Raw genomic sequence first — 135,679 nt, 5'->3', positions numbered from 1 at the left:
GCACAAACTTGGATATAACGCCCAAGTCTAGTGAATACACGTCAGCACAGCATTGCAAAATGCGCAAGGGCGTTGGCAAGGAACAAGGAAGTGGACGTGATGGTGGTGCAGGCAGAGGCCGAGGTCGTGGGCAAGCTCTAATTTCGCCACAGCAAAGGGCCACATCTAGTCGCTCGCACGTCCTGTCCCAAATTCTTGGGGACCGCAGCAGTACACCGCTCTTGAACCAAGACCAGTGTCAACAGGTTGTTAGTTGGATAGTGGATAATGCTTCCAGTCAGATTGGCACCACCACAAACACTCTGTCTTCCACACGGTCAAGTGTCAGTAGCCGTGATACTGCACCGCACATTTCAGAACCTGATCCTCCTTCCTACCACAAGGCTGAGTACACGTCCTCGGACATTAATGATCCCACACTTGGACACTCGGAAGAGCTGTTCACGTTTCCATTCGCACATTCTGGCCTCTCGCCAGCTCATGTTGAAGTGGGTCATGAGAAGATCGTATGTACAGATGGCCAAATATTTGAGCAGCCACGTTCTCACGAAGTTGGCAACGTGTCTCAACAAGGGGTGGACGATGATGAGACACAATTGTCAGGAAGTCAGGAGGAGGAGCAGGGTGCGGAAGAGGAAGACGACGTGGTGGATGATCCAATAACTGACCCAACCTGGCAGGAGGATATGCAGAGCGAGGACAGCAGTGCACAGGGGGAGGGAGGCGTAGCATCCCAACAGGCAGTAAGAAGCAGGGTGGTGGATCCAGGCAGAAGTCAGGCAACCGTTCCCCGGAACAACAACACGACACAAGGTGCCTGCACAAATGTTAGGTCTTCCCGAGTCTGGCAGTTTTTTAAGTTGGCTCCAGATGATTCTAAAAAGGCCATTTGCAACACCTGCCGTGCCAGCATCAGCAGGGGTACCAAAACTAGCAGCCTGACCACCACCAGCATGATCAGGCACATGTCAGCCAAGCACCCGACTTTGTGGGAAGTACAACAGAGTCGAGGAGCAGTGCTTGCTGATGTCACTGCTACGTCTTCGCTGGTTGTGCATGCGAGCCAATCCCCTGTCCATGCTGCCTGCGAACAAGCCTCCTCCGGTCCGGCACCTGCAGTTGCCTACGCAGAAATAACACCATCATCAAGCACGTCCTTGTCCCAGCGCAGCGTTCAGTTATCCATTCAGCAAACCTTTGAACGCAGGCGCAAATACACTGCCAACACCCCACATGCCACAGTTCTAAATGCTAACATTTCGCGACTGCTTGCGCTGGAAATGTTGCCTTTTAGGCTGGTGGAGACAGAAGCATTCCGCGACCTGATGGCGGCAGCTTTCCCACGTTACTCGGTCCCCAGCCGCCACTATTTCTCCCGGTGTGCCGTCCCCGCGTTGCATAACCACGTGTCACAAAACATCACACGTGCCCTGAACAACGCTGTTTCACCCAAAGTCCACCTAACCACAGACACGTGGACAAGTGCTTGTGGGCAAGGCCGCTACATCTCGTTGACGGCACACTGGGTTAATATTGTGGAAGCTGGGACCCAGTCTGAGAGAGGGACGGAACACGTCCTTCCCACACCAAGGTTTGCAGGCCCTACCTCAGTCAGTGTTTCACCCACACTCTACAGCTCCGGAATGTCATGCTCTTCAGCCTCCTCCTCCTCCTGCGCATCCTCATCCACTGTACCCTACACACCAGTCCCAAGCTGGAAGCACTGCAGCACTGCCTCGGCGAAGCGGCAACAGGCTGTGCTGAAGCTAATCTGCATAGGTGACAAACCCCACAATGCAGAAGAGGTGTGGACAGCTAGGAAACAGCAGGCAGATCACTGGCTCACACCTCTGAACCTAAAGCCAGGAAAGGTCGTGTGTGACAATGGCCGGAACCTGGTGGCGGCTTTGAGGCGAGGCCAGCTGACACATGTTCCATGCTTGGCCCATGTGCTCAACCTCGTGGTTCAGCGGTTTCTAAAGTCATACCCAGAGCTGTCTGATCTGCTGGTAAAAGTTCGCCGCCTGTCTGCACATTTTCGAAAGTCACCTACTGCTTCAGCCGGCCTTGCCGGCTTTCAGCGCCGTTTGCATCTTCCGGCTCACAGACTGGTGTGTGATGTCCCCACGCGTTGGAATTCAACTCTGCACATGTTGGTCAGGATATGTGAGCAGAAGAGGGCAGTTGTTGAGCACCTGCATCACCTAAGCCGTCGGGAAATGGGTCAAACTCCACACATAACACCTGAGGAGTGGAGATGGATGTCCAACCTATGTACCATCCTCCAAAACTTTGAGGACTCCACCAAGATGGTGAGTGGTGATGACGCCATTATTAGCGTCACCATACCGCTACTCTGCCTTCTAAAACGGTCTCTGCTCAAAAACAAACATGATGCATTGCAGGCGGAGCGCGATGAGTTGCAGCAAGAAACAGTAGTGGGTGTGGGTGATAACACACAGCCCAGCCTCGTCTCATCACAACGTGCAGTGGAGGACTATGACGAGGAGGAGGATGAAGACATGGAGCAAATCTCCGGCCAAATTGAGGATATGACATGCACACCAGTCATATCCTCGGTTCAGCGTGGCTGGCCAGAGGACAGGGTAGATGAGGAGGAGGAGGAGGAGGAGGAGGACAGCATGTTCAGTCATCGTGTTGGTCAGGCTACTGAAGTCCTGGCTGTTAAGAGTCTGGCGCACATGGCTGACTTTATGGTAAGCTGCCTGTCTCGTGACCCTCGCGTTAAGAACATCTTGGCCGACAATCATTACTGGTTGGTAACACTGTTAGACCCACGCTACAAGGAGAACTTTATGTCTCTTATTCCCGAGGCGGAGAGATCAACCAAAATGCAGCAGTTCCGGAAGGCCATAGTCACGGAAGTAAGCAAAGCATTCCCCTCACAAAACGCTAGCGGCATAGGTCAGGAATCAGTGGACAACCAAGGCGTACAGCCGAGAGAGGCACAAGTCCAATCCGCCAGAGGTAGGGGAACAGTCTTTAAGATGTGGGACAGTTTTCTCAGCCCCTCACGTACCACAGCCCCTGAGGTGCGGGGTAGTGCCACAAGAAATCCTAAGTTTGCCCAGATGCTCAAGGAGTACCTTGCAGATCGAACAACTGTACTCCGACATTCCTCTGTGCCTTACAATTATTGGGTATCCAAGGTGGACACGTGGCATGAATTGGCTCTCTACGCCTTGGAAGTCCTGGCCTGCCCTGCCACTAGCGTTTTGTCAGAGCGTGTTTTTAGTGCCGCAGGTGGAATCATTACAGATAAACGCACCCGCCTGTCAACTGCAAATGCTGATAGGCTGACTCTGATCAAGATGAACAAGGGTTGGATTGGGCCAGACTTCACCACACCACCAGCAAATGAGAGCGGAATTTAAAGTTTGTAACGGGAATTTGCCATGTACCTCCAGTCACCCATGGGTACAACCTTCTGGACTTTGGATAATCGCTGGACTGCTCCTCCTTCTCCTCATGCGCCACCATGATGACCGTTACAAGAGTTAGGCCTTTGTTTCAGGTATACCCCCAGTGGTAAATTTTTTCGCCCATTCTTTGCAGAATGGACATTACAACGACAGGAGACCCGCTCCTTTGCAATGGGAACAATGTTTTGAGGCCCTCATGCACGTCTCTATCCAGGGACAACGTGGAGCCTCCCAATTTTTGGCTGCCCTGCCAAAGGGCTATACTATAATACACCCACTTCCTGACAATGGACACTTAATGTTTTGAGGCCCTCATGCACGTCTCTATCCAGGGACAACGTGGAGCCTCTCAATTTTTGGCTGCCCTGCCTAAGGGCTATACTACAATAGACCCACTTCCTGACAATGGGCACTTCAGGTTTACAGACCATCATGCACGTCTCTATCCAGGGACAACGTGGAGCCTCCCAATTTTTGGCTGCCCTGCCTAAGGGCTATACTATAATACACCCACTTCCTGACAATGGACACTTAATGTTTTGAGGCCCTCATGCACGTCTCTATCCAGGGACAACGTGGAGCCTCCCAATTTTTGGCTGCCCTGCCTAAGGGCTATACTACAATAGACCCACTTCCTGACAATGGGCACTTCAGGTTTACAGGCCATCATGCACATCTCTATCCAGGGACAACGTGGAGCCTCCCAATTTTTGGCTGCCCTGCCTAAGGGCTATACTACAATAGACCCACTTCCTGACAATGGGCACTTCAGGTTTACAGGCCATCATGCACGTCTCTATCCAGGGACAACGTGGAGCCTCCCAATTTTTGGCTGCCCTGCCTAAGGGCTATACTATAATACACCCACTTCCTGACAATGGACACTTAATGTTTTGAGGCCCTCATGCACGTCTCTATCCAGGGACAACGTGGAGCCTCCCAATTTTTGGCTGCCCTGCCAAAGGGCTATACTACAATAGACCCACTTCCTGACAATGGTCACTTCAGGTTTACAGGCCATCATGCACGTCTCTATCCAGGGACAACGTGGAGCCTCCCAATCTTTGGCTGCCCTGCCTAAGGGCTATACTACAATAGACCCACTTCCTTACAATGGCCACTTCAGGTTTACAGGCCACCATGCACGTCTGTATGCAGGGGCATTGGTGAACCTCAAAACTTTGGACTGCCCTGGCAAAGGAAAATACTACAAAGACTCAGCTCCTCAAAATGGGCACATTAGACTCAGAGGCCTTTATGTACGTCTCTTCTCAGGGACATCGGAGTGCCACACAATGTTTTACGTAAAATCTTTCATGTAGTGATCTCAAAAAGTAACATACATTAGCTCTATCTCACTATTGGGTATGTGCCCTTAACATTTCCGCCATGAAAATTCATTTTGGTGTCATTTTGGAAGGTTTTCTGGTGAGTCCATAAAAATGGCGTAAAACGCGGACAAAATTGTTCACAGCTGTGACTTTTGAGTGATAAATGCTTCAAGGGGTCTTCCCCATGCTGTTGCCATGTCATTTGAGCACTCTTCTGAGACTTTTGTGCCATTTTTAGGGTTTCTACATGCTGCCGGTGGTCATTTCACAAAAATACTCGGGTCTCCCATAGGATAACATTGGGCTCGGTGCTCGGGCCGAGTACACGAGTATCTTGGGATGCTCGGCCCGAGCCTCGAGCACCCGAGCTTTTTAGTACTCGCTCATCACTATTTATGATGTTGGGTATCTAATAGACGCCATGACATCACAAACTGCTGGGCTTGATCTCAGGTGACTTTACAGCTAGTATCAACCCGATTTATTACCCCGTTTGCCACTGCACCAGGGCACGGGATGAGCTGGGGTGAAGCGCCCGGATTGGCGCATCTAGTGGATGCGCCACGTCTGGGGTGCCTGCGGCCTGCTATTTTTAGGCTGTGACGGCCCAATAACTATGGACCTTCCCACCCTGAGAATACCAGACCACAGCTGTCCGCTTTACCTTGGCTTGTGATCCAATTTGGGGGGGACCCTACTTTTATTGTGTAATTATTAATGTTTATAAAATAATTATAAAAAAGAGCCTGAGGGGACCTCCACATTGGATCCCCAACCACGGTAAAGCTGCCAGCTGTGGTTTTCAGGCTACAGCCGTCTGCTTTACACTAGCTGGCTATCAAAAATGGGGGGACCCAACGTCATTTTTTTTTAACTATTTTTTAAATAGAAAAAATTAATGGGCTTCCCTGTATTTTGATTGCCAACCAAGGTAACGGCAGGCAGATGGGGGTGGCAACCCATAGCTGTCTGCTTTATCTGCGCTGAGAATCAAAAATACCGCGGAGCGCTACGTCATTTTTTTAAAGATTTATTTTTACAGCACTGTGATGTCCAGCAATCAAAATACAGGGAAGCCCATTTTATTTGTAGTTATTTAAATAAATAATTAAAAAAAATATATATGGGCTCCCGCTGCATTTTTTGTATTGCTAGCTAAGGGTAATCCAAGCAGCTACTGGCTGCTAACCCCCACTGCTTGGTGTTACCTTCACTGGCAATGGAAAATCCAGGGAAGCATTTTTTATTTTTTTTGCCAAAAAACTACAAAAAAAGGACGTGAGCTTCGCCATATTTTGTATGCTAGCCAGGTATAGCAGGCAGGTGCTGGAAGAGTTGGATACAGCGCCAGAAGATGGCGCTTCTATGAAAATGCCATTTTCTGAGGCGGCTGCAGACTGCAATTCGCAGCAGTGGGGCCCAGAAAGCTCAGGCCAACCTGTGCTGCGGATTCCATTCCCCAGCTGCCTTGTTGTACCTGGCTGGAAACAAAAATGGGGCGAAGCCTACGTCATTTGTTTTCTAATTATTTCATGAAATTCATGAAATAATAAAAAAAAGGGCTTCCCTTTTTTTTTGGTTCCCAGCCGGGTACAAATAGGCAACTGGGGGTTGGGGGCAGCCGTACCTGCCTGCTGTACCTGGCTAGCATACAAAAATATGGCGAAGCCCACATAATTTTTTCAGGGGGCAAAAAACTTCTGCATACAGTCCTGGATGGTGTATCCTGAGCCTTGTAGTTCTGCAGCTGCTGTCTGTCTGTATGGAGAAGAGCAGACAGCAGCTGCAGAACTACAAGGCTCAGCATACTCCATCCAGGACTGTATGCAGAATTTTTTTGCCCACCAAAAAAATGACGTGGGCTTCGCCATATTTTTGTATGCTAGCCAGGTACAGCAGGCAGCCACGAGCTGCCTCCAACCCCCAGTTGCCTATTTGTACCCGGCTGGGAACCAAAAATATAGGGAAGCCCGTTTTTTTTTTAATTATTTCACTTATTTCATGAAATAATTAAAAAACAAATGACGTGGGCTTGTTCATCTTGGTTCTTTTAGAAACACAGCGAGGGGACTCCAACCACAGTCTCCCTCGTTGCCACTAATTGTGCCACACACACCCCACTTGACTGCCATCAGTTGACCCCCCTTTTTAAAAAAGAAAAAGATGCTTGGCATGAAGCACTCTCAAAAATACGCGTGCCTTTCCCGTCCCCTGGCTGACCCAGGGGAAGAAAAGTCCTCTGAGAGCCATGACTTGTTCATCTTGGTTCTTTTAGAAACACAGCGAGGGGACTCCAACCACAGTCTCCCTCGTTGCCACTAATTGTGCCACACACACCCCACTTGACTGGCATCAGTTGACCCCCCCTTTTGAAAAAGAAAAAGATGCTTTGCCTGAAGCACTCTCAAAAATACGCGTGCCTTTCCCGTCCCCTGGCTGACCCAGGGGAAGAAAAGTCCTCTGAGAGCCATGTCCACATTGTCAGTGGACAGACACATGTGCTTATCTGCCAGCAGACCCCCAGCAGCACTGAAGACAGGTTCCGAGAGAACGCTGGCTGCAGGACACGACAAGATCCCCAAGGCGTACGTGGCGAGCTCAGGCAATTTATCAAGATTGGAAGCCTAAAATGAGCAGGGCTCAAGTTGCACAATAATGGAATCGATGTTTCCTTGCACATACTCATATATCTGTGTGTCCTCCTCTTTTTCCTTGTCCAGCTGTTTTGTTTTCGCATGAGTATATGTCCTTGTCACTTTCCCATGTGTTTGTGTTGTGTTGTGAGTTGTTTGTCAACTTTTGGACACCTTTGAGGGTGTTTTCTAGGTGTTTTTATGTGTTTGTGATTGCCTGCCATTGTTTCCTATGCAGTTCGAGTTCGGTTCGTCGAACGTTCGATGAGCCGAACTCGAATGGGACCTCCGTTCGGCGAACCGACCTCGAGCCGAACCGGGACCGGTTCGCTCATCTCTATTGGCTACAGACTGGTCACATGACTACGACGCGTCACGTAGGACCTGTCATTGCACTCTCCGGTACACGGTGCACATTTGTGTATCGCCGTGTACCGGTGACATGCTCTAGCACACGTTCGACTCCCCGTTCCGTTAGGGACCGGCTGACACAGCCGGTCATTAACGGAGATCACCGTTGCCATAGCAATGCAGTTAGCGGTGACGTATTTTTTCTCTGTGTGGTGTCTTTCTTTTAACCCTTTATTGGAGATTCCTAATGGCCGGGTCAAACGTGCCTGACATTAAGAATCTCTGGCTTAATACTAGCTAGTAAAACAAAGCTAGTATTAACTCATTATTACCCAACAAGCCTCCCGGATTCAGGGCTGTTGGAAGAGTTGGATACAGCGCCAGATGATGGCGCTTCTATGAAAGCGCCATTTTCTGGGGCGGCTGCGGAGTGAAATTCGCAGCAGAGGCGCCCAGAAAACTCGGGCTAACCTGTGCTGCGGATTCCAATCCCCAGCTACCTAGTTGTACCTGGCTGGACACAAAAATGGGGCGAAGCCCACGTCATTTGTTTTTTAATTATTTCATGAAATAAGTGAAATAATTAAAAAAAATGGGGTTCCCTATATTTTTCGTTCCCAGCCGGGTACAAATAGGCAACTGGGGGTTGGAGGCAGCCCGTGGCTGCCAGCTGTACCTGGCTAGCATACAAAAATATGGCGAAGCCCACGTCATTTTTTTGGTGGGCAAAAAACTTCTGCATACAGTCCTGGATGGAGTATGCTGAGCCTTGTAGTTCTGCAGCTGCTGTCTGCTCTTCTCCATACAGACAGACAGCAGCTGCAGAACTACAAGGCTCAGCATACTCCATCCAGGACTGTATGCAGGAGTTTTTTGCCCCCTGAAAAAATTATGTGGGCTTCGCCATATTTTTGTATGCTATACAGGTACAGCAGGCAGGTAAGGCTGCCCCCAACCCCCAGTTGCCTATTTGTACCCGGCTGGGAACCAAAAATAAAGGGAAGCCCTTTTTTTATTATTTCATTAATTTCATGAAATAATTAGAAAACAAATGTCATAGGCTTCGCCCCATTTTTGTGTCCAGCCAGGTACAACTAGGCAGCTGGGGATTGGAATCCGCAGCACAGGTTGGCCTGAGCTTTCTGGGTACCACTGCTGCGAATTGCAGTCTGCAGCCGCCTCAGAAAATGGCACTTTCATAAAAGAGCCATCTTCTGGCACTGTATCCACCTCTTCCAGCACCTGCCTGCTATACCTGGCTAGCATACAAAAATATGGCGAAGCTCATGTCCTTTTTTTGTAGTTTTTTGGCAAAAAAAATAAAAAAAGCTTCTCTGGATTTTCCATTGCCAGTAAAGGTAACACCAAGCAGTGGGGGTTAGCAGCCAGTAGCTGCTTGGATTACCCTTAGCTAGCAATACAAAAAATTCAGCGGGAGCCCATATATATTTTTTTTAATTATTTATTTAAATAACTAAAAACAAAATGGGCTTCCCTGTATTTTGATTGCTGGACATCACAGTGCTGTAAAAATAAATCTTTAAAAAAAATGACGTAGCGCTCCGCGGTATTTTTGATTCTCAGCACAGATAAAGCAGACAGCTATGGGTTGCCACCCCCATCTGCCTGCCGTTACCTTGGTTGGCAATCAAAATACAGGGAAGCCCATTAATTTTTTTCTATTTAAAAAATAGTTAAAAAAAAATGACGTTGGGTCCCCCCATTTTTGATAGCCAGCTAGGGTAAAGCAGACGGCTGTAGCCTGAATACCACAGCTGGCAGCTTTACCGTGGTTGGGGATCCAATATGGAGGTCCCCCCAGGCTCTTTTTTTATAATTATTTTATAAATATTAATAATTACACAATAAAAGTAGGGTCCCCCCCAAATTGGATCACCAGCCAAGGTAAAGCGGACAGCTGTGGTCTGGTATTCTCAGGGTGGGAAGGTCCATAGTTATTGGGCCTTCACAGCCTAAAAATAGCAGACCGCAGGCACCCCAGACGTGGCGCATCCACTAGATGCGCCAATCCTGGCGCTTCACCCCAGCTCATCCCGTGCCCTGGTGCAGTGGCAAACGGGGTAATAAATCGGGTTGATACTAGCTGTAAAGTCACCTGAGATCAAGCCCAGCAGTTTGTGATGTCATGGCGTCTATTAGATACCGAACATCATAAACTGTCAGTACTAACAAAAAAAAAAAAATCGACAAAAGAAATTTATTTGAAAAAACAGTCCCCAAAACATTTCCTCTTTCACCAATTTATTGTAAGAAAAAAAATAAAGGGGTCCCACGACGACTCTGGACCGTCTAGAATATGGGGGGGAGACACTCAGGGAATGTATCCCCCATTTTCTAGGAGTGCAGACCCTTCATGTGAGGAGTGTGGGTGCAATGAATCTGCACCCACTCTCCCCGGGTCCACAGCAGCAGGGTCCATGTCGTAATGGTTGCTACCAAAGCTGCAATGCCCTGCTCATGAGGTAAGGGCATGCCTAATCAGGAGAACTATTCTACATTTCCAAATATTGGTATTTGCTGATATTATTGCTATTCCACCTACTATATATTGGGGATAGGATCTTGGAGATGGAATACCCCTTTAAGTCCAGTTATCCAGCTTAATGAATGCTTAACAACAGAGCTCGCTATTTAGATGTTTTTTCTTGTGGTGTATAACGGACCCTCATGTTTGGTAGTCGTTCAGCAGGGAAACTATAAAAGCAAATCCCTCCATTTGGAAATGTAGTATATAGCTCTCCTGATCAATTATGTTCCTTACCTCATGAGCAGGGCATTGCAGTAATAATAATAATTTATTCATTTACATAGCATTATTAATTCCATAGCGCTGTATGTCTTTGGAGTGTGGGAGGAAACCCACGCAAACACGGGGAGAACATACAAACTCCTTGCAGATGGTGTCCTTGGTGAGTATTGAACCCAGGACCTCAGCGCTGCAAGACTGCAGTGCTAACCACTGAGCCACCATGCTGCCCATTTAGCTTACAGATGCATAACCATCACTCACTGTGTCTGAACACAGGAAACTGAGCTGACAGCCGCTCTGTGCATGCGGCAGCGTCTATTGTGAAGGAGAGGGCCGTGGGGGGATCAACGCTGCACAGGTACCGTGGGACACCGGGGAACACCGGTGTGGTTATAGGGGGTGACCTGGCAGGGCCTAGGGAGGAGTTTTCTGTCGCATGTGTCATGGCACATGCGACAGAAATCAAAGGAGTAGGGTGAATGCGGCCGGCGCACTGTTGTGCGCGCGGCCATCTTGGATTTCTGGGAGGAAATCAGGGGGGGCACTTTGGCGACACCGGGGCACCGGGGAGGAGATTTATCATGTTTGTTCATGCCAGATGGGAGATAAATAATTTTTTACCGGCGCTGTCATTTACTGTAACGTGATCATTGGTGTACGGTGTATACCTGTGATCACGTGAGCGGGGACCGGAAAAACCGTCCTGAATCATGATCTCCAGGGTGTCAGCTACGCCTGAAACCCCGGAGATTTTCTGACGCCGGGGGGCGCTATTCACTTATTTCTGCCTGCTGTTTATAAACGGCAGACCAGAATAAGGCTACATTCACACGACCGATCCATTTTTGCGGTCTGCAAAAAACAGTCCGTTTTTTTCATGGGTGCATCCGTGTGGCATCCGTTTCCGTTCCGTAGACGGTCCGTATGTCATCTGTTTGTCATCCGTGTGCCTTCCATTTTTTTCGTGTACTGCAAAAAAACTGAAGGATGGAAAATACATAAATTTACCCAGGATCCATAGCTTCATCCTACATGAGACGGTCACATGTTCACTCCAGTGCCATTTTCTACTGCTTTTCACAGCGTAGAGCGCTCCACTGATTTTCTTGTGCTTGTGCACTTCATATCAGTCTTTTCTGTCATTATAATGGCAGAAAGACACATAATGTCCCACTCTCCTGCATTTTGTAATTTTGCACCCTTTGGTGCCTTTCATGTGGCACTAAGGGGTGCTTACTGCTTAGCTTTGTATTTAGCCAAAAAAATGAAAAAAAAAATGACGTAGGGTTCCCCCTATTTTTGTAGCCAGCTAGGGTAAAGCAGACGGCTGTAGGCTGCAGACCACAGCTGGCAACCTCACCTTGGCTGTAAATCCAAAACTGAGGGCACCCCACGCTGTTATTTTAAATTAAATAAATAATTAAAATAAAAAAATGTAGGGCTCCCCCCAAAATTGGATCACCAGCCAAGGTAGAGCAGACAGCTGGGGTCTGATATGCTCAGACTAGGGAGGTCCATGGTTATTGGACTCTCCCCAGCCTAAAAATAGCAGGCCGCAGCCACCCCAGAAGTGGCGCATCCATTAGATGTGCCAATCCTGGTGCTTCACCCCAGCTCATCCCGTGCCCTGGTGCGGTGGCAAACGGGGTAATATATGGGGTTAATACCAGATGTGTAATGTCACCTGGCATCAAGCCCTGGGGTTGGTGATGTCAGGCGTCTATCAGATACCCGACATCACCAACCCAGTCAGTAATAAAAAAAAAGACGACAAACACATTTTTATTTGAAAAAACACTCCCCAACACATTCCCTCTTTAACCAATTTATTAGAAAGAAAAACAAATCCAGGTCTGGTGTAATCCAAGGGGTTGCCATGACGATCCACACTGTCCCAGTCAATGAAGAGCAGGATGTTCTCCATTGGCTGGGAGAGCAGTGAAGTGACTTGAGCTAACATCAATGGGTCGGCCCAGGTCACTGCAGGGGAGGACAAGTGCTGCTGTCAGCGAGGTACATTACCGGCCCTGATCTCCTGCACTGCTGACAGCACCTGTCACTGAGTTCAATGACCGCCGCCTTTACAGCCAAGTATCGTGAGCGGCCCGTGACGTCACCGCTAGTCAGTCTCGGGTCGGAAGCGAGAGAAGGTGATGTGACAAGCGGCGGCCATGGAGGACAGTGACAGCGCTGAGGTCGGGACTTCATCACCGCAGGTAAGCCGAGCGGGACCATGTGTGCAGAGTGCAGGTGGGCGGAGCCCTGTGTGCTGGCGGCGGAGTGCGAAGTGGGTGGCGCTGAGGATGTCAGTGTCGTGGACTGCTTGGCTGGGGACAGGTGAGTGTGAGTGTGAGTGTGTGTGTGTGTGTGTGTGTGTACATGCCGTGTGCAGGAGGGGGCGGAGTGAGCTGAGCGGGGAAGTGTGGGCTTCCTGCACGTAACTAGGATAAACATCGGGTTACTAACCAAAGCGCTTTGCTTGGATACCCGATGTTTCTCTTGGTTACCATCTCTTGGCAGGCTGCCAGCGATGGCTTCTGCACACTGTAGCTGTAAAAAGCCCTGCTTTTTGCTGCTAGAACCGTTCTCGAACGTATCTAGAACTATCAAGCTTTAGCAAAAAGCTTGAGTTCTAGTTCGATCTAGAACAGCCCCCAAAATCACTCGAACCGCGAACTGGAGAACCACGAACCTGCGAACCGCGCCTAACTCTAATGTTTAGTGTCTATAAACTTGTACCGACCTGAGGCATCACACCGATACATCAGTATTACCATATAGTGAACACGGTGAATAACAATATCCCCAAAAACATTGCACTTATTTTGGAATTTTTCCGCACTTGGAATTTTTTTTTGCCATTTTTCAGTACATTACATGGTAGAACTCTTTATTTAATTTACCAGTACAACTTTTCCCGCAAAAAATAAGTCCTCATATGGCAAGACTGATGGAAAAATAAAACAGTTACGGCTCTGGGAAGAAGGGGAGCAAAAAAAAACCAAAACAGAAACACGGACAAAGAAAGTGATGTTGTTTGGTAGATTCCCATGTGTTTCCAGTAGTATTAGGCTCCTTCTGGGCAATAAATTATGTGGATTTTGCAAAGGTAAAAAAAAATGCACTTAAAGCAGTATTATTCTCTGTAATAGATGTTTTTGATGTGCATTTTTATTACTACATCAAATCAATAAAATTATTCCCCTCAATCGGCCTTCTATAGCAGATAATGGTCCTTGTACCAGACACAAATACTTACTTATGATACAATAAAGCTGATGGAAGACTGAGGATCTATCTGCTGAGCAGGATACAAGCCAGATCTGCCGACCACAGAAGGAACCTTACCTTCAGCCTTACCGGTCATAATGAGACATATAACTATGAATAGATGCCAAGTAACATCAGATACCTCACTCATTGTAATATCTGGTCCCGTCCGTATGTGACTGCACAGAAAGATAACTGCGAACATTTCTCTGACTAATCAGATACAATCTCAACATCCGGTCACTTGATTTTGTATATTAAGTCGATCTCTATAAAGTCACATTATTTATTTCTTCTTTGGTTATTTCTTTGGATAACATGATACATTGTATCTTCTGTAGAAGGGAATAATCTGAGAAATGACGAGGTAAGTGACTGAAAATCTCTTGATACCCCTAAATAAAAGCCTGACTGACAAGGTACCTCCAGAATCTACATTATTAGTAAATTGAGTCCCCCTGTGTGTAATTTAGTCTGAGGTTTGTCTAAGAATATGAAGGATCCGGCAGCATCAGGAGAATAATGAGGCCACAATTTTCACATTTTTTTGAGGTCCCAATTTTCCAATTCTTTTATTTGTAAATAATTAGAAAACTATGTATCAATTACACTTCACAAATACTTGTTGCTTAGTGTTGTTACATTACATAAAATCCAAAGAAAATACATTTAAATTTCTGAGTGTATCATGAAAAATGTGGAAAAGTTAAAATGGTCTAAATACTTTTTCAAGGCAGTGCACATGGATTCATTTGATGTTAGTTCATTCTATACAATAATACTATTCTGCATGATTTGGCTCTAGTACCTCTTAATAGTTTTTTTGCACACATGCAATAACTATACATTTGATCTCCATGATTTGTCTTTGCTGTCTGTCAACTTTTTATTGAAATATAATTTTTCTTGTTTCTGAATTTAATCTTTAACTATCTGGAACATTGATAGAAGCTACATTCCTCTCTTCGAATTTAGAGAATTACACAAAATGGACAATTCCCTAGGGAAACTGAATGTATTAAACTCCTTGGTATGTTATGCCCTGTTGCAAATCCTACCAATTTTTTGAAAAAAAATGTTGGAAGTTGTTGAGAATAACTTCTGATGCTGTGCTACATGGTCTTTGAACCATCCCCCCTGGGGAAACTGAATTTTTTTAAATCTTTGGAATAAAGCCTGAGTTCCAGAGTGAAACAACTGCCACTTCCACGGTGCTGCATGCTTCACAAACTGTGTTCTATTCTGCAGGCGATGATGCCTCCTGCTCCCAACCTGCTTTTGGTCAGATGCAATCATCATCAATGACATCAGCTTCGATGTCCCAGCATGGCGTTCATTTGTCCATAAAACATACATTTCTGAATCATTTTAATAGAATTTGAATAGAGGGCCTGTGGTGTTGGAGCCAGTGGTGTTGGTGCAGGGGGAATTAGGCAAGGCCAACACCCAAAAGGCCACACTGGCAATAGCACTGTAAAGTGTTATGGAGTACGTATTCCGACTTTCACACTAATGATATACGAGACGCAGGAAACTGCAAATGACTGCCATCCCTCCCCAATGTATGTTACAGGGCCCACCTGAGAGCTCTAAGAAGTCTGAGATTTGAGAACAGCCAGTGGCCCTTTCTGCATTTGAGTAGAGGGCCACTGGAGCCAGAGGTGCTGGTGGAGGAGGAGGAAGGCAAGGTCAACATCTCAATGGGCACATTATAGCTGACCTTTTAAAGTGCTGTCAAATATGTCCCAAAAAAGGAGGTGTGAGACAGACACCAATATAATGTATGAGTTACAGCCCTTTCTAATCAAATAATGAAAAATATAAAAAACGAAATGTGTGAACATATGTGTTTTGTTTTTTTTGCGAGGTCGTGGCTTGATTTGGCGTTTTATTACATTTATTAGGCACTAGAAACTGTTTCTTAGCAGTTTCCCTTCTTTTACTTTGGATTGAGAGCTGTTCTGGTGATTACGTAAACGCCACATACTGCTCTGACCACGTTATTCAAAGACACCAGAAATGCAGTCAGGCACCTTCTACAGGCTGTGCCCATACTGTTTCAGCCTTTTTCTATCCATTTCAGCTTTTTCCTTAGTCACCACAGGTCACCGACAGGTTCAATGTAAAATTATTTGTTTCTCATAGACTTACATTGGGGGACGAATATTCCCGAATACTCAAATAGCGGCGAGGTATTCGCCGGATATCCATTGAAGCGAATAATAGGGTATTCGATCATCCTTATTAATTAGTACTAAAGCATTGTAATGTCTTATTGTGTGGCATATCCCACGCTATATGGTATAAAACGTAAACTTAGTACTGGCCACACACACTACTATGCATATTCTGTAATTGAGGGGTTTGATAGCAGTATAATTCAGTGTTTCTGTTTAAGAAACTTACAAACTCGGTGGGAAAAAAGTACAGTGACTGGTGAGAACCGATAACTATCAAACAATACTGCCTTCTTATCATCGCAGAGTATCACTAACATCCAATGGAAACCGGTTTGACTCGCGGTGTCTGTATTCACAATGTATACAGCAGGTCTCTGAGCCACTCTATATGATGATAAAAAAATCACAAGGATATACACCAGGAAATATAGGTTCTGTATAGTGATTGGACTATAACAGGTTTGTGAGTTATAGGGTATCCATAATTAGATTTATTCAAATAATACTTCTCTTCTGTGATTGATTTCAAGTATAGTTGACTTGAGGGCATATACGGTCATATATACAATGTGTGGCATAGGTAGCGCAAACCACACTTTAACATGCAGGTTACCTTGGTCGGGGAATAAATCAAATGCTAATTAAGTGACTCCACCCATAAATCATCAAACTTTTGCTTCCAAGATAATTGGGCACGAGCCATATACTCTCTGACATCTAAATAAACATTGAAATTAGGTTGGTATGGCCGAACTGGTATCTGCTAACTAGAGATGAGTGAACCTTTGGAGGTTTGGTTAGCCAGTAACCTTCAAATTTTAGATAGGGTTCAGTTTGTGACCCTGACTGAAACAGAACCTCAATGGAAGTCAGTAACTAGGCAGTTTGTCTTTCCGCCCACATACAGCCAGCCATAAGTAAACGCGTCCAGGGGCAGCTGAGTGAGTTTATTCAATTTCTTTTGTTTGTGTGTGAACACTGCATCTGATCACGCTGATTTTACCCCAAATGTGAGCCATTAAAACGCTGCATGCGGCTCACTGAGCATCACTCATACCCAAGCACAGCGCTGCTCGCTTCAGGGGTTTGCCTCATACCTCACTCGAACTTTGTACCCGAACCTTCATTCTTTGGAAGTGGGTTTTCGAATTAGAACCTCAAAGTATAGACTTCAGGTTCACTCATCTCTACTGCTGACCATCCAGGTAAAGAGTCGGGTGGTTTATGTTTTAATGATTAAAGCACAAAAGATTTTTATATATAAACCACTAAATGCATCATCATTTACAAAGCCTAATATAATTGTTGTTGGACTTTGGCCTAAGAAGAGGTTCTCCTGGTTTGGAATTTTCATACCAGCCGGTATGCTGTATACTTTCATGTACGCCCTATCAATAGCGCATTTGGCTGTTGTGGATAGTAGGGCCTAACTGTGACCTATTTGGACAGCTGGAGAAACTTGCAATCTTTACATAGAGAGATGCTTGTAAGATCTGTAATTTATACAGCTTTGAATCACCTGATATCAAACAGAAAGTATCCTTTTTTCTTGACAACTTGATCTTTAGGAGAAGTCCATTCAGTATGAGCTTCAGCTGATTAAATATCTCTCCACACATTGGGCCCAGGAGATCTACATGCTTAGAGTGGGCAGTTATATGGGCTCTTTTGACAAACCCAACATTTTCTCCATCCAAGATATTTTCATTATGATGACCCACACTGTCTTTATAGAAAAATTCAGTGGTAAATTGTATTTATAGTGTTTTCGACCTGTGATTTAAAAGATTTTCAATGCATGCATCATGGCTGTAGAGGTTATCCGATGGTAAGTTAAGGCGACCTCCCAGAGTGATATCGACCTGATTAAAAAGAGTTGCTAGAGGATGGTTTATAAAGGCCACACGAGTCCCATCAGCGATAGCTGCATTATCCTGTTTCACGATACAATACGATGAAATTTATGTACAGTAGCGCGTTGTTCAGATCATAAGATACGATACGATACGATACACTTTATTGATCACATGGGAAATTATGGTATCAAAGAAGCACAACTTAAATAATAACATGAATTACTTAATTGACAAGACAGTAGAGTTGACAGAGAACATTATACATTAGATTAGGTCATACACAGCGGGTAAACTGAAAAGTAGAAGAAATAAAGAAGGAAACATTCACCTTGATGATTTTACGCTAATGTTATTGTTGTACATTCCCATAGCAGTTGGCACAAATGATTTCCTATATTATTCCTTCTTACACCTCAGAAGAATTAGCCGGTTACTGAAGGTCTCTTCTGTCTCATGAATAGCTCATATAATGGATGTGCATTATTATTCATAATCGCCATACACTTTTTCAGAGTTCTTCTCTCCACAACCTCCTCAAGAGTCCAGATTGCAGCCAACAGCGGAGCTCGCCTTCTTGATAAGCTTATTCAGCTTATTAGCATCAGAGACCCGCACACTACTACCCCAGCATATGAGTGCAAAAAAGATGGCACTTGCCACTACAGACTGGTAGAACATTTCTAACATTTTGCTGCACACATTACAAGACCTCAGTTTCCTTAGGAAATACAGTTTCCTCACCCCCTTCTTGTAGACCCTCTCTGAGTGGTATCTCCAGTCCCGTTTGCTATCCAGGTGGACCCCCAAATATTTGTAACTCTCCAACTGCTCCACCTCCTGACCAGCAATAGTGACCGGTAAACATTCCATCTTTCTCCTGCTATAGTTGGCCACCAACTCCTTAGTTTTCTTAACATTTAGTTGTAGATAGTTACCATGGCACCAATCCACAAAATTCGACACCACCCTTCTATATTCCTCATCCCCCTGGCCCCCCCTAATACATCCAACTACCACGGAGTCATCCGAGAATTTTTGATGGTGGAAAAAATCAGATTTATACCGAAAGTCTGATGTATACAGTGTGAATAATAATATTCAACACTTCTCGATATGAAAAATTCCAGTCTGACAGAGCTGCAATAGGTTGAACTTCTACAAAAGCAATTTCTCTATATTTGTTTCTGTTGGAGGGAGGTCAAAAATATCCAGTTCAGATTTTGCTAACTCTACATAAGCTTCTGTGTGACCCAATACAACAGGTTTATGGGTGGCGTGGACCTGTCTGACCAGGTGCTCCAACCATACCTGGTAAAGCGGAAAACGAGGGCCTGGTACAAAAAGGTAGCAATCTACCTGATACAGATTGCTACCTACAACAGTTTTGTACTGTTTAAAAAATCACAAGGGGCCCTCACATTTCTGCAGTACCAGGAAAAAATTATTGAGTCCCTCATGTTTGACTCAGCGGCACCAGAGGCAGCCTTCGAGTCAGAGAATGCCCGGAGACTAACGGAACGGCATTTTATGCATCTCGTGCCTCCTACTCCCACCCAAAACCGTCCTAAAAAAAGGTGCCGGGTATGTCGCAAGCAGGGTAGGAGAAGCGACTCAAGATATTATTGTCCCATGTGCCCTTCCCAGCCAGGACTTTGTGTTACCCCCTGCTTCGAGATCTACCACACATCCCACAATTATTAGACGTCATACACTATTCCCAAATTGTGTGGTAGGGTTTTTCTTTTACGTTTATATTTTCTGTGTAGTGAGCCCCTGTGTTACTTGTCAAATAAAATTTACTATTTTCATCAGTAAAACACATTTTACCCCATTTCACAAATAATTCCAGGACTTGATCACTCACATACCGAAGTGTTATGCAGACAAATTCTCGTCATATGCCCACGTCTGCGTACTCCAGAATGTGGACCCCGCAAATGTTCTTGAAACATCTGATCATCTGACAAATAATTCCAAGATTTGATCACTCACAAAGTGTTAGCACCAGTCATCTTAGTCTGACTGCTATTACAACTATGTCTTGGTGATACGGGCATGATAATTTTATTGGAGGATCTGAAGCTGTTCTGTAATTTTACACCTTGGGCTTTACTGCATGGTTCTTGCCGAACCTCCTGCACTGGACAATACTTTTATAACCCTGTAGGGGACTGGTTGTTTTGTGCATATAGCGGTTCCGACCTTGGCAGGTAGGAGCCTGTTATGGTGTACCACGTCGGCTGGCACAATTGTCCCTCATATAGGGATTGATGGTGCTAAACAGACGTTGTACGACCAGTCTCTGAAAAATTAACGTGTCCTTCTAGCCCTCCTGGTGTTCCTTCATCTCTGGAACAAGCACAAGTCTGCCATATAGTTGGCGGTATTTTCCTCCATATTTTGCCCTTCACTCCAAGATAAAATGTACAAAAAAATCCATTTATGTGGGTTTTCAGTTGTTCTAAAAACACATAGGCTCTGCAAATCTAATAATCCAAAATTTGAAAAGTGCACCTTCCCTTCCAAGTCCTGCAGTTTGGCCAAACAGAAGTTTTTGACTACATGTTGGGTATCGCTGCACTCATAAGAAAGTGGGTAACAAACTGAGGGGTCCACTTTTTGATGTTACGTCTTGTAAAAGTGGAAAATCTGGTGCTAAAGCATCACTTTTGTGAAAAAGAAGAACATTTTCAATAGGACAACCTATTGTTATAAAATTCTGTGAAGTACTTGTGGGTTCAAAATGCACACTATACCCCTAGATAAAATCCTTGAGGGGTATAGATTCCAGAATGGGGTCAGTTGTGGGGGGCTCCACTGTTAAGCCACCTCAGGGGGTCTCCAAACGCAACATGGCGTTCGCTAAGGATTCCTGCCAATTTTGCAGTCAAATGGCGCTAGTTTCATTCTGAGCCCTGCTGTGCACCCAGACAGTTGATTTCCACCACATATGATGTATCAGCATACTCAGGAGAAATTGCACAATACATTTTATGCTGATTTTTGTCCTGTTACCCTTGTAAAAAAAAAAGCTACCTGGTTGAAATAACAATTTTGTGGTAAAAATGTTTTTTTTTATTTTCACAGCTCAACATTATAAATTTCTGTGAAGCACCTGGGGGTTCAGGGTACTCACCAAACATCTAAATAAATTCCTTGAGGGGTCTAGTTTCCAAAATGGGGTCAGTTGTGAGGGGTTTCTGCTGTTTAGGTACCTTAGGGACCCTACAAATGCAACATGGTGCCCGCAATCTTTTTCAGCCAAATTTGCTTTCCAAAATTCAAATATTGCTCCTTCTGTTCCAAGCCCTCCCATTTGTCCAAACAGAGGTTTCTTACCACATGTGGGGTACCACCGCGCTCATAAGAAGTTAGGTAACAAACGTTGGGGTACAATTTTTGGAATTACCTCTTGAAAAAGTGAGAAAATTAATGCTAAAGCAACTTTTTTGAGAAAAAAATGAAAATTTTCAATATGACAACGTAACGTTATCAAAATCTGTGAAGTACCTGTGGGTCCAAAATGCTCACTATACCCCTAGATAGAAGCCTTGAGGGGTCTAGTTTCCAGAATGGCATCACTTGTGAGGGGTTTCTGCTGTTTAGGTACCTTATCGGACCTGTAAATGCAACATGGTGCCCGCAATCTATTTCAGCCAAATTTGCTTTCCAAAATTCAAATATTGCTCCTTCTGTTCCGAGCCCTCCCATTTGTCCAAACAGAGGTTTCTGACCACATGTGGGGTATTGGCGCGTTCATAAGAAAGTGGGTAACAAGTTTTGGGGTCCATTTTGTTGTGTTATTTCTTCTAAAAGTGAATAAATTTGGGTTAGAGCAACATTTTTAGGTAAAATTTAATTTTTGCTTTTTTTCATTCCACATTGCTTTTGTTCATGTGAAGCACCTGAAGGGTTAATAAATTTCTTGAATGTGGTTTTGAGTACTTTGGGGGGTGCAGTTTTTAGAATGGTGTCACTTTTGGGTATTTTCTGTCATCTAGGCCTATTGAAGTCACTTCAAATGTGATGTGGTCCCTAAAAAACTGGTTTTGTAAATTTTGATGTAAAAATGAGAAATTGCTAATAAACTTTGAACCCCTCTAACTTCTGTTAGAGAAGCCATTTTGTATCTCATAGTATAGAAGTTATAGAAGTTCATTATATTCTAATATAGTTATGCAATCGTTACGCAATCCATTATGCAAGCTTGGAATGAGTAATTGATGTTCTATTTCACATCTGCTATGACTATTATTTCACATCTGCTATGACTATCATTAAGGCCCTAGTATTGTTTATACGGTCATCTTGACCTGGAGCTTGTTTGACAAGGTTTGATTGAACACATCTCTTAAAACACTTTTATTACATATCTTTGGCTTGAAATATTAATCCTTTCTTGGCATTGAAACATTAATCCTTTCCATATGTGATGATATCATGAATAACTTCCAAATGACTATATTTGGTATAATCTAAAGTTGTATAATCATATCACGTGTCTCATATTGCGTAATCAGTTTGAAAGGTATAAACAAACCTTCAAAACAAAAAAACCTAACAAAAAAAAATTTTGTTTCCAAAATTGTGCTGATGTAAAGTAGACATGTGGGAAATGTTATTTATTAACTATTTTGTGTCACAGAAATCTCTGGTTTAACGGTATAAAAATTCAAAAGTTGAAAATTGCTAAATTTTCAAAATTTTTGCCAATATTCAATTTTTTTCATAAATAAACGCAAAAAATATTGTCCTAAATTTGGTACTAACATGAAGTCCAATATGTGACGAAAAAACAATCTCAGAATCACTGGGATCCGTTGAAGCATTCCAGAGTTATAACCTCATGAAGTGACACTGGTCAGAATTGCAAAATTTGGTCTGGTCATTAAGGTGAAAATTAGCTCCGTCACTAAAGGGTTAAATGCTTGATCCATAATGTGTGTGTACTGTGACCAACATATTGAAGATCGCATATGCAATCTACTGCAAAAGTGACAGTCCGAAATAGAAGACAGTCTTTGATATGAAATGTCTCACCAGCACTCATAGATTTATTCATTTAATAGGATGATTTACCATTTTGTAACTACATTTTTTATGCCACATTTAAAAACTTACATATTTTTGGTACTATCTTTCATATCTTTTTTTGTGGCACTGTAGTTAAATATTTTTTAATATTCTTTTTTATTTTACTTGGTGCAATGATGTTTTTATTGGTAACATTTGGTTCTGCCAAAATTAGAATTTCAAGTACTGGAACTTTAAAAAAAAAAAAAAGTGCAATATTTTTAAAACATAATTTTAATATTTTAATTCCACTATTTTTGTGTTGTAAGAAAATTGTGTCTCCATTGGATATTTGTTTGATTTATTTCATTTTTTTTTGTTTTTAGTTTGCTTCAAATTAAAAAACACAGCCACTGTAAATACAATTATTTTGAGTGATTTGTACATTTTTTGGGATCGCCGGTCTCCATTAGGTGTTTTGGATATTTTTTTTCACTAAACATATTTTTAAGTATCCTGGATTCATTAACCCCTTCAGCCCCCGGGCACTTTCCGTTTTTGCGTTTTTGTTTTTTGCCTCCCTTCTTCCGAGAGGCGTAATTTTTTTATTTTTCCATCAATCTTGCCATATGAGGGCTTGTTTTTTGCGGGACGAGTTGTACTTTTAAAGGAAACCATAAGTTTTACCATATAGTGTACTGGAAAATGGCAAAAAAATTCCAAGTGCGGAAAAATTGCAAAAAAAGTGGGATTGTACAATAGTTTTTGGGATATTTTATTCACCGTGTTCACTAAATGGTAAAACTGATGTGTGGGTATGATGCCTCAGGTCAGTGCGAGTTTATAGACACCAAACATGTATAGGTTTACTTGTATCTAAGGGGTTAAAAAAAATTCACAAGCTTGTCCGAAAAACGTGGTGCACGTTTTGCGCCATTTTCCAAAACCCGTAGAGTTCTCATTTTTCAGGATCTGAGGCTCATTGATGGCTTATTTTTTGCGTCTTGACCTGACGTTCTTAACGGTACCATTTTTGCGCAGATGCTACGTTTTGATCGCCTGTTATTGCATTTTGCGCAAAATTTGCGGCGACCAAAAAACGTAATTTTGGCGTTTGGAATTTTTTTGCCGCTACGCCGTTTACTGATCAGATTCATTGATTTTATATTTTGATAGATCGGGCATTTCTGAACGCGGCGATACCAAATATGTGTGTATTTTTTATTTTTTTAACCCTTTAATTTTCAATGGGGTGAAAGGGGGGTGATTTGAACTTTTAGGTTTTTTTATTTTTTTTTAATTTTTTAAAACTTTTTTTTTTACTTTTTTTTTTTTTTATTTTACTAGTCCCCCTAGGGGGCTATTGCGATCAGCAATCCGATCGCTTTGCACAATCTGCAGATCTCAGCTACAGAGCTGAGAACTGCAGATTTGCTGCTTCACTTTCAATGCCGGCTGTATTCCGGCATTGAGAGGAAGTGACTCATGTTAGCCACAGGCGTCATCACATGACCCTGTGCTACCATGGCAACCGCCGAAAGTCACGTGATCATGTCACGTGACTTCCGGCGGGGGCGGGGTAAGTCACTGTCATGGCGGCGCCCATATACATATCGCTGCCAAGACTTTGGCAGCGAAATGTAAGGGGTTAATGGCCGCGGGTGGAAGCAATTCCACCCGCGGCTAGGAGGCACACATATCAGCTGTTGATAACAGCTGATATGTGCGCGTCTCGCCGCCGCCTGCCGGCGGCAGGGGGCGGGGCTTACCGGAACACGATCCATGACGTATCTAGTACGTCATGGGTCGTTAAGGGGTTAATATAGTGTTGTTTTTTACTACAATTCCTCCTGATACACCAGAATTTATTTAGAGGGATGTTTATTTTCATCTGCACTATGATAATCTAATTATCTTTTACGATCTACAGCTTTAAAATGTGTTCCGGTAGTGATCAGGTCATCGTCATGAAAAGTATCTAGATCCAAAAACATGATATACTCTGTAGACAATACGTCGTTGAAGGAAATTACTTAATTTTTTTTTATTATTAAAATAGGGAATACACAGTGTAAATAGGGTCTTATCTGGAGGATATCAGTAGGGTGAGAATAGGAATTGCTCATTTTTTTGGGTTGTTAAACCCACAACTGAGGATGTACGGTTGGACGACTGCTGCAGAACTCTCCGGGCAGGAGAACCCATAGAGAAGAACAGGGATATTAGCCTGCATTGCTGGTGATCCAAAAACTCCATGGTAGTAGGCAGAACGAGAAACCTGGTTTATTCTCTACATGTTTCGAAGCTTAACCAGCTTTTTCATCAGGAGTCCCACAATATTAGATAAAACATAAACCCAAAAATGACTTAAATAGTTTTCAATTTCAAAAGGAAATGGAAAAAGCCCCTGAAGGATCCCTGTAACTAGACAAATAAATGTCAAAAAAGTTTGAAAGTTTAAAATGGGGTAAAACAAGAAAAACAAAATGCAAACAATAAAAAAGGGAAGAATTCATTCAAACAAAAGCATCCAGGAAAAATTATTCAGATAACCATAAGGTATGTAAATGAAGAAACAATAAATAGGCAAAAAATACATAAAAATTGCCTATCAATGAGAATGATTACACGAAAATTAATTAAAATAATAATAATAATAATAATATTAATAATAATAATATTGCTGGCTGCAATAATGAATTCAAGACATAAATACGGTCTTATTTACAGGTGAGATTAAGAAAATCTAAGAGTTCGGTGGGAAATGTGTTGAAGAACAGGTTTGAATAACAGCAGATACCGAGCGAATCAGAGAGATGAACTCAGCGGTCGTGGGAATTGGGATCCCCGGCATCACCGGTCTGAGAACTGACAATGAGAAAATGCAAAGAAGTGGCTCTGAAAGTGATAGGGGTTAAAGTGGCAGAGGCACAAGGGATCTCTCCTGAGTCACATGCAAACAGGAAAAAGGAGATAAAAAGTGTAATAATTGCAATATGTAAATCGGTGATTGCTGTACAGATGATTGTTGTTTACAAAACATACATAAGGTACAGATACCTGGGCTTAAGAGCCCAACTGCTCCAACAGTTGTGCACGCCATAACCGACAGTACAATTAGCGACCAATTTCTCATAACATATTCAGCCTTACGACCTCAATGCTTTGAAAGTCAAGAAAAGCGAGAAAGAAGACGTAGAAAAAGCGTGAGGGCAAACTGTAGGAACTAGTAGCACAGAAAAGAGCACGTCCCTGGAAGAGAGAGAAGAAAAAGAGGGAAGGGGAGGGCAGAGGGGTTGTGATATAGAAGGGGAGGGGGAGAGGGAGAGATGGGAAGGGGATGGGGTGGAAAGGTGGGAGGGGGGTGAGCGGGCGGCCACAATATCTCCTTGTTTTTGGAGATTTCACCTCGCACCTGATATTACTGTGAGGTCCTGTCGCTGGTCCAGTTTTTTCCTTTCTGGCCAGATCACTCCTTCATTCATTGTCTGCTGTGCTCAGCTAATCAGTTTTTTTACTCTGCTGACCCTATTCTTAGTGAATGCAAAGGGGAGGAAGGGTTTCTGGGAATTGCAGTCTAGGTCACACAATTTAAAGATGGAAATAACTAAAATAACAAACTTAGCCAGCACTCACCCTCCCTGGTTCAGCACCAGATCCTTGCCACTGCCTCATTGCTGCAGGGAAAAATCTGAGAATAAAAGCAGCAGTGGCGGGGATCTGGTGCTGGATCCATGGACGGCCGGTACCTGCGAAGTTTCTTATTTGAGGTATTTTACTGACTTGGGGCTCACATTCCTAAATGTGGACAACCCCTTTATTATCTGCCTGTCCCCAGCTACAGCAGCTTCTGTACACAAAAATCCCTCCACAGGGGTTACAGCTGTATTCTGTCACACATGTGTCTAATACCGAACTAAATAAAATAATACTTACAGGATTTTATCACTAAATTCAACAGAAACAAAAACTTTTGTATTGAACTTTTCTCATAATGGACTCAAATCTCAGATAATTATATAAGATTCAAGAAAAAGCATTAAAAATATTATGTATAAAATATGTATAAACCAAATCATCCAGATATTTCAATAACAACTAAATAAATAATATAACAAACAATTATTTTCTACTTTGATAATTATTTGCACTTAGTAGAAGTGTCTGATAGATTTGGGCAGAGAAGTTAATATATATTTTTATACAGCAGCAATGCTGGTTATAGATAAAGGATCCGCTGCACTCTCTGACCAAAGAGAAGAGATCCTGGAGGAGAAGGAAGGTAATGAAATCTATCTATCTAATTATCTATCTATTTATTTATCTATTTATAATTTACTTTTAGATTTCTCATTTTATTATAGATATACAAATGCAATAAGGAGCACAGTACTGGAATAATATTATAATATAATATCTATAATAATATAAATAATATATATATATATATATATATATATATATGCATATATATATATATATATATATATATATATATATATATATATATATATATATATATATATATGTATATATATGTATATATATGTATATATATATATATATATATATATATATATACATATATATATATATATATTATTTATATTATTATAGATATTATATTATAATATTATTCCAGTACTGTGCTCCTTATTGCATTCCTTTTCTTACAGTGTATTTGGTCATGTTGAGTCTTTTGATTGTTTTCAGAGAGGAACACGACCCTCTAATCAGTGTGTGGAGAGGATTGTGCGGACAGATTCCCTTTCGGGCGTCTCCAGGTAGATATTGAGCTGATGGGTTTGGGTGTTATGTCTCGTGTGATGAGTGATAATGATATAACTGTAGTAAGTCATTCCACAGCAGAACATGACGTCTCTATCAGCGGTGGATCCAATTCTCCTTGGAGACATATTTGTGGCACATGATGTAGGAAGATTTGGGGCAAATTGTCCCTGCACTGCCATATAAGACAATAAAATATTAATAATAATTAATTAATTACTTAATTAATTAATATCTATATTTTCTTAATTTGCTCAATGCTAATATTTCTGGATGCTGTCAGTCATAAAGTACTATACTGTGTGCCGCTCATCTTCTTCCAGACGGCTTTATACTTTCCCTCATAGTGCTAATGATATAAGTGTAGTAAGTCTTTCCACAGTAGATAATGACGTCTTTATCAGCGGTGGATCCAACTCTCCTTGGAAACATATTTGCAGCACATGATATAGGTAGATTTGTGGCAAATTTTCCTTGCACTGCAATCATTTATGTATTTATGGGACCGGGTTTCTGACAAGGTTTCCTCAGATCCATCCCTGCCAGGGTAGAAAGAGCCTTAAGTGAACATCCTAATGACCTGTGCAGAGAAGGAGAAGATGCAGGAAATACTCGCTCTACTGATGTGTAATATATATTCCTGGTATCTCCTGTATGTGACACCTATTAACCCCTTGGAGTCTCGGCTATTTTTTATTTTTTCACTTTCTTTCCTTCATCTTCTCATTGAAGACCCAGAACATTTTATTTTTCATCCTCACAATCTAATGCGGGACTGTTTTTTGCAGGATACTTTCTAATTTTTAAAATCGTCCTTCATTTTACCATATAATGTGCTGAAAAACAGGTGAAAATAAATCTTAAGTGAAGTGAAATGGTTAAAAAAATCTGTAATTCCTCCATATTTCTTTGGGTTTTGCTTTTACTGTATTGTTACCCGGCAGTGCGATTCCCCCGGACATTACATCTATGGTGATTACAGATGAGCAGATCGATCTACGGGGGATGGAATTAGTGTCAAATTTCCATGAATTCACTTGAATTTAACCCCTTCACGGTCTCGCCTTTTTCCTCTTTTTCACTTTTATTTTTGTCTCCTCTTCTTCCAAGAGCCATAACTTTTTAATTTTGCGTCAATACGGCCATATGAGGGCTTGTTTTATATGGGACGAGCTGTACTTTTGAATATCTCCATTCATTTTACCATATAGTGTACTGGAAAATGGGGAAAAAATTGTGTTGAAAAAAAAGTGCAATTATACATTTGTTTTTTATTATTATTTACCATGTTCACTATGTAGTAAAACTAATCAGGCAATGATTCCCCAAGTCAGTACAAGCGCGGAGATATCTAACATGTATGGATTTTTTTATAGAATTGGTGATATAAATATAGAAATTCCCCCCCCCCCCAAAAAAAATGCGGCATTTGTTGTTATTTTCCAAGAACAGTAATGTTCTCAGTTTTCGGGATCTGGAGCAGTGATTACTTATTTTATGAGGAATATCTGATTTTCTTCACTAATTTCATTTTTGAGCCAGCATTCACTTTGGATATACCAGTACATACAAAGTCATAAAGGGGTTAATGAGAACTAGTAATAAGAGGAGGATAAGTGTAGTAGTCTGCTCTGCTGGTAATGGAATCAGGAAATCTGGAGACTGTATTCAGGATAGGACAATGCAGTTTATTCTCTTCACGTTTCAATGCTTAAACAGCTTCTTCATCAGGTTTTCCTTATATGATCCTGAATACGAGCTCTGGATTTCTTGATTCTATTACCAACAGTTGAAACTACTACTCCTATCCGTCTACTATTTAATTTCCATGGTGGGATTTCCCTACCAGAGCGTTCTGCAGCAGATGTCATACTTTGCCTTCTCAATTGTGGGTTAGACAACCCCAATAGGTGAGCAATTCCCTTACTCCTCCCCTGGATTATTCTCCGGCGGATAATACCCTGTTGCTCTTGGTGTTCCCTTCTCTTAATGAAAACGATTTAAAGTACATTTTATCCGATCTCTGAATAAAGTATTAAAAAAATTGCAGAGAAACGTCCTTCTCAGTCCTGGAGAAGTAGTGGGCAGCCGGAGGTCTCTGACGTCGCTCCAGTATTATTTCTTATCATGTATCCATGTGTTTTATAAATTCTTCCTCTGCCTTCAGTTCAGCTTTAAGTCCAGCATCGCCCGGTGTTTCCTCTTTGACCCTTTATAGATCCTCGTGATATTGTTCCTCTTATTTCCCCAAAAATTTAATAGGTGATGAAAATGATCAATTTACCCCAAAATGATATCAATAAAATTATCAGCTCACCGCACAAAATAAAAGGTTCACATCAAAGTTATTACCGACCTAATTGTTCTGATCTGGAGAATCCTGTTTTCGGATCATTTTTGCTATATATCAATCACCGCAAAAAAAAATACCCCAATAAATATTGAATATTATTTCATTTACACCACTTATATTGTTTTTCCTTTACATTAAATTCTGCAATTAATGTTGTCGGCTAAAACTAAAACTTGTTCAACAAAATAAGAAAGATCTTGATCCACAAAAACAAGTTTCATTGATGGAAAAATAAAAAGTTCTGGCTTTTTGAAGAAGGAAAGGAAAAAACAAAAACTCAAAAGCACAAAATCCAATGTTCTTGATGGAGATAACAGATGTGACAATGTCTATTATGATTAGTGTTTAATTTCACAATTTTTAAAAAGGAAAAAGGTGAATTTTAATGTTTTATTTAAAATTAAAATTGTTTATTTTATTCCCTTAGTTTAGATTTCGCTAGGTAATGTGATCCTGTGATGACTTATTCTTTGCACTGCGATCACATAGTATTACAGGATATTGGATAAATCCCGGCCTCTTCTGAAGATCAAACAGTGACTGATCCTCTCAGGAGAAGCAATATGGCCGCGATGGCGAGTGACATCCTATAATCATGTCACCTGGGAAGATTCACTGCACTAAATGCCAAAGTCACAGACCACACATTTGTATATATATATATATATATATATATATATATATATATATACTGGTTTATAACTTATATTTATTACTAATATAATTATGGATATAACATTCTGTATAAAGTTGTGTTTCTTCTAGAGGTAATATCATCTCAGACATTTATACATTATTCACAGGACGGGGGACCCCAAATTCCAGTGCAGATGTTGGTCCCGAGGTTGGACGTGTCCTGCACCATGAGAATATGACATTACCTATATATGTTACATGCTTTTCTGCTCTCGTGTTATAATGTTCTACCAGATATAATCTTATGTACCTGTAATCTGAAATGTATTTCATGAAAGTCAAAAATAATATCATGAGCAAATGTATCAAATATATAAATAAGTTGCAAGTATAAAAATATCATAATAAAGAAAAGTCAACAATAAAAAGTCATAATGAATATCAAAGTCGACTTTATAACCTGACAATGTAAAAATTCTAATATTTTTTTATGTGATTTCCATTCTACATTATGTACTGATGGATGTGATAAATAATAAAAATAAATAGGTTAAGCTAACTTTGAATTATTCTGTTCACATGAATATACCTGGAAATTTAATTAGTTGAGAGTTTATTCACCGAGAGAGTAATGTCTTTTATTACCCTATAAACAAAGAAAATTCAAGTGGGACTCACTAATGTAAGAGAATATTCTTTATTTCTTAAATGATAAAATCCATCAGATGACAGCTGTTTCGCTACACAATGAGCTTCATCAGGTCCCCACCAGAGCAACTTCCTTACCCTACAAATATATCAGTGGAACAAGCCATTTCCAGAATACATTATTAGACATTTCAAATTATGATGAATTCTCTTCCCCTGATGAAGCAACTTTACTACAATCACAAGATGTATGCTGGGAATGACTGTGGATTGGTGAAGCAGTGAATATGAATGAGAGCTAATGATCAGACCAAGAAGTAGACTTATTTGCTTTCTTTGCAGCCCCCTACTTCTTACTAAAACCAGCCCCCCTAAACCTTACTAACACATACATTTTTCCTCCCATTCAATTCAATGGTGTTGGATATGTTTGTCACACTGTTCAGTAAACACTGGTAAAATTGGCGAACACAAACTGAACTCAACCATCTCTATTTGTGACTGAGTAGTTAATTGTTATCAACTGTTATTAATAAAGTCAGTTAAATGGCAAAACAGGCAGCTAGAAGGAAAAATCATCCAACATGTACAGGGTTACACTATGTCTACAGAAAAGAGACAATAAAGTTATATGGTGGGTACCATAGAAGATAGAAACTTCTCCTGTCCTCATGTTCAGCACAGTATGCAGAGAAGAAGTCACTCGCTGCTGTCTGAACAATGGTGGAAGATCATACAGCAGATATCTGTACTGACTCCAGGTATGCTTTTGGAGTGGCACATGACTTTCCTGGAAGAGCAGGTATTTCATTGGACACTCAGATAAGTCCATACGCCAGCGGTCACCAACTTTTCTTTCTCACATCTCAACTGATTTGAACAGCTGACATGCGGCTATCAGGCGCAGGTGGATTCTCAATACACCTGTGCCTGTTAACCCTTTGGATCAAAATGTCACATGTATATGGCCACAATGGGGAAATTGCCTTTACCTGCCACCATTGGAGGCCCTGTGATGTGATTAGTGTAGCCGATGGTTGCCGTGGTAGCACAGGGTCATGTGATGACTCCTTTCGCTATCATGACTCACTTCCTCTTACAGCCGGCAGAGAGCTGCCTGTAAATGAAAAGTAGCATTTCTCCTGGTCTCAGCTGTGCAGCTATGACCAGGAGATATGAACAAGTGATCAGACTGATGATCTTTCTAGCCCCCCTAGGAGGACTAATAAAGTAAAATATATTTTAGAAAAAGTTTTAAAAAATTAAAAAAATATAGAAAGCCTAAAAGTTAAATTCACTTCCCCATTTGTCCCATTGAAATTTAAAGGATTAAAAAAAATATATTTATACACATATTTCGTATTGCCGTGTTCAAAAATGCCCGATCTATCAAAATATAAAATCACTTAATCTGATTGGCAAACGTAGCGGAAAAAAAAATAGCAAGTGCCAAAATTACAATTTTTTGGTTGCCTCAAACTTTGCGCAAAATGCAATAACAGGTGATGAAGATGTAACATCTTCGCAAAAATAGTATCATTAAAAACATCAGCTTGGAACGCAAAAAAAAAAGAAATCACTGAGTCCCATATCCCAAAAAAATGAGAACACTACGGGTTTTTTTAAAATGGCATAAAAAATGCGCCACTTTTTTTGGACAAAACTTAAGAATGTTTTTAACCCTTTAGATAAAAGTAAACCTATACATGTTTAGTGTCTATGAACTTATACCGACCTCAGACATCACACTGACACATCAGTTTTACCATATAGTGAACACCGTGAATAAAATATCCCCAAAAACATTGCACTTTTTTTGCAATTTTTCCACACTTGGAAATTTGTTGCCATTTTCCAGTACACTATATGGTAAAACTCATTATTTTATTTAAAAGTACAACTTGTCCTACAAAAAATAAGTCCTCATATGGCAAAACTGATGGAAAAATAAAACAGTTACGGCTCTGGGAAGAAGGGGAGCAAAAAAAAACCAAAACGGAAACACGGACAAAGAAAGTGATGTTGTTTGGTAGATTCCCATGTGTTTCCAGTAGTATTAGGATCTTTCCGGACAAATAATTATGTGGATTTTGCAAAGGTAAAAAAATGTACTTATTATTATTCTCTGTAATAGATGTTTCCGATGTGCATTTTTATTACTACATCAAATCAATAAAATTGTTCCCCTCTATCGGCTTCTATAGCGGATAATGGTCCTTGTTCCCCAGACACAAATTCTTACTTATGATACAATATAGGTGATGGAGACCGAGGATCTATCTGCTGAGCAGGATACAAGCCAGATCTGCCGACCACAGAAGAAACCTTACCTCCAGCCTTACCGGTCATAATGTGGCATGTAACTATGATTCGATGCCAAGTAACATCAGATACATCACTCATTGTAATATCTGGTCCCGTCCGTATGTGACTGCACAGAAAGATAACTGTGAACATTTCTCTGACTAATCAGATTCAATCTCAACATCCGGACACTTGATTTTGTATATTAAGCCGATCTATATAAAGTCACATTATTTATTTCTTCTTTGGTTATTTCTTTGGATAACATGATACATTGTATCTTCTGCAGAAGGGAATAATCTGAGAAATGACGAGGTAAGTGACTGAAAATCTCTTGATGCCCCTAAATAAAAGCAGGACTGACAAGGTGCCTCCAGAATTTACATTATTAGTAAATTGAGTCCCCCTGTGTGTAATTTAGTCTGAGGTTTGTCTAAGAATATCAAGGATCCGGCATCATCAGGAGAATCATGAGGTTACAATTTCAGCATTTTTTTGAGGTCCCAATTTTCCAATTCTTTTATTTGTAAGTAATGTGAAAACTATGTATCAATTACACTTCACAAATACTTGCTGCTTAGTGTTATTATATTACATAAAATCCAAATAAAATACATTTAAATTTCTGAGTGTATCATGAAAAATGTGGAAAAATTAATGGTATAAATACTTGTTCAAGGCAGTGCACATGGATTCATTTGATGTTAGTTCATTCTATACAATAATACTATTCTGCATGATTTGGCTCTAGTATCTTTTAATAGTTTTTTTGCACACATGCAATGACTATACATTTGATCTCCATGATTTTCCTTTGCTGTCTGTCAACTTTTTATTGAAATATAATTGTTTTTCTTTTGTTTCTGAATTATATCTTTAACTATCTGGAACATTGATAGAAGCTACATTCCTCTCTTCGATCACCCATCGAAGCATGGCCTAGTGGGAATTTAGAGAGTTACACAAAATGGACAATTCCCTGGAGGAACTGACTGTATTAACCCCTTCAGCCCCCGGGCACTTTCCGTTTTTGCGTTTTGTTTTTTGCTCCTTTTCTTCCGAGAGCCGTAACTTTTTTATTATTCCGTCAATCTTGCCATATGAGGGCTTGTTTCTTGCGGGACAAGTTGTACGCTTAAATGGAACCATAGGTTTTACCATGTATTGTACTGGAAAACAGCAAAAATATTCCAAGTGTGGAAAAACTGCAAAAAAAGTGTGATCGCACAATAGTTTTTGGGATGTTTTATTCACCATGTTCACTATATGATAAAACTGATGTATATATGTGATGCCTCAGGTCGGCGTGAGTTTGTAGACACCAAACATGTATAGGTTTACTTGTATCTAAGGGGTTAAAAAAAAATCACAAGTTTGTCCAATAAAAGTGGCGCATGTTTTGCGCCATTTTCCGAAACACGTATAGTTCTTATTTTTTGGGATCTATGGCTCAGTGATGGTTTATTTTTTGTGTCTCGAGCTGACATTTATAATGGTACCATTTTTGCACAGATGCTACGTTTTTATCGCCTATTATTGCATTTTGCGTAAAACTTGCGGCGACCAAAAAACGTAATTTTGGCGTTTGGAATTTTTTTGTCACTACGCCGTTTACCAATCAGATTAATTGATTTTATATTTTGATAGATCGGGCATTTCTGAACGCGGCGATACCATATATGTGTATATTTATTTATTTTTTAACCCTTTAATTTTCAATGGGGTTAAAGGGGGGTGATTTGAACTTTTAGGTTTTTTTTTTTTTAACTTTTTTCTTTACTTTTTTTTTATTTTACTAGTCCCCCTAGAGGGCTATAGCGATCAGCAATCTGATCGCTATTATCTATCTGCTGATCACAGCAATACAGCTGTAAACAGCAGATTCAGTCACTTTGATTTTCCCTCTGCTCTCGGCCGAGGGAAAATGAAAGTGAAACATCATAGCTGCAGGCGTCATCACATGACCCTGTGCTACGATGGCAACCACCGATAGTCACGTGATAACACTCGTGACTTCAGGTGGGGGCGGCGGTAAGCAAAAAATATGGCCACGCGTATTTAGATCTTGCTGCCAGACTTTGGCAGCAAGATTTAAGGGGTTAATGGCCGCGGGTGGAAGCGATTCCACCCACGGCTAGCAGGCACACATGTCAGCTGTTGAAAGCAGCTGATATATGTGCCGATCCATGCCGCCTGCCCGCGGCAGGGGGCGGGGCTTAACGGGACACGATCCTGGACGGATAGATCCGTCCAAGGTCGAGAAGGGGTTAAACTCCTTGGCATGTTATGCCCTGTTGCAAATCCTACCAATTTTTTGAAAAATAAACTGTTGGGAGCCGTTGGGAATAACTTCTGATGCAGTGCTACATGGTCTTTAAACCATTCCCCCTGGGAAACTGAATTTTTTGAAATCCTTGGACTAAAGCCTGAGTTCCTGAGTGAAACAACTGCCACTTCCACGGTGCTGCATGCTTCACAAACTGTGTTCTATTCTGCAGGCGATGATGCCTCCTGCCCCCAACCTGCTTTTGGTCAGATACAATCATCATCAATGACATCAGCTTCGATGTCCCAGCGAGGTGTTCCTTTGTCCATAAAACATACATTTTTGAATCATTTGAATAGAATTTGAATAGAGGGCCTGTGGTGTGGTAGCCGGTGGTGTTGGTGCAGGGGGAGGAGGGCAAGGCCAACACCCAAATGGCCACATTGGCAATAGCACTGTAAAGTGTTATGGAGTATGTATTTTAACTTTCACACTAATGATATAGGGGATGCAGAAAACTGCAAATGACTGCCGTCCCTCCCCAATGTATGTTACAGGGCCCACCTGAGAGCCCTAAGAAGTCTGAGATTTTAGGACAGCCAGTGGCCCTTTCTGCATTTGAGTAGACGGCCACATGAGCCGGAGGTGCTGGTGGAGGAGGAGGAGGACAAGGTCAACATCCCAATGGGCACATTGTAGCTGACCTTTTAAAGTGCTGTCAAATATGTCCCAAAATAGGAGGTGTGAGACAGACACCAATATAATGTATAAGTTACAGCCCTTTCTAATTAAAAAAGGAGAAATGTAAAAAAGAAATGTGTGAACATATGCTAAAGTGTTGGTTTTTTTTGGGAGGTCGTGGCTTGATTTGACGTTTTATTACATTTATTAGGCATTAGAAACGGTTTCTTAGCAGTTTCCCCTCTTTTACTTTGGATTGAGAGCTGTTCTGGTGATTACGTAAATGCCACATGATGCTCTGACCATGTTATTCAAAGACGCCAGAAATGCAGTCAGGCACCTTCTACAGGCTGTGCCCATACTGTTTCAGCCTTTTCCCATCCATTTCAGCTTTTTCCTCAGTCCTCACAGGACTAGAGATGAGCGAACCGGTCCCGGTTCGGCTCGAGGTCGGTTCGCCGAACGGAGGTCCCGTTCGAGTTCGGCTCGTCGAACGTTCGACGAACCGAACTCGAGCCAATAGGAAACAATGGCAGGCAATCACAAACACAGAAAAACACCTAGAAAACACCCTCAAAGGTGTCCAAAAGGTAACAAACAACTCACAACACAACACAAACACATGGGAAAGTGACAAGGACATATACTTATGCAAAAAAAAAGAGCTGGACAAAGAAAAAGAGGAGGAGACACAGATATAGGCATGGCACGCCCTTCTAAAGTCATGTAATACACCGCAAGGTGACTCCAAGCGTAGTCTCCCTTTTTTTCCAAAAATTGTGCCCCACACACACCCACCCATTCAGTGGCAGCACTTGTGCCCTAGTTGTACACTTCACAGCTAGATTTGCATCAAGCACATTCAAAAATACGCCATAATTAACCGTCCCCAGGATGACACCAGGGTAGGTAGCAAAGTCTTTCCTGATCCCAGCTCTGTTCATCTTGGCTTCTTTTAAAAACACAGCAAGCAAGGGTTACTCCAAGCGGAGTCTCCCTTTTTTCCAAAAATTGGGCCACACAGACACCCACCCCATCAGTGGCAGCACTTGGGCCCTAGTTGCAAACAGGATGTTCAGGATGTTTTGATTTGCATCAAGCACATTCAAAAATACGCCATAATTAACCGTCCCCAGCATGACACCGGGGTAGGTAGATAAAGTCTTTGCTGAACCATGACTTGTTCATCTTGGCTTCTTTTAAAAACAATGTAAGCAAGGGTTACTCCAAGCGGAGTCTCCCTTTTTTTCCAAAAATTGTGCCCCACACACACCCACTCCTTCAGTGGCAGCACTTGTGCCCTAGTTGTACACTTCACAGCTAGATTTGCATCAAGCACATTCAAAAATACACCATAATTAACCGTCCCCAGGATGACACCGGGGTAGGTAGCAAAGTCTTTCCTGATCCCAGCTCTGTTCATCTTGGCTCCTTTTAAAAAACACAGCAAGCAAGGGTTACTCCAAGCGGAGTCTCCCTTTTTTCCAAAAATTGGGCCCCACACACACCCACCCCTTCAGTGGCAGCAGTTGTGCCCCAGTTGTACAATTCACAGCTAGATTTGCATCAAGCACATTCAAAAATACGCCATTCTTATCCGTCCCCAGGATGACACCGGGGTAGGTAGCAAAGTCTTTCCTGATCCCAGCTCTGTTCATCTTGGCTTCTTTTAAAAACAATGTAAGCAAGGGTTACTCCAAGCGGAGTCTCCCTTTTTTCCAAAAATTGTGCCCCACACACACCCACCCATTCAGTGGCAGCACTTGTGCCCTAGTTGTACACTTCACAGCTAGATTTGCATCAAGCACATTCCAAATCCACAAGCATTTACTCTCCCCAGGATGACACAGGGGTTGTAAATTCCTTCTGGATCCATGACTTGTTCATTTTGATGAACGTCAGTCTGTCCACATTGTCACTGGACAGACGCGTGCGCTTATCTGTCAGCACACACCCAGCAGCACTGAAGACACGTTCAGAGACAACGCTGGCAGCTGGACACGACAAAATCTCTAAGGCGTAAGTTGCGAGCTCTGGCCATTTTTCTAGGTTTGAAGCCCAAAAGGAGCAAGGCTCCAGTTGCACAGTCATGGCATCGATGTTCATTTGGAGATACTCCTGTATCATCCTCTCCAGCCTTTGACTATGTGTCAGACTTGTTGTCTCTGGTGGCCTTGCAAAGGAGGGTCTAAAAAAATTATGAAAACATTCCATAAAATTGCTGTTACCAGCACCAGATACGGTCCTACTGGTACGTGTAGACTGTTGAAGATGACGAGACCGTCCCATGTTTGTCAAGTTACAACTGGGAGATTCACTCCCTGCACCTGCACGGTTGTTTGGTGGAAAAGCGGATCTAAGATCGAGTAACAGCTTCTGCTGATACTCCTGCATACGTGCGTCCCTTTCTATGGCTGGAATTATGTCACAAAATTTGGACTTGTACCGGGGATCTAATAGTGTGGCAAGCCAGTAGTCATCATCACTTCTAATTTTGACAATACGAGGGTCATGTTGGAGGTAGTGCAACAAGAAGGCACTCATGTGTCTTGCGCAGCCATGCGGACCAAGTCCACGCTGTGTTTGTGGCATAGAGGTGCTAACCGTTCTTTCTTCCTCTGACATCTCCCCCCAACCTCTTTCAACTGAAATTTGACCAAGGTCTCCCTCATTTGCTGAGTCTTCCATGTCCATGGACAGTTCGTCCTCCATTTCTTCATGTCCTCCTGCACCTTCCTCAACATCTCGCCTGCTACCATGCGCCCTTGTTGATCCCTGTACCCCATGCTCCCATGCCTGGCGCCTTGGTGATGATGAACGTCTGGACCTTGGTGATGTTGTTGTGTCTTGCGCATATGAATCCTCCTGTAGTTCATCCCCTTCCTGTTGTCCCACCCCCTGACTCCGAATAGTGTTTAGCGTGTGTTCCAGCATGTAAATGACTGGAATCGTCATGCTGATAATGGCATTGTCAGCGCTAAACATATTCGTCGCCATGTCGAAACTGTGCAGAAGGGTGCATAGGTCCTTGATCTGAGACCACTCCATCAGGGTGATCTGCCCCACCTCTGCATCTCGTTGGCCCAGGCTATACGTCATGACGTATTGCACCAGGGCTCGGCGGTGCTGCCACAGTCGCTGTAACATGTGGAGAGTCGAATTCCAGCGTGTCGCCACATCGCATTTCAGGCGATGAACCGGCAGGCCGAAAGACTTCTGGAGCGATGCAAGTCGCTCAGCTGCGGCGCTTGAACGGCGGAAGTGAGCAGACAGTTTTCGTGCCCTGTTCAGAAGGCCATCTAGGCCGGGATAGTGTGTTAACAATTGCTGGACGACAAGGTTCAACACGTGAGCCATACAAGGTACGTGTGTCACCTTGCCCAGGCGAAGGGCCGCACCCAGGTTTGCAGCATTGTCGCACACGGCCTTACCAGGCTGCAGGTTGAGTGGAGACAACCATTTATTAAACTCGGACCGCAGAGCTGACCACAAGTCCTCAGCTATGTGACTCTTATTCCCAAGACATGTCAAGCTAAAGACCGCCTGATGCCGTTGCGCTCTGCTGCCAGCATAGTAATGAGGGGTGCGTGATTCCTTCTGCGCAGTGAGAACGCTGGTGGCCTGACCAGGCAGGCTTGGGGCGCAGGTGGAGGACCCAGATGAGGTGGAGGAGGCAGAAGCAGTGGCGGAACTTGGACAGACAGAGGATTGACACACAAGTCGTGGGGACGGCAAGACTTGTGCAGCAGACCCTTCACCATCTATCACCATAGTTACCCAGTGCCCAGTCAGCGACATGTAACGCCCCTGTCCATGCTTACTGGTCCAAGTATCGGTGGTGAAATGCACCCGTTCACACACAGAGTTTCTCAAGGAAGCGGTGATGTTGTGTGCGACATGCTGGTGTAGCACGGGCACACCTTTCTTAGAGAAGTAGTGGCGACTAGGCATCTGGTACTGGGGCACAGCGACAGACATAAGGTCTCTAAAATCCTGTGTGTCCACTAGGCGGAAAGGCAGCATTTCTGTAGCCAACAGCTTACAGAGGGATAGAGTCAACCTTTTAGCTTTGTCATGGGTCGCAGGAAATGGCCTTTTATTTGTCCACATCTGAGGGACAGAGATCTGGCTGCTGTGTGTAGACGGTGTTGAGTAGGGTGTCCCTGGAAAAATGCAGGTTTGTGAGGAAAGTGCAGGCGGAGACATGATGTTGCCTTCATCCAAAGTTGGTGCTATCGATGTCTGAGACAGCTGTACACACTCACTTGTTTCCCCTTCCAAAACAACTGACGACCTACCAAGCAAACTGCCTTTTGCGGTTACAGTGGTGGAAGTTGTGGGTGGAAAAACAGGTGTGACAGCTGTCCCCACAGTCCTAGAAGACGACGAGCGCGCGGATGCACTGGAAGGGGCAGGCGGTGGATGGTTCGCTCCGCTAGGCCGCATTGGAGCACGGTGAGCTTCCCACCGGGCCATATGATATTTATTCATGTGACGATTCATGGAAGAAGTTGTCAAACTGCTGAGGTTGTGACCTCTACTAAGAGAACCATGACAAATTTTACAGATCACATAATTTGGGCGATCTTTTGCTATGTCAAAAAAGGACCAGGCTAGGCAAGGCTTAGAGGCCATGCAACCTGATGATCCACCCCGAATAATGCTCAGAGGCAGAGTGGTGGCTGAGGATGCAGTTGTAGACGTGCTACCAGTACTCCGACTCTGTCCAGGAAGGCGCAAGGTAACTTCGTCATCAGTTGCATCCTCCTCCACCACCTCTGTTGACCTCCTCGAGTGCCTGACTGTGGGTTGACAGTAGGTGGGATCTAGAACTTCATCATCAATTGTTGTGTTTGCACTCCCCTCCCCCTCTGACCGAGCCTCTTCTTGCCCTGACCGAATATTTAAGTTGTCATCCTAATCGGGTATCTGAGTCTCATCTTCATCAGTATGTTCCTCATTGTCTATAACCACAGGTGTTACAGTTTGTGACAAAGGGTCAACATTATGCTCCGAAACTTGGTCCTCACGGCCTGAATCAGAGTCACAAAGGTTCTGGGCATCACTGCAGACCATTTCCTGTTCTGTACTCACTGTAGCTTGGGAGCAGACCTCTGATTCCCAGGCTATAGTGTGACTGAACAGCTCTGCAGACTCAGCCATCTCAGTTCCACCATACTGTGCAGGGCTGATGGAGACTTCAGAGCTGGGAGAAATCAAGTTTGATTGGGATGACAACTCAGAGGACTGGTGTTTTTTGGATGCGGTACTTGAAGTGGCTGAGAGGGCACTTGTTGGACCACTTGAGATCCATTCAAGCATTTTCCTTTTTTGCCCATCATCTACCTTTGTTCCTGTTGTTCGTGTCCGTAAAAAAGGGAGCACATCGGATTGTCCACGGTAAGTAGTAGACATCTTACTTTTGCTGGTAGATGGTCTATCTTCAGCAGATGAAAATGGAGCTTTGCCACCTTCCCCACGGACAAAACCTTTTTTTCCTTTTCCACCACGCCTCTTCCCCTTTCCACCAGCATATGTCATTTTGCCACTCATGTTGATTGCGACAAGATTGTGGACTGAAAATGTGGTAGTAAAAATTGAGAGGTGGTGTAGATTGCAGTGGTGGTCTAGCTTTATTAACAGCAGAATAATAAAGAATAAATATCCCTGACAATGCAACTACGGCCCTTAAACTGGCAGCAAAAATTGCTAGTATAATGACTTAGTTATAATGAGTTGGAGTGTGCAATGCAGGCAGAGGTGCTGCAAATGTCTTTGCACTACTGGGACTATACAGAAGTCCAATAGCCACGTTTAGGATGCCACTAGGTACACTGAGTGTTTGCTAGTATAATGGCTTAGTTATAATGAGTTGGAGTGTGCAATGCAGGCAGAGGCGCTCTGCAAATGTCTTTGCACTAGTGGGACTATAGCAAAGTCCAATAGCCACGTATAGGATGCCACTAGGTACACTGAGTGTTTGCTAGTATAATGGCTTAGTTATAATGAGTTGGAGTGTGCAATGCAGGCAGACGCGCTCTGCAAATGTCTTTGCACTAGTGGGACTATAGCAAAGTCCAATAGCCACGTATAGGATGCCACTAGGTACACTGAGTGTTTGCTAGTATAATGGCTTAGTTATAATGAGTTGGAGTGTGCAATGCAGGCAGACGCGCTCTGCAAATGTCTTTGCACTAGTGGGACTATAGCAAAGTCCAATAGCCACGTATAGGATGCCACTAGGTACACTGAGTGTTTGCTAGTATAATGGCTTAGTTATAATGAGTTGGAGTGTGCAGAGGACAGGAGGGTACAGTGCCAGGATTGTGGGGCTCTGGGTAGAGGAATGGAAGCCTGCCTTTCAATTCCCTCCTAATAGGGAAATGCAGGGAGGAAATCCCTGACCTTGGCTACACAGACGCTGTCGCTGTTTTCAGGACCTGTCACCTTAACTCTGACCCTGCCGGTTTGAGCCCTTAAAAGGACTGCTAGAAAGTGCTCTCCCTATGCTGTCTAACGCTGTGTATGGAGCGCATACAGCTGTATCGGCTATAGGACTCAGGAGGACGGAGCTGCGACAGTGATGTCTGACACCAAAGACGCAGAAGAGATAATGGCGTCCTGGAGGAAAATGTCCGGTTTTATAATGCAGGGACATGTGACATGGACATCCTATCACACATGCCGTTGCTTCTCTGGCTAAAAGTCCACTTAGCTGTGTGTGTGTCTGGGATTGGCTGACATGCTGGCCCGCCCCACTACACGCGCGCTTAGGGAAGGAAGACAAGGAAAAAAAAAAAAAATGGCGATCGCCATTATAGAAACAGCAGTGATCTGAAGGCGCTGTTAACGCACACTATACACTGAAATGTCATAATAGTGTGATTCACAGAGTGACTTACACTATTACAGCAGAAACCAAGCTAGGATTTAGCTGTTTTTTTGCTGCTAGAACCGTTCTCGAACATTTCTAGAACTATCGAGCTTTTGCAAAAAGCTCGAGTTCTAGTTCGATCTAGAACAGGCCCCAAAATCACTCGAGCCTAGAACTGGAGAACCTCGAACCACGAACCGTGCTCAACTCTACACAGGACCCATAACTATCAAACAATACTACCTTCTTATCATCGCAGAGTATCACTGACATCCAATGGCAACCGGTTTGACTCGCGGCATCTATATTCACGATGTATACAGCAGGTCTCTGAGCCATTTTATATGATGATAACAAATCACAAGGATATACACCAGCAAATATAGGTTGTGTATAGTGATTGGACTATAACAGGTTTGTGATTTACAGGGTATCCATAATTAGATTTAATCAAATAATACTTCTCTTCTGTGATTGATTTCAAGTATAGTTGACTTGAGGGCATATACGATCATAATTCCAATGTGTGGCATAGGTAGCGCAAACCACACGTTAACATGCAGGCTACCTATTTTAACGAGTGAAAAATGGCCTCCTGGATCTTGATCGGGGGATAAATCAAATGCTAATAATGTGACTCCACCCATAAATCATCAAACTTTTGCTTCCAAGATAAGTGGGCACGAACCATATACTCTCTGACATCTAAATAAACATTGGCTGAACTGGTATCTGCTAACTAGAGATGAGTGAACCTTTGGAGGTTCGTTTGCCAGTAACCTTCAAACTTTAGATAGGGTTTGGTTTGTGACCCTGACTTGAACAGAACCTCAATGGAAGTCAGTAATTAGGCAGTTTGTCTTTCCGCCCACATACAGCCAGCCATAAGTAAACACGTCCAGGGGCGGCTGGGTGAGTTTATTCAATTTATTTTGTTTGTGTGTGAACAATGCATCTAATCACGCTGATTTTACCCCAAATGTGAGCCATTAAGACACTGAACGCAGCTTTGCTGAGCATCACTCTTACCCAAGCACAGCACTGCTCACTTCAGTGGTTTGCCTCATAACTCACACGAACTTTGTACCCGAACCTTCATTCTTTGGAAGTCGGTTTTCGAACCGGACCTCAAAGTATAGACCTCAGGTTCACTCATCTCTACTGCTGACCATCCAGGTAAAGAATCGGGTGGTTTACATTATAATGATTAAAGCACAAAAGATTTTTATATATAAACCACTAAATGCTTCATCATTTACAAAGCCTAATATAATTGTTGTTGGACTTTGGCCTAAGAAGAGGTTCTCCTGGTTTGGAATTTGCATACCAGCCGGTATGCTGTATACTTTCATGTATGCCCTATCAATAGCTCATTTGGCTGTTGTGGATAGTAGGGCCTAACTGTGACCTATTTGGACAGCTGGAGAAACTTGCAATGTTTACATGCAGTGCTGGACAAAAGTATTGGCACCCCTGCAATTCTGTCAGAGAATACTCAGTTTCTTCCTGAAAATGATTGCAATCACAAATTCTTTGGTATTAATATCTTCGTTTATTTTGCTTGCAATGAAAAAACACAAAAGAGAATGAAACAAAAATCAAATCATTGATCATTTTACACAAAACTCCAAAAATGGGCCAGACAAAAGTATTGGCACCCTTAGCCTACTACTTGGTTGCACAACCTTTAGCCAAAATAACTGCGAACAACCGCTTACGGTAACCATCAATGAGTTTCTTACAATGCTCTGCTGGAATTTTAGACCATTCTTTTTTGGCAAACTGCTCCAGGTCCCTGAGATTTGAAGGGTGCCTTCTCCAAACTGCCATTGTGAGATCTCTCCACAGGTGTTCTATGGGGTTCAGGTCTGGACTCATTGCTGGCCACTTTAGTAGTCTCTAGTGCTTCCTTTCAAACCATTTTCTAGTGTTTTTGAAGTGTGTTTTGGTCATTGTCCTGCTGGAAGACCCATGACCTCTGAGGGAGACCCAGCTTTCTCACACTGGGCCCTACATTATGCTGCAAAATTTGTTGGTAGTCTTCAAACTTTATAATGTCATGCACAGAGTGAAGCAGTCCAGTGCCAGAGGCAGCAAAGCAACCCCAAAACATCAGGGAACCTCCACCATGTTTGCCTGTAGGGACTGTGTTCTTTTCTTTGAATGCCTCTTTTTTTTTTCCTGTAAACTCTATGTGGATGGCTTTTCCCAAAAAGCTCTACTTTTGTCTCATCTGACCAGAGAACATTCTTCCAAAACATTTTAGGCTTTCTCAGGTAAGTGTTGGCAATCTCCAGCCTGGCTATTTTATGTCTCGGGGTAAGAAGTGGAGTCTTCCTGGGTATCCTACCATACAGTCCCTTTTCATTTAGACGGCGACGGATAGTACAGGTTGAAACTGTTGTACCCTCGGACTGCAGGGCAGCTTGAACTTGTTTGGATGTTAGTTGAGGTTCTTTATCCACCATCTTCACAATCTTGCATTGAAATCTCTCATCAAATTTTCTTTTCGTTCCACATCTAGGGAGGTTAGCCACAGTGCCATGGGCTTTAAACTTATTGATTACACTGCGCACCGTAGACACAGAAATTTTCAGGTCTTTGGAGATGAACTTGTAGCCTTGAGATTGCTCATGCTTCCTCACAATTTGGATTCTCAAGTCCTCAGACAGTTCTTTGGTCTTCTTTCTTTTCTCCATGCTCAATGTGGTGCACACAAGGACACAGGACAGAGGTTGAATCAACTTTAATCCATGTCAACTGGCTGCAAGTGTGATTTAGTTATTGCCAACACCTGTTAGGTGCCACAGGTAAGTTACAGGTGCTGTTAATTACACAAATTAGAGAAGCATCACATGATTTTTCAAACAGTGCCAATACTTTTGTCCACCCTCTTTTTATGTTTGGTGTGGAATTATATCCAATTTGGCTTTATGACAATTTTTTATTTTCATTGAAGACAAATTAAATAAAGATAATAATACCAAAGAATTTGTGATTGCAATCATTTTCAGAAAGAAACTGAGCATTCTCTGTCGTAATTGCAGGGGTGCCAATACTTTTGTCCAGCACTGTAGAGAGATGCTTTTAAGATCTGTACTTTATACAGTTTTGCATCACCTGACATCAAACAAAAAGTATCCTTATTTCTTGACAACTTGATCTTTAGGAGAAGTCCATTCGGTATGAGCTTCAGCTGAATAAATATATCTCCACACATTGGGCCCAGGAGATCTACATGCTTTGAGTGGGCAGTTATATGGGCTCTTTTGACAAACCCAACATATTCTCCATCCAAGATATTTTCATTATGATGACTCGCACTGTCTTTATAGAAAAATTCAGTGGTAAATTGTTTTTATAGTGTTTTCGAGCTGTGATTTAAAAGAGTTTCAATGCTTGCAGTATGGCTGTAGAGGTTATCCGATTGTGAGTTAAGGCGACCTCCCAGAGTGATATTGACCTGATTAAAAAGAGTTGCTAGAGGATGGTTTATAAAGGCCACACGCGCCCCATCAGCGATAGCTGCATTATCCTGTTTCACGATACAATACGATGCAATTTATGTACAGTAGCGTGTTGTTCAGATCATACGATAGGATACGATACGATACACTTTATTTATCCCGTGGGAAATTATAGTATCACAGCAGCACAACTTAAATAATAACATGAATTACTTAATTGACAAGACAGTAGAGTTGACAGAAGAACATTATACATTAGATAAGGTCATACACAGCGGGTAAACTGAAAAGTAGAAGAAATAAAGAAGGAAACATTCACCTTGATGATTTTACGCTAATGTTATTGTTGTACATTCCCATAGCAGTTGGCACAAATGATTTCCTATATTAGTTTTCTTAACATTTAGTTGTAGATAGTTACCATGGCACCAATACACAAAATTAGACACCACCCTTCTATATTCCTCATCACCCTGGTCCCCCCTAATACATCCAACTACCACGGAGTCATCCGAGAATTTTTGATGGTGGAAAAAATCAGATTTATACCGAAAGTCTGATGTACACAGTGTGAATAATAATATTCAACACTTCTCGATATGAAAAATTCCAGTGGTGCATTGTGTGACAGAGCTGCAATAGGTTGAACTTCTACAAATGCAATTTCTCTATATTTGTTTCTGTTGGAGGGAGGTCAAAAATATCCAGTTCAGATTTTGCAAACTCTACAGAAGCATCGTGTATGAAAGCCATGATAACTGATTAGAAGATGTTGTTCACTGAGCGTCTAACTCTTTTATGACGGGTTTGTCTCTTTGTAGTATTTTTATTCATAAGCATATGTGGCTCTGAATAGTGATTACGTCTTTTTCTTTTTTGCTGTTTTTTAGCAACACAAACTATGTCGGAGCCCTCTTGAGGGGTCGTATTTATCCGATCTATTACAGCTGATGAGGGGGATGTGACCACATCTTTACCAATGTTTTGACAGCTGTCTTTACATGTGTTTTTACTAGTTTTAGGCCTTTTCTGAAAAGGGGTATGGCTCTCCTAAAAAGGTGATGGCTCTTGAAGCACTGACTCCCGCAGTAGTCCACTCCTAGTAACTCTCCCTCAAATTTTTGAATGGCCTTTTCATAACAATCCTTTTAAGGCTGCGCTTATCCCGGTTGCTTGTGCACCATATTCTACCACACTTTTTCCTCCCACTCAACTTTCCATTAATATGCTTGGATACAGCACTCTGTGAACAGCCAGCTTCTTTAGCAATGACCTTTTATGACTTACCCTCTTTTTGGAGTGTGTCAATGACTGCTTTGTGGACATTTATCAAGTCAGCATTCTTCCCCAAGATTGTGTAGCCTATTGAATCAAACTAAGGGAGACCATTTTAAATGCTTGATCCATAATGTGTGTGTAGTGTGACCAACATATTGAAGATCGCATATGCAATATACTGCAAAAGTGACAGTCCGAAATAGAAGACAGTCTTTGATATGAAATGTCTCACCAGCACTCATAGATTTATTCATTTAATAGGATGATTTACCATTTTGTAACTACATTTTTTATGCCACATTTAAAAACTTACATATTTTTGGTACTGTCTTTCATATCTTTTTTTGTGGCACTGTAGTTAAATATTTTTTAATATTCTTTTTTATTTTACTTGGTGCAATGATGTTTTTATTGGTAACATTTGGTTCTGCCAAAATTATAATTTCAAGTATTGGAACTTTAAAAAAAAAAAAAAAGTGCAATATTTTTAAAACATAATTTTAATATTTTAATTCCACTAATTTTGTGTTGTAAGAAAATTGTGTCTCCAATGGATATTTGTTTGATTTATTTCATTTTTTTTGTTTTTAGTTTGCTTCAAATTAAAAAACACTGCCACTGTAAATACAATTATTTTGAGTGATTTGTACATTTTTTGGGATCACCGGTCTCCATTAGGTGTTTTGGATATTTTTTTTCACTAAACATATTTTTAAGTATCCTAGATTCATCGATATAGTGTTGTTTTTTACTACAATTCCTCCTGATACACCAGAATTGATTTGGAGGGATGTTTATTTTCATCTGCACTATGATAATCTAATTATCTTTTTTGATCTACAGCTTTAAAATGTGTTCCGGTAGTGATCAGGTCATCGTCATGAAAAGTATCTAGATCCAAAAACATGATATATTCTGTAGACAATATGTCATTGAAGGAAATTACTTAATTATTTTTTATTAATAAAACAGGGGATACACAGTGTAAATAGGGTCTTATCTGGAGGATATCAGTTGGATAAGAATAGGAATTGCTCATTTTTTTTGGTTGTTAAACCCACAACTGAGGATGTATGGTTGGACGGCTGCTGCAGAACTCTCAGGACAGGAGAACCCATAGAGAAGAACAGGGATATTAGCCTACATTGCTGGTGATCCAAAAAATCCATTGTAGTTGGCAGAATGAGAAACCTGGTTTATTCTCTACATGTTTCGAAGCTTAACCAGCTTTTTCATCAGGAGTCTCACAATATTAGATAAAACATAAACCCAAAAATGACTTAAATAGTTTTCAATTTCAAAAGGAAATGACAAATGCCCCTGAAGGATCCCTGTGACTAGACACATAAATGTCAATAAAGTTTGAAAGTTTAAAATCGGGTAAAAACAAGAAAAACAAAAACAAAATTCGAGCAATAAAAAAGAGAAGAATTCATTCAAACAAAGCATCCAGGAAAAATTATTCAAATAACCATAGGGTATGTATATGAAGAAACAATAAATAGACCAAAAATACATAAAAATTGCCTATCAATGAGAATGATTACATGGCAATTAATAAAAATAATAATAATAATAATAATAATAATGCTGGCTGTAATAATGAATTCAATACATAAATACGGTCTTATTTACAGGTGAGATTAAGAAAATCTAAGATATCGGTGGAAAATTTGTTGAGAAACAGGTTTGAATAACAGCAGATACTGAGCGAATCAGAGACATGAACTCAACGGTCGTGGGAATTGGGATCCCCGGCATCACCCGTCTGAGAACTGATGATGAGAAAATGCAAAGAAGTGGCTCTGAAAGTGATAGGGGTTAAAGTGGCAGAGTCACAAGGGATCTCTCCTTAAGCCCGCTACACTCGCTTCAATATATCTCACAATCCGTTGTTAGGGTCAAGTTGTAAGTGACGCACATCCGGCATCGTTTGTGAGGTATCTGCGTGTGACATCTACGTGCGATCAGCATTGAACGCAAAACCGTTGATCGCAAACACATCGTATCTTTGTCTAGAATTGAGTGTTTTGTTGCATGAACCTAGTCAATTGTAACGTGTGACATCTCTCATACGATTTTGGTGTCTGATGCTATGTGCGCAGGTGTGCGCTCTGCACCGCAGCTTAAAAAAGGTCCGCTTCAGAGCGCAGCTGAAAAGCTGCGTTCTGAAGCGCCTCACAATGTCTGTCATTCAATAATCTCTGTCAGTCGGTCACTATCGCTGTCCCTCACTCTCTGTCCATGTCAGTCTATCCCTCTCCCCCCTCTCTCATATTCACTGATCCCCGATCCCCGGCGCGGCGCTGCACAGCATTCACACTGCTCCGGCAGTTTTTACTATTTTGAAAAAGCCGGCCGCCCATTAAACAATCTCGTATTCCCTGCTTTCCCCGCCCACCGGCGCCTATGATTGGTTACAGTGAGACACGCCCCCACGCTGAGTGACAGGTGTCACACTGCACCCAATCACAGCAGCCGGTGGGCGTGTCTATACTGTGCAGTGAAATAAATAACTAAATAATTAAAAAAAACGGCGTGCGGTCGCCCCCAATTTTAAAACCAGCCAGATAAAGCCATACGGCTGAAGGCTGGTATTCTCAGGATGGGGAGCTCCACGTTATGGGGAGCCCCCCAGCCTAACAATATCAGCAAACAGCCACCCAGAATTGCTGCATACATTAGATGCGACAGTTCTGGGACTGTACCCGGCTCTTCCCGATTTGCCCTGGTGCGTTGGCAAATCGGGGTAATAAGGAGTTATTGGCAGCCCATAGCTGCCAATAAGTCCTAGATTAATCATGTCAGGCGTCTATGAGATACCTTCCATGATTAATCTGTAAATTACAGTAAATAAACACACACACCCGAAAAAATCCTTTATTAGAAATAAAAAACACAAACATATACCCTGGTTAACCACTTTAATCAGGCCAAAAAAGCCCTCCATGTCCTGCGTAATCCAGGATGGTCCAGCGTCGCTTCCAGCGCTGCTGCATGGAGGTGACCGGAGCTGCAGCAGACACAGCCGCTCCTGTCACCTCCACACAGCAACTGAAGACAGCCGCGCAATCAGCTGAGCTGTCACTGTGGTTACCCGCTGTCACTGGATACAGCGGTGGCCGCGGGTAACCTCAGTGACAGCTCAGCTGTTGGCTGATATTGTTAGGCTGGGGGGCTCCCCATAACGTGGGGCTCCCCATCCTGAGAATACCAGCCTTCAGCCGTATGGCTTTATCTGGCTGGTTTTAAAATTGGGGGGGACAGCACGCCGTTTTTTTTAATGATTTAATTATTTATTTCACTGCACAGTATAGACAGGCCCACTGGCTGCTGTGATTGGGTGCAGTGTGACACCTGTCACTTAGCATGGGGGCGTGTCTCACTGTAACCAATCATAGGCGCCGGTGGGCGGGGAAAGCAAGGAATATGAGATTGTTTAATGGGCGGCCGGCTTTTTCAAAATAGTAAAAGCCGCCGGAGCAGTGTGAATGCCGTGCAGCGCTGCGCCGTGGATCGGGGATCGGTGAGTATATGAGAGAGGGCTGCTCAATTCAGTTACTCAGGAGTTTAGCGGTCACCGGTGAGTCCTTCACGGGTGACCGCTAATCAGGGCGCAACAGACAGAGCCGCAGCATGACCATGAAGTTGGGTGAGGTTCACCCGAGTTCATTCTGACAGTGCGGCTCTGTCTGTGTCTGCTGTCATCTGCCATTCAGCTCTGCTACATGGCTGTCTGTGTCTGCTGTCAGCGGCCATGTAGCAGAGCTGAATGGCAGATGACATAGTAAAAACGCATCCCTACACATTACACACGCTTGGCAAGTCAATAAATAAAAAAAAAAAGGGTGCCCAATGCATACGTCACAGAACACATGATCTAAAGGATCGCACACAAAATTGATCAATTTAACATAGACTACTAACGCACGTGTGACAGCAAATGAACGACCTACGTGCAATCTCATAAGATCCCGTATGCAACCTGGGCGTGTCACATCGCAAATGCGATTGTACAACTAATTGCAACGTGTAAAGCAGGCTTTAGTCACATGCAAACAGGAAAAAGGAGATAAAAAGTGTAATAATTGCAATATATAAATAGGTGATTGCTGTACAGATGATTGTTGTTTACCAAACATACATAAGGTACAGATACCTGGGCTTAAGAACTGCTCCAACAGTTGTGCACGCCATAACCGACAGTACAATTAGCGATCAATTTCTCATAACATATTCAGCCTTATGACCTCAATACTTTGAAAGTCAAGAAAAGCGATAAAGAAGACGTAGAAAAAGCGTGAGGGCAAACTGCAGGAACTAGTAGCACAGAAAAGAGCACGTTCCTGGAAGAGAGAGAAGAAAAAGAGGGAAGGGGAGGGCAGAGGGGTTGTGATATAGAAGGGGAGTGGGAGAGGGAGAGATGGGGAGGGGATGGGGGTGGAAAGGTGGGAGGGGGGTAAGCGGGCGGCCACAATATCTCCTTGTTTTTGGAGAATCCACCACACACCTGATATTACTGTGAGGTCCTGTCGCTGGTCCAGTCTTTCCTTTCTGGCCAGATCACTCCTTCATTCATTGTCTGCTTTGCTCAGCTAATCAGTTTTTTACTCTGCTGACCCTATTCTTAGTGAATGCAAAGGGGAGGAAGGGTTGCTGGGAATTGCAGTCTAGGTCACACAATTTAAAGATGGAAATAACTAAAATAACAAACTTAGCCGGCACTCGCCCTCCCTGGTTCAGCACCAGATCCTTGCCACTGTGTCATTGCTGCAGGGAAAAATCTGAGAATAAAAGCAAGAGTGGCGGGGATCTGGTGCTGGATCCATGGACGGCCAGCACCTGCTAAGTTTCTTAGTTGAGGTATTTTACTGAGTTGGGGCTCACATTCCTAAATGTGGACAACCCCTTTATTATCTGCCTGTCCCCAGCTGCAGCAGCTTCTGTACACAAAAATCCCTCCAAAGGGGTTACAGCTGTATTCTGTCACACATGTGTCTAATACCGAACTAAATGTATTAATACTTACAGGATTTTATCACTAAATTCAACAGAAACAAAAACTTTTGTATTGAACTTTTCTCATAATGGAATCAAATCTCAGATAATTATATAAGATTCAAGAAAAAGCAGTAAAAATATTATGTATAAAATATGTATAAACCAAAATATCCGGATATTTCAATAACAACTAAATAAATGATATAATGAACAATTATTTTCTACTTTGATAATTATTTGCACTTAGTAGAAGTGTCTGATAGATTTGGGCGGAGAAGTTAATATATATATTTATACAGCAGCAATGCTGGTTATAGATAAAGGATCCGCTGCACTCTCTGACCAAAGAGAAGAGATCCTGGAGGAGAAGGAAGGTAATGAAATCTATCTATCTAATTATCTATCTATTTATTTATCTATTTATAATTTACTTTTAGATTTCTCATTTTATTCTAGATATTATATATATATATATATATATATATATATATATATATATATATATATATATATATATATATATATATATATATATATATTTATTAATTTATTATTATAGATATTATATTATTATATAATTCCAGTATTTTGTTCCTTATTGCATTTCTTTTCTTACAGTGTATATGGCAATGCTGTGTCTTTTCATTGTTTTCAGAGAGGAACACGACCCTATAATCAGTGTGTGGAGAGGATTGTGCGGACAGATTCCCTTTCGGGCATCTCCAGGTAGGTATTGAGCTGATGGGTTTGGGTGTTATGTTTCGTGTGATGAGTGATAATGATATAACTGTAGTAAGTCATTCCACAGCAGAACATGACGTCTTTATCAGCGGTGGGATCCTACTCTACTTGTAGATATATTTGTGGCACATGATATATGTAGATTTGTGGCAAATTGTCCCTGCACTGCTATATAAAATAATAAAATATTAATAATTAATTAATTACTATCTATATTTTCCTTATTTTGACCAATGGTAATATTTCTGGATGCTGTCATACAGCGTGCCACTCTTCTTCCTCCGGCCGGCTTTATAATTTCCCCCATAATACTGTATAAGGTGAAGATAAATGTGTCAAACTAGAGGAGATTATTATTTTTGGAGGCAGTATATCAAATTTTTACTAGCAGTCCTACCTTCATTAAATATTTAAAACATCAATTTTTATTAAATAAATTTAAAATAAATCCCACACCGTGAGTGATACACACAATCAACAAAAACAAAACAAAAATTCGGACACAAATAAGGCCACAATTATGGACCCCTTTTATTATGCGGAGTTTGTTGTGGAGATTACGGTATTGTTTATCTAGATTAGGGCAAACAGATCTAAATACGCCCTAAATCTATCTGTCCGCTACCTGTCAATGGAGATATAACTTATGTTACACGCACCCTAAAGTTAAAGAGGTGCCCCCACTCCACGACGGCTAGCCCTTTATAGCTGCCCCTAAACTCCCTCACTGATACAGGTACAGGCAGTTTAGATATTTAATTAATTTCGTTCAAATAAGGAGATCACTTATCTTAGTATTCTTACGGTAGCTCTTTGCATAAACACAGTCCAGAAAGAGGAGAAAAAGCTCATAAGGCCACAGTTAGAGACCCCTCCACCTTTTTTGGACTTCCAGTATTGTCTATACAGATTAAGGTACCAGAGTCTAAGTGCACCCTACCTCAGTCTGTCCGCTACCTGACAATGGAGATATAACTTTCGTTACACGCACCCTAACGTTAAATAGGTGCCCCCATTCCACGGCGGCTAGCCCTTGGTAGCTGACCCTAAACTCCCTCACCAATTCAGGTACAGGCAGTTTGTATATATTTGGATACTTAAAGATGGTCACTTATCTCATCTTATGTTCTCATGGCAGCTTTTCCACAGAAGATACAGTCCGCAATATGTCCAAAGGAAAAAACTCGACGCGTTTCCCCCCACTAATATATATTGGGGTTCATCAGGAGTTTCGAGGCACAATCGCCTGTGGAATAAATAATTCTATTAGAAATCTTGTCCAAAGAGCACCATTGCATAGGTGGAGATTCCCCATATTTCGTTACATACCATTCTGATGTCCAGCTGCATGTATGGCAGCAGATAACCCTCAAGAGACGGTGCTTGTGGCAGAGCAAGCCGCACCTCAAACCAGAACTGTTAAGTACATTTCCTAATGACAGGATATGATTCACCTGAAACCGATCCGCCCACTCTCCATGGATACCCGGTTTGTTTATCTGTCAGAGCACCCTGTTCAATCAGAGTTTCAAACCGGGCGCCGATCAGATGGTATCACATGATCGAACATGTGAGCGCTTGGCCCCGCCCCCTTGCGTCATCCACCATAGTGATATTGTGCTCGGGGTTATGTTTTATTAATACTCAGGCTGGGCTGGCCGTAGGCGACCCTCTCTCCTAGCGCTCCATCCACCATCAGATTTCGTTTTATTATAGTGGAGCGCTCTGTATTTTAGAGGAGGGAGCCGATCGGGTGGTGTCACATGATCGGACATATGAGCGCTCGGCCCCGCCCCCTTACGTCATCCACCATAGTAATATTGTGTTTGGGGTTATGTTCTGATAATACTCAGTCCAAACTAGCTGTAAGAGGCCCTCTCCACCAGCACCCCATCCACCATCAAATTTCATATTACTACAGTGGAGCACTCTGTATTTCAGAGAAAGGGGCCGATCAGATGGTATCACATGATCAGGCATGTGAACGCTCGGCCCCGCCCCCTTACGTCCTCCACCATAGTAATGTTGTATTTGGGATTATGTTCTTGTAGTACTCAGCCTGAATTAACTGTGAGAGACCCTCTCTAATCGCGTTTTTACTAGCGCTTCATCCACCATCGATTTCATATTGTTATAATGGAGCACTCTGTATTTCAGAGGAAGGGGCCGGCCGGGTGATGTCACATAGCTGAACACACACCCGGTCACGCCCCTTTACGTCATCCACCACAATTACAGTGTGTGATGCGTTGTTCCACACTGCCAATATGCTTAGACTAAATACTATTAAGCTCCCCTATTATCATCATATCTATAGTCATGTTATATATTATGATGTTTTAAATATTTAATGAAGGTAGGACTGCTAGTAAAAATTTGATATACTGCCTCCAAAAATAATAATCTCCTCTAGTTTGAAAAATTCTATATTTATGGCGGGTTTTTTATCAGAACCGATAAACACAAGTCGATGGCTAACAGATGCAGATAAGGTTTTTTCTGATGAGGTTAATGTAGTCTACACAGAGGGGGCCGTTAATCTTAAACAAACATTTAATGACTTATATGGTTGCTATCGTGATAATATAAAATCTTGGTGGGAGGTACAATCCCTTGAAAATTACATCAAGCAAGGGATTGTACCCAAAGGACTGAGAATTACCATCGTTCCAGCCGCTAGATCTAGGAGCACCAATTTGCTGGAACAGTGGGAAAAGGAGTCTATTACGACCTCCATTAAGTTTATGCAATTATTGCTGACTGAGGAGAGACTCACTTTAGCTAAAACCTCAACTAAATTAACAGAACGAATTGAAGCAGCCTTGAAATTTAAAACAGACCCAGATTTTGAGAAAAAAGAGAAATCCCTACAGAACTCAGTGGAAAAATTCCACAATAGCCTTAAAGAGAGAAAGCATAATAATTTTATTAAAGATCTTAAGGAATTTAAGGACAAGACGGCCTATAAGTTTTTGACTGATGAAAAGAGTTTCTTTACTGACGTGCCCTCCTCTGACCTAGAATCATCTGATTCAGAAAGACAAAGAGGGACACCTGGGGAAATTAGGAATATACCTCGTAACAGGAGACAGAGACGCCAGAGGGGAAGATGGCAGGGGGGAAGACAGGAGATGCTACCATCAGCCTCTATGCCGTCCTCATCTGCATCTTCTATGTCTGGCACGTCGACCTCTTTTTTAGAGGGAAAAACCCTGCCATACGATCTAAGACCCAGAATACCCTTCACCAATTTCAACAGGGGCGGAAGGAGGTGAACAACCAGGTAATTAATCTGTCAGGTATTGAGATATCAGACCTGGATGTACAGCTTTTGAGGAAGGGCTTATCATTTGTACCAACTGAGAGGTATGATTCCTTCAGTTGGACAAAGGATCTCACACTGTTTGGCAGGAAACTAAAATGGAAAAAGTTTTTCAAAACCACAGACGAAATAAAATATAACTCATTAGGTATTACAGCTGAAGATAGGGAAACATTTGACACCCTATTAGAATTGAATAATGAAAGTGAAAGAGAACCAGGAATGGGACCCTTCACTGGCCTTAAGAAGAAGAGTGTGAGGATGCCACCCAGGGGCGACCTTGACAGTGTTGATATCTTTGTCAAGGTAGTCTCTGAAGAACTTAAAGAGCTGTCTGGTAGTAAGTCCAACATTCCCCCTAATTTAACTAGGTCAGAAATGGATACCTTGGTAACATTATCCAATAACAAAGACCTTGTAATCAAACCCTCAGATAAAGGGGGAAACATAGTCATCATGAGTCACGAGATCTATTTGAATATGTGTCACTCAATCCTACGTGACTCTGATGGCTATGCGGTCTTGGAGAGGGACCCAACCTTGAGATTTGCAGACAAACTTTTTGAGATTTTGATGATGGGATTAAAAGACTGTGTAATCTCACAGAAAGAATTCGAATTCATGAATGAGAAGTTTCCGGTTACACCCACGTTCTATGCCCTACCAAAAATCCATAAGGGGATGTCTCCCCTTAAAGGAAGACCAATTGTAGCAGGCATAAATTCGCTATCACAGAACGTGGGTGTATACCTGGACACAATTCTCAGACCTTATGTAATATCTTTGTCCTCCTATCTGCGTGACACAAGTGACCTCCTAACTCAGATGAATGGCGTTATGATTGAAGAAGGTACCATCTTTGCTTCAATAGATGTTGAAGCATTGTACAGCTCAATACCTCATAATTTGGGCCTACAAGCGATAAATTATTTTCTTGGCATGAGAGGGACACATTTTGCCAATCATAATAAATTTGTTATCAGATTAATGGAATACATTTTGACCCACAATTTCTTTGTCTTCAATAGGAGATACTACCACCAGCTCAGGGGCACAGCGATGGGGTGTTCTTGTGCCCCATCATACGCAAATCTGTTCCTGGGCTGGTGGGAAGACACTGTGGTATTCCATGAACCATGCCAAAAGTGGGCGGAGCATATAACATATTGGGGCCGATATATAGATGACGTCCTGGTCCTATGGACTGGGACGGTCAGTTCTTTTCATGAGTTTGTAAAGCATCTTAATTCTAACAGTATCGGTCTATCCTTTACATGTGAAGTTGGCATGGATAGCTTGGCATTTTTGGATGTATTGCTCACAAGAGGAGCTGAGGGACAGATTGAGACTCAAGTGTATAGGAAGAGCACGGCAACAAATAGCCTTTTGCATTGGACAAGCCATCACCCCGAACCCCTTAAAAGAGGGATACCGAGGGGGCAATACTTGAGATTAAAACGTAACTGCTCAAATAGCCAGATCTTTCACAAACAAGCAGAAGATCTCTGTGAGAGATTTACTAATAGAGGTTATCCCCCCGACACCCTAAAACGAGCATACAAAAATGCAGTCCAATGCAAAAGAGAAGAACTGCTGGTACCTAAAACAAAAGATGACCCAAATGGAATCACAAGGATTATCGGAACTTTTGATAATCATAATCGTGAGATCTATAAGATCCTGGAGAGACATTGGGGCATCTTAAGAGCAGACCCCAATTTAAGGGATTTCATTGGAAATCGCCCCACAATCACATTTAGGAAAGGGAGATCCTTGCAGGATAGGTTGGTTCACAGCTTTTATAAAGCACCCAGCCAGGGAGGTACCTGGTTGGACAGAAAAATTGATGGCACCTTTAAGTGCGGTCACTGTAAGTTCTGTAAGTGGATACTACAGGGAAAACAGACTGTTTGTTCTGCCACAGGATTAAGATATGAGAGCCGTGACTTTGCGAACTGTGGTACAGAAGGAGTCATATACGTTGCAACCTGTACATGCCCCCTGGATTATGTCGGTAAAACTAAAAGAGAGCTGCGCAAACGCGTGGGAGAACATCTGGGAGATGTAAGAAACAACAGAGACACTTCGGTGTCAAGGCATATCCGACAAATCCATGGGGGGGACACCAAATCCATTGCATTTAGGGTCCTTGAAGTTGTTCCTGAACCAGAAAGGAAAGGAAACTGGAATCAGCTGCTCCTACAGAGAGAAAGCAGATGGATCTATAGATTTGAGTGTGTACAACCAAGGGGACTGAACGAGCAACTTACGTTTGGTTGTTTTTTGTAGATACAAGGGACTTCACTCCAGAAATAGCCTTACTGCTTATAGCACTAAAATAATATCCGCCTGGCCAGGACAGTCCCGTGAAGGGACAGGCTTGATTAATGATATAGAGGTGATATATCCGTTCACCCTCTTACTTTTTATTTCTTTGTACCAATCTTCGTTCCAAGGAATACCTTTGCTGTGTTAAATGAAACGTGAGTTTTAAAATAAAGGGGTGTCTGGTGTTCAGGCCCCCCCCCCCCTCCCCCTTGCCTCCCTCGTCCTAGATATGCCGACGGTCTGTATGGATCGAATACATGAGATTGATCACGGCATGATGTAATTTCCATTTCAATCGGGATAATAATGAAAAGAGGAAGTGAGGGGGAAGCTATAATCCTAATATTGGATGCCTTACCATCTCCACCCCCCCCCCCCCACCTCCCACCCCCCTTCCTCCCCCGCCAAAAAATGAAGCCTCCTACATCTATAATTGATGACGTAATGGGATGAGACCAGTATACCATTCACCTGGGTTCCCCTATAACCCCTAACTCTAGTATGACAGTATAATATAGACTACATACATAGTGCTAGTGGAAGGGTTCAATGGCATTATGCTTTTTGAACTTAACATCAGTAGAAAACAACCCATAATAGAGTATATCTATGGTGGATGATGTAGCGAGGCGGGACCAGGACAGTCACGTGCCTGGCCCTGTGACATCATCCGGATCGGCTCACAGAGCTATATTGTGTTAATATATAACATGACTATAGATATGATGATAATAGGGGAGCTTAATAGTATTTAGTCTAAGCATATTGGCAGTGTGGAACAACGCATCACACACTGTAATTGTGGTGGATGACGTAAAGGGGCGTGACCGGGTGTGTGTTCAGCTATGTGACATCACCCGGCCGGCCCCTTCCTCTGAAATACAGAGTGCTCCATTATAACAATATGAAATCGATGGTGGATGAAGCGCTAGTAAAAACGCGATTAGAGAGGGTCTCTCACAGTTAATTCAGGCTGAGTACTACAAGAACATAATCCCAAATACAACATTACTATGGTGGAGGACGTAAGGGGGCGGGGCCGAGCGTTCACATGCCTGATCATGTGATACCATCTGATCGGCCCCTTTCTCTGAAATACAGAGTGCTCCACTGTAGTAATATGAAATTTGATGGTGGATGGGGTGCTGGTGGAGAGGGCCTCTTACAGCTAGTTTGGACTGAGTATTATCAGAACATAACCCCAAACACAATATTACTATGGTGGATGACGTAAGGGGGCGGGGCCGAGCGCTCATATGTCCGATCATGTGACACCACCCGATCGGCTCCCTCCTCTAAAATACAGAGCGCTCCACTATAATAAAACGAAATCTGATGGTGGATGGAGCGCTAGGAGAGAGGGTCGCCTACGGCCAGCCCAGCCTGAGTATTAATAAAACATAACCCCGAGCACAATATCACTATGGTGGATGACGCAAGGGGGCGGGGCCAAGCGCTCACATGTTCGATCATGTGATACCATCTGATCGGCGCCCGGTTTGAAACTCTGATTGAACAGGGTGCTCTGACAGATAAACAAACCGGGTATCCATGGAGAGTGGGCGGATCGGTTTCAGGTGAATCATATCCTGTCATTAGGAAATGTACTTAACAGTTCTGGTTTGAGGTGCGGCTTGCTCTGCCACAAGCACCGTCTCTTGAGGGTTATCTGCTGCCATACATGCAGCTGGACATCAGAATGGTATGTAACGAAATATGGGGAATCTCCACCTATGCAATGGTGCTCTTTGGACAAGATTTCTAATAGAATTATTTATTCCACAGGCGATTGTGCCTCGAAACTCCTGATGAACCCCAATATATATTAGTGGGGGGAAACGCGTCGAGTTTTTTCCTTTGGACATATTGCGGACTGTATCTTCTGTGGAAAAGCTGCCATGAGAACATAAGATGAGATAAGTGACCATCTTTAAGTATCCAAATATATACAAACTGCCTGTACCTGAATTGGTGAGGGAGTTTAGGGTCAGCTACCAAGGGCTAGCCGCCGTGGAATGGGGGCACCTATTTAACGTTAGGGTGCGTGTAACGAAAGTTATATCTCCATTGTCAGGTAGCGGACAGACTGAGGTAGGGTGCACTTAGACTCTGGTACCTTAATCTGTATAGACAATACTGGAAGTCCAAAAAAGGTGGAGGGGTCTCTAACTGTGGCCTTATGAGCTTTTTCTCCTCTTTCTGGACTGTGTTTATGCAAAGAGCTACCGTAAGAATACTAAGATAAGTGATCTCCTTATTTGAACGAAATTAATTAAATATCTAAACTGCCTGTACCTGTATCAGTGAGGGAGTTTAGGGGCAGCTATAAAGGGCTAGCCGTCGTGGAGTGGGGGCACCTCTTTAACTTTAGGGTGCGTGTAACATAAGTTATATCTCCATTGACAGGTAGCGGACAGATAGATTTAGGGCGTATTTAGATCTGTTTGCCCTAATCTAGATAAACAATACCGTAATCTCCACAACAAACTCCGCATAATAAAAGGGGTCCATAATTGTGGCCTTATTTGTGTCCGAATTTTTGTTTTGTTTTTGTTGATTGTGTGTATCACTCACGGTGTGGGATTTATTTTAAATTTATTTAATAAGAAGATAAATGTGTTTAAAGTATTTCATCACTTACCAGTCGTCATCCTCTGCCGTTTCCAGCGCTGCTCCAGTCTACTCCACCATCATGTGACCGCAGTTCTGTCCTGCCGGATCACTCAGCGTCTTCTGTGTGGAGCGGAGGTCACTTTTTAGTGTTAGTCAATGAGACTCAGAACAAGACAAGGAAAACTGGAAACAGCAAAAGACGGAGACTGGTAAATAATGTAATATACTCTCTACACACATTACTGATTACTGACAGAGGGGACAATGAAAAAACAATATTGAAATACTGCAGAGGTTCTTTGATAAAATGACACACCTATTTTTGCACAGACACAATAATTACATGATAGTCTGTATAATTATTATTATTATTATTATTATTTATTTCTCTTGTAGGTAAATCCTCAGAATGGACTATTATTACGATTATGATGATTACAATTGGACCACATCTAATAGAATTCGGGACTTCTACAACCGGTAAGTGTATTTTCCTAAGTCTTTATTTCTGTGAGATATCAGTGCAGACTCCATTTACATCTATATCCGAGTCTCCGCCCAGAATACATCAATATTCATAGGGATAAATCAGCTCCACCTGCAGCGCCATTATTCCTACCACAGGATAACCCTTTAAACCCCTCTATACCTCAGTGTCGTCCATCAGGCGTCAGTGGTGTTTGTGGTGCAGAGGTTTCGGCTGTGTATTGCGACTCCTGTATAATAACTACATATTTTTCCGCATAAAAAATGCAACAACTTACAGTTCCACTGTTTGGGTTTTTTTCGGCATAAACTGACCTGTTTTGCAAATTTTAAAACAGTGGGTCTTCCTACACCTTTCTTATTCTATTTATTAGGTTTGTAGGAGGCCTCCCTATCTTGCTATTGCACCTTTTACAATTGTGCACAAGTTTTATGTTGAATCAAACTTGGATTTGGTCTACCCCTGCACTCTGTCCTTATCTTGGCTTCTTGTGTGTACCTATCTCCTCTCTGGTTCCTTATGACCATTGAGAAATGGTTTGACGGCCACTTAGGGACCAAGGTCCAAACTGTGTCCCTAGCTACACAACTAGAAAACAATTTTAGCCTATACAGTAAACATTTAGGCATGGATGTAGCTTCGGTTGTTTAGTCTTCATGTCTCCTTTTATATGACTGTGTCTTTCTATGTGCATAACAGCATTATTCTAAATGGAGGACTATGGGGTCTGCATTATTTTTTATGGAGAATTATGGAGTGTTCATATTATAAATTAAAGACTATGGGATGCATTATTTTAGATGGAGGACTATGGGTTGTGAATTATAATTTATGGAGCCTCCATTAAAGCGAATGGAGCTGGGAGCCACAGTGCAGCCATAACTTCAGAAGAATGCGCAGCCATGCTCTTAAATGGAAAGTTGGTGTCGCGGGCGGGGAGGAGGGTGTCAGCACTGCGCTCACCCCTCTGCTCGGGTCCGGCTGCTGCTGCTCAGTGGTGGCTCGAGCGGTGGGCCAGATCCCGGGGGTCTCGAGCGGCGCTCCTCGCCCGTGAGTGAAAGGGGTATTTGGGTGTGGGGATTGTTTATTGTCCGTGACGCCACCCACGGTTGTGGTGATTTGTTGACACCACCGCTGCTCTGTATGGGGATCCCGGGAGTGATGGTGTGGAGTAGCAAGTTGTTGTGTTGCCCCTCTGTGGGTAGGGGTTGGTGATCCCGGGGCACAGTGATGAGGTGGGAGATGCAAGGCTTGGTGGGTGCAGGGACGCGGGGGCAGCGCTGTGCCTTGCGGCACTGTGGTACTCACTCAGCCTGAGACGTTGACACAGTTCTCGGTAAAACACACGGCTGGAAAGACGGTTCCCACGGACGGCTGCACTTGCTTTTCCCCAGTAGTTGACGGTGACGGTCCCTTTTCCTGCACCTAAGACGATGATGGTTGCGATGGGTTCCCACCGGTAACCCGCTCCCCGGCTTGGATATGGGCCGGAGGAGCCCTACTTTGCCCGCAGGCGCTGGCCCTGAGAAACTGGTGCCCTGGCGGTGGCGGTGTCTCTCCGTTACGGTTGCACTGTTGCCTTCAATCGGGACTTAGTTGTTGGGAGACAGACGTCCCCTTCACTGACGGATTTGGCAAATTATGGCGACTCCTAGCCTTGCCGGGATCCGAAAGGCCCCTGCCCTGGTGCTGACTGTTCCTTGTACACTGCTCCAGACCGCCGGGTCACCACCCGTCCGCGGTCCTTCCAGTAACCTCCGAGCAGTCACCCCTGCGGACAATCACCGCCGTCTGCTGACCTTGCTGTCTCTCAGCCCGGGGTACACACCCGGACCAACTTCAGGCTTTTCAAACTGTCACTGCTCTTACTTTCCTCCTTTTCCACTTCACTTCCTTCTACTTTCACTTCACTGTTTACTCAAGCTCTCCCTGAGCTAAACTCCACTCTAGCCCTCAGCTAGACTTCAACTCTCTTCAAACTCCAAACTCTATCTCTGAACTGCCTGGTTTTCCCGCCTCCAGAGCTGTGAACTCCTCGGTGGGCGAAGCCAACCGCCTGGCCCACCCCCTGGTGTGGACACCAGCTCCTGGAGGAAGGCAACAAGGATTTTGGTTTAGCTTAGGTGTTCCTAACTGGGGTGTAGTGTGTGGTGGTGTGATGACCTGTGACCCCTGGCTTGCCCAGGGCGTCACATTCCCCCTTAGCAAAATGCAGACCGTCCGCGGGCTGCCGGTCCAACACCGGTTTTATTTTCTGAAAAAATGTATAAAAGGTAAACGGTAACATATTTACATTTCATAAATTCATCCCAAATCGGGAGGTACATTTCTTAAATTTGCAAACGGTTTACGGTTACGGTCTCCGCTCTCTCCCACCCAAGCAACCTGGCCCTGATGCTGCCCCTAAAACCCAGGCAGCACCCCTTGACCCCAGTCCAGCACACGTTACCCGAGCAGAATCTGTCCTTCCCCTCCAGAGGGTAGCCACTGGTTCCTGTGGTGGCTGGGCCCCAGCCGGCTCTACTGCGGGCCCTCCCTCCAACCTGCCTCTCCGGAGGCGGCACAGCGGAAACGGTAACAGTAAAACAACTTATTTACATTCCACTAATGTTTGTGGTTGCCCTGCAAGTTCACGGGCTTGTCCATAGAGAGTTCCCTATGCAACTTTTCAAACAGTCCCCACGGGGACAACTATGCCGGCAACGGCCGGTTCCCTCTATCACGGTTGATAATCTGGTGAAGCTTCGGTAATCATTTTACTTATCATCATTTTTGCAAACTTTTAAACATAAACTCAGTGGTGGTCCCAACGGGGACTGGACAACGGTGCTCCACTGCCCTGGAAGCGGCTCAAAAGTCCATTCTCACTCGTGGGTGCTCTATTGCCACCTTCACAAGGTGCACCGCTCTGGACCCCAATGGTAGCTCGCTGCAGGCGATCTTCTTCCATATACATGCGGGCATGCACATCCGCTCTACACCCCTCTCGGGCATCGATCTCTCTGCGCAGCTGCGGTTGCCGCCGCTCCCAGTCTGGAGCACTTTCTGCTTGCTCCGGTTCAGCGTGTGCAGGGGACGGACCCAGCCAGAGTCCCTCCGTGTCGGCTACGACCGGCACCTTCAGTAATGAGGGACCCCGCTGTGACATGGCCTGCTCTGCCTCTTGGCAGCTGCATCCGCCCCGTGCCTCCGGTGCATCTTTGCTGACGGCCTCAGCCTCCGGCTTCTTCCATTGAAGCGGATCAGAGTGGTCACGATCTTCTGCTGCAGGTCTGTCCACTGGGGCGGATTGGCAGGGTACCGCTACCGGTGGTGGTGGTAGCGGGCCTAGTGGCGGGGCAGCAGCAGCCAACACGGGTAGCGGGGGAGGTAGCAGGGCGAGCGGGTATGGACCGGGTCCCTCAGCCGCGATGACCGACCCACTAGGGGCACAGGGGCGTGGGTCACTTACCCTCCCTTCCAAGACTCCCTCCACCTTGCGTCTCCGTATGGCCTCCACCACTTCCGCCATGTCGGCCTCCCACTCCTCCAGGAGGAGCTGCATGCGGACCTGCAGACGGCTGCTTAGCTGGACGGTCCAGACTTCCACCCACGCTGCGGGGCCAGGCGCGGGGACCACGGTGTTGTTGGTCGGACTCAGCATCTTTAGCAGCGGCCCCTTCCAGGAACCAGTCAATGGCCGCAGGGTCCTGGCGTCCCTGCTTCTATAGCCGCGGCTACATGCGACCAGCCGCCATTTCGTCCCCCTTAGCTTCTTTCTGGCCCCTCCTCTCTTGGGGCGGGGTTTTGGCCTTCGCGCCTCTGCTACTCGAGAAGACGCTCGAGCGGGAACTTTTCGCGCCAAAGATGGCGACTTCTGAAATTTTTCAGCCGGATACCTCCGGCGGTCACAAGGCGCACCTCTACCCAACGGCAGAGCGGTAAGATCCTGTTCGTGACGCCAAGTTGTCGCAGGCGGGGAGGAGGGTGTCAGCACTGCGCTCACCCCTCTGCTCGGGTCCGGCTGCTGCTGCTCAGTGGTGGCTCAAGCGGTGGGCCGGATCCCGGGGGTCTCGAGCGGCGCTCCTCGCCCGTGAGTGAAAGGGGTATTTGGGTGTGGGGATTGTTTATTGTCCGTGACGCCACCCACGGTTGTGGTGATTTGTTGACACCACCGCTGCTCTGTATGGGGATCCCGGGAGTGATGGTGTGGAGCAGCAAGTTGTTGTGTTGCCCCTCAGTGGGTAGGGGTTGGTGATCCCGGTGCCCAGTGATGAGGTGGGAGATGCAGGGCTTGGTGGGCGCAGGAACGCGGGGGAAGCGCTGTGCCTTGCGGCACTGTGGTACTCACTCAGCCTGAGACGTTGACACAGTTCTCGGTAAAACACACGGCTGGAAAGACGGTTCCCACGGACGGCTGCACTTGCTTTTCCCCAGTAGTTGACGGTGACGGTCCCTTTTCCTGCACCTAAGATGATGATGGTTGCGATTGGTTCCCGCCGGTAACCCGCTCCCCGGCTTAGATATGGGCCGGAGGAGCCCTACTTTGCCCGCAGGTGCTGGCCCTGAGAAACTGGTGCCCTGGCGGTGGCGGTGTCTCTCCATTACGGTTGGACTGTTGCCTTCAATCGGGACTTAGTTGTTGGGAGACAGACGTCCCCTTCACTGACGGATTTGGCAAATTATGGCGACTCCTAGCCTTGCCGGGATCCGAAAGGCCCCTGCCCTGGTGCTGACTGTTCCTTGTACACTGCTCCAGACCGCCGGGTCACCACCCGTCCGCGGTCCTTCCAGTAACCTCCGAGCAGTCACCCCTGCGGACAATCACCGCCGTCTGCTGACCTTGCTGTCTCTCAGCCCGGGGTACACACCCGGACCAACTTCAGGCTTTTCAAACTGTCACTGCTCTTACTTTCCTCCTTTTCCACTTCACTTCCTTCTACTTTCACTTCACTGTTTACTCAAGCTCTCCCTGAGCTAAACTCCACTCTAGCCCTCAGCTAGACTTCCACTCTCTTCAAACTCCAAACTCTATCTCTGAATTGCCTGGTTTTCCCGCCTCCAGAGCTGTGAACTCCTCGGTGGGCTGAGCCAACCGCCTGGCCCACCCCCTGGTGTGGACACCAGCTCCTGGAGGAAGGCAACAAGGATTTTGGTTTAGCTTAGGTGTTCCTAACTGGGGTGTAGGGTGTGGTGGTGTGATGACCTGTGACCCCTGGCTTGCCCAGGGCGTCACATTGGCGTGTCACAATGCAGCCAGGGAAAGAGACAGACACAGACAGGGAAAGAGGCAGACACAGACAGGGTAAGAAACAGACATAGACAGGGTGAGAGACAGACACAAAGAGACAGACACAGACAAAGAGACAGACTGACAGGGAAAGAGAGGGAAAGAGAGAGACAGGTTAAGAGACAGACACAGACAGGTAAAGAGACAGACACAGAAAAAAACAGAGACAGACACAGGGAAACCGACAGACACAGAAAGAGAGGGAAAGTGACATACAGGGTAAGAGACAGACAAAGACAGGTAAAGAGACATACAAAGAGACAGACACAGGGAAAGAGACAGAGGGAAAGAGACAGACAGGGAAAGAGAGGGAATGAGACAGACAGAGAAAGAGAGGGAAAGAGAGGGAAAGAGACGGACAAGGAAAGAGACAGACAGGGAAAGTGACAGAGATAGATAAATTACTCATTACTTTTTTGCCCTTGAGAAATTCCCCAAGTGTGACGACACGCATCGGGTGGGTAAAGTGATTCCCGGGACCTTCAAACAGCTTTGTGCTTTACATTATCCTGCTTTAACCCCTTGGACTTTGGTGCATAGACACACGAGTTGAGCCAAAGATCTGTCTCCTTGAGGCAGGCTATTTTCTGCACTCATTTTCTCAGCCCAGGGCTAGGGATTATAAGGCTGCAGCTCTGGGATTTGTGGTGCTCAAGTTCAACCTGGGGTTATGCTAGTTGAGATATTGGGGTTTTCATCATTTCTTTGCACAGGGCTGCTTTGTCTAAATATTAGGGTCTATTATGACTGCATTATAAGCTGTTGCTGGGTTTAATATGTATTATAATTATTTGGGAAGCGCTATAGCACACTTTTTGCTATAGCAACATCATGTGCTTTGAAAATTTAACTAACTTCTGATTTGTTTATTATACCAGCTAGCTTGGTTAGAATCTTGGTCCATTTTATATAGGGAATCACATGGTCTCCTTTTCGTATGTTTTAAATGTTTTTAAAATGTGTCAATGGTTGTTTATGTTCCCTGATATACAATAAATTTTTGATTAATTATATATATGGTGATCCGTCAATTTTTTGGCACTTCTTTTCTCTCTATTAAACATTAGCTTTCAGTGCCAGGGGTGATCCCAGGATTTGGTGCCCTCCTACTTCTTGAGTAAGCCACAAAATTTTGCACACTCACACGTCTGGACCCCGAGAGCGTCATAGGCTATGTTGTGAGGCAAAATTTTAACCCCGCGCTTTCCAATTTACCAATCAATTTTGCCCCTATCTACAGAATAGGGAAAAAGTGAAACGAAAAGTGTATCCGCACCGTCGCGTTTACAATCACGAAATTTTCCACAGACACCTCATGTGACCCAGGGAACATCATAGACTATGTTTTGACAGGAAAATTTAACCCTGCGCTTTACAGTTACTCTCCAAAAAACATGCCTCCATTAAAGTAAATGGAGCCTGGAACTACAGGTTATTAGTAGGAGCTGTGAGTGGTTGCTATAGGAACAAAAGACATTCATAGTATAAGAAGCTTATGTGTGAGGTAATAAGATGTCGGTGGAGAGACGGATAGAGAGAGACAGACAGAGAGACAGACAGTGAAAGACAGAGAAACAGACAGGGAAAGAGACAGAGAAATAGAGACAAACGGTGAAAGAAACAGACAGAGACAGACGGTGAAAGAGACAGACAGAGACAGACGGTTAAAGAGACAGACAGAGACAGACGGGGAAAGAGACTGACCTGGAAAGAGACGGACCTGGAAAGAGATTGAGCTGGAAAGAGACAGAGGGGGAAGAGACAGATGGGGAAAGAGACACATGGGGAAAGAGACAGATGGGGAAAGAGACACATGGGGAAAGAGACACATGGGGAAAGAGACACATGGGGAAAGAGACACATGGGGAAAGAGACAGACAGACATGCATACAGGGACAGAGACAGGCAGACAGGGAAGGAGGAGACAGCCAGAGAGACAGACAAATATGGATGGGGAAAAACACAGAGCTTGATAGAGACAGACGGGGAAAGAGACAGAGAAATAGAGACAGACAAGGAAAGAGACAGACGGAGCACATTACTTGGCCAATTTAGTTAAATCTGTGTGGATTATCTGTGGTGTTGAAATATATGTTGTGAAATGCTTCTATTAGCTTAGTTTTTGCCTTTTAATATTTACATTTCTATCTATTTGTTTTGTGGTTTTTGTGTGCAGAATACATTTTTGTTAATACATTCTATTTTGTTAACAACAGTTATTAAACCGGGCGAAGTCGGGTAGTATAGCTAGTGTATATATATATATAAATATATATATATATATATATATATATATATATATAGTTGCTCCTGGTCCTCTGTGCATACTTACTGCATGGCTGTAATATAAAGGTGCAGCTCCGCAGGGGCAGAGCTTGCCGGCCGCTTCAGCGTCGCTGTACCTTGTATCACATCTGCAGTTACAGCACAGCCACACATTACAGATTGTGATCAGACCGTAAGGAATTGTGATCACGGTACAGTGCGGCTGAGGCACCTGGAGGACTTGCAGCACTGAGCAGTTACTGAGCAGTCTCCCCTTTTACCAATCCTCTCCCCGGGTGAGGCCACCCCGGCAAGCCAGATATTCATGAAAACATAAATTGTTATCTTTCCTAACGTCTACCCCATCCTGTCTCCTCAGGTCATCTGACGGTTATAAATATTATTATGACGATAACATTTTACACAAGACATCAATAACATTTTTCAGCATTGTTTTTGCTCTCGGGATTATCGGTAATGGATTAGTCATCTGGATTGCCGGATTCAGGATGAAGAATACAGTCAGTGCTGTGTGGTTCCTCCACCTGGCCATTGCGGACTTCCTGTGCTGTGCGTCTCTGCCTCTGAGAATTGATGAGTGGGTTGCTTTTTCCTCAGGAAGCATTATCTCAAAATTTAAAAATTGCACAGCGAACATTTTTCTCTTTAATATAAACATGACCACCAGTGTTCTCCTCCTGACGGCCATGAGTATTGACCGCTGGGTGTCCGTCATGTGGCCATTCTGGGCCAGAGTTCATAGAACCTGTAATGTGGTGAGAATCTCTGCAGCGATCATCTGGGGGCTGAGCTTCGTTGTAGCGGGTGTACTGTATTACGTGTATAGATACCATGTAGGTGAGGTATATGAATGGTGTGTATATAATGTTAAATTAACTCATTTTAACCCAGAGTTATATCACACCATGCAGCTGATCAGATTCATTACAATGTGCGTGATCCCTTTTCTCATCATCGTCACCTCTTATGTCACCATTTTCTACAAGATTAAAAAAAGTAAGAGATCCCAGAGATCTCAGAGATCCTCCAGGATCATCACCGCTGTTATATCGTGTTTCTTCATCTGCTGGTTTCCATATTACATCTCCCCACTGATACCTGAGTATTATATTTTAGATTACTTTGTATTCTATATAATGCAGACCATTATTACCACCCTGGCTTGTCTTAACAGCTGCATGAATCCAATCATTTATGTATTTATGGGACCGGGTTTCCGACAAGGTTTCTTCAGATCCATCCCCGCCAGGGTAGAAAGAGCCTTAAGTGAACATCCTAATGACCTGTGCCGAGAAGGAGAAGATGCGGGAAATACTCGCTCTACTGATGTGTAATATGTATTCCTGTTATCTCCTGTATGTGACACCTATTAACTCCTTGGAGTCTCGGCCATTTTTCATTTTTTTTCACTTTCTTTCCTTCCTCCTCTCATTCATGAACCAGAACATTTTATTTTTCATCGTCACAACCTAATGAGGGATTTTTTTCTGCAGGATAAATTCTCATTTTTAAAGTCGCCTTTCATTTTACCATATTATGTGATGAAATTGGTAAAAATAACTCTTAAGTGAAATGAATATGACACCGGAGGTATTCGGAACCAGGCCGGACTAGTCTGGGGACATCAGCGGTAGTGGGGTCCAGCTTCGTAACCCAGGCGGTGTCTTATAAATGAAGGGGGATGATGATTATTTACAGTGGAATAAAGTTTGTGATGCCACCTGTGGCTTTTCCGGCTATGTGAGCCGCTGCTGCGTTGTGGGTTCCTCAGGGCTGGTGATGATGTCGCAGCTGATGTGTTCTTGCTCTCCACAGGTGGAGTGGGATCCTGGGCCGACTGTTGGGATTTGAAAGGTCTGTCAGGGCAGGTCTGTCAGGGTTCCTCAATGAATTCCCAGCCCTTGTCCAAATTAAAGGTGGCTATGTTTCCTTGTCTCCATGGACCCCGTTCAGCAGGTCAGGATTTCCAGATCACTTTCCTTGGGTGCTAGGTTTCGGGCCTCCATTTCTGCCCACTGCGCCTCTCGCCATTCCTGCTCCGACCGGTACCGGGCTAACTGTCGCTTGCAGCGTACCTCAATAGCAGTCTGTGTGGGAATGGGTTGCAATGGGGCAGCCAGATTTCTCCCGCTGACCGGTAAATTGTCCCAATTTACTTTAGGCCCTGTCTGCTCAGATGCGACAATCGGGGGTCTTGGAAGGGGCCTCACCAGGGTATCTGTTTTAAGTGGGGTAACTGGGAACATCAGCTCACCGGTACCTGTGGCCGCTCGTACTGTGGTGCTGGACACCGCCTAGTCTTCTGGTGCATGTCCCGGTTCTGCCATCTCCTGCACCACACCAGTTTACAGTCCCAGTAACTGCTGCTCCAGCAGCCTCACCTCCTCTCCCAGGAAGTCTAGGTCCAGTGCCAGTAACGGTGTTGGCGTGTCTTCCGGTCATTTAGGTGAACCCGGTGCTAGTTCTCTGCAGCCCAGTTCACTGATATTCACTGACTTCACCATTTTTCCTCTATCTGGAGCTTTTTTGGCCAGTCACTCCAGATAAGTTTAGCTTCCTTTTCTGTGGGACGGGTACAGCTCTCTGGCGCAAGGCTGTGTTCCCGACCCTGAAGGGTGAACGCCCTCTGACCTCCAGCTTGCACATAGTGTCTGTTATTTTCACTGCCTGCCACTGTGTAGAGTTGAATAAGTTCAGTTCATTAACACAAAGTACTCTTCGGTGCTGGGCAGAGCACGGGGCTGGGCTTATCTTTGCGCACTTTTTCAACTGCTCTCTGTATGACGTAGTTTGATTTCTGTGACGCAGTAATGGCGGCCCAATTCAAAGTTCAATAAAATCACTCCAAGGTACACGTTACCTGTGGTTACTGGGCCTAGTTCAATCCTGTTCATGATGCCAAATGACACACCCCATACCGTACCCTACCCTATAAATGAAGGGGGATGCCAAATATTTACAGTGGAATAAAGTTTGGGGCGCCACCTGTGGTTTTTGCGGCTATGTGTGCCACTGCTACATTGTAGGTTACTCGGGGCTGGTGATGATGTTGCAGCTGATGTGTTCTTGCTCCCCACAGGTGGAGAGGTTCCCTGGGGCGACTGTGGGGATTTGAAAGGTCTGTCAGGGCAGGCTGTGACGCAGGAGAAATGGAGATGACACCAGGGCTTTGCAATAAAAGTCTTTTACTCACTGAACCAATTCTTCAGGTTGACAGCCAATTTATTCCACCATGGTATGTTGGGATCCCTGGTGATGGGCAACCGCCAATTCTGAGTAAGTCCGAGGCCAATACTGGTTCTCCCTTTTGATTGCCTTTCCTGGCCATATCTCTGTGCTGACTTTCTCCCTCCTGTACTGCGCCGCCACACACAGTGCCCTGAGCCAGGGGTCATGGACCAGCAATGTTACTTCTGCCTGCCTGGCTCCCACTGGGTCTTTCAAAGGAATTTCTGCCTGCTTGGCTCACTGGTCCTCTGTGCCCCCTTTCCAATGGATTTGTATGCTGCTTGTGGCCCAAACGTGCGTACAACCACCCTGGCCACTGGTATTACTAGGAAGTCCTGAACTATTGTCCTAGTCTAGGGACCGGGACCCCGTTTGTGACCAAATTCCCCACTGCTAAATGTAGCTTCTGGAACAGGACTTTAGGGGACTCTGACACCCCTCCCCTAATTCTCTAGGATCTTTTCTTCAATGTCATCAGGTTTGAGGAGGACCCCTAGGGTCCGGACCCCTAGTCGGTCTCTTCCCTGCTCCTGACTGACTAACTCTATCAACGGTCAACTGTCAACTTTCAAACAGCTCCACCCACTTTACCTCAGACACCTCAGCCAAAAAGCTCCTCCCCTAAGCTGGTATCAGACCAGTGCACAGGGCTTAAGTGACATAACCATACTACCTGTCGCTAAGCATTAATGGGACCTGCCCCAGCCCTGATCAAATGTGTGAGCGAATAATTAGTTGTCTGCGGGCTTTTGGTGTGTGAACCGGCAGATGGCATCTTTATTTCCCAGGATGGGGCACCTCACCTCTAAATGAGGTGCAGTATATCTGTTATGACGGCAGCCTCAGGGGTGCCACAAATATGTATAAAGATGTACAATGCTCTGGATTTCCTCCATATTTCTTTGGGTTTAGTTTTTACTGTATTTTTAACCCGGCAGTACGATTCCCCGGACATTACATCTATGGTGATTTATAGATGAGCGGATCAATCTGCAGGGGATGGAGTTAGTGTCACATTTCCAGAAATTTACATGATTTTAACTCCTTCACGGTCCTGCCTTTTTTCTCTTTTTCCCTTTTCTTTTTCCTCCTCTTCTACCAAGAGCCATAACTTTTTATTTTTCCCTTAAAATGGCCATATGACGGCTTGTTTTATATTGGACGTGCTGTACTTTTGAATGACGCCATTCATTTTACCATATTGTGTACTAGAAAATGAGGGAAAATATTATAGTGAAAAAAAGTGGAATTCCACAAATGTTTCTTTTTTTTATTATTATTTACCATGTTTACTATATAGTAAAACTAATCAGGCAGTGATTCCCAAAGTCAGTACAACTTCCTAGATAGATATATTTTTTATAGAATTGGTGAAATAAATATAGATTTTTGTCCATCCCCAAAATAATGGGGCATTTGATGTTATTTGCCGAGAACAGTAATGTTCTCACATTTCGGGATCTGGGGCTGTGATGACTTATTTTTTGAGCCCTAATTTGTTTTTTTTTGCTAATAGCAATTTTAAGCCTGCATCAAAGGCAGGGATGCGGCTTTGGATGTACCAGTACATAGAAAGTTGTAAAGGTTTAATGAGAACGATCAAATAGTTGGAGAATAGGGGTAGTAGTCTGCTCTGCTTGAATTGGAATCAAGATATCTGGAGAATTGGTTTATTATAGGACAATCTGGTTTCTTCTCTACGCAGTTCGATGCTTAAACAGCTTCTTCATCAGGTTCTCCTGATCCGATCCTGAATACGGTTTCTGAATTTCTTAAATCTATTACCAGCAGTGGAAACTACTACCTCTATCCTCCTACTATTTGGTTTCCAGGGTGGGATTTTCTTACCAGAGCATTCTGCAGCAGATGTCATACTTTGCCTCTTCAGTTGTGTGTTAGACAACCCCAATAGTTAAGCAATTCCCTTACTCCTCTCCTGGATTAATCTCCGCCGGATAAGACTCTGTTACTCTTTGTGTCCCCTTCTCCTAATAAGAACAATTTTATTTACTTTTTAGCCGATCTCTGAATTAATTATTAAATAAATGCAGAGAAACGTTCCCCTTCAGTCCTGGAGAAGTAGTGGACAGCCGGAGGTCTCTGACGTTGCTCCAGATACGGTATTATTTCTTATCATTTATCCATGTGATTTATAAATTCTTCCTCTGCCTTCAGTTCAGCTTTTAAGTCCAGCGTCGCCCGGTGTTTCCTCTGTGACCCTTTATAGATCATCGTGAAATTGTTCCTCTTATTTTCCACAAAATGTAATAAGTGATGGAAATGTTCAATTTACCCCAAAATAGTATCAATAAAATTGTCAGCCTAAAGCACAAATAACAAGGCTCACATCAAATTTTCTCCTGATGTAATTGTTCTGATCTGGAGAATCCTGTTTTTAGGTCATTTTTTACTATATATCGATCACCGCAAAAAAAAAAAAAAAATACTCCAACAAATATTGAATATTATTTCTTTTACACCACTTACATTTTTTTTCCTTTATATTAAATGCTACAATTAATGTTGTTGGTCAAAACCAAAACTGCTTCAACAAAATAAGAAAAACCTTGATCCACAAAAACAAGTTTCATTAATGGAAAAATAAAAAGTTCTGGCTTTTTGAAGAAGAGGAGGATAAAGCAAAAACTCAAAAATACAAAATCCAATGTTCTTGATGGAGATAACATATGTGACAATGTCTATTATGATTAGATTTTAATTTCACAACTTTTAAAAAGGAAAAAGGTAAAATTTTATTTTTCTTATTAAAATTGATTATTTTATTTTATTTTAGATTTTGCTAGGTAATGTGACCCTGTGATGACTTATTCTTAGCACTGCGATCACATAGTATTACAGGATATTGGATAAATCCCAGCCCCTTCTGAAGCTCAAACAGTGACTGATCCTCTCAGGAGAAGCAATATGGCAGCGATGGCGAGTGACATCCCATAATCATGTCACCTGGGAAGGATTCACTGCACCAAATGCCAAAGTCACACACCCCACACACACATATATATATATAGACATATTTATATATATATATATTTATATATATATATATATATATATATATATATATATATATATATATATATATATATATACAGTCATATGAAAAAATTTGGGCACCCCTACTAATGTTAACCTTTTTTCTTTATAACAATTTGGGTTTTTGCAACAGCTATTTCAGTTTCATATCTAATAACTGATGGACTGAGTAATATTTCTGGATCGAAATGAGGTTTATTGTACTAACAGAGAATGTGCAATCCACATTTAAACAAAATTTGACCGGTGCAAAAGTATGGGCACCTTTATCAATTTCTTGATTTGAACACTCCTAACTACTTTTTACTGACTTACTAAAGCACTAAATTGGTTTTGTAATCTCATTGAGCTTTGAACCTCATAGGCAGGTGTATCCAATCATGAGAAAAGGTATTTAAGGTGGCCACTTGCAAGTTGTTCTCCTATTTGAATCTCCTATGAAGAGTGGCATCATGGGCTCCTCAAAACAACTCTCAAATGATCTGAAAACAAAGATTATTCAACAAAGTTGTTCATGGGAAGGATACAAAAAGTTGTCTCAGAGATTTAAGCTGTCAGTTTCCACTGTGAGGAACATAGTAAGGAAATGGAAGAACACAGGTACAGTTCTTGTTAAGCCCAGAAGTGGCAGGCCAAGAAAAATATCAGAAAGGCAGACAAGAAGTATAGTGAGAACAGTCAAGGACAATCCACAGACCACCTCCAAAGACCTGCAGCATCATCTTGCTGCAGATGGTGTCAATGTGCATCGGTCGACAATACAGCGCATGTTGCACAAGGAGAAGCTGTATGGGAGAGCGATGCGAAAGAAGCCGTTTCTGCAAGCATGCCACAAACAGAGTCGCCTGAGGTATGCAAAAGCACATTTGGACAAGCCAGTTACATTTTGGAAGAAGGTCCTGTGGACTGATGAAACAAAGTTTGTGTTGTTTGCTCATACAAAAAGGCGTTATGCATGGAGGCAAAAAAACACGGCATTCCAAGAAAAGCACTTGCTACCCACAGTAAAATTTGGTAGAGGTTCCATCATGCTTTGGGGCTGTGTGGCCAATGCCGGCACCGGGAATCTTGTTAAAGTTGAGGGTCGCATGGATTCAACTCAGTATCAGCAGATTCTTGACAATAATGTGCAAGAATCAGTGACAAAGTTGAAGTTACGCAGGGGATGGATATTTCAGCAAGACAATGATCCAAAACATCGCTCCAAATCTACTCAGGTATTCATGCAGAGGAACAATTACAATGTTCTGGAATGGCCATCCCAGTCCCCAGACCTGAATATCATTGAACATCTGTGGGATGATGTGAAGCGCCTGTCCATGCTCGGCGACCATCAAACTTAACTGAACTGGAATTGTTTTGTAAACAGGAATGGTCAAATATACCTTCATCCAGGATCCAGGAACTCATTAAAAGCTACAGGAAGCGACTAGAGGCTGTGATTTTTGCAAAAGGAGGATCTACAAAGTATTAATGTCACTTTTATGTTGAGGTGCCCATACTTTTCCAATGGTCAAATTTTGTTTAAATGGGGATTGCACATTTTCTGTTAGTACAATAAACCTCATTTCAATCCAGAAATATTACTCAGTCCATCAATTATTAGATATATGACACTGAAATAGCAAAAACCCAAATTGTTATAAAGAAAAAAGGTTACCATTAATAGGGGTGCCCAAACTTTTTCATATGACTGTATATGTATTTATGGATATAACATTCTGTATAAAGTTGTGTTTCTTACAGAGGTAATATAATCTCAGACATTTATAATCAATCACAGGACGGATCACAAGTTCCAGCCTAGAAATGTGTGTAATAGGTAGAATGTGTCCTGTGCCCGGAGAATATTACTCCAGTGTATTCTTGTATCTTTCTATCACTGATGTCACTAATTACTAATAATCTTATATCTGTAACCTGAGCAGTATTTGCTGATATAGAAGTTACAGGAGTAAATGTGCGACGTATTTCACTCCGCTCCAATAATAACAATGTTATATCACAAAAAGAGAAATAATAATGGCCTGTCGCATTGTAGTAATGCCGCATTGTAATGTCTCTGGATATTAATCTTATTCCTCACAGTTGTGTTTCTTCTAGAGCTAATATCATCTCAGACATTTATACATTATTCACAGGACGGGGAACCCCAAATTCCAGTGCAGATGTTGGTCCGGAGGTCGGATGTGTCCTGCAACATAAGAATATTATATTCTTTTTGCTCTCGTGTTAAAATGTATCATATACAATCCTATCTGCCTGTAATCTGAATTGTATTTCACGAATGTAAAAAAAATATTATGAGCAAATGTAGTAAATGTATAAATAAGTTGTAATCATAAAAATATAATACATAAAAGTCTAAAATAAAAAAAGTCATCAATAAATGTTAAAGTCGACTTTGTAACCAGAGAGTGTGAAAATTCTAATTGTTTTTTAATGTAATATCCATTCTACATTATGATCTGAGTGATGTGATAATTAAGAAAAATAAAGGGATGAAGCTTATTTGAATTCTTCTATTCACATGAATTTACCTGGAAATTAGATTAGTTGAAAGTTTATTCTCCAAAAGTGTAATGTCCTTTAGTACCATATAAACAAAGAAAATTCAAGTGGTGCTCACTAATGTAAATGAACATTCTTTATTTCTCAAATGTTAAAATCCATAAGACGACAGCTGTACACAATGAGCTTCATCAGGTCCCCACCTATTTTCTAGCGTAGGGCTGTTTCCTTAAATAACTTACACTTACATCTGTGCAACCAGCCATTTCCATAATAAATTGATAGACATTTCAAACTATGATGAATGCTCTTCTCCTTGATGATGCATCTTGACTGTAATTGTGAACCATGCGTCGGGGTCTAATTCTGTTTAGGGCATATGTTTCTGGCCTTCTGTCAACTTTCCTGCTGAAAACTATGTGTAGGTCTCTTCTATAAATTTTGGCTGCAGCTTCACATTTAAGATCAACCATATACAAGTATTGATCAAAGTCAACATATATTATAAAATGTGCACACTGTATGGTGCTTTACTAAAAGGCAATTACAGCCGGCATAATTTTACTGATAGATTTCTGCATTTGCACTTTACTATGATTATATGCACTGCATCATGAGACTGGTAAAGAGTGCCCATATATAACTACTGATGTAAACTGATTTATATTATATGCACACTTTATGGTGCCCCACCAAGGGTTAGTTACTCTTGGTACTATATATATATATATATATATATATATATATATATATATATATATAATGTTAAAAATATATATAGTTAACAGAACTCTGTTTTTGTACTTTATTGTGATCATATGTATTATTATGATGTTAGTATCCAGATATTGTCTATTTAGTATACCTCTTACATATTTTTCTGTATATTATTTACTCAATGAGTTGCATTTATATTTTGCATTATACTCCTGTGTTCTCCTATTTTTTACTTACAAACTAATTATTACTTAGTATAAAAACACTGATAAGTCGTTTCTATAATTAAAACCTATTGGACCCTGAGCCTCTAATCTCAACGTCCCCCATGCTTTGCTTTATTGAATGAAGCCTGTATTAAAGCTAAAAATAAATCTAATATCGAACTAATTCAAAAGTTCAAATTGAGAAATAAAGAAACATGATTTATTTTTAATTTTACATTTAGCCCTATGGATTCTTTAGTCTGTGCCGCCATACAATACACCAGGCTTCACAACGAAGCAGCCATCCGTTATCAGCCATGTGGTGATCCTCTCCAAACCAGCAATACACATTTTACTTGGATCAGAGCCCTGACTTTCCCTCATATGTTTAATCAATCCAGTGGCTTCTATCCCTGTGTGAATAGAGCCAACATGTTCTCTAAATCTCACAATTAGGGGCTTGATTGTTTAACACTTAGATGGACAAAATACTGCATTCACGACAAATTTTGTTTTACACCATATAAACTGTCTTACTTCATGGATACGCGCTCCTAAACAAATAGAATTATTTATTAAATGGAACTGTCAAAATAAACAATTTCCGCATCGATAATTACCTAAAGGAATTAACTTTTTTAGTCACTTTTTCAAATCTGATTTTATCCTACTTTTGACGATTCTGACTTTTACATTTACATATCCTTTATAAGGTACCAGTGGTTTCTTTAGCGAGATCTCCTGAAGGTCCTGATCGCTTTCATTTAAATGCCAAGTTTTTTATATGGCGGTATGGATTAAAGAATCCATAGTGATAAATTTTAAAATGACAAATAAATCTTGGTATATATATATACAGTACAGACCAAACGTTTGGACACACCTTCTCATCTCTACAATGACTATTAAGAGGAGATTTTGTGCAGCCGGCTTTCATGGTAAAATAGCTGCTAGGAAACCACTGCTAAGGACAGGCAACAAGCAGAAGAGACTTGTTTGGGCTAAAGAACACAAGGAGTGGACATTAGACCAGTGGAAATCTGTGCTTTGGTCTGATGAGTCCAAATTTGAGATTTTTGGATCCAACCACCATGTCTTTGTAGAAAAGAACGGTAGTAGTGAATGGATGGACTCTACATGCTTGGTTCCCACCGTGAAGCATGGAGGAGGAGGTGTGATGGTGTGGTGGTGCTTTTCTGGTGACACTGTTGGGGATTTATTCAAAATTGATGGCATACAGAACCAGCATGCCTACCACAGCATCTTGCAAAGGCGTGCTATTCCATCCAGTTTACGTTTAGTTGGACCATCATTTATTTTTCAACAGGACAATGACCCCAAACACACCTCCAGACTGTGTAAGGGCTATTTGACTAAGAAGGAGAGTGATGGGGTGCTACGCCAGATGACCTGGTCTCCACAGTCACCAGACCTGAACCCAATCGAGATGGTTTGGGGTGAGCTGGACCGCAGGGTGAAGGCAAAAGGGCCAACAAGTACTAAGCATCTCTGGGAACTCCTTCAAGACTGTTGGAAAACCATTTCCGGTGACTACCTCTTGAAGCTCATCAAGAGAATGCCAAGAGTGTGCAATGTAGTAATGAAAGCAAAAGGTGGCTACTTTGAAGAACCTAGAATGTAAGACATATTTTCAGTTGTTTCACACTTTTCTAAGTAATTCATTCCACATGTTTTAATTCATAGTTTTGATACCTTCAATGTGAATCTTCAATTTTCAGAGTCCTGAAAAAAAAAGAAAAGTATTTGAATGAGAAGGTGTGTCCAAACTTTTGGTCTGTACTGTATATATATATATTTATATATGTTGTTTTATTTCTTGATTTGAACTTTGAATTAGTTTAGTATTAGATTTATTTTTAGTTCTAATACAAACTTCTTTCAGTAAAGCAAAGCGAGAAAGATTTTGAAATTTGAGGCTCAAGGTCCGTTAGGTTTTAAAGATAGAAACAACTTCTCAGTGTTTTTTATAATACGTAATCATTAGTTTGTGTACAGTCTGAAATGTCTATTAATGTATTATGGAAATGGTTTCCTACACTGGCGTATGTGTAAGCTATATAAAGATGTAGCTCTATGCCAGAACATAGATGGGGACCTGTTGAAGCTCATTGTGTAATGAAACGGCTGTCGTCTGATGCATCCCGCACCCTCCTACATGGATTTTAACATTTAAAAGTTTAGGAAATACTGTTCATTTAGATTGGTGAGCGCCACTTTAACTTTCTTTGTTTATATGGAAGATTTCCGGACTGCTTTCACAAGTGTTGCACCACCGCTATCTAATCCAGCCTAGAAAGGGTCTGCTTGGTTCATCATTCACAGGTACGGGGGTGGTGCAAGATATTTTCTTCTGTTCATGGGACTTCATGTTTGACTACAATACTGAACAAACCTTTACAGTATGTTTTATACTCTTTTTAAACATGAAAGACAGGCACATTATAACTTTAAAAAGGTTTATTGAGACCAAAAATCAATTACATTTTACAATGATTCAGTCACAGATCAATTCCATACAATTACAGAATATCAGAACATTACAATTCACATTTCACCACATTTCTGCTTATAGTGTCATATAATATGTTCTGTAAAGCTATACTGATGACCATACAATCCTGTTGGAGTCTGGTTATCTCCTTTTATCCTGTTTGTACCCATAAATAGCAAAAAACTCATAAGATAGAAATCTTGACATGTGGAGAGATTCCAACCCACAACTCACAGAGCGGAGACATCAATGGTTGCAGAGAGGTATACAGAATTGCTTATGAAGACATCCTGAACTGCTTGAATGTTTAGATAAAACACACTTTACAAAATCAAATACTATAATGTCATTTCTTTTTAAATTAGCACTAAAGCATTGTATTATCTTACTGAATGGCATACCCCAGGCTATATGGTATAAAACGTAAACGTAGTACTGGCCACACACACTACTATGCGTATTCTGTAATTGAGGGGTTTGATGGCAGTATAATTCAGTGTTTCTGTTTAAGAAACTTACAAACTTAGTTGGAAAAAGTACAGTGACTGGTGAGAACCCATAACTATCAAAAAATACTGCCTTCTTATCATCGCAGAGAACAGCTAATATCCAATGGTAACCGATTTGACTTGCGGTGTCTGTATTCCCCGATGTATGCAGCAGGTCTCGGAGCCACTTTTTATGATGATAGAAAATCACAAATCACACTAGCAAACCGGTTTGTGAGTTACAGGGTATCCATAATTAGATTAAATCACATAATACTTCTCTTCTGTGATTGATTTCAAGTATAGTTGACTTGAGGGCATATACGATCATACTTACAGTGTGTGGTATAGGTAGCGCAAACCACACTTCAACATGCAGGTTACCTGTTTTAACGAATGAGAAATGGCCTCTGGGGATCTTGATCGGGGGATAAATCAAATGCAAATATTGTGACTCCATGCATAAATCATCAAACTTTTGCTTCCAAGATAATTGGGCAAGAGCCATATACTCTCTGACAGCTAAATCAACATTGAAATTAGGTTGGTATGGCCGAACTGGTATCTGCTAACTAGAGATGAGTGAACCTTTGGAGGTTTGGTTAGCCAGTAACCTTCAAATTTTAGATAAGGTTTGGTTTGTGACCCTGACTTGAACCGAACCCCAATGGAAGTCAGTAATTGGGCAGTTTGAGTTTCCGCCCACATGCAGCCAGGCATAAGCAAAACACTTCCAGGGGCGGCTGGGTGGGTATGTTCAATTTTTTTGTTTGTGTGTGAACACTGCATCTGATCATGCTGATTTTACCCCAAATGTGAGCCCTTAAAACACTGCATGTGGCTGTCTGAGCATCACTCATACCCAAGCACAGCGCTGCTTGCTTCAGTGGTTTGCCTCATAACTCACTCGAACTTCATGCCCGAACCTTCATTCTTTGGAAATCGGTTTTTGAACCGGAACCTCAAACCATAAACCTCTGGTTCGCTCATCTCTACTGCTGACCATCCAGGTAAAGAATCTGGTGGTTTACATTATAATGATTAAAGCACAAAAGATTTTAGTACAAAAGCCACTAAATGTTTCATCATTTACAAAGCCTAATATATTTGTTGTTGGACTTTGACCTAAGAAGAGGTTCTCCTGGTTTGGAATTTGCATACCAGCCGGTATGCTGTATACTTTCATGTACACCCTATCAATAGCTCATTTGGCTATTGTGGATAGTAGGGCCTGACTGTGACCTATTTGGACAGCAGGAGAAACTTGCACTCTTTACATAGAGAGATGCTTGTAAGAGCTGTACTTTATATGGATCTGCATCACCTGACATCAAACAGAAAGTATCCCTATTTCTTGACAACTTGATTTTAAGGTGAAGTCCATTCAGTATGAGCTTCAGCTGATTAAATATATCTCCAAAAATTGGGCCCAGGAGATCTACAGGCTTAGAGTGCGCAGTTATATAGGCTCTTTTGACGAACCCAACATTTGCTCCATCTAAGATCCATTCATTATAATGACCCACACTGTCTTTATAGAACAATTCAGTGGTAAATTGTGTTTATAGTGTTTTCAAGCTGTATTTAAAAGTGAAATAGAATAATTTTCAGTGATTTGTAGATTTTTTTGGATTGACGGTCTCCATTAGGTGTTTGGAATATATTTTTTTCATTAAACCTTTTTTAAAGTATCCTAGATTCAGCGATTTAGTGTTTTTACTGCAATTCCTCCTGATAGGATAGAATTGATTTACAGGGATTTTTCTCTTTATCTGCAATATGATAATCTAACTATCCATTTCCATCAACAGCTTTAAAATGTGTTCTGGTAGGGATCAGGTCACCGCCTTGAAAAAATATCTAGGTCCAAAAACATGATATACTCTGTACACAATACAGCGTTGAAGGAAATTACTTAATTATTTTTGTAGTATTAAGAAGAGGGATACACAGCGCAAATAGGGTCTTATCTGTGGATATCAATAGAGTGAGAATAGGAATTGCTCAACTTTTTGGGTTGTTAATCAAACAACTGAGGAATTACGGTCGGACAACTGCTGCAGAACTCTCCGAACAGGAGAACCCATAGAGAAGGACATGAATAGGGGTGTGCATTGCTGGTGATCCAAAAAGTCCATGGTAGTTGGCTGAACGAGAAACCTGGTTTATTCTCTACACATTTCGAAGCTTAACCAGCTTCTTCATCAGGAGTCCCACAATATTAGATAAAACATAAATCCAAAAATTAATTAAATAGTTTTCAATTTCAAAAGGAAATGGAAAATGCCCCTTAACTACACATATAAATGTCAATAAAGTTTGAAAGATTAAAAAGGGGTAAAAACAAGAAAAAAAGAAACAAAATTCTAAAAATAAAAAAGGGAAGAATTACCGTATTTTTCGCTTTATAAGACGCACTTTTGTTCCCCCAAATTTTGGGGGAAAGTAGGTGGTGGGTCTTATAAGCCGAATATACGGGGGGGGGTGTATGTGTATATATATATGTACACTGCAGCGTCCAGGGGAGGTGGGGGCAGCAGCTCTGGAGCACAGGGGAACGCTGCGGGCTGCTGCCTTTGATCTCCTGCACCCGCTCATATAATATGCACAGCCGCTGTCCATCTCCAATGGTGCTGAAATCGCACGCAGTGAGGGGCTGGGGCAGCGGGGCATATTATATGAGCCTGCGTCCCAGTGTGATCGCACATGCCCACCCCTGTGTTAGATTTGGCCCCCAGGCTGCTGCTCATTCTAAAATAAAGAGGGTTTTATTTTACTTTGGGCAGCAGCCTAGGGGCCATATCTGACACAGGGGGACTTGTGCGATCTATAGGGGCCATGGGCAGCACTATGGGGGCGATATCTGACACAGGGGGACTTGTGCGATCTATATAGGGGCCATGGGCAGCACTATGGGGGAGATATCTAACACAGGGGGACTTGTGCGATCTATATAGGGGCCATGGGCAGCACTATGGGGGTGATATCTAACACAGGGGGACTTGTGCGATCTATAGGGACCATGGGCAGCACTATGGGGGCGATATCTAACACAGGGGGACTTGTGCGATCTATAGGGGCCATGGGCAGCACTATGGGGGCGATATCTGACACAGGGGGACTTGTGCGATCTATAGGGGCCATGGGCAGCACTATGGGGGCGATATATAACACAGGGGGACTTGTGCGATCTATATAGGAGCCATGGGCAGCACTATGGGGGCGATATCTAACACAGGGGGACTTGTGCGATCTATAGGGACCATGGACAGCACTATGGGGGAGATATCTAACACAGGGGGACTTGTGCGATCTATATAGGGGCCATGGGCAGCACTATGGGGGCGATATCTAACACAGGGGGACTTGTGCGATCTATAGGGACCATGGACAGCACTATGGGGGCGATATCTAACACAGGGGGACTTGTGCGATCTATAGGGGCCATGGGCAGCAGCATGGGGGCGATATCTAACACGGGAACGTGTGCAATCCATAGGGGACCATAGGCAGCACAGGGGAACGTGTGCCATCACAAGGGGGCTATATTCAATATAAGGGGGCCATATCCAGATTAAGGGGGCTAATTTTAGGATGGGGGGCTATGAGGGACATATACCCTATATGATTTGTTAGAGGGACACTGGCATTATAAGATGGACCCCATTTAACATTAAAAAAAAAAAATTCTCTTTTCCTTCACCAAATTTGGGGGTGCGTCTTATAATCAGGTGCGTCTTATAAAGCGAAAAATACGGTAATTCAAACAAATGCATCCAGGAAAAAATATTTAAATAACCATAGGGCATGTATATTAATAAAAAAAAAAAATAGACATTAAAAAAATATATAACATCTGCCAATTAATGAAAATAATTACATGACATTGAATAAAAATAGTAACCATAGTAAAAATAATGCTGGCAGTATTAATGAATTCAACACATAGTTACAATCTTATTTACAGGTGAGATTAAGTAAATCTAAGATATTGGTGGAAAATGTGTTGAGAAGAGGTCTCAATAACATCAGATACCGACCGAATCAGAGAGATGAACTCGGCGGTCGTGGTAATTGGGATCCCCGTCATCACCCGTCTTAGAACTGACGGTGAGAAAATGCAAAGGAATTTTCTTAAAGTGATAGGGGTTAAAGCGGCAGAGGCACAAATTATCTCTGCTGAGTCACGTGTAAAGAGGAAAAAGGATATAAAAAAGGGTAATAATTGCAATATATAAAGAGATGATTGCTGTACAGATGATTGTTGTATACCAATAAAAGATTATTAGATACAAATGAAAGATAAATAAATTATATATACTGTTTTTACCATTGCTAAAAAATGAGTGCATTAAAATAAAAAATGCATGAGTGAAAGGCTCTTTTCGGTTAGGAAGTGAGGGAGTCAACAACTAACCTACCAATACATCCAACATGAAAAAGGGGTTAATGTAGCACAAGTTTGTGGCCCAGTTTCCATAGATGTTAGCATGCTTAGAAGAACCAATCCTGGACTATATTATTTCGACGAAAAAAAACTAAAAAAAACTCACCACCTTTATCATGGGGGGCCGGCTGCATCCTGCGAGTGCCTTTGCCATTTTGACCTGTGTTTGCTGGTGGCTTTTTTCTGGTGAGTTTTATTGATTTTTTTCTTTGAATTTATGTTCTTTTTGGTGAATTATTTTAATATATTATTTCAACCCAGGAAAATCACATCAGCAACATTTTTCTCATGAAATTCTGGGCAGTAGAAGCGCAAGTCCAAGTAATATCAGGTTATCAACAGTTCCCTTCCAGTAGAAAAAAAAATCCCGGCAATCTCAATCCTTGACGCAGAAAATGTGAGATCACGCTGGGATCTAACTTAAGACTTCAGAGTTCATATACCTGGGAGTACTTGTAGTGTGTGACAGGATCCTACTCTGGGGCAGGCAAACTGGCTATGGACATCTCCTGGCGATCCCAGCTGACTGCAGACATGATACTGCTCCTCAGAGGTGTAGCTAGAGGTTCCTCTAAACATGTGGGCTTGTAACCAGGTAACTCTGATTACAACTATGAGTGTACACCCTAATTGTGGGAATAGGGGAACCTCAGAAGATTACCAGGCTGCTACTGAAAACAAGTCTCTGTACAAACAACATTAAGGAATAACGTTTGGAACTCCATTCTATGTCTTAACTGGGTGCAAAAAACCTAAAAAACATCACTATGGGGAGATAAGGTATGCACACCAGTGACTATGGAAGGGGAATATATGGAATAGCAGAAACTGCTGTGTGAATACTGACATGAAAAATTCAATAGCTATTTGTAAGAATGAAATGTGAAAAATGGAACCTGCATTACTGCCATGAATATATGAATAAAGAGAAATTTAGCTACTGAATTGATCAATGCAATAGAGCCCCAACACTACGCCAAAGTATTTCTCTACGTTGGGGCCCCTAGCTTGTATGTGTCCTCTCATGCAGTTAAAAAACTTACCGTGTATGGGAAGCGGAGACCCAGGCTATATATACGATGTGGATTGGCAATAGGTGTGTATGGGGAGGGTTCACAAACGAAAAACTACTAACATTAAGGAATAACGTTTGGAACTCAATTCTATGTCTGAACTGGGTGCAAAAAACCTAAAAAACATCACTATGGGGAGATAAGGTATGCACACCAGTGACTATGGAAGGGGAATACATGTAATAGCAGAAACTGCTGTGTGAATACTGACATGAAAAATTCAATAGCTATTTGTAAGAATGAAATGTGAAAAATGGAATCTGCATTACTGCCATGAATATATGAATAAAGAGAAATTTAGCTACTGAATTGATCAATGCAATAGAGCCCCAACACTACGCCAAAGTATTTCTCTACGTTGGGGTCCCTAGCTTGTATGTGTCCTCTCATGCAGTTAAAAAACTTACCGTGTATGGGAAGCGGAGACCCAGGCTATATATACGATGTGGATTGGCAATAGAGGTGTATGGGGAGGGTTCACAAACGAAAAACTACTAACATTAAGGAATAACGTTTGGAACTCCATTCTGTGTCTGAACTGGGTGCAAAAAACCTAAAAAACATCACTATGGGGAGATAAGGTATGCACACCAGTGACTATGGAAGGGGAATACATGTAATAGCAGAAACTGCTGTGTGAATACTGACATGAAAAATTCAATAGCTATTTGTAAGAATGAAACGTGAAAAATGGAACCTGCATTACTGCCATGAATATATGAATAAAGAGAAATTTAGCTACTGAATTGATCAATGCAATAGAGCCCCAACACTACGCCAAAGTATTTCTCTACGTTGGGGTCCCTAGCTTGTGTGTGTCCTCTCATGCAGTTAAAAAAATTACCGTGTATGGGAAGCGGAGACCCAGGCTATATATACGATGTGGATTGGCAATAGGTGTGTATGGGGAGGGTTCACAAACGAAAAACTACTAACATTAAGGAATAACGTTTGGAACTCCATTCTATGTCTGAACTGGGTGCAAAAAACCTAAAAAACATCACTATGGGAAGATAAGGTATGCACACCAGTGACTATGGAAGGGGAATACATGTAATAGCAGAAACTGCTGTGTGAATACTGACATGAAAAATTCAATAGCTATTTGTAAGAATGAAATGTGAAAAATAGAACCTGCATTACTGCCATGAATATATGAATAAAGAGAAATTTAGCTACTGAATTGATCAATGCAATAGAGCCCCAACACTACGCCAAAGTATTTCTCTACGTTGGGGTCCCTAGCTTGTATGTGTCCTCTCATGCAGTTAAAAAACTTACCGTGTATGGGAAGCGGAGACCCAGGCTATATATACGATGTGGATTGGCAAACGTTCCAAACGTTATTCCTTAATGTTAGTAGTTTTTCGTTTGTGAACCCTCCCCATACACACCTATTGCCAATCCACATCGTATATATAGCCTGGGTCTCCGCTTCCCATACACGGTAAGTTTTTTAACTGCATGAGAGGACACATACAAGCTAGGGACCCCAACGTAGAGAAATACTTTGGCGTAGTGTTGGGGCTCTATTGCATTGATCAATTCAGTAGCTAAATTTCTCTTTATTCATATATTCATGGCAGTAATGCAGGTTCCATTTTTCACATTTCATTCTTACAAATAGCTATTGAATTTTTCATGTCAGTATTCACACAGCAGTTTCTGCTATTACATGTATTCCCCTTCCATAGTCACTGGTGTGCATACCTTATCTGTACAAACAACAACTGTCACGCCGGCATACTAGGGATACCTTGTACAGTGTACCTGTTTCCTTCTTCTCTGCTATCCGCATATAAGTGCAGTCCCTGGCTGTTGTTCCCGGTGGATACCCATGTGATTTTCGGCTCTGCTTCCACCTAGGCTGCAGGCTCTGCACATCTTGTGTAGGATTTTCTGCTCTCCAGCCTAATGGGTGCGCGCATACTTCCTAATCTTTTATAGAGAGATGTGTGTACCTTGTTAAGGTGTCCCCAGCCTATTGCTGGGAGGCAACAGCTATTTAAGGCTCCTCCTGATAGGGGATGGAGAACATTGTGTCTTTGTATGTGTTTCTCCTGAAGGGCTGGTGTCTTCTGTTCCTGAGTCCAATATACTCCCTGAGTCTAGCCACCTGTCTGAGTCTGGTATCCTGCCTGTAGTCCGGTTAACAATTGTCCCGGCATGCTCAGGTACCTGCGTATTCAGGGATCGGCATATCCAGTTACTGGCAATCCCCCTGGACTACAGCCTCGTCCTGTGTTCTGTATTTGTGTGCTTGCCATGTAATGTACCCTGATATCCTGCCGTGTGATGTTCCCTGTTATCCTGCCATGTGATGTACCCAAGGTCCTGCTGTGTTACCTGACATCCTGCTGTGTGGTGTACCCATAATCCTGCTGTATCCTGTGAATACAGTTATGTTTATTTGTTATGTGAAGTCTAAAGTACCTGCTGTGTTAACATCACTCTGCTGAGGTCCACACATGGTGTGCCCACACCACCCTGCTGCGGTCCATGCTTATTGTTCCTGTGCCGTCCTGCTGTGGTCTTTGTCTGCTGTACCCGATGCCTCTGCCCAATGGCTGGAGCCTGACCTGATGTCCATAACCTGTGCCTGAGGACCCGTGCCTGAGGTCTTACTGCTGGTAACTTGTGCCTGATGTATGAGTTACTGTTCCCGCTTGACCTGGAAGTGGCACCTGGTGTCCCACTTTGCGGCGAGCGCTTAGTCAAGTCGCTCCTTCTGCTAAACGGTAAGTCCAGGTTTCCTGCTGTGGTCTTGTGGGTCCACTCTACTTCTGAATGCTCCATGCCTTCCTGGATCCGCTTGCGGTGAGATTGTGACATCAACACTGATATTACCACCATATGATGACCACATAATAGTAGATGCCAGACCTGGAGAAGATGTAATGGATTACAGTACAATTACAGATAGAGACTTTAGGCAGCTGTTCTTTCTTTTGGAGTTGTTCACTTTCCCAGTCTTTTCCATCTGGCCAGCTCGCTCCTCCATTCTTTCTCTACTTTGCTCAGCTAATCAGTTTTTTACTCTGCTGCTCCTTCTCTTCCTGAATGCAAAGAGGTGAATGCTTGCCGGGAATTGCAGTTGAGGGCATGCAATTTAAAGATGGAAATAACTAAAATAACAAACTTAGCAGGTACTCGCCTTCTCTTGTCCAGCACCAGATCCCCCAATTCTGGCTGTTATTCGGGTGTTATTGATGCAGGGAAAAAACGATATATCGGGCGATATGTCAGCGGGGTCACGTCGTAAGTGACGCACATCCGACATCGTTTGATATGTCGTAGCGTGTGACAGCTACAAGCGACAGTGAACGAGCAAAAATACTGACCTTATCATTGCTCATTGACACGTCGCTCATTTTGATAAAGTCGTTTCTTCTTCTCTGAGCCGGTTGTTCATCGTACCCGGGGTAGCACACATCGCTCCGTGTAACACCCCGGGAACAATGAACACAGCTTACCTGCGTCCCGCCGGCTATGCGGGTGGAAGAAGGTGGGCGGGATGTTTACGTCCCGCTCATCTCCGCTTCTCCGCTTCTATTGATCGGCCGCTGTGTGATGTTGCTGTAACGCCGAACGTTCAACCCCCTTCAGGAAGAGGGTGTTCATCACCCACAGCAACGTCGTTCAGCAGGTAAGAACGTGTGACGGGTGTTTAACAACTTTTTGCGCCATGGGCAACTAATTACCCGTAATGCACAAATGACGGGGGCGGGTATGATCGCTCGTGCGATCGCACGATAGATCATATCATGTGACGCCCGCATTAAAGAAGCAGCGGGGATCTGGTGCTGGAGCCAGAGAGGGGAAGTACCTGCTTAATTTGTTTTTGTAAGTAATTTACAAAGTTGGGGCTCAATTTTCTGAATGTGGACAACTCCTTTATTAGCTGATGTGAATGTCTGCTTGTCTCCAGCTGCAGCAGCCTCTGTATGCAATACTCTATCTACTGGAGTTACAGCTGTATTCTGTTACATGCCTGTCTAATACCGAACTAAATGTATTAATACTTACAGGTTTTTATCACTAAATTCAACAGAAACAAAAACTTGTGTATTGAACTTTTCTCATAATGGACTGAAAGCGCAGATCAAATATATAAAGCTGAGGGTATGTGCGTATGTATGTGTGTGTGTGTGTGTGTGTGTCCGCTTAAGGAATCCGCATCGTCGCATTTACAATCACAAAATTTTGAAACAGACACTCCATGTGACTCAGGGAACGTGATAGACTATGTTTTGAGGTTAAAATTTAACCCCGCTCTTTACAGTTACTCTCCAAAAAACCTGCCTTCATTAAAGTCAATGGAGCAGCGAACTATATGTTATTAATAACAGCTGTAATTGGTTGCTATAGGAACAAAATAAATTGTTAGTATAAGAAGCTTCTGTGTGAGGTAATAAGATGTCGGTGGGGAGATGGATTTAGAGACAGAAAGAGACTAAGTAAGAGGCAGACAGGGAAAGAGATCGACAGACAGAGACAAACAGAGAAAGACATACAGGTAAAGAGACAGGGATAGAGGCAGAGACAGGGAAAGAGACAGAGACAGACAGTCAAAGACACAGAGGCAGACAGACACAGACAGACCGGGAAAGAGACAGGCACAGATAGACAGGAAAAGAGACAGACAGAGAAAAAGACAAGGAATGAGACTGAAAGACCTGGGAATGAGACAAGATAAGAGAGAGAGAGACACACAAAAAGAGATAGGCAGGTAAAGAGACAGACAGGGAAAGAAACAGACAGGGAAAGAGACAAAAACAGGGAAAGAGACAGAGAAAAGGAAAAAGACAGGAACAGAGATAGAGACAGGGAAAGAGACAGAGAAAGAGACAGAGACAAGGAAAGAAACAGGGAAAGAGACAGATACAAGGAAAGAGGCAGGGAAAGAGACACAGACAAACGCGGAAAGAGACAGATGGGGAAAGAGACAGATGGGGATAGAGACAGATAAGAAAAGAGACAGATGGGGAAAGAGACAGACCTGGAAAGAAACAAATGGGGAAAGAGACAGACGGGGAAAGACAGACCTGGAATGAGACAGGCAGGGAAAGAGACAGACGGGGAAAGAGACAGACCTGGAATGAGACAGACCTCAAACAAGACAGGCAGGGAAAGAGACAAACAGACAGGTACATAGATACAGACAGACAGACACAGACAGAGCTAGAGATAGACAGAAAGACACAAAGAGAGACAGATAAACACAGAGATAGAGAGAGACAGAGATAGAGACAGAGAGAGAGACATACACAGACAGGAAGAGAGATAGACAAGGAAAGAGATTTACAAGAAAAGAGACAAACAGGGAAAGAGACAGACAGGGAAAGAGACAGACAAAGAGACAGAAAGGGAAAGAGAAAGACACAGAGACAGAGACAGACTTAGAGACAGACAGAGAGATAAAGGGACAGACTGACAGAGACAGACAGACAGAGACATACAGACAGACACACAGACAGACACAGATAGACAGACAAACACAGACATACAGAGACAGACAGAGAGAGAGACAGTTGCTATCCTGGGCAACGCCCGAGTACTACAGCTAGTAATTATATAAGATTCAAGAAAAAGCATTAAAAATGATATGTATAAAATATGTATAAACCAAAGCATCCAGATATTTCAATAACTAAATAAATAATATAATCAACAATTATTTTCTACTTTGATAATTATTTTCACTTAGTGGAAGTGTCTGATGGATTGGAGGGCGGAGAAGTGAATATATTTACAGGAGCAATGCTGGTTATAGGCAAAGGATCCGCTGCTCTCACTGATCAAAGAGAAGGGATCCTGGAGGAGAAGGAAGGAAGGTAATTAAATCTATCTATCTATCTATCTATCTATCTATCATTTAATTTTCTTATTAGATTTTTATTTATTACAGAAAAGCAAGGTATTATACCAGTATTGTGCTACTTATTGGATTTCTTACACTGTATTTGGTCATGTTTTAACTTTTCGTTGTTTTCAGAGAGGAACACTACCATATAAACAGTTTGTGGAGAGGATTGTGCGGACAGATTCCCTTTTGGGCGTCTCCAGGTAGATATTGACATGATGGGTTTGGGTGTTATGCCTCTTGTGATGAGTGATAATGATATAACTGTAGTAAGTCATTCCACAGCAGAACATGACGTCTTCATCAGCGATGGGATCCTACTCTTCGTGTAGACACACTTGTGCACATGATATAGGTAGATTTGTGGAAAATTGTCCCTGTACTGCCATATAAGATAAAATATGAATATTCTCTATATTTTCTTTATTTTGCTCAATGCTAATATTTCTGGATACTGTCAGTCACAATGTACCATACAGCGTGCAGCGCATCTTCCTCCAGCCGGCTTTATCATTTCCCCTATAGTACTGTATAAGGTGGAGATGAATGTGATTAATATATTGCAATACTTACCAGTCGTCATCCTCTGCTGTTTCCAGCGCTGCTCCAGTCTATTCCACCATCATGTGACCGCAGTTCTGTCCTGCCGGATCACTCAGCGTCTTCTGTGTGGAGTGAAGGGCACTTTTTCAGAACAGTTTGTGAGACGCTGAATGAGGCAAGGAGAGCTGGAAACAGCAAAAGACAGCGACTGGTAAGTAATGTAATATACTCGCTACATACAATACTACATTACTGATTGCTAACAAGGTGGTCAATAAAATAAAAAAATAAACACTGTAGTGATCCTTTAAAGGGAACCTGTCACCAGATTTTGATATTCTCAACTAAAGCTAGAACCTTAAGCAGCGCCCCCTAACCCTCCTGTAGCCCCCAAAATTACCTTCATAAAATCTCCTGCCCGGTATGTAAATTGCCCGATCCAGTCATATGGGTGCCCTAATCCACCCCTCCTTTCCTTCCATTCACCATCCTTCTGTGCTGATTGACGTGGATGATGCCTAAGACGCCATCCATGTAGGTGGACAAAATCTCCATATTCTCGTCTTGCGCAGGTTCACTCTGTTCTGCCCTATTGCGGGCAGAGCTGTAAACATAGGTGCGCCTACGTGAACTGTCGAGTTCTCTGCGCAGGCGCAAGATTTTCCCTGGCAATGTGGATGACATCACCCGCTTCATTCACTTTTCTAGGCAAAATCTCGCGCCTATCTTTTCAGCTCTGCTCAAAATAGAGCAGAGCGAAGTGCGCCTGTGCAAGCCAAGAATATAAAGATTTTGCCCTCCTACATGGATGACGTCCTAGACATCATCCATGTCAATTACCACGGAAGGATGGTAAAATAAGGGACAGGAGGCACAGACTAGGATGCCCATAGGACCGGACAATTTACATACAGGGCAGGAGATTTTATAAAGGTTTTTTGGGTGGCTACAGGGGAGGTCAGGGGTAACTTACTTTTATAGACTGCAGCACTTAAGGTGCTAGTTTTAGTTTAGAAGGCCCAAATCTGGTGACAGGTTCTCTTTAATAAAATGACAGAACTTCTACTGCACAGACACGATGATTACATGATAGTCTGTAGTATTATTATTATTACTTTTTCTTGTAGGTGAATACTCAGAATGGATCCTAGTGATGATAATCTGACCACATCTAATACAACTCTGGACAACAATGACCGGTAAGAATATATTCCTAATTATTTCTCTGAGATATCAGTGCAGACTCCATTTACATCTATATCCAAGGCATTGCCCTGATTATATCAATATTAATAGGGATAAATCAGCTCCACCTGCAGCGCCATTATTCCTACCACATTGATGGAAGCTCTGGATAACCCATCAATCCCCTCTACATGTCAATGTCGTCCATCAGGTGTCAGTGGTGTCTGTGGAGCAGAGGATTCGGCTCTGCATTGTGGCTCCTGTATAATAACACAGATGTTACCGGAGCCGGACATAGACTTTCTCACTGGGTTCAGTTCTTGGAAGTCACAGGGGTACAGCACACATTTTTTTATCAAAAGATCCTATAGAAAGCAGCAGACATGTCCAGATCTGCTATATCCACAGCCGAACAAGTCCATCACATCTGAATATGTCCTTCCTAAGGTGCTTTAGATTTTCTCTTTTCTATAGGTTGTCTCGTTAGAATATAAATAAGGGAGACCTGTCAATCATCTGTAGATGCTCTGCCGGCCAGGGGGCAGCTCTGGACTAAACTCGTCCCAATCTAAGATCTTGTAACTAGACTTTATCTGAAATGTTGGAGAGGTTCAGAAAAAATATATACCTGTCTGTAATTATACAGCCGGCTCCAATTTCTTCTGCCCATAATTTGTGCAGCATGTATGGAGCCATGTGTCTAGTCGCCACAAATAATATCACACAATTACATGTGTATTGCCATCTGTTTAACATGTATTGTAAGCTTTAGTGAGATTTTGGCTATCTCTGCTGCTCACTTCAAAAAACACATTTTCACATACTTCCTTAGTGAGGCTGTCACTTGAGAGGAAACCAAGTCTTGCATGATGAGCCCTAAAATAAGAAAGGGGGGGAGCTTAGTTTGAGGTAACTTGGCAGTCTGAGTTGGTGTGAGGTGAAGTGAGGAGTGATCTGAGGAGAGGGGTCCTGTCCTGAGGTGATTTCTTGAAACCACTGGAGGGGTCAGCTACGCTTGTCAGGGTATCAATCCCTACGTCATCGGTGCCTTCAAGGTCAATGACAAAACTGAGAGACTGCAGCCTTTTTTTAAGGTCCAGTGACATTTTCCTTGGAGCTCAGTGGCACGTTTGAGTCAGGAAACTTCTAGAAGGAATAGAGAGTTTTCCTATAGGATTTCGGTTACCTGCTCTCCAGAAGGGATCAAAAGTCCAGATTGTTCTCCTCTTGGAAATAAAAGGATACCAAGATACCTATTACAGGTAGGGAAATAGTGATAGGAAGAGTACACTACCACCACACAGCAGAGAAGCCAAACTGCCACTGGGACAGAGAAAACCACCATCATTGTGAAGACTGTAAAGAGTGTCCAGGACTGTATGCAGAGCTCGGTAAAAGGTGAAAGCTCCCTGTCCTTGTTTCTGACTGAATTATTCCCTGCTGTGCCATCCCTATTTCAACACATTCCCCAGGACAACCCTCTGGCACTGCGCATCACCACCTAACTCCTGGACCCCACGAGCAGTGCCCGGCCATACCACAGCCGAACATCCCAACTGGCATCACAAAATCTTTATTTATTTGATTTTCTTTCTCTCTTTTTAAGTATTATGTGTATTCCCCCTTACAAAAAACCTGTCGCCTGCGCCCGGTAGGTCACATCACTGCTCAGAGCCACCTGTTGTGAATTTCATCAGGGATGGTGTGGTTCATGGGAGTGTTTCTGGGCTGCCTATGGTGGCTAGTGCTGGTAGTGAGTCTGATTCTGCATCTGTCGCTCAGACAGGTGTGGAAGATAATTGCTGTTCCAGGAAAGCCAATGTAGTCCAGCCTTGGGGAATATAGGAAGGCAGTTTCTGTCAAACCTTTGCCGGAGATAGTTGTTTCTGCTCCAAAAAAAGATGTCCTGAAGTTTGTCCTCCTGCCTTTACAATTTCTTGCCTTTCCATGTAGGATTGAGTTTTGCTTTTTTCTGCTCCTTTTTGGATTTCCAGGAATGATTTCTATAGCAGTATTTTTGTTCCTTTGGATCGGTTTTGTTCCTATGTCATCCAGAGTCTGCCTGATAAGTATTTTGTTTTTTCCTCCTGTGATTAATTCATTCTCATTTATTTTTCTGCCTTTTTGTTTCCAATTTATGGAAATTGTGCAATCTCAGATATTTTTCCTTGTGATTTTTTCTGTTATTCTGGGCTTGGTTTAGACTGAATTGTACATAGGGGCTTTTCTGCTTTACCTCTGAATTCTATTCCTAATTCAATGTTTGAGAAAATTCTCTTTTTTTTCATGCATGTGAATAAGTGTTCTTTCTGCACTATTTTTTGAGGATGATTTATTTCCAGCAAGAAAAGGAGTTTTTACTCCCAATCTGATTAGAAGTTTGTATTTGCCCAAGAGTTCCTGATATAGTGGGAGGAAAGATCGTGTGATCTTTAAGGCATTTTTGATTATCAGGTGTTGGTATTTTTTCAGGGTATTCACTGGCTGCAACCAGTAATGTTTTCTATCCCTTTTGTATCTAGCTAGCAGGGCCTAACTTTGCTTAACCCTACATTAACCATTTGTGTGCTGTCTTTTTTCTTATATCACCATCATTAGAAGTTGGGGCTCTGCTTTCCTTTTGGGCTGCTCTGAGACGGGTCAGGATTCCTTATTCCATCTTTGTAGTAGAGATAGGTAATTTGGTCTGATAGAGCGCTATAGAGTGGCTGCCAGTAGTTTAGATAAATCTACTTTATTACTATAAGCGCCTGTTATTCCACTACGCATTACCGCAATCCACTATTGCTTTCATCAGGTGTAACAGGAGCACCTTACAAACATTACATTTATAGTTAACAAACCCCACAAGTGGCCTTATGGGTGTGCCATTAATTAAATCATTAGATCATTAGCCCTTTCACCCCATGGGAGCTGGAATCATATGGTGTTAGATCATTAGATAGAATATTTGTTAAAACAGTAGAATAAAAAACATTATATATAAAACCCGGAAAAATTGATTTGTTAGAATGTATAAAAATTATAAAAATACATATAAAAAATTATATTAATTAATCTGTAAGAGTGTATGGACATATATATCAAAGTCATTAAAGTGTGAACATTTAAAATCTGTACATCACAACTTATCTATATTATACTCATAACCTGTTTTAAATGTGTGGTATCCAATATACTCCATATATCCACTTATCCATTGTTATACTTGGATCTATTCTTCTTATTTTGGGAAATAGGGGATGATTTCTCATTTTCCAATTTGTTCCTTAATATATGGAAAATCATAAGGTTGTAAAGTTGTAAAAATGTAAAAATCATGAAAGGTTATTGTTATGGATAACGCAATGTCTCCTGCGATCCCCCCAGTAACCCGACAAAACAAGTCGCATGTATGATCACCCTGAATCGCACATGTGGCTGCTGTCATTAAAGATACTCTTATGCACGGTGCCAGTGGGTCGGACCAGCGTTCCAGCGTACCTCTCCACCACCATTGTTATATATTGACATCCTCCTATCATTTTCATCTGGAATTTGTGTAAATGGTGAACTGTGATGGTTATTGTTTAGCAACATTATCCAATGTTAAATTTTGCCCTTCCGGGGGCTAGTTTGTTCTTCGGTGGTGACGAGGCATCTAGGTTGGATAGAAACGCTCCACCGCTACTTCTAGTTGTGTATGTGTAGTCAGCGGATTGCAGCCAGCTAAGCTTCCAACTACTCCTGTGCATTATTTTCTACCTTTTATGGGATTTTTGCAAGATCATTTGCAGAGGTCTCCTGACCAGAACAGCCACCGCCATGACATTAGAGGCCTCCAGGGCGGCACACATGAATCCCCTGGCAGGTTCCCAGTATGAAGATACAATACTTACGTTTAGGGAAAGTTAACGATGGAAATATCTGTAAGTATAAGCTATTTTTTATGACTCTGATCTGTGGATATAAGGTCATAGTAATTGCAGCTTCACCCCATAAACATACTAAATTGCCATTGTAAATTATCATTCTCTACATCACTTATTTTATATGTAAGCCTTTGCCTGTTTCATTGAGGATTTGAGTTATTATTGGAGACCCGTTAATGGGTTTCTTGTAGCCTATGTGCATTTTTTAATTGTTTATAATTTCTTGTCAGTTTTTTTCTTCATGTTGATGCTGTATCATATATTATGTTGCTCTCAGTCCTCTGTGCATACTTTCTATTCTCTGCATAGCGGAAATGTAAGTGTCAGCTCCTCTGGGAGTAGGGTCAGGGCCGCCGGCTGCGTCAGTATCGCTGTACTTTTAATCTTGTCTGTAGTCACAGCACAGTCACACATTACAGATTGTGATGAGACTGCAAAGGACTGTATTCACAGTACAGTGCGGCTGAGGCACCTGGAAGACAAGCAAACCTGAACAGTTAGGCCAGGGCCACACAGGGATTACTGTGATTCCCTCGCATGACACTCGGCTTATGCTAGCAGTACAGCAGAGCCGAGTGTCATGCGAGTGTCACTGCAACTGAGGTCCAATCGTGCGAGCGGACCTCAGCTGCAGGGGGCGCACCGGCTCTAAGGAGGGGCAGGCCAGTGCTGAGGAGGGGCAGGCTGGCACAGAAGAGGGGAGGGAGTGATTTATCTCCCTCTCTCCTCCGTTGCCGACTATTTCCATTCTCGCTCTGCACTCGCGGTACACCGGTATACTGTGAGTGCAGAGCGATATTTCTCTCGCCCCATAGACATGAATGGGTGCGAGAGGAAAATGCCTCGCATTACATTCGCAGCATGCTGTGACTATTTTCTCGGTCCGATTGGGGCCAAGAAAATAATCGCTCATGGGTGCTGACACATTACACATGTTACTATTGGTCCGAGTGGAATGTAGTGTTTTATCGCATACCACTCGCACCAATTTTCATGTCGTGTGTCTTAGGCCTTTACTAGAAGATTAGCCTGGGGGACATCTCCCCTTCAACCCCCACCCCACCTGCTAAGGTGACCCATGCAAGGTAGACATATACAGTGCCTACAAGTAGTATTCAAGCCCCTGCAGATTTAGCAGGTTGATAAGATGCAAATAAGTTAGAGCCTGCAAACTTCAAACAAGAGCAGGATTTATTAACAGATGCATAAATCTTACAAACCAACAAGTTATGTTGCTCAGTTAAATTTTAATAAATTTTCAACATAAAAGTGTGGGTCAATTATTATTCAACCCCTAGGTTTAATATTTTGTGGAATAACCCTTGTTTGCCATACAGCTAATAATCGTCTTTTATAAGACCTGATCAGGCCGGCACAGGTCTCTGGAGTTATCTTGGCCCACTCCTCCATGCAAATCTTCTCCAAGTTATCTAGGTTCTTTGGGTGTCTCATGTGGACTTTAATCTTGAGCTCCTTCCACAAGTTTTCTATTGGGTTAAGGTCAGGAGACTGACTAGGCCACTGCAACACCTTGATTTTTTTCCCTCTTGAACCAGGCCTTGGTTTTCTTGGCTGTGTGCTTTGGGTCGTTGTCTTGTTGGAAGATGAAATGACGACCCATCTTAAGATTCTTGATGGAGGAGCGGAGGTTCTTGGCCAAAATCTCCAGGTAGGCCGTGCTATCCATCTTCCCATGGATGCGGACCAGATGGCCAGGCCCCTTGGCTGAGAAACAGCCCCACAGCATGATGCTGCCACCACCATGCTTGACTGTAGGGATGGTATTCTTGGGGTCGTATGCAGTGCCATCCAGTCTCCAAACGTCACGTGTGTGGTTGGCACCAAAGATCTCGATCTTGGTCTCATCAGACCACAGAACCTTGAACCAGTCTGTCTCAGAGTCCTCCAAGTGATCATGAGCAAACTGTAGACGAGCCTTGACATGACGCTTTGAAAGGAAAGGTACCTTACGGGCTCGTCTGGAACGGAGACCATTGTGGTGGAGTACGTTACTTATGGTATTGACTGAAACCAATGTCCCCACTGCCATGAGATCTTCCCGGAGCTCCTTCCTTGCTGTCCTTGGGTTAGCCTTGACTCTTTGGACAAGCCTGGCCTCGGCACGGGTGGAAACTTTCAAAGGCTGTCCAGGCCGTGGAAGGCTAACAGTAGTTCCATCAGCCTTCCACTTCCGGATGATGCTCGCAACAGTAGAGACAGGTAGGCCCAACTCCTTGGAAAGGGTTTTGTACCCTTTGCCAGCCTTGTGACCCTCCACGATATTGTCTCTGATGGCCTTGGAATGTTCCTTTGTCTTTCCCATGTTGACCAAGTATGAGTGCTGTTCACAAGTTTGGGGAGGGTCTTAATTAGTCAGAAAAGACTGGAAAAAGAGATAATTAATCCAAACATGTGACGCTCATTGTTCTTTGTGCCTGAAATACTTCTTAATACTTTAGGGGAACCAAACAGAATTCTGGTGATTTGAGGGGTTGAATAATAAATGACCCTCTGAATAAACTTTTCACAATTTAAAAAAAATAAAAAAAAGAAATAAAATTCTTTTTTGCTGCAGTGCATTTCACACTTCCAGGCTGATCTACAGTCCAAATGTCACAATGCCAAGTTAATTACGAATATGTAAACCTGCTAAATCTGCAGAGGGTTGAATACTACTTGTAGGCACTGTAAGACAACATAAATTATTAGCTTTCCTAACATCTAGCCTATCCTTTCTTCTCAGGTCTTCTGACGATTACAATGATCTTTTTTATTATGAAAGGATTATACAAAAGACGTCAATCACATTATACAGCATTGTTTTTGCTCTCGGGATTATCGGTAATGGATTAGTCATTTGGATTGCCGGATTCAGGATGAAGAAGACAGTCAGTGTCGTGTGGTTCCTCCACCTGGCCATCGCAGACTTCCTGTGCTGTGCGTCTCTGCCTCTGAGAATTGCTGACTGGGCTACATATTTGTCATCCTGCCTGGATCCTGCATATTGCCTAGTGAACATGTTCCTTTTTAATATAAACATGACCTCCAGTGTTTTCCTCCTGACGGCCATGAGTATTGACCGCTGGGTGTCCGTCATGTGGCCATTCTGGGCCAAAGTTCATAGAACCAGTAAACTAGTGAGAAGCTCTGCAGCGATCATCTGGGGGCTGAGCCTCATTGTAGCGGGTGTACTGTACTACATATATAGATACCATGTACGTGATCTATATGAATGGTGTGCATATAATGTTTACGTAAGTCGTTATAACAAAGAGTTAGATCACACCATACTTCTGATCAGATTCGTTATAATGTGTGTGATCCCTTTTCTCATCATCGTCACCTCTTATGTCACCATGTTCTACATGATTAGAAAAAGTGAGCGATCCCAGAGATCTCAGAGATCCTCCAGGATCATCACCGCTGTTATATCGTGTTTCTTCATCTGCTGGTTTCCATATTACCTCTTCCTACTGATAATCTTATATTATGATATAGATGACTTTCTATACTATATAATACATACCATTATGTCCAGCCTGGCTTGTCTTAACAGTTGCATGAATCCAATCATTTATGTATTTATGGGACCGGGTTTCCGACAAGGTTTCTTCAGATCCATCCCCGCCAGGGTAGAAAGAGCCTTAAGAGAACATCCTAATGACCTGAGCAGACAAGATACAGGAAATTCTCGCACTACTGATGTGTAATATATATCCCTGTTATCTCCTCTATGTGACATCTATTAACCCCTTGGAGAGTCGGCCATTTTAATTTTTTTTTCATTTTCTTTCCTTCCTCCTCTCATTGAAGACCCAGAGCATTTTATTTTCCATCCTCACAACCTAATGAGGGATTGTTTTTTGCAGGATACTTTCTCATTTTTAATTTGCCCTCCATTTTACCAAAATGGTAAAAATAAATCTTAAGTGAAGTGAAATGGTTAAAAAAAATCTGTAATTCCTCCATATTTCTTTGAGTTTAATTTTTACTGTGTTGTTACCCAGCAGTGCGATTCCCCTGGACATTACACCTATGATGATTACAGATGAGCGGATTGATCTGCGGGGGATGGCGTTAGTATCAAATTTCCATGAATTTAATTTGAATTTAACCCCTTCACGGTCCTGCCTTTTCCCTCTTTTTCACTTTTGTTTTTTTCCTCCCCTTCTTCCAAGATCCATTGCTTTTTTTATTTTTCAGTCAATATGGCCATATGAGGGTGTGTTTTATATGGGATGAGCTGTACTTGTGAATGACAGCATTCATTTTACCATGGAAAAAAAATTGCGGCATAAAAAGGGCAATTCCATAATTGTTTCATTTGTTTATTATTTGTTACGTTTCCTATATAGTAAAACTAATCAGGTTATGATTCCCCAAGTCAGTACAAGTTCGGAGATACCAAACATAGTTTTTTTATTTAATTGGTGAAATAAATATTAAAATGTGTCCACCCTGCAAAAAAATTGGGCAAATGTCGTTATTTTCCGAGAACAGTAACGTTCTCACTTTCCAGGATCTGAGGCTATGATTACTTAATTTTTGAGCCCTGATCTGATGCCAATTTTGAGTCTGCATCAAAAGCAGGGATGTTACGTTGGACGTACCAGTACATAGAAAGTCTAAAAGGGGTAATGAGAACAATGAAACAGTAGGAGGATAGGAGTAGTAGTTTGCTGTACAGGTAATGGAATCAAGAGAATCGGAGACTGTATTCAGGATAGGACAATGTGGTTTATTCTCTACACGTTTCGATGCTTAAACAGCTTCTTCATCAGGTTCTCCTGATCCGATCCTGAATAAGGTCTCTGGATTTCTTGATTCTTTTACCAGCAGTAGAAATTACTACTTCTATCCTCCTACTGTTTGGTTCCTTGGTGGGATTTCCTGACCAGTGGGCTCCTCAGCAGCTGTCATACTTTCCCTCAGTTGCAGGTTAGACGACCCCAATAGGTGAGTACTTCCCTTAATCCTCCCCTGGATTAATCTCCGTCGGATAAGACCCTATTGCTTTTGGTGTTCCTTTCTCTTAATAAGAACAATTTAATGTATATTGTATCTGATCTCTGAATAAAGTATTAAAAAGTGCAGAGAAACGTTCCCCCTTAGTTCTGGAGAAGTAGTGGACACCCGGAGTTCTCTGATGTCGCTGCAGATGCGGAATTATTTCTTACTCATGTATGCATGTGTTTTATAAATTCTTCCTCTGCCTTAAGTCCAGCGTCACCCGGTGTTTCCTCTGTGAACTTTTATAGATCCTCGTGAAACCTTTATAGATTATCTCCTTCATAATCCAATAAGTATATGCACATCCATATTTTCTATTGTGTGAGGAGCTACTCTTATAAGTCACCATGTGGAGGTTTTCTCTTCATTTTTGGTTGCAAGACCAAGTACTAGAGCACCAAGCTTTTAGATTGCTGTGTCACAGATCTTGGGCTCACAAGTCCCATGTGGCTCCTGAGCTACAGGTTGCGGACCCCTGCTCTATGCAATGATGAAAGGGCTTAGACAATAGTTCAGAGCACTAAAGCTTCCCAAAAAAGTTACCTTCATCAATGTCCAAGCTCTAATGAAGGAATAGGCAAGGGAAGCCCAGATATTGTTGATAAAGCAGCCATCATCCTACCACTACCAGAGAGCTACATAACCAGAGAGCAACAGGAAACAACTGTGGAATGCACACATAGAAAAGAAAGAATGTAAGAGGAATGGAGCAACATGAGAGTGATGTGCGGAGATTGGGTGAGAGGGGTTGTTTTTCCAGATTACGGTCTACAGTGATGACCTATTTGTTACATGGTTTAACTTGTAAATATGGTGAATCAATGACTAATCACTAACCGGCTGTCACCTGTATTAGACTTTCATATTGCTTTACATGGAAGATTGTGTCAATAGGCCGAGCCTGCTGCCACTATATAGACTCATCCGGAGATTTGTAGGTAAGGTATAATGTAGAGCAGGAAAGGAAACAGAAAAAGTAGTTTGGTAATGAACCAGAAAACGTCCGTCACACTAGGATTTTATTGTTCTTTTCAATGCCTCATTAGAAATTCTTATCAAAACAGAGAAATATATCTTTGTACCGTGTTAGCCAAATAAATATGTGACTCTTCAGATTTTGTGTTATACCATGCCTGATGAAGAGACCTGAGTAGTCTCGAAAGCTTGCAATTATTACCATCTTTTCAGTTAGCCATTAAAAGGTATCAACCACTGAGGACTCTCAGTTCTTTTAAACAATTTTTTTATCAAAACAGGGAAATACAAAATACATTTCCAAGTGGTCACTCAGATATTACAATATGTACAGATATTACCAACAAATACTGTCCATTTGTAGTATATGAGATGAAACGAGACGCTGCACAGACTGAATTCAGCACAATGTATTTCTCCATACAGGTAGAAATAAGGAAAAAAATCCCGACAAGGCAAAGAAAAAGAAAAATGATTAGAGTCAGAAAATCTTTAAAAGACTAGAAAGTTCTCATGTACATATGCACTTACAAGACCCAAATTCTTTACCCTCAATATCTTGTATTTTGTAGTCAATTTTTCTCCATCTGTCACATATATGACTTTTACACCACACACAAAATACTCACATTTTATTCTCTTCTTAATTGTGTTTATTTAATATCAATAACTTTTTTATCCTTTTTTTCTCCATTCTGGAATTGTACATAACTCCTGTGCCAAGCATATGCTTTCCATTTTAGAATAAACCAAGGTTGGTGGATATTTATCCTTGGAAGGTCTGTAGCGGACGCAGAAGGTGATGTTGATTGGTAGATTCCCATGTATTTCCAGTAGTGTGATGGGTTTCTTCTCCGATATCACACAATCATCAGAGGGAGATGGGTGAACAATCCACGAATATTTCTCACAAGCAAATCAATTGGTCAATAAAATATTCCACCATACAGAGGGTAAAAATAGTCCAGAAATACGAATATAGTCCATTAAGCGCATAAATGTCACGGGGATCAGTCACATTCATCCAGCAGTCCTTCTCCAGGGAAATCAGGGTTTGTCAAAGTCTCTCTGTGGTGCTGGCCAAAGTCTCAGCTTCACCCTCAGAGGGTCAATCTTGCTTCTTCTCTCTTGTAAGTCTCACCCAGAATGACAATCCCTTAGGTAAGCACAGAGTTTAGGTGGATCCCAGGCCCCCCTCCCCCAGACGTAGGGACAGAAATACTATGGGGGGTGATTACCTACAGACAATACAATATACACACAAGGAATACAGATAATGGACAGTGAACCACACCTAAAATTCGAACCTACACAACATGATACAAACTGCCCCCATATTCCACCATCTCAACCAGTATTAGGCTCCTTCTGGACAATAATATACGTTGGGTTTACCATTGGCAAAACAATGTGCTTAAAAGCATTTTATTCTATGTAATAGATGTTTCCGCTGTGCATTTTTATTATTACAACAAATCAATAAAATTGTTCCACTCTCTCGGCTTCTATAGCAGATAATGGTCCTTGTTCTCCAGACACAAATTTTTACTTATGATACAATAAAGGTAATGGAAGACTGAGGATCTATCTGCTGAGCAGGATACAAGCCAGATCTGCACACCACAGAAGGAACCTTACCTCCAGCCTTACCGGTCATAATGAGACATATAACTATGATTAGATGCCAAGTAACATCAGATACATCACTCATTCTAATATCTGGTCCCGTCCGTATGTGACTGCACAGAAAGATAACTGTGAACATTTCTCTGACTAATCAGATTACAATCTCAACATCCGGTCACTTGATTTTGTACATTAAGCCGATCTATATAAAGTCACATTATTTATTTCTTGTTTGGTTATTTCGTTGGATTACATGATACATTGTATCTTCTGCAGAACGGAGTAATCTGAGAAATGATAAGGTAAGTGCCTGAAAATCTCTTCATAAACCCTGGAAATTGTGGTTGGGTTTTTTTACTGTATAGATATAGATAGATAAATGGATGGAAACTATATAGACGGAGCGATAGAAATTATCGAAATCTTTCCTCTAGCTTAAGAAAGCCCAGCCACCCACTTGTGAATCATAGAAACATTATGACATAAAGATGGCCCGGAGACTACCCTACTTTCTTAGGAGGCATATAGAGGAGGTTACTCCAGCTGCTTTTTATCAATATATAGTGCCTTGGAAAAGTATTCATACCCCACAAAATTCTATATATTTGTTCACATTCCTTCCACAAGCTTAAAATTTTGTCAAGATTTTATGTGATATACCAATTCAAAGTGTCAACTATTTGTGAAGTAAAAAGGAAATTATATTTTTTTTTAAATATTTTAAAAATCTAAATCTGAAAATTGTGACTTGCATTTGTATTCAGCCATTTAAAGTCTGATACCACTAAATAGAAGCCTGACTGACAAGATGCCTCCAGAATTTACATAATTAGTAAATTGAGTCCACCAGTGTATAATTTATTCTCAGTATAACTACAGCTGTTGTGTGACGTCCTCAGAGGTTTGTGTGAGAATATCAAGGATCCGGCAGCATCAGGAGAATCATGAGGTCACAATTTTCACAATTTTTAGAGGTCACAATTTTCAATTTTTTTAAAAAAAAAAAATAATTAGAAAACTATGTGTTAACTACACTTTACAAATACTTGCTACTTACTATTTGTATATTACATAAAATCCAAATAAAATACATTTAAATTTTTAAGTGTATCATGAAAAACGTGGAAAAGTTAAAATGATATGAATACTTTTTCAAGGCACTGCAAATGGACTCATTTGACGTTAGTTCATTCTATACAATAATACCATTCTGCATGATTTGGCTCTAGTATCTTTCAATAGATTTTTTTTGCATACCATGCAGTGACTGTACATTTGATCTCCATGATTTTCCTATGATGTTTGTCAACTTTTTATTGAAATATAATATTTTCTGTTTTGCCTATGAAATTTATCTTTAACTATCTGGAACATTGATAGAAGCTACATTCCTCTCTTCGATCACCCATATCTGCATGGCTTAGTGGGAATGTAGAGAATTGCACAAAATGGACAATTGCATGTGAAATATTGTCTGGTATTGCCGCTATATCGATGATTTGCTCATAATCTGGAATGAAGATGTGGCGTCCATAACATACATTAGTTATTATTTACATTTTAATTGTCTTAATGTATCATTTATATTTCTCACCAACTCTATGGGAAAAGCTAATGAGATTGGGAGGGGAGGTTCACTCTCAATTAGAGATAAGATCTTTTGACATTCAAATTCACTTACTACAAAAAATGTATCCCAAAATGTTGTGATGAGTAAATTTGCATAAATCTCAATACTGTGAAGCTTATAATTGGTCATAAACTGCACATGGGAGAAAAGAGAGAGGTAAAGAGAGAAAAATAGAGTGGATACCACTGCTCATAAGAGCTTTAATGCTACAGAAGAGAGGACTTTGCTAACCATAAGAGCTTACACTCTACAGGAGAGGGAGAGAGGGGATAAGGATAATAAGCTGCCACTTGATAGTGGTTAGTGTGCAGCTGATTATCCTTATTATACTCATGTATTTTTATGCTAGCACCTAGTTCACACATAAAGGTGTTCCAGGCAGTCTTTTTTTCTGAATAGCATGCAGTTTCTTCTGACTGAGAACCAAGAACCCCGCATTATCACCAGACTCTATTCATGATCATATATAGCCAGGAGTCTCTGCCCATACTTGCAGATTTTTAATAGCACATAGAGGCATTAAGGTTAGGTTCCCTAAAAATTAGATTACCTTGTTGTTGGTTTTCGAGCTCATTTGCATTGATCAATACATTTGCTAAACATCTCTATTACTTTCAAATATTCATAGCAGTTTTGCAATATCATTTTTCATGTATTTCATTTTTTCCAGATAGCTAAATGTATTTTTCATTGTTCATACTATCCTTATTGCAGTAATGCTTTACCATTTTTCATGTTAATATTTTTATAGTGGTTAGTGTGCAGCTTATTACCCTTATTTTATGCATATGGACGGAGACGTAAACTGCCCAATTAGTTACTTCCATTGTTGTTCAGGTAAAGTCTGGATCCCAAACAAAAGTTTTTCAAAAGTTCGGCTGCAGCCTCCGAACTGAATTTCCAAGAGGTCACTTATCTCTACTCACTCCTACTTTTCGCCTTGTGCGCTCTTCTGAAGCATTCATATCATATTTTTTCCACTCATATATATATATATAGGAGACTAGATCTTTACCCCTTAGCCCCCAACCAGTATAAGCATCAGCAGTTGCTGTGGGAATGACACTGACCCCTCCTTTCTTATCTACCTTTTGGTGGAATCACTTTAGAAGTAGCTGTGACCTCCAATTTTGTGGCATGATTATTTACTGAGTGTCTGTTGTGGGGTGGATTGTGAGTTTGGGGGTCTGATAGCCCGATTTTTTTGTATAGTGTTTTATATTGAAAAAACTTCAATAAAACATTTTGGTTAAAAAACACCCATCTCTACGAAAGATAATATTTGGTTTTGCCAAAATAGATTTTCAAGTATTGGAACTTATTTTTTAAAGATACCCATATTTTTTAAAAATATTTTTAATATTTTAATTCCACTAATTTTATATTGTTAAAAAAAATTGTATCTCCAATGATTATTCGTTTGATTATTTAGTGATTTATTTTTTTAATTTTTAGTTTGCTTCAAACTAGAAAAACTACCACTGGATTTCGAGTGACTTATAGAATTTTGTGATCGCCTGTCTCCTTTAGATGTTTTGGATATATTTTTTTGACTTAGGGGTGCTTCACACACAGCGAGCTCACTGCCGAGATCGCTGCTGAGTCACGCTTTTTGTGACGCAGCAGTGACCTCATTAGCGATCTCGCTGTGTGTGACAATGAGCAGCGATCTGGCCCCTGCTGCGAGATCGCTGCTCGTTACACACAGCCCTGGTTTGTTTTCTTTAAAGGCGCTCTCCCACTGTGACGCACAGATCGCTGTGTGTGACAGCGAGAGAGCGACAAATGAAGCGAGCAGGGAGCAGGAGCCGGCGTCTGGCAGCTGCGGTAAGCTGTAACCAAGATAAACATCGGGTAACCAAGGTGGTTACCCGATATTTACCTTAGTTACCAGCCTCTGCAGCTCTCACGCTGCCTGTGCTGCCAGCTCCGGCTCTTTGCACATGTAGCTGCTGTACACATCGGGTTAATTAACCCGATGTGTACAGCAGCTAGGAGAGCAAGGAGCCAGCGCTAAGCAGTGTGCGCGGCTCCCTGCTCTCTGCACATGTAGCTGCATTACACATCGGGTTAATTAACCCGATGTGTACTGTAGCTAGGAGAGCAAGGAGCCAGCGCTCAGTGTGCGCGGCTCCCTGCTCCCTGCACACACAGCTAAGCGGTGTGCGCTGGTAACTAATGTAAACATCGGGTAACCATACCCGATGTTTACCTTAGTTACCAGTCTCCGCAGCTTCCAGACGGCGGCTCCGTGCAAGCGCAGCGTCGCTTGCATGTCGCTGCTGGCTGGGGGCTGTTCACTGGTCGCTGGTGAGATCTGCCTGTTTAACAGCTCACCAGCGACCATGTAGCGATGCAGCAGCGATCCTGACCAGGTCAGATCGCTGGTCGGATCGCTGCTGCATTGCTAAGTGTGAAGGTACCCTAAACCTTTTTTTATATTCAGCGATACAGTGGTGGTTTTTTACTACAATTCCCCCTGGCATGACAGAATTGATTTAGAGGTTTAGGAAAATCTGAAATATGGTAATATAATCATCTATTTCCATCTACAGCTTTAAAATGTGTTGCGGTAGTGATCAGGTCATTGTCATGAAAAATATCTGGATACAAAAGTTCGATATACTTTGTAGACCGTGTAGAGATGAAAAAAAATTACTTGAGTTTTTTTGTATTTTTATGTAACGGGATACATAATGTAAAGAGGGTTTAATCTGGCGGATATCAGTAGGGTAAGAATAGGAATTGCTCAACTTTTTGGGTTGGAAGTATGGTAGGACAGATGCTGCAGGACTCTCCGGACAGGAGGACCCATAGTTAAGACAATGTAGTAAAGGACAGGAGTAGTGAACTGCACTGACGGTGATAAAAAAAAAAATCACGGCAATTGGCAGTATGAGATAAGTGGTTAATTTATCTACGTTTCGAAGCTTAGCCAGCTTCTTCAGGAGTGTCACAATATTAGATAAAGCATAAATCCAAAAATGACTTCAATATTTTCCAATTTGAAATTAGACAAGTAAAAGTTAATGGAAAATGCCCCTAAACGATGAAAACGATGAAAGATGAAAAAGGGGAAAAACAAGGAAATAAGAAACAAAACTATAACAATAAAAAACAGAAGAATTGTTTTAAACAAATGCATCCAAGGAAAATTATATATAAAAAAATAGGGTATATAGAGAAACAATAAATAAACATTAGAAAATACATAAAAATTGCCTATCAATGAAATTGATTAAACGGCAATGAATAAGAATAGTAATAATAATATATTGACAGTATTAATGAATTCAACACAAATAATAAACAATCTTATTTATAGGTGAGATTAAGAAAATTAAAGATAACGATGGAAATATGTTGAGGAACAGGTCTCAATAACAGCAGATACCGTAGGAATCAGAGAGATGAACTCAGCGGTCGTGGGAATTGGGATTCTCGTCATCACCCGTCTGAGAACTATACAGCTCATCTTACTCCAGCCAGAGTAATTTCCCCTATAATACTGTATAAGGTGGAGATAAATGTGATTAATGTATTACAATACTCACCAGTCGTCATCCTCTGCCGTTTCCAGCGCTGCTCCCGTCTACTCCACCATCATGTGACCGCAGTTCTGTCCTGCCGGATCACTCAGCGCCTTCTGTGTGGAGCGGAGGGCACTTTTCAGTGTCAGTCTATGAGACTCAGAACAAGACAAGGAAAGATGGAAACAGCAAAATATGGAGACTGGTAAATAATGTAATATAATCTCTACACACATTACTGAATACTGACAGAGGGGACAAGAAAAAAAAATATTGAAATACTGCAGTATTTCTTTAATAAAATGGCACACTTTTTTTGCACAAGAAATATCAAAAAACTGACCCGCACATCCAACAAATGTGAACAGGTGCTAACTGAAAAAACATAGTAACTATAAATGCAAACAGTTGCACACTGAAAAAAGCCAAAAATTTACCAGGGAAAATATGGCACTGCATTACTGCAAAAGAGAGATATTTAGTTTATGTATTGGCCAATGCATGTAAGCCCGGAGACCAACGGCAAGGTATATCTCTGTAATCCCGGATTACAGAGATATACCTTGCCGTTGGTCTCCGGGCTTACATGCATTGGCCATTACATAAACTAAATATCTCTCTTTTGCAGTAATGCAGTGCCATATTTTCCCTGGTAAATTTTTGGCTTTTTTCAGTGTGCAACTGTTCACTTTTTTTGCACAGACACAATAATTACATGATTGTCTCTATTATTATTATTATTATTATTATTATTTGTTTTTCTTGCAGGTAAATCCTCAGAATGGCCTCTGGTGATGATTATGATTATTATTTGATCACATCTAGTACACCTTTGGATAACTACAAAAGGTAAGTTTATATTCCTAATTCTTCATTTCTCTGAGATATCAGTGCAGACTCCATTCTCATCTATATACGAGCCTTCGCCCCGATTACATCAATATTCATAGGGATAAATCAGCTCTACCTGCAGCGGCATTATTCCTACCACAATGATGGAAACTCTGGATAATCCATCAAACTCCTCTACACGTCAGTGGTGTCTGTGGTGCAGAGGATTCGGCTTTGCATTGTTGCTCCTGTATAATAACACAGATGTAACCGGAGCCGGACATAGACTTGCTCACTGCATTCATTTATGGGACAAGAAAGGAGCACAGGGCAGGTTTTCTTTAATTGAGTTTTTTGTTTAGCCCCTCAAAAATGTATAGAAAGCAGCAGACATGCCCTGATCTGTTAAAGCCATGGCAGGTCTGTCTCATCTGAATACGTACTTACTAAGATGAGTTAGATCTTCGCTTTATGGGGGGTTATCTGTTTAAAATAAAAATGGGGGGACATGTCAATCATCTGCAGCAGCTCTGGGAAGAGCCAGCGGGGCAGCACCAGACTAATCTCGTCTCTATCTATGATCTTTTATCTCTGCTTTCTCTCAAATGCTGGAGAGTATCAGAACAATATACCTGTCTGTAATCACACAGCCGGCTGCTCTCTCCTGCCCAGGAGTTGTGCAGCACGAGTCCTCAGACAAGTTCCCGTTGATGACCACAAAATACTTACATTTTGGGGAAAGTTAAGGATGGAAATATCTGTGAGTAGAAACCATTGTGTATCACTGTGATCTCTGGATATAAGGCATCTGGCATAGAACATAAATTAAAAAAAATCACCGATAAAGAAGTGGCCATTACCAACTCAAGTAAGAAAAAAGTGTTTTCAGCTCCCCTAGTATACAGTTGTCCCAGGACTTCAGCAGGAGTGCACGCGGTCCACTGAACAGTACAGTCCAGAGGTAGGGTTAGAAGCAATGAGTAGAAGGGAAGGACCCAGCACTGATGCACGTAAAAATAAAGTCCAAGGCTTTATTAGGTCATCTTAAAAATATTATTAGGGAAAAGGCTCCCTAATATGCGCCCAAGCCTATCATATGATTAAGGACTTTGTTTTTATTTCATAGTCCGAAACGCGTCAAGTTTCAGGCATATTAGGTAGCCTTTACCCTAATAATGTTTTTAAGATGACCTAATAAAGCCGTGGATTTTATTTTTATGTGCATCAGTGCTGGGTCCTTCCCTTCTACTCAATGCTTCTATTAACCCCTTCACGACCTTGGACGGATCTATCCGTCAAGGATCGTGTCCCGTTAATCCCCGCCCCCTGCCGCGGGCAGGCGGCGGCGGTCGGCACACATATCAGCTGTTTTCAACAGCTGACATGTGTGCCTGCTAGCCGCGGGTGGAATCGCTTCCACCCGCGGCCATTAACCCCCTAAATCTTGCTGCCAAAGCCTGGCAGCAAGATCTAAATGCGCGCGGCCATGTTATTAACTTACCGCCGCCCCCACCGGAAGTCACGTGCGTTATCATGTGACTATCGGTGGTTGCCATCGTAGCACAGGGTCATGTGATGATGCCTGCAGCTATGATGTTTCACTTTCATTTTCCCTCGGCCGAGAGCAGAGGGAAAAACAAAGTGACTGAATCTGCTGTTTACAGCTGTATAGCTGTGATCAGCAGATAGATAAGAGCGATCAGATTGCTGATCGCTATAGCCCCCTAGGGGGACTAGTAAAATTAAAAAAAGTAAAAAAAAGTTTTAAAAAATAAAAAAAAAACAAAAAAACCTAAAAGTTCAAATCACCCCCCTTTCCCCCCCATTAAAAATTAAAGGGTTAAAAAATAAATAAATATACATATATTTGGTATCGCCGCGTTCAGAAATGCCCGATCTATCAAAATATAAAATCAATTAATCTGATTGGTAAACAGAGTAGTGGCAAAAAAATTCCAAACGCCAAAATTACGCTTTTTGGTCGCCGCAAGTTTTACGCAAAATGCAATAACAGGTGATCAAAACGTAGCATCTGCGCAAAAATGGTACCATTATAAATGTGAGCTCGAGATTCAAAAAATAAGCCATCACTGAGCCATAGATCCCGAAAAATAAGAACGCTACGTGCTTCGGAAAATGGCGCAAAACGTGCGCCACTTTTATTGGACAAACTTGTGAATTTTTTTAACCCCTTAGATACAAATAAACCTATACATTTTTGGTGTCTACAAACTCGCACCAACCTGAGGCATCACATAGATACATCAGTTTTATCATATAGTGAATACGGTGAATAAAACATCCCAAAAACTATTGTGCGATCACACTTTTTTTGCAGTTTTTCCACACTTTGAATTTTTTTGCTGTTTTCCAGTACAATATATGGTAAAACCTATGCTTTCATTTAAAAGTACAACTCGTCCTGCAAAAAACAAGCCCTCATATGGCAAGATTGACGGAGGAATAAAAAAGTTACGGCTCTCGGAAGAAAAGGACCAAAAAAACAAAAACGCAAAAACGGAAAGTGCCCGGGGGCTGAAGGGGTTAAGCAACTCAAGACCAGATTACCAATAGAGATCAGAGGACCTTTTGAAGTTTGGTTCGGCGGGTAAAGTCAAACTTTAGATACAGTTCAGTTTGTGACCCAGATGACCTAAATCTCAATGAAATTAGTAATTGTCAGTTGGTGAGATCATGTTTCCACCCACATGCAGTCAGCCATAAACAGAACATTTTTGGGAGAGGGTGGGCCGGGTTTTTCAATTATTTTTATTTTTTTTGTGCATGTGTGCACACTGCATCCGATCATGCTGTCATTACCCCCAGTGCTAGCCGTTCAAATACTGCACATGGCTTGCACAGGGCTGAGCATGGAGCATACCAGAGCATAGCACAACTAGATTACAACCTATACACACGAGTGTATGAATCGGATGCGTGCAATTTTAGAAAATTTCGTAATACACTCGGACCAATATTATTCAATAAGGTACAGCAATTGGTCAGTTTTTTTCTCATTCAGATTCTGGATGAGAAAAAAGTTGCAACATGCTGCCATTGTCTCTGAGAGCCATGTCTCTCACACCCATACATTTCTATGGGTGCAAGTGAAAGATCGGACTGCACTCGGATGATATCTGAGTGCAGTGCGATAATCGCATGAGCTGACAAAAGAAGGGATGGGGAGCTTAATCCTTACTAGAGATGAGTCACCCCCTAGTGTTCGAGTTCAGTTCGGTTCGTCGAACGGCGGGTGTGTTCGGCGAACGTTCGACGAACACCTTCGAACCCCATTGAACAATGGTAGGCAAACACAAACACATACAAACACATTATATATGTACACATACAGTTGATAAACATTACCATTATACTTACAGGTCCCTGCGATGCGTCCTGCGGAATCTGTCTCCCGCCGCTTCTCCTTTCTATCATCGCTGCGCCCTCCCGGTAGCTAGCACTGATGATAGGACCTTCCGTGACGTCATCATAGCATGTGGCCAGTCATGTGTGTATTATCTCATTGGCTACAGACTGGTCACATGGCTAGACGTCATGCTAGGTCTTGTCAGTGCACCTCTCCGGTACGCGGTGCTCGTTTGAGCATCTCCGTGCACCGGCGAAATGCTTGGGCTCATACTTGGCTCCCCGGTCCTGCATGTCGGCGCTCTTTACAGAGTCAGTCCACATGCAAGGACTGGATGCCACAGCCGGTGAATAGCGGCACTGGGAATCAGGTGATCGGAGATCACCATTGCTATAGTAACCCACCTGTCAGATTACTATTTAAACGGTGGCAGCGGTGACGTCACCGCTTACAACCCGCAGCCTCTGCTCACTCACTGAGTGATAAGACTGCAAGGGAGCAGCAGCATATTTCTCCCATGCAGTGCTGCCTGATGTAGCAGAGCTGCATGGGTTGAAGGAGAAAGAAGACAGAAGACCAGGATCGTGGAGGGGTGAGAGAGAGTAATAAACATGGAGTCTCTAAGTGTGTCTGTGTATTTATTTCTATTAAAGTATTTTTCTCTGTGTGGTGTCTTTTTTTAACCCTTTATTGGAGATTCTTAATGGCCGGGTCAAACTTGCCTGACATTAAGAATCTCTGGCTTAATACTAGCAAGTAAAACAAAGCTAGTATTAACCCTTTATTACCCAGCAAGCCACCCGGCATCAGGGCTGCTGAAAAAGTTGGATACAGCGCCAGATGATGGCGCTTCTATGAAAGCGCCATTTTCTCAGGTCGCTGTGGACTGTAATTCGCAGCAAAGGGGCCCAGAAAGCTCGGGCAAACCTGTCCTGTGGATTCCAATCCCCAGCTGCCTAGTTGTACCTGGCTGGACAAAAAAATGGGGCGAAGCCCATGTAATTTTTTTTATTAATTATTTCATGAAATTCATGAAATAATTAAAAAAGGGCTTCCCTATATTTTTAGTTCCCAACCAGGTACAAATAGGCAGCTGAGGGTCGGGGGCAGCCTGTAGCTGCCTGCTGTACCTGGCTAGCATACAAAAATATGCCGAAGCCCACATCATTTATTTGGTGGGCAAAAAACTCCTGCATACAGTCCTAGATGGAGTATGCTGAGCCTTGTAGTTCTGCAGCTGCTGTCTGCTCTCCTGCATACACTAGTGAATGGAGCATGCTGAGCCTTGTAGTTCTGCAGCTGCTGTCTGCTCTCCTGCATACACTAGTGAATGGCGCACGCTGAGCCTTGTAGTTTTGCTCCCCCTGTCTCTCCCTCCAGCATACAGTCCTGGATGCAGCATGCTGAGTAGTGTAAAGACAAAATATTTTTTTTTATGAAACCATGTGCAATCGAGTAACTTTTATGGGTAATTTAAGAATAAGTATTGCTTTTTTTTGTTTTGTAAAAAAGTTCCCCCTTTCATTCAAATGAAATAAGGCAAACATTATTTTTTCCCCGCAAAAAAGGACATGCAATTTTGCATTATTGAAACGATAATAGTAATAACTAAGCAACTTTTATTATTCGTTTTTTAACAAATACGGTATAAAACAGTTAATTATAAGTACAATATGTACAAAAGAAGTGTTTAAAAATTATTTTTTCCTATGAATTTCAGATTCAAAAATTCAATGTTTTTCTATTTCGCATGTAGTTCTACCATCAGTTTTACAGCACGTTCAGCATTTTGGTAAAATCTGGGAATGTCAATTAATGACTCCTCGACCAACCAGTGCTCCTTCAAACACTTAATTGCCTTCTTGCACTTTGTCTTGGTGAGTGAGGTTAACAGTTCATTGAAGGACGCTTCGTTGTAGTGTTGCGACTGGATCCAGGCATTTGCCCATTCATAGCAGATGAAGTCGCATGCTATACCGAGGACGTGGTGCCACTCTGGTATCAGAAAAAATGCTATAACAGCATATACAGCTCGCGAGATCCATCTTGCCATGTGCAGGTTTGGGAGTTTCTTCCAACTGATTCGAGGCCAACGAGATGTTGTTTTGTAATGACGATATGCCTGACATAGTTCATATAAGAACTTGAAATCATCTCGCCATCCAGGATTCTCGCCTGTGTTGACAGCATCTGTTGCAACTTGGTGGTAATCAATCTGAAGTGAGGCATAGTTTTCTGTTAATTTGTCAATGAAGAAATAATTGAGCTCTGGTTTCTTCGTTGACTCTGGAATAAGGAAATTCATGACGTGCTTCAGTAGGAGGTCGAGTACATGGGGTTGACAGCCAATGTATTGTGGCTTCTGAAAGCCCTTTCTCAAGACATCATCCTGTATCAGCGTTACAATCCCGTTCAAACCACCAGTATTTACTGCTGCCGTGTCGCAGATTATCATGCAAATATTTTCCCAAGCGTCGTATTCATCAATTAGCTGATGTAGTTCCTTGTGAATAGCTGTGGCAGAACCATTCTCACATTTGAGAATACCGAGTTTGATTTCGGTTGTGGTATTTTTCAGCAGAACTACTTGATACTCTTCCCCTTGGATTCTTTTACCATCAAAGTGGAGACAATAGGGATCTTTGCTTTGAAGTTTTTCAAAAATGTTGGTTTTCATTTTCTGTCTTTCTGAGATTATTCGTCTCCAGACACCCGACTGACTTGGAACCGGTACATTATGACCTTGTTCAACAATGGTTGCAAGCACTTTATTTGCTTTATGTGTAGAAATGTTGTTTTTCAGTACCAGTAGACTCGCTGTTGTAGTGCTTGCTCTTTTGTATTTCGGTGTGCGTTCAGGAGAAGATGACACGGAAAAAGAGGTTGGCTTTGGAGTCTCGGGTAAAGATTCAGAGACAGTATCATGTGTGGGTTGCGATTGCGAAGTGCTGGCTTGAGCTTGAAATATTGATAGTCGGATTTGTTTTCTTGGATGAATTGATTCCAAAGGAGCACTCTTTCATATCAATATTTACTTTCTTATTTTCTTTCCCAATATTACTTAGAAATCTCTAAACATTTACACAATTTATTTATTACGATAATTTTATCACTTATTCACTTCATATACATTTTTTAAATTAAAAACGTATTAACAGTAAAATTCACTTTCTAGTATCCAAGATGGCTGCCTGACTCCAAATGTACGACATGTTTTTCAATTCTTTCAGCTCTTCTTATAGCACGTTTGTAAGGCTAGATCTAACTTTTAAAGAAAACGTTAAATATAAATTTTTAATGGGTAACAATTAAAGATGCCATTTTTTCACTAGATTATTCTTATTCTAGATGTTCTAAATTATTCCTGAATATTCTAAATCATTCCAGAATCTTCAAAAAATTAAAACACGAAAAATCGTTTTTTTTTTTTAAATTTTGAAATGAAAAAGAGGGGGAACTTTTTTGAATATTTTACAAATTTGATGATACTGTCATTTGAATGCAATTGTTCCTCAAATGTAAGGGGTACTTTGCACGCTGCGACATCGCAAGCCGATGCTGCGATGCCGAGCGCGATAGTCCCCGCCCCCGTCGCAGCTGCGATATCCTTGTGATAGCTGCCGTAGTGAACATTGTCGCTACGGCAGCTTCACATGGACTCACCTGTCCTGGGACAACGCTCTGGCCGGCGACCCGCTTCCTTATTAAGGGGGCGGGTTGTACGGAACCACTGCAACGTCACACGGCAGGCGGCCAATAGGAGCGGAGGGGCGGAGATAAGCGGGATGTAAACATCTCGCCCACCTCCTTCCTTTCGCATATCCTACGGGAGCCGCGGTAATGCCGGTAGGAGATGTTCCTAGCTCCTGCGGCTTCACACACAGCGATGTGTGCTGCCACAGGAACGAGGAACAACATCGGACCGTCGCGTCAGCGTAATTATGGATTATGCCGACGCTACACCGATGATACGATTACGAAGCTTTTGCGCTCGTTAATCGTATCATCTAGGCTTTACAAACTACGATGTCGCCTGCGATGCCGGATGTGCGTCACTTTCAATTTGACCCTACCGACATCGCACCTGCGATGTCGTAGTGTGCAAAGTACCCCTAAGGGGTTTCATTTTCGTTTTGCAAAGTGTTTAAAATAGTCATCACACTAATGCTGAGCCTTGTAGTTCTGCAGCTGCTGTCTGCTTTCCTGCATACACTAGTGGATGAAGTATGCTGAGCCTTGCAGTTCTGCTCCCACTGCCCCTCCCTCCACCATACAGTCCTGGATGGAGGATGCTGAGCCTTGTAGTTCTGCAGCTGCTGTCTCCTCTCCTCCATACAGACAAACAGCAGACCGCAGCTGCAGAACTAGAAGGCTCAGCATACTCCATCCAGGACTAAATAAAAAGTTTTTACCCAGCTCACCTATGCAATGGAAGCCAAGGATCCTGGGCTGTGCACGGAGAAAAAATTGGAGAGCCAATCCATATACGTAGGAAGAGATTGAGGAATTAACCAGCACAAAACTCCAGGCATCTTGTTCCTTAAAATGAAAATTCTTTATTTACTCGTCATTAAAAAGTCCATGCTATAGTGGTTAAGCCCATGTTAGAGAGGATGCGTTTCGAACATCCAGTTCTTATTCAGTCTCTAAACCATCTAGTCACAGAACTGCTTAAAAAGGGCTGAACCCAAACATGTAGTCAAATGGAAAGAGAGAGCAAGATAATTACAAAAACATTAACCCATTAGGTTGAATCACTTGATATGGCGCTATAACGCCTATAATTGTGTCGCCCTGGGCAAGCCAGGGGACACGGGTCACAACACCACCACACCCCACACTCCAGGTAGGCACATCTATGCTAACCAGAAATCCTTGTTGCCTTCCTCCAGGAGTTTGATGATGCACACCAGGGGGTGGGCCAGGCGGTTGGCTCCGCCCACCGAGGAGCTCACAACTCTAGAGGCGGGAAAACCAGGCAGATAGCTCAGGGAGGAGCAAGTGTGAGGAGTAAACAAGCAGTGAAAGTAGTGAAAGTGGAAAAGGAGGAAAGCAAGCGAAGTGACAGCAGAGAAAGAAAGCCTGAAGGGTCCAGCTTTGTGAAGGGCCAGATCAGCAAGGTCAGCGACGGCGGTGACTGTCTGGAGGGGGACCGTTTGGAAGTTCCTGGAAGGACCCCGTTGGCTGTGTGCCCGGTGGTCTGGAGCAGTGTTTTGAAGGACAGTCAGCACCAGGGCAGGGGCCTCTCGGACCCCGGCAAGGCTAGGAGTCGCCAAATTTGCCGAATCCGTCAGTGACGGGGACACAGATCCCCCAACAACCAAGTCCCGATTGAAGGCAACAGCCCAACCTGAAGCAGAGAGACACCGCCACCGCCAAGGCACCAGTTTCTCAGGGCCAGCGCCTGCGGGCAAAGTGTAGAGCTCCTTCGGCCCAGATTGCAGTCGGGGAGCGGGTAACCGGAGGGAACCCACCGCTACCACAAGTCAAACATAGGTGCAAGGAAGAGGGACATCACCGTCACCTACCAGGAGTGCAGGTGCAGCCGTCTGTGGGACCGTCCTTCCAGCCGTTTGGTTTACCGTACAAACTGTGTCCGTGTCTCAGGCTGAGTGAGTACCACAGTGCCGCAAGGCACAACGCTGCCCCCGCGTCCCTGCGCCCACCAGGCCCCGCACCTCACAAACCTTCCCCGGGCCCCGGGATCACCAACCCCTACCCACGGAGGGGCAACATAACAACCGGCTGCTCCGCATCACCATCCCCGGGATCCCCATATTGAGCAGCGGTGGTGAAATCACCACAACCATGGGTGGCGTCACGAACTATAACAATCCCCACACCCAACCACAAAACCCCCTTTCACTCACGGGCGAGGAGTGTCGCTCGAGAAACCCCGGGATCCGGCCCACAGCTCGAGCCACCACTGAGCAGCTGCCGGACCCGAGCAGAGGGGTGAGCGCGGTGTGCCGACACCCTCCTCCCCGCATGCAACAACTTGGCATCACGAACAGGATCTTACCGCTCTGCCGTCAGGTAGAGGTGCGCCTTGTTACCGCCGGAGGTATCCGGCAGGAAAATTTCAGAAGCCGCCATCTTTGGCGCAAAAAGTTCCCGCTCGAGCGTCTTCTCGAGCAGTAGAGGCGCGAAGGCCAAAACTCCGCCCCGAGAGAGGAGGGGCCGGAAAGAGCTAAGGGGGACGCGATGGCGGCTGGCTGCATGTAACAACGCAGCTAAAAAGACGGGAACACGAATGGAGAAATGGCAGCATCCTCAAATTGGAGTGCGGGAATATCCGCCACCGGAGTACCCAAGCTCTGGGGGAAACGAGGCGGAGTAGCTTTTGAGGACTGCGGCCCGGGTGAGCTACCCGCTGGGACCGATGCGTGGCTGGAGCGGGAGCTGGGCCCATTCTGCGTGAAGGTGAGGGCGCAGAGCCTGCAGCAGTTGATGGATTGGAAGGCGTCGATGCGAAGGATGGTTGCCGTAGTGGGGGCCCGTGAGCAAGGAGCCGCTGCGGCCGTGCCACGTCGCGACCAGTCCACCCAAACCCCAGAACCGGCCCTGATTGAGTGGGAGACAGACATCAGCACCGCGGCTGGAGGTCCGAAGGGGATGTCGTTGATGGAGGAAGAGGTCCCATGTGTGCCGCCTCCGCCGCCATTCCTAACGGCTGTCAGTGGTTCGGGGTTGAACTGCCAGTGGGAGGAAAATCCCATGTACCGCTCGGTCCCGGAGTGGGCCGACCCCCTGCGGTGGTAGCCGCCTTAAGGGCAGCGGATGCCCGCTGCACCGTCCCCGTTGGGACCACCAGTGAGTTTAAGTTTGTTGTTGTTTAAAAGTTTTGAAGAATGATGAAAATGATTAATCCAAGAAGCAGTTACCAGATTGTCTGATGTGATTGAACCAGCAGGAGCCGGCACCGTTGTCCCCGTGGGGACCGTTTAAGTTTTGCATGGAGGACTATCCATGGACAAGCCCGTGAACTTGCAGGGCACCACAAACGTTAAGTGGCTTGTAAATATGTTGGTTACCGTTACCGTTTCCGCCATACCGCCTCCGGAGAGGCAGGTTGGAGGGAGGGCCCTGAGCAGAGCAGGCTAGGGCCCAGCCACCAAAGGAACCGGTGGCCACCCTCTGGAGGGGAAGGACAGATCCCGCTCGGGTAACTTGTGCTGGACTGTGGGTCAAGGGGTGCTGCCTGGGTTTTAGGGGCAGCATCAGGGCCAGGTTGCTTGGGTGGGAGAGAGCGGAAACCGTGACCGTAAACCGTTGCAACGTTTAAGTAAATGTGGCTCCCGTCTTGGGAAGAGTTTTGATTAAAAATGTTATTTATGTTTTCTTAACCTTGTTACCCCCTTTTACAGAAAAATAAAATCGGTGTAGGACGGCAGCCCGCGGACGGTCTGCATTTTGCTAAGGGGGAATGTGTCGCCCTGGGCAAGCCAGGGGACACGGGTCACAACACCACCACACCCCACACTCCAGGTAGGCACATCTATGCTAACCAGAAATCCTTGTTGCCTTCCTCCAGGAGTTTGATGATGCACACCAGGGGGTGGGCCAGGCGGTTGGCTCCGCCCACCGAGGAGCTCACAACTCTGGAGGCGGGAAAACCAGGCAGATAGCTCAGGGAGGAGCAAGTGTGAGGAGTAAACAAGCAGTGAAAGTAGTGAAAGTGGAAAAGGAGGAAAGCAAGCGAAGTGACAGCAGAGAAAGAAAGCCTGAAGGGTCCAGCTTTGTGAAGGGCCAGATCAGCAAGGTCAGCGACGGCGGTGACTGTCTGGAGGGGGACCGTTTGGAAGTTCCTGGAAGGACTCCGTTGGCTGTGTGCCCGGTGGTCTGGAGCAGTGTTCCGAAGGACAGTCAGCACCAGGGCAGGGGCCTCTCGGACCCCGGCAAGGCTAGGAGTCGCCAAATTTGCCGAATCCGTCAGTGACGGGGACGCAGATCCCCCAACAACCAAGTCCCGATTGAAGGCAACAGCCCAACCTGAAGCAGAGAGACACCGCCACCGCCAAGGCACCAGTTTCTCAGGGCCAGCGCCTGCGGGCAAAGTGTAGAGCTCCTTCGGCCCAGATTGCAGTCGGGGAGCGGGTAACCGGAGGGAACCCACCGCTACCACAAGTCAAACATAGGTGCAAGGAAGAGGGACATCACCGTCACCTACCAGGAGTGCAGGTGCAGCCGTCTGTGGGACCGTCCTACCAGCCGTTTGGTTTACTGTACAAACTGTGTCCGTGTCTCAGGCTGAGTACCACAGTGCCGCAAGGCACAACGCTGCCCCCGCGTCCCTGCGCCCACCAGGCCCCGCACCTCACAAACCTTCCCCGGGCCCCGGGATCACCAACCCCTACCCACGGAGGGGCAACATAACAACCGGCTGCTCCGCATCACCATCCCCGGGATCCCCATATTGAGCAGCAGTGGTGAAATCACCACAACCGTGGGTGGCGTCACGAACTATAACAATCCCCACACCCAACCACAAAACCCCCTTTCACTCACGGGCGAGGAGTGTCGCTCGAGAAACCCCGGGATCCGGCCCACAGCTCGAGCCACCACTGAGCAGCTGCCGGACCCGAGCAGAGGGGTGAGCGCGGTGTGCCGACACCCTCCTCCCCGCCCGCGACATAATCATATATAATAATAAGCAAGATTAATATGCAAACATCAATTCATTTCTTTTGTTTAGCCCCTTAGGAAATCTTGTGCCCATTAAAAACATCCATTTTATTTCTCTTTGAAAAAGGATATCTTTCAAATTACCACCTCTTCTGGGTAATTTAATTTTTTCAATGGCATTAACTTTCATGCCTTTCAAATCACCTGCATGTGCGTCGCGAAAATGCTGGGACGCTCCTGATAATTTTCTAGTGGTGGCATTATTCACATCGTAGATGTGTTCCGATATCCTTTTTCTGAGTGGGCGACAAGTGCTGCCTATATATTGCAACTGACAAATAGTACAAGATATTAGGTAAACTACATGGTCTGAACTGCAGTTTATTAGTGACGTTATTTTATAAGCTTTTTTGTCTGTGTATGAAGAAAAATCCTTTGTATTTAACATATAGCCGCAAAGTCCACACGTTCTGTGGCCACATTTGAACGAGCCTATACTAGGTAACCAATTGCCGGTGTTTTTTTCCCCATTAATTGAACCGCATCTATTCATATGGTCACTTGGTGATAACATAGATCCCAATGTAATGTTCCTTTTTGAAACAAATTTTACCCCATTTTTTAAGATTCGATATAATGTATCATCTGTAGATAGAATGGGTAGATATTTTTTGATGATTTTGATTACATCATAATAGTTTTTACTATATGTTGTTGAAAAAACAACTGACAATTCCTTCTGGGAATTATCTTTGTTTTTGTTCATGTCCAAATACTATGACCTACTCCTTTTACTTGCTTTGTTTTTGGCTTTTTGAAGATTTTTCAATTTATAGCCTCTTGCCAAAAACCTTTTTTCAATAATATCGCATTCCACCTCAAAATTTTTTTGAGTGGTGCAACACCTTCTGGCACGGACAAATTCACCTGTAGGGATGTTATCTATGACATGTTTTGTATGGCAACTTCCCGCATGTAATAGCGAGTTGCCTGATATGGGTTTTCTATAAAGGCTGCAATTAATTTCTCCACTATCACCTTTTCCATGAAATTGTATATCCAAGAAATTAATTTTTGATACATCATGAAAAAAAGTGAAAAAAAGATTATGGGCATTATTGTTGATGTAAATTATAAAATCCTCGATTTTGTTATTTGGATTTTGCCATACAATAAGTACATCATCTATAAATCTCAGATATAATGCTATATCCGAGAAAAAGGGGTTGCATTGATTGAAAATAAATTGTTCCTCCCACCAAAACATGAATATGCCCGCTAATGAGGAGGAAAATCGTGCGCCCATTGAACATCCCTGCAACTGAACATATCCTTTACTTAGAAAGGTGAAATAATTGTTCTTAAGTAAAAAATCAGTAACATCCACCAGATAATTTTGAAGTTCAAGTGAGTAGTCAGAATATTTGTTGAGTAAATCTCTCAAAGCTAAAACGGCAAGAGAATGTGGAATGGATGTATATAGCGATTGAACATCGCAGGTTAACCAACTATAATTGTCCTGCCATTTCATTTGAGAGATAATACTCAACACATGTTTGCTATCCAATACATATCCAGGGGACATTTTGGGAAGAAATTGTAAGTGGATGTCCAACCACTCTGCTAGATGTTCGGTATAAGAATCGATACCTGAAACAATTGGTCTCATTTTTGGGGGAAAATTGTTTTTATGCGATTTGGGTAAGGCATGCAATAATGGTACTAGACACGAAGAGGGATTAAGATAATCTCTCAATTTTTCATCTATTAAACCCAAGTGCAAGCCTTCCTCCAAAATCTTCTCCAAGGATTTTTTGATACCTGCAGAGGGGTCGTACTCGACTCTCCTTTAGGTATCGCAATCCTGTAGCATGGTTAACACCTCCCTCTCATAAAGTCCTGTGTCCAAAACTACGACTGCCCCCCCCTTGTCAGAATTTTTTATAATGATGTTCGGATTTTTTTGTAAGGAAATAACTGCATCCTTCTCAGTTTTAGACAAATTTTGAACCATAGGTTCTTGTAGATGAGAAAGAGCAGTTAACTCTTTTTCTACTATATTCTGGAAGTCAGTCATCTGATCACACCTCGAGGGGATGGGATAAAACCGTGGATTAGGAACATTAAAGTGAGAAACCGCACAATGTGTATTAGACTTAGTAACATTATCGCTTGATAGATCATACAGATCTTGTAAAGCCATTTGCTCTTTAAATGACATAGGAGAAAAATATGTGTCGGCTGATGCATTTGAAACATTAGGAACATTCGAACCATTATCATCTTGAAAAAAGTGTTTTTTTACTGTTAATTTTCGGATGAACTTATTGACATCCAGTATTGTTTTAAATAGATCAAACCTCTTATTGGGAACAAAATTTAGACCTCTTTTTAAAACACTTATTTCACTGCTGTTTAAAATGCATGCCGACATATTTATAACAGAAAAATTATTATTATCGACATTTATTTCCTCTTTCCCCTCGTATAATGGTTGTGTTGATACACATGGCTTTCTGTGTTTGCGGCCACTCCTCCTTGTTTTTTTCGATTTTTCTGAAAAACCCTAATGGGTTAATGTTTTTGTAATTATCTTGCTCTCTCTTTCCATTTGACCACATGTTTGGGTTCAGCCCTTTTTAAGCAGTTCTGTGACTAGATGGTTTAGAGACTGAATAAGAACTGGATGTTCGAAACGCGTCCTCTCTAACATGGGCTTAACCACTATAGCATGGACTTTTTAATGACGAGTAAATAAAGAATTTTCATTTTAAAGAACAAGATGCCTGGAGTTTTGTGCTGGTGAATTCCTCAATCTCTTCCTCCATCCAGGACTGTATGCAGGAGTGTTTTGCCCCCCAAAAACATTATGTGGGCTTCGCCATATTTTTGTATGCTAGCCAGGTACAGCAGGCAGCTATGGGCTGCCCCCAACCCCAAGCTGCCTATTTGTACCCGGCTGGGAACCACAAATATAGGGAAGTCCTTTTTTATTTAATTATTTCACGAATTTCATGAAATATTTAAAAAAGAATGACGTGGGCTTTGCCCAATTTTTGTTTCCAGCCAGGTACAACTAGGCAGCTGGAGATTGGAATCCGCAGCGCAGGGTGCACAAGCTTTCTTGGCACCCCTGCTGCGAATTGCAGTCCGCAGCCGCCCAAGAAGTTTGCGCTTTCATAGAAGCGCCATCTTCTGGCGCTGCATCCAACTCCTCCAGCTGTCCTGGTGACAGGTGGCTCGCTGGGTAATAATGGGGTTAGGGCTAGCTGTATATTATCAACTGGCCCTAAGCCCGAAATTCATGGTGTCATGCCAATATTAGAAATGGCCACCATGAATTTCTAGTACAGATAAAAAAAAAACAACACAGAAAAATATTTTTATGAGAAATAAAACACAACACAATTAATGACTCCATGTTTATTGAAATAAATAACCCCCCTCCACAGTAATCCTGGGTCAAGGGTCCCGCGCCGTCCAATCCGGATCCAATATCATCTGATCGGTTTGCTGGAAGGCAAAGTGATCAGATGATGTGTCAGGTTCAAGGGCCTGACTCACGTGACACAGCAGCTGATTGTATAAACGGCTTTTATACAATTAGCTGATGCATCAGTGCAACATAAACCAACAAAAACTGCACACTTCTGTCCGACAGCATCAGCTGATAGTTTAGCCGACCGGGTGGTAAAAAGTCGGCCTCACCGCTCGACTTATAGTGTCAGCTGATTCCATTAGGTGACTGCATCGGCTGATCATTGCCAGATCTGAGAGAGAGAGAGAAGAGAGAGAGAAGAGAGAGAGGAGAGAGAGGAGAGAGAGGAGAGAGAGAAGAGAGAGACGAGAGAGAAGAGAGAGATAGGAGAGAAAGAGAAGAGAGAGAAGAGAGAGAAAAGAGAGTGAGCAGAGAGGAGAAGAGAGAGAGAAGAGAGAGAGGAGAGAAAGAGAAGAGAGAGAGAAGGGAGAGAGAGGAGAGAGAGAAGGGGGAGAGAGAGGAGAGAGAGAGGAGACAGAGAGAGGAGAGAGAGGAGAGAGGGGAGAGAGAGTAGATAGAAGACAGAGAGAGAAGAGAGAGAGAAGAGAGAGCAGAGAGGTGAAAGAGAGAGGAGAGAGAGAAGGGGAGAGAGAGGAGAGAGAGAGGAGACAGAGAGTGGAGAGAGAGAGGAGAGAGGGGAGAGAGAGTAGAGAGAAGACAGAGAGAGAAGAGAGAGAGAAGAGAGAGCAGAGAGGAGAAACAGAGAGGAGAGAGAGAGGAGGGAGAGTGGAGAGTGAGAGAGAGAAGAGAGAAGAGAGAGAGGAGAGAGAGCGAAGAGAGAGATGCAGGCATTAGCGCCCCCATCCTCATCACCGGACACACAAGCACTACCGCACTCATCATCATCCTCGCACACACCCAGGCACTACAGCACTCATCATCATCACCGCACACACAAGCACTACCGCACTCATCATCATCATCCTCGCCAACACAAGCACTGCTGCACTTATCATCATCCTCGCACACATGCAGGCACTACCTGGGTGAAGTCTCCGGTGACAGCACGGCTCACTTCAGTTGCTACGTGGAGCTGACACAGAGCCGTCGTGTTCTACGGCGCTCCGTGTCAGCTTCATGTTGCAGAGCTGAAAGCGTCGTGTGGATTACTTGGGACCTGGATGGGTGTTTGGGATTAATAAAGTGGTAAACAAGAGTGTTTTTTTGTCTTTTATTCCAAATAAAAGATTTTTTCAGGTGTATGTGTTTATTTACTTTCACTTACAGGTTAATCATGGAAGGTATCTCGGGGAGACGCCTGTCATGGTTAACCTAACCTTATTACCCCAATTGCTACCACACCAGGGCAATTCGGGATAAGCCGGGTAGAGTCCCGGGACTGTCAAATCTAATAGATGCGGCAATTCCGGGCGGCTGCTGACTGATATTGTTAGGGTGGTGGACTCCCCATAACGTGGATCTCTCCATCCTGACAATACCAGCCTCCAGCCGTGTGGCTTTACCTTGGCTGGTATCAAAATTGGGCAGAACCGCAGTTTTTTTTAATTTATTTTCCTGCACGATATAGACCCACCTGCCGGCGGCTGTGATTGGTTGCAGTGAGACAGCTGTCACTCAGCGTGTGGACGTGTCTGACTGCAACCAATCATGGGTGCCGGTGGGCGGCGAAAGCAGGGAATACCACATTGAATAATGATCGGCAGCCATTTTCAAAAGAGGAAAAGCCGCCGTAGCTTTGTGACAGCCGTGCAGCGAGGCGCCAGTGATCAGTGAGTAGGAAAGAGAGAGGGATTGTGCTGGGGATGCAGGATGCATGCAGATACACAACGTGTGCATATAGCCTTACTGTGAAAAGCCATGCTTTTGGTGATAGAACTGTTATCGAACGGTAGCTTGAACGGCAGAACTTGAAGCAAATCGTTCGAGTTCGTCGAATGACTCGAACACCGTCCAAAATCATTCGAATTTGAAATTTACGAACGGTTCAATTCAAACATCGCTCATCTCTATTCCTTACCTCTCCACTGCAGCTGCAGTATGGGGTCATAGTCGCATGACACTCGGCTCACGCTGGTAGCACAGCAGGATCCGAGGGTCATTAGCATATCGCATCAGATGCTATACGTTCGTGTGATTCCAGCCTATTGATTCATCTTTTTATATCAAGTGAGCTGCTCAGCACTATATAAGTACACCCCACAAAGACATACACCCTAATTCACCCAACCAATGCTAAAGGGCCTGCACAAAAATTAAAAAAAACTGTATATCCTGTGCGATGCACTTATATAATGTTGGACAGCTGCCTGATCTAATAGGCTGTGGGCCAGACATTGTGCACCACACATACCTGTGTGATTGGTGCCCTATGCAAACTTCATATGTGTGCATATCTAATACCAGCAACCACCTCCTCAATAAATTGATGGTTGTGAGTTGTTGTTTCATCACTATTTTGCTGCCCAGGGTTTTATCTTGGGGCGGCTGCATCCTGTAGGGCATTGCTAATCTGGTCTTGAGTTAAGGCTACTTTACACACTGCGATATCGGTCCCGATATCGCTAGTGTGGGTACCCGCCCCCATCTGTTGCGCGACACGGGCAAATCGCTGCCCGTGCCGCACAACATCGCCCAGACCCGTTACACATACTAACCTGCCTGGCGACGTCGCTGTGACCGGCGAACCGCCTCCTTTCTAAGGGGGCGGTCTGTGCGGTGTCACAGCGACGTCACTGAGCGGCCGCTCAATAGCAGCGGAGGGGCGGAGATGAGCGGGACGTAACATCCCGCCCACCTCCTTCCTTCCTCATAGCGGCCGGGAGGCACGTAAGGAGAGCTTCCTCGTTCCTGCGGCGTCACACATATCGATGTGTGCTGCCGCAGGAGCGACGAACTACATCGTTACTGCTGCAGTAACGATAATCGAGAATAGACCCCCATGTCACCGATGAGCGATTTTGCACGTTTTTGCAACGATGCAAAATCGCTCATCAGTGTCACACGCAGCAACATCGCTAATGCGGCCGGATGTGCGTCACAAATTCCGTGACCCCAACGACTCCGCATTAGCGATGTCGCAGTGTGTAAAGCCCCCTTTAGCAATGGTGGCTTCTTTATCTGTGATGTTCTCTGGATATTAAGTCATAGGCATTGCAGTTTCACCCATAAACAGGGCTGTGGTCATACTACTACTGCCCTAGACACCAATATAAAACACTTCAAAGATATATATATATATATATATATATATATATATATATATATATATATATATATATATTTTATTTTTTTTTAAATAACCCCCATGAGATTATTTAAAGCCAGACATTTATGAAAACATAAATTGTTATCTTTCCTAACGTCTACCCCATCCTGTCTCTTCAGGTCATCTGACGGTTATGACTATTATTATCATTATTATGAGGATAACATTTTACACAAGACATCAATCACATTATTCAGCATTGTTTTTGCTCTCGGGATTATCGGTAATGGATTAGTCATCTGGATTGCCGGATTCAGGATGAAGAAGACAGTCAGTGCCGTGTGGTTCCTCCACCTGGCCATCGCGGACTTCCTGTGCTGTGCGTCTCTGCCTCTGAGAATTGCTAACTGGGATGCATATCACTCACAAAGCAATGTCCCAAATTTTGCATATTGCATAGTGAACATGTTCCTGTTTAATATAAACATGACCACCAGTGTTTTCGTCTTGACGGCCATGAGTATTGACCGCTGGGTGTCCGTCATGTGGCCATTCTGGGCCAAAGTCCATAGGACCTGTAATGTGGTGAGAATCTCTGCAGCGATCATCTGGGGGCTGAGCCTCATTGTAGCGGGTGTACTGTATTACTTACATAGATACCGTGTAGGTGATGTATATGAATGGTGTGCATATTATTATTATATAATTCCTTATAACCAAAAGTTACATCACACCATGCAGCTGATCAGATTAGTAATAATGTGTGTGATCCCTTTTCTCATCATCGTCACCTCTTATGTCACCATTTTCTACAAGATTAGAAAAAGTAAGAGACCCCAGAGATCTCAGAGATCCTCCAGGATCATCACCGCTGTTATATTGTGTTTCTTCATCTGCTGGTTTCCATATTACGTCTGGCCAATGATATCCTGGAATTTTTATTTTTTACCTGACTTTCTACAGCATATATTACATACCATTGTTATCATCATGGCTTGTCTTAACAGCTGCATGAATCCAATCATTTATGTATTTATGGGACCGGGTTTCCGACAAGGTTTCTTCAGATCCGTCCCCGCCAGGGTAGAAAGAGCCTTAAGTGAACATCCTAATGACCTGAGCAGAGAAGAAGAAGATACAGGAAATTCTCGCTCTACTGATGTGTAAAGGTGAGTGCCCATGATCAGTGTTCACAGCGTTTTTTAATGCAGGATGTTTCAGCTGTGTCCAAAACGCTGCGGTGTACAGTACATGCAAAGTGTATGTATCTCTAGAAATCCCATGCCCACTGTGCTTGTTTTCCCCTCACAAACATTAACCTGCGGTGTGGGTTTCCAAGCCACAACATGTCAATTGTTTGCTGTGGAGTTGCAAGCATCCTCCGCAGGTAGAACAGAAAACAGAGACTGCAGCTAGTGATGGGCGATCCCTCCGATGGTCGGGATTGGGGAAAATCACCCGATTGTTTGGTAAAGATAAAGATCGGGATCGAGATAACATGATCTTGCATTCAATCACCGATCTTTGACTTTACAGTTATGGAATGAGGCAGGGGGGGGGGGTGCTGTAAAAAAAAAGAATATAGCTAATAATAATAAACATTGTCATTATACTTACAGGTCAAGCGATGCATCCTGCAGACTCTGTCTCCTGGCGCTTCTGCCTGCGAGTCCGATCATCACTGTGCCCTCCCGGTAATTACAATGACTCAAGGACCTTCCGTGACATCATAGCCATGTGACCAGTCACGTGTGAATGTTATATTTTTTCATTGGCTACAGACTGGTCACATGGCTATGACGTCATGCAAGGTACTGTAGTGACAGTGGATAGGGATTGGTGTGCATGCTTGCCAGTACTCGGTGCTCACCCGAGCATCTCAGTACTCGGTATACTCAGCGAGCACCAAGTATCGGCGAGATGCTTGAGCACATGCTCAGCTCCCCTTTACTGCATGTTGGCGCTCTTTACAGAGTCAGCACACATGCCACAGCCGGTGAATAGCGGAGCCGGAAATCAGGTGATCGGAGATTACTGTTGCTATAGTAACCCGCTCGTTAGGTTACTATGGCAATGGTAGCAGTTGTGACGTCACAGCTTACCAACCCGCAGCCTCTGCTCAATTAGACAGCATGGGGAGCAGAAACGTTCTTCCTCCCTCCATGCTTTGTGATATATCAGAGCTAGATTGGTTGAAGAAGACAGGAGACCAGGATTGTGGAGGGGTGAGAGGGTGTAATAAAGATGGAGTCAATAAGTGTGTCTGTGTATTTATTTGTCATAAAGGATTTTTTCTCTGTGTGGTGCTTTTTTTTTAACCTTTTATAGGAGATTTTTAATGGCCAGGTCAAACTTGGTCTGACATTAAAAATCTCGGTCTTAATAACAGCTGGTAAAACAAACCTGGTATTAACCCCCTATTACCTAGCGTGCCACCTGGCACCATGGCTGCTGGAGGAGTTGGATACAGTGCCACAAGGTGGTACTTCTATGAAGGCACCGTTTTCTGGGGCAACTGTGGACTGCAATTTGCAGCAGGGGGGGGCAGAAAGCTTGGGCCACCCTTGCACTGGACACAAAAATTGGGCGAAGCCCACATCATTTTTTTTTAATTATTTAATGAAGTTCCTGAAATAATTCAAAAAAGGTCTTCCCTATATTTTTGGTTCTCGGCAGGGTACATAAAGGCAGCTGGGGGTTGGGGGCAGCCGGTATCTGCCTGCTGTACCTGGCTAGCATACAAAAATATGGCGAAGCCCAAGTCAATTTTTTTTAGTTTTTTAGCAAAAAGCTTAAAAAAAGAAGAAAAAAAAGAGCTTCCCTGGATTTGCCATTGCCAGTGAAGGTAACACCAAGCAGTTGGGGTTAGCAGCCAGTAGCTGCTTGGATCACTCTTAGCTAGCAATAGAAAATGCAGCAGGAGCCCATGCATTTTTTTATTATTTTTTTAAATAACTAAAAATATATATATATATATATATATATATATATATATATATATACATATATATATATATAGAGAGAGAGAGAGAGAGCGAGCTCTGGCCAAAATTAAGAGACCTCTGCAAAATTTTTCTCTTTATATTCTTGGGTAAAGTGTAGATCGTTCCTTTGTTCTAAAAACTACTGACAACAACATGTCTCTGAATTTCCAAGCAATAAGTTTTGTATTTATGTTCTGAAAATACTAGTTTATAGAATAAAAGAGCAAGCTACATTTTATTCAAATATTCCTATAAAGTGAAAAATCAGAAAAACTGAAAATTTTGCAGTGGTGTCTTAATTTTGACTATATATATATATATATATATATATATATATATATATATATATATATATACAGTATATACACACACAATATATAGTTGTATAAAAATAAATAATTTAAAAGAAATTACACAGCGCTCCGCGGTATTTTGTATTCTCAGCGCAGTTAAAGCGGACGGCTACGGGG

General features: G+C 42.7%; 3 protein-coding genes across 7 annotated transcripts; all 3 read left to right on the top strand.

The window, feature by feature from the left end:
- Window positions 1-27,018: 27,018 nt before the first annotated feature.
- LOC142256512 (formyl peptide receptor 2-like) lies at window positions 27,019-106,541 on the top strand. 3 transcript variants are annotated; one of them, XM_075328238.1, is made up of 5 exons: window positions 94,172-94,259; window positions 94,421-94,491; window positions 94,888-95,042; window positions 95,959-96,030; window positions 102,671-106,541. In XM_075328238.1, exons 4-5 carry the CDS (start codon window positions 95,972-95,974, stop codon window positions 103,635-103,637), a joined length of 1,026 nt encoding a protein of 341 aa, XP_075184353.1. In that variant the 5' UTR covers window positions 94,172-94,259; window positions 94,421-94,491; window positions 94,888-95,042; window positions 95,959-95,971; the 3' UTR covers window positions 103,638-106,541. The 3 variants fall into 3 exon arrangements, with proteins under 3 accessions (XP_075184354.1, XP_075184353.1, XP_075184352.1); XM_075328239.1 differs by lacking the exons at window positions 94,172-94,259; window positions 94,421-94,491; window positions 94,888-95,042 and adding exons at window positions 27,019-27,129; window positions 27,561-27,631; XM_075328237.1 differs by lacking the exon at window positions 94,888-95,042.
- Window positions 53,462-76,484, top strand: LOC142256163 (formyl peptide receptor 2-like). Of its 3 annotated transcripts, XM_075327703.1 has the most exons (5): window positions 53,462-53,517; window positions 53,799-53,869; window positions 61,320-62,356; window positions 62,544-62,627; window positions 70,548-76,484. In XM_075327703.1, the coding sequence occupies exons 4-5, from the start codon at window positions 62,557-62,559 to the stop codon at window positions 71,521-71,523; spliced, it is 1,047 nt and encodes a 348-aa protein (XP_075183818.1). In that variant the 5' UTR covers window positions 53,462-53,517; window positions 53,799-53,869; window positions 61,320-62,356; window positions 62,544-62,556; the 3' UTR covers window positions 71,524-76,484. The 3 variants fall into 3 exon arrangements, with proteins under 3 accessions (XP_075183818.1, XP_075183817.1, XP_075183814.1); XM_075327702.1 differs by lacking the exon at window positions 61,320-62,356; XM_075327699.1 differs by lacking the exon at window positions 61,320-62,356 and having other exon boundaries at window positions 53,467-53,517; window positions 53,762-53,869.
- A 6,938-nt stretch (window positions 106,542-113,479) lies between the features above and the next one.
- On the top strand, window positions 113,480-133,392 carry LOC142255736 (C3a anaphylatoxin chemotactic receptor-like). Its single transcript, XM_075327193.1, has 3 exons — window positions 113,480-113,547; window positions 132,405-132,888; window positions 132,949-133,392. The coding sequence occupies exons 1-3, from the start codon at window positions 113,480-113,482 to the stop codon at window positions 133,390-133,392; spliced, it is 996 nt and encodes a 331-aa protein (XP_075183308.1).
- Window positions 133,393-135,679: the final 2,287 nt, after the last annotated feature.

The sequence above is a fragment of the Anomaloglossus baeobatrachus genome, chromosome 11, assembly GCF_048569485.1.
Source record: "Anomaloglossus baeobatrachus isolate aAnoBae1 chromosome 11, aAnoBae1.hap1, whole genome shotgun sequence".
Taxonomy (NCBI): domain Eukaryota; kingdom Metazoa; phylum Chordata; class Amphibia; order Anura; family Aromobatidae; genus Anomaloglossus; species Anomaloglossus baeobatrachus.
This window is presented reverse-complemented; position numbering and strand designations above follow the sequence as displayed.

Excerpts from the sequence above, each read along its gene's own strand:
- LOC142256512 (XM_075328239.1), top strand. The coding sequence starts at position 95,972 with ATGGATCCTAGTGATGATAATCTGACCACATCTAATACAACTCTGGAC. Across the intron at positions 96,031-102,670 it reads ACTCTGGACAACAATGACCG|GTCTTCTGACGATTACAATG; the intron begins GTAAGAATATAT and ends CTTTCTTCTCAG.
- LOC142255736 (XM_075327193.1), top strand. The coding sequence starts at position 113,480 with ATGGCCTCTGGTGATGATTATGATTATTATTTGATCACATCTAGTACA. Across the intron at positions 113,548-132,404 it reads CCTTTGGATAACTACAAAAG|GTCATCTGACGGTTATGACT; the intron begins GTAAGTTTATAT and ends CTGTCTCTTCAG. Across the intron at positions 132,889-132,948 it reads ATTACTTACATAGATACCGT|TTACATCACACCATGCAGCT; the intron begins GTAGGTGATGTA and ends TATAACCAAAAG.
- LOC142256163 (XM_075327702.1), top strand. The coding sequence starts at position 62,557 with ATGGACTATTATTACGATTATGATGATTACAATTGGACCACATCTAAT. Across the intron at positions 62,628-70,547 it reads ATTCGGGACTTCTACAACCG|GTCATCTGACGGTTATAAAT; the intron begins GTAAGTGTATTT and ends CTGTCTCCTCAG.